At 47.0% G+C, this 112871-nt stretch overlaps 2 protein-coding genes across 4 annotated transcripts; one reads left to right on the top strand and one right to left on the bottom strand.

Moving 5' to 3' along the window:
- Nucleotides 1–54548: 54548 nt before the first annotated feature.
- Nucleotides 54549–56755, top strand: LOC123094274 (uncharacterized). 2 transcript variants are annotated; one of them, XM_044516317.1, is made up of 5 exons: nucleotides 54549–54849; nucleotides 54940–55232; nucleotides 55311–55575; nucleotides 55695–56292; nucleotides 56414–56755. In XM_044516317.1, exons 1-5 carry the CDS (start codon nucleotides 54823–54825, stop codon nucleotides 56704–56706), a joined length of 1476 nt encoding a protein of 491 aa, XP_044372252.1. In that variant the 5' UTR covers nucleotides 54549–54822; the 3' UTR covers nucleotides 56707–56755. The 2 variants fall into 2 exon arrangements, with proteins under 2 accessions (XP_044372252.1, XP_044372251.1); XM_044516316.1 differs by having other exon boundaries at nucleotides 54551–54849; nucleotides 54936–55232.
- Nucleotides 56756–77710: 20955 nt separating this feature from the next.
- Nucleotides 77711–84815, bottom strand: LOC123090714 (protein MAIN-LIKE 1-like). 2 transcript variants are annotated; one of them, XM_044512047.1, is made up of 8 exons: nucleotides 84686–84815; nucleotides 84506–84591; nucleotides 83836–83929; nucleotides 79304–80493; nucleotides 79118–79228; nucleotides 78857–79019; nucleotides 78240–78782; nucleotides 77730–78155 (listed from the first exon to the last, which is right to left on the bottom strand). In XM_044512047.1, exons 4-8 carry the CDS (start codon nucleotides 80488–80490, stop codon nucleotides 77778–77780), a joined length of 2382 nt encoding a protein of 793 aa, XP_044367982.1. In that variant the 5' UTR covers nucleotides 80491–80493; nucleotides 83836–83929; nucleotides 84506–84591; nucleotides 84686–84815; the 3' UTR covers nucleotides 77730–77777. The 2 variants fall into 2 exon arrangements, with proteins under 2 accessions (XP_044367983.1, XP_044367982.1); XM_044512048.1 differs by lacking the exon at nucleotides 78240–78782 and having other exon boundaries at nucleotides 77711–78155.
- Nucleotides 84816–112871: the final 28056 nt, after the last annotated feature.

The following is a 112871-nucleotide window of genomic DNA, read 5'->3' on the forward strand; positions in this document are numbered from 1 at the left end:
GAAGTGCCTCCTTATTACCCACAAAAAACGAATACTCCCCTGCTAGCTGGGACCCACCTTGGTGGGAGGCTGACTTGTGGACCTACTAAGTTGATGGGGACAGAGGGCTTTGTCAACTTAGTCAATATGAATGATTCTAGCTCCAGTGACCGTACGATGTCCATCCAATGACCGTAGTGCTTCTTCAACCTCTGGTCTTCGTGCTCCAGCCGCCCAAAGCAGCGCCGGTCGTGCCGCATGCTCCTGCCTCCCGTGGCCGACTGTGTTGCCGCGGAGGCCTCACTGCCCCCTACTATTCCCACCGCTGGCCAGGCCCTGCGGTGACGGCAGGCTCACACCGCAGCCGAAACAGTGAACCCTCGTACTCCTCTCCGCGCGGGCTTCCACTGCCGCGTCTTCCCTGGCTCGGCATCGTCCCCTTCCTAGGCCTCGCCGTCATCCACCGCCCTGTTGCTCTCGGCGCGGCGTGGTCAACGAACGACTTCCATCGAAATAGTACTGTATGTGGAGAGGCTGACAGCTGGGTCCACGGTGGCCGCAAGGAAGTGCCTCCTTATTACACGCAAAATAATTATTCCTCCACCTGACAATGGGGACCCACCAAACGGGCCACTGTATTTCGCGAAAAAAACGTTTCCCCCCTGACTTCTGGGACCCACCAGCTACATCTTCGCACGCAAGGAAGTGCGTCCGGGCAAAAAAAACGATTCGCCCTCCTGACTGCTGGGGCCCACCAGCTACATCTTTGCACGCAAGGAAGTGGCTGACAGTCGGGACCCACCTGGTTGAAGTGTACGTAGCATTGTCATTCTGGTCACGAACGTGTACGTACATACTGGTCGATGTAGAGGCGTGCACGTGTCGTACTAGAGGCGTGCATGTGTCGTACTAGAGGCACACACGTAGCATGTACACGTACGTACAACGGCCAGTGTGCAAGAAAGAAAATACGGCCACATACGTACATACGGGTGGGGTCTCGAACGCCTATTCGCGCATACGTATGGCCAGAGCTCATGTACATGGCTGGGTCGGAACGGAGAAACTGCCTCGTCGTCGTGTTCATGGGGAGCCAGTCGGCTGAGTCGCAACGGAATGCGTCGTTGTGTTCATTGGGAGGGCTTGGACGGAACAACCGATGGAAACGAGGCCTAACGTACTGCAGAACAGAGGAAACGGCCTTGTGTTTGACTGGCCATGTTCGAAACAGGATCATGTTCATCGGGAGGGGTCTGGCGTACCGCAAAACAGAGGAACGGACTTCTGTTGGACCTCCTACGGTCAAAACAGGGTCCTGTTGATTGGGAGGGGTGTGGCGTTCGGCAAAATGGAGGAAACGGACTTGTGTTGGAGCGCTACGGTCAAAACGGGAGTCTTGTTCATCGGGAGGTTGTGGCGTACTGCAAAATGGGACTCCACGGGATACTGTTCATCTCCACCGTCGACCTCCTCCAGCCTCCATGGGCTACTGTTCATGCACCATCGACCTCCTCCAGCCTCCACCTGCGACTGTTCATCCACGGGCTCCTGTTCATCCAGCCTCCACCGCGCGCTACTCCACCGGCTACTGTTCAACCAGCCCTCTCCACGAGCTCCTGTTCACCACTCCTCCACGGGGTACTGTTCATCCACCCCTCCACGGGGTCATCCTGTTCATCCAGCCCTCCACGGGGTCATCCTGTTGATCCAGCCCTCCATGGGGTCCTGTTTATCCAGCCCCAACCGGCTCGATCGATCGGGGTCATGTTCATCTAGAGGCAACACCACGGGGTCCTGTTCATCCACCCCCACTGGGAACTATTCATCCAAACCCCCCAGCAACGCTCACTGTTCATCCAAACCCCCCTAGCAAACACTCACTGTTCATCCAAAGGCATCATCGCTCGGCTTCAGTTAGCAGCAGTAGCGAAGGAATCAGTCGGGTTCACTAACGTAGCTAGTGCAATCGCTCGGGTTCAGTTAGAGCCCAACGCCTCACTCGGGTTCAGTTAGAGCCCAATGCCTCGCTCGGCTTCAGTTAGAGCCCAACGCCTCACTCGGGTTCAGTTACAGCCCAACGCCTCGCACACATGCGCGTACGTGTACAAGAGAAACGCGCATCGCTCGGCCCCCCGACCACGACCACGCACCGTAACCGGGAACTCCCCGAAATTTTCCTCGCCCTCGCTTCTACCACAGTTTTTTCCATCATGGACGGCCCAAAGAATGTCATGCAGCTCCGTCTCCGGCCTGCCCAAGACGAAAAGCCCATTTTCTATCATGATTTTTTGTCATAGAAGTAGGATCCCACCACATCTATGATGATACCGGGTTTTGTCACAATTATCGTCATAGAAGTGTCATAAGAAGTATGACATAATTTTTTTCGTTTGTCCCAAAATGTCATGGATGTGTCTTTTTTTTGTAGTGCGAGTATTGTGATTTCAATAGTGATGAAGATGACTTGCTAGGTGATGATGATTTTCTTGTTGACAACTCTAGTGATGAATACTATGATGAAACATCAATTAATCATGCCAAAATGAATGACAATGATAAGGAGAAGATTGAGCATCTAACTAAAGAACTAAACACTCTTAAGTTAGCTCATGAAACTACTTTAGAAGATCATCAAGAACTTTTAAAAACTCATGAGAAGTTACGCTTCGAAAAGCTCAATCTTAAGCAAGAGCATGAGTTCTTAAAGGCCATCAATGATGATCTTCGGAAAAAAAGTTCTTACATTGCCAAGCGTTTACTCTTATCTACTTACATGCCACAAGTAAAATCCAGCAACAAGAACAAGAAAGATTCTTCTTCTAGTGGTAACAATAATCATGCTAAATCCAATATTGTTGCTTCTAGTAGTTCTCTTGATTCTACTAATGATTCTCTTAGCCAAGTTACACTTGAGCAAGAAAATAGCTTATTGAAGGGAATTATAGAGAAATGTGTTTACAAAAGCCTTGCCAGAAGTAAGCAATTTGAGGAAATTGTACGCAAGCAAGGAAGGCACAGGAAGAATCAAGGTGTTGGTTTTGAATGTAAGTTCAATGCCAATGGAGTTGAGTGGGAAGAAGATCAATACCCCAAGACAAAGTTTGTTCCTCAACAAGAGAAGTATGACCCTACTTCCTTCAAGGGGACACAAGCTCAGGATGATCTTCCACCACAAGACCACAAGCTAAAAGGCAAGGACAAGCTTCAAGAAGAGATTGATGCATTTGAAGATGCTCCGAAGGCCTTGGTCAAGTGGGTTCCCAAGACTATATCAAGTTCTACTCCATCAAGTACATCTACAACTCCAAGGATTCCCATCAAGATGATGTGGATCCCAAAGAAGAAGAACTAGAGAGTTCTTGAGGGTGACTCCGCCAACATACTTCACTCATATTTATTTTGGCAAGGACAAGTGCAAACAACTTCCACATCTTTCTCTAGTTCAAAGGAGTCACAAACCCTCTTGATTGGTAAGACAACGGACAAGGTAACCTAATGCTTTCATGGACATCATCATGTGTGTGTGCTTCACTCTATGTCTATGGATTTCCTTGTTTGTTCCTTGTGGGACTGACCCGTGTAGGTATTGAAAGTGCAACTCACTCTAATGGATTGCTTCAGATGATCTACATCAACAATGAGCATCCACATCTTCAACATCTACATGAAGTCATCATCCACAAAACCCAAGGTTACTTGATCCCTCTTAGGGGGGATATCACATCTAGGGGGAGCTTTACTCTAAATAATTGAGCTAAAGTAACTCTAATGTTTTTAACACAACAAAGCTTTATGTAAAAGTGGTAACCCCACTTGTGCTTAAACGATGAGTATGACCTACGATCAAATGTTCTCATTTTACTCCTTAGTCAATATACGCATGTATAGATGACCTAGTCATCGCCAATTGCTTGATAGATGCTAGAGTGATTGTGCGTGCTTTTCCACATATTTCATCTTCTATTTTATTGTGTGAGCATGTTGATTGCATAATTTTATTCATTCGAGGACATCCATTTGTTGTTATGATTGTTTGGCTTTCTTCTTTTTGCCAAATGGATGGACAAGAATGCCTAAGAACTCCCTCTAGCTATCTATGCTTTTTCTCTTCTCAAACTCTATCCATGCTACATCATAAAGTTTGATCTAAGTCAAATTCAAACCCTCTATGTGAGGAGCACTCGGAGTCCCGTTTTGTCATAGACTTAAAACTTCCAAAACCTCTCTATGCACTTCTGTCTAACCGATACATCCATTTCGGTCAAACCGAGTTCACTGGGTTGATCAAGTTTCAATCTTGGTGCAACCGATTAGAACCTTTCGGTCTCACCGAGTTGCAGTAACCGCTTGCAATTTTGTGTCTCGGTGCCACCGAGTTGTTCCACTCGGTCACACCGACAGTGACAGGATATAAATACTGACGGGCCAACTTTTGGAAATCACTTCAAACCCTATCGCCCGCGCGTGTCCTGCTCTGCCTCTTGAGTCTCTGGATCGTCACCTTGTCGCCAACGACATCCCACCGCTGGTCTCCGCCGCCGTCAATGAATTTCTTCACCGCCGTTGTCGCCGTAGCGAACTCATCACCGAACTAGGGTATGAGTTCAAACCCTTGTGCACTCCTTTTACTTATGATTCTATGCACAAGGTCAATGCCATGTTCTATCCCACGTATGAGATCGATCCATCCACAGAGAATCTCCATTAGACTAGATTTGAATTGAAAATTTAGGGTTAGGTTTCTGCCGGACTCATCTCGGACCGACCGAGTTGTAGGAATCAGTTCCACCGATTTGGCTTAGGCCAAAGCACAAGTGATTTTCGGTCTGACGGAAAATTGCTAATCGGTGTGACCAATACCAAGACTTTGTGAAACCCTAGCAAACTCCGAGTCACCGAACTGTGCCTCGGTCTGACCGATTCCACATGTTTATACTCCAAAGTTGCTTCGGTGTCACCGAGTTTTACAAATCGGTAGCTCCGAAATGCTTCTTGTAGAAAACTAAAACTAAGTTTTTGACTCATTCCTTTTGCAAAAAACTCTGCACTTTGTGATGCTCATCTACTCTACATCATTTATATCTATTCACAGGGACTGCTATTATCTTGACTTGCGAGAATGTCTGACCAGAGTGATAGCCAGAACAGATCAGAAGAGCAAGTGGACATGAGTGAGGGCACTAGTCCCTCTAGCAGCTCTGATGAAGGCAGCAGGAGCACTCCAAGCAACTTGCCCAATACAGCAACAAGGACAAAGAAGAAGAAAACCTCAGATTCAGAGGATGAGGACTATGTGGCTGCCGAGGAGGAAGTTAGCTCCAAGAAGAAAGTGCTGAAAAAGGAATATGGAACTACTGCTGCAACAAAACCTGGAATGCACAAGAATGAACCTGCCAGGAGAACTCCAGTGCTAAAAGCCAGAGCTTCAACTCAAATTCCTACAAAACCAAGTGAAGCTGCTGGAGATGACAAAAAGGGGAAGGAAAGAGCAAAGAAAACCATGGCAAGAGTTATTGGACATCCATCAATGATGGAGGAGGAAGAAGAGGTTGCTGCTCAAGCACCTCCTGCAAAGGCACATAAGCTGGTGGGGGATGCCGTCTAGTCTGGGGTAGCTCCTTCAAAGCCCAAGACAGCCCCCAAAGCTCTAGTTCAAGCTCCAAAGAGAAGCACCAGAAATATACCTGCTACAGAGAAGAACAAGGCCCCAGTGCCTGAAGCTGCTGATGAAGCTGAAGCCCAAGTGCTTAGAAAGCTCAAGCCCAAGATTCCAGACCACAATGACAGTCACCCAGTGGCTGAAAACATGAAGGAAAGAAAGGATGCTTGTCTCAGGAAGTGGAGACAAGCTGATCCTTATGCTGTGAGGAGGAGGACTGCAGTGGACTACAGGTTCCACACCAAAGAGCAACAGGATTTCTATGAGACAGTATTGCTAGACACAAAGCCCATAGTCAGTGATATGAGATGGGTGGACTAGAAATTCATTGATGCTAATGCTGATCATTTCCCAAGAGTACATGAAAGCTTCAAAGTAATTATGTTGATGACTTTGTTGGTCAGAAGCTCACCAAATGGAATGATGAGCTCATTATGTAATTCTACTCAACAGCTCATTTCTATCCAGATGGAAGAATTGTGTGGATGACAGAAGGACAGAGGCACCAATCAACTATTGATGAGCGGGCTAGGCTCATAAGTGCCCCTGAAGAAGAAGGACATCCAATAGATGTGTATGCTGAGAAGAAAAAGGATCACAACACCATGGCCAATATGTATAAGGAAATTCCAGGTGAGGCCTTGGAAACACACAAGTTTGGATCAGTCTACTATTTGCTATCTGGATTGGCCACTATAAATACTATCTTGAGGCACACTTTGTTGCCCAAATCTGGAGATCACAGGATGATCAAAGGCCATTCCATCAATTTTCTGCAGATGTTTGATGTTGTGCCACCGAAATTCAAGGCCATGAGCCTGATTGTAGAGACAATCAAAAGGACAACAGCTGACCAGAAGAAATCTTGTGGATATGCTCCACACATCCAAGAGCTAATCAATTCCAAGATGAAGCAAGGAGTGTATCTTTTGGACAAAGAACACCTTCCTTTGGTGCCTGAGTTTGAGGACAACACAGTTGTCCTGGATGCTAATGATCCATCTTTAGTTGCAGCTCATGAGAAGAAGGAGAAGGCCAGGGCAGCAAAAGCAGCAAAGATGCCAAGTGCAGCAGAGGCTTCAGAAGTCTTTCTCAAGACCAAACAAGACCAGCTTGGGTTTTTGATTCAATCAATCCCGAGGGTTGAGAAAGGACTAGCTACCCTAACTCAGAACCAGGAGAGCTTGGAGAGGATAATAGAGACAAAATTCTATGATCTCGACTTGAAGGTCACTGAGATTCAGACAGCTGTTGAAGAACTCAAGGAAGAAGCTCAGGAGAGAAAGGGCAAAGCTACTACACAGGTGTTCCACAAGGTTCCTAGAGCACAGAGGTCTGCAGCAGCGCAAGTGACAGATACTAGAGCTACAACTTAAGCACCTGCAACCACAGCTCCTGCAACTCCTGTTGCCCCTCCAGTGGAAACCCCTCCAGCTCCAACAACATCTACAGAAGATTCGTCCTTGGAGCCATCTCAACACCACCTCCCGAAGATCAAGCCTAGAGAGACGCATAACACTATGCATTTTCAAGCCTTTTGGTAACTTGTTGCCAAAGGGGGATAAAGTTATAGATCATAGGCTTCAGAGAGAGAGAGAGAGAGAGAGAGTTGTCTCTTTTTGGTACTTATTTGCTTTGCTTGCCTGTTTGCCTATTTGAGATATATTATGTCTGTTGGGGATATAACTACTGAGTGTAAACCACCCAGGAGGGGCCGGTTCACCCTTAACTATATTGAAACCCACAAAGACTCTTAAGATGGTGTTTTACTATGAAACTTAGAGGCCCGGAGCCCAAAGTCGGATTAGGGCCCATAGTGGTAAACCGCCATAGTCATGTAACTTGTGTTGTAAGATAAGGAAGGGAGAGACCGAGCCAAACACTTGTATGAGTCGGCCTCGGGACTCTGTAAACCGGCCGGGCGTCAACCCGTATATATAAGGGGATGACCCGGCGGCGGTTCAGGGTCAAGAGAACACAACTCGATAACCAGGCATAGCTTGTTTAGCTCCCTGGTTAGCGAGACCCCAATAATCCCATCACAACTAGACGTAGGCCTTTACTTTCATCGAAGGGGCCGAACTAGTATAAAATCCCTTGTGTCCTTTGTCCGGTTTAACCCCTTTAAGCTAACCCGTCGTGATGGCTCCACGACTAAGTCCTTACACGAGGACATCTGACGTGATATTTCCACGACAGTTGGCGCCCACCGTGGGGCTATCGCACGATGATTTCGAGTTCTTGAAGGGCAGCTTTGAAGGACTTAGAGGATACGTTGTGGGCCGGATGACCAAGAGTCATTGCAGCAAGCTCTACATCGACGATGCAGGCTGGGGCCCCGAGGCCGGCTCAATCGAGTACGGGTACCGGGTCCCCTTCGGCGGAATTCACGTCTTGATCAGCAAGATCGGCGAACCGGGCCCTGAGCCGGACACCTGCACCAACCTCGTCAAAATGGCTTAGTGTGCAAGTCCCGCCCGGATTCAGCCTACCGTAAAGCGTGCGTTCATGGGATGTGTCCACGGGATTGGATCTGAACCGGTGTCTGTGGGTGAGATGGTCGCTTATTCCGACGGTGAATCATCCGTTGGTGAAACCGAATCCCTATACCAAGTCCGGGATGGTGTGTTTGAAGGGTTTTCCGATGGCACCAGTATTCCGGAATTTCTTGAACCGCCGAACCATGTTGGAATCTTCATGGCCGGAACACAGCCAACCTTGCAAAACTCTACTGCGGCGGCGTCTGGACCGGTAGCAGGGGCAGGAGGCTCCGCGTGCCGGACGGCTCAAGTTCTCTCCGGTTTGATGGCTGCCTGGGCGAACTTGTTGACCACGGCAGTTACACCGGCGACGCAGGATCAGCACAATGCAGGCCAAGGAGGACTTAGCAGCTGATGAAACTAGGATGGCTGAGGAACGGGCCTCTTTAGATGCCCAGGTGCAAAGGATTCAAGCTGAGAATTATCGGCTTTTGATGGATCAGAACGCTTTAAATCAAGTATCCAGGAGGAAACATCAATCTCGCTTGCCGGCGGATTACAACGCAATGAATCTCTTTGAAATGCCAGGTGCGGGAACTAGTAACCCGCCAGCAGTAAACCGAAATACCCATCCAAGGACCGGGGCGCCGGATCAACCTCAGGTGATGGGTCCACCTCAGCGTACGAACAATCCGCTGCGGTATACCACACCACCGCCAGGTCACTTCTCTACCCCGTTGGATAATAAGATAGCAGCAGCGTCCCGGTTGGCAGCTATTCCGATAGAAGGTGAATCGCCGGCGGCGGTCGAGACACGGCGGGCCAGGGATCTTCTTCAAACAGCTCAGACACAGCAGCAAGCTTACTCGTATAGCCGAGACAGGGTTCACTCCACTCCGCGTCCGAGCAAAAGCTATAGCAGGCATATAGATGAATCGGAAGTGTCCAGCAGTGCGCGGCGCCGCATTGTCCCTCAAGGGCCTAATCCGGCGCGTGGTGATATGAACGCTCAGGACGTGGTAGATAATGGCAGAGCATGAAGGGAGGCTGCTTTAGCAGCACAACAAACGGGTCGATACATACCTGCCCCGGTTTAGCCAGCAGCGTCAATGGACCGAGGCACTGGACTTACTTTCAGTTCATGGGGAGTGCCGTGTCTTATTCCGACTCTCCGTAATGTGCGATTGCCTAAGAATTTCAAGGGCCCACGTAAGGTGCCGAATTACACCGCTGATCAGCCACCCGAGGCGTTGGTGGAGAGTTATGAGATGGCAATGGAGATGCTGGACATTGATGAAGCGGCTTGTGCAAAGTACTTCACGATGATGTTGGAGGGAACAACCCGTACTTGGTTGAAAAACTTACCAGCTAACTCCGTTGAGTCATGGGACCAGTTGAAGGCCCGGTTTATAGCCAATTTCAAGGACACATGTAAGCAGCCTATGTCCATTGTGGATCTCGGCGCCTGTGTGCAAGGGGAGAACGAGTCAACAACTCATTGGGTGCCCCGGGTTTCAGAAGTCTTGCATTCATCGGACCGTATTAATGCTGGCTCGGCAAGCATTACCTTGGAGCGTAATGGCCGGTTTAAGTCACTGAAGATGAAGTTGGGAAGGCTCAAGCGCCACTGCAATGACATGGGCACCCTTATGGCCGCCTTGGTCAAGTATGCCGATTCTGATAATACCAAGGATCCCGATTCTGATGAGGAGAAACCGGAGAAGGGAAAGAAGAACGGCGGTGCAAAGGGACAGCAGCACAACCAAGGAGGCCATGGGAATAACGGTAAGCGTAAAGCGGATTCAGATTTTGTAGCTAATGCTAATGTGCAGCGTCGTAAGGGTAAACCGCCCCAGCGCGGCGGCGGAATGAATCTGGAGCGTTTGTTGAATCAGCCCTGCCCAAAGCATGGGACCAAGGAGGTTCCTGCAACGCATCTCTGGAAAGATTGTCACATTATGAAGGAGTTCAAAAACTCTGATCTTTTCCGGTATGATCAGGGTCCATCGGGCGGTTCAGGTCCAGGTTTTCATGGTGGCGGCGGTTCAAACTCTGGATTTCAGAATAATCAGGGCAACCAGAACAACCAAGGTGGTAATAACCAGCAGAGTAATCAAGGAAATCAGCAGCAGTCGGGTTACCAGAGTCACCCAAAGCAGTTGAATGGTGGGCAGTATCATGTGTTCACCACTAGTTTGTGCAAGCGTGATCAGAAGCTTCACAAGAGGGTTGTTAATGCTGTTGAACCGGCAGTACCACGTTACCTGCGGTGGTCCGAGCAACCTATTGTGTGGAGCAGAGAGGATCATCCGCCCCGGGTTGACAATCCGGGTCACCTGGCTTTGGTGGTGGCACCTCAGGTGGGAGGTTATAAGTTCACCAAGGTACTCATGGATGGAGGGAGCAGTATCAACATTCTGTATTATGAGACCTTCCGTCGCATGGGGTTGACAGACAAGAGTCTTAAACCGTCCAACACTGTTTTCCATGGTGTGGTACCAGGTAAATCGGCATATCCTGTTGGTAAGATCGCTTTGGAAGTTGTGTTTGGTGATGAACATGATTCCCGGTCTGAGACATTGACCTTTGAAGTGGTGAGGATCCAGAGCCCGTACCACGCACTGTTTGGGCGACCGGCTTATGCAAAGTTCATGGCGAGGCCTTGTTATATTTACTTGCAGCTCGAGATGCCGGGTCATAAAGGGACCATTACGGTTCATGGAAGTCGTAAAATTGCTTTGGATTGCGAGGAAGGTGATGCGGCCTATGCTGAGTCGGTTTGTGCTACAGAGGAGCTGAAGTTTTATAAGGAAAATGTTGATCCGGCAGACATGACCCCTCTGAAGAAGCCCACCACTGAGCATGACCCAACCCTGCATTTCAAACCGGCTGATGAGACTAAACTTGTTGACTTTGTTCCTGGCGATTCGTCCAAGCAGTTTAGCATCAGCACAAATCTGGATCCGAAATAGGAAAGCGCGCTCATCGAGTTCATCCGTGAGAACCGGGACATTTTTGCATGGAAGCCTTCTGACATGCCAGGTGTACCGAGGGAACTCGCTGAGCACACTCTCAATATTGATCCCAAGTTTAAACCGGTCAAGCAATTTCTTCGTCGCTTTAACGAGGAAAGACGCAAGGCAATTGGTGAAGAGGTAGCCCGGCTGTTGGCTGCTGGGTTTATCGTTGAAGTGTTTCACCCTGAGTGGTTGGCTAATCCGGTGCTTGTTCTTAAGAAAAACGGCACTTGGCGCATGTGTGTGGATTACACAGATTTGAACAAAGCTTGTCCGGCCGATCCTTTTGCTCTCCCGCGTATTGATCAGATCATTGATGCAACGCGGGTTGTGAGCGTTTGAGTTTCTTGGATGCTTATTCAGGCTATCATCAGATCAAAATGGCAGTTAAGGACCAGGAGAAGACCGCCTTCATCACTCCCTTTGGAGCCTTCTGCTATGTTTCTATGCCCTTTGGGCTCAAGAGTGCCCAGGCAACTTATCAGCGCTGTGTGCAGAATTGTCTTCACACTCAGATTGGGCGCAATGTTCATGCCTATGTTGATGACATTGTGGTAAAGTCCAGGAAGAAGGAGACATTGATAGATGATCTCAAGGAGACCTTTGACAATCTGCGGGTTTACAAGATGATGCTCAATCCGGACAAGTGTGTCTTTGGTGTTCCGGCAGGCAAGCTTCTAGGCTTTCTGGTGTCCAACAGAGGCATTGAGGCTAATCCGGAGAAGATCAAAGCGATTACATCTTTGGCTAAACCGGCGTGCATCAATGATGTTCAGCGTCTAGCAGGTCGGATTGCAGCCCTAAGCCGGTTTATCAGCCGTTTGGGAGAGAAGGCGATCCCTCTATATCAGATGTTGAAGAAAACAGACACCTTTGTCTGGAGTGATGCGGCTAATACGACGTTTGAAGACTTGAAGCGACAGTTGGCCGAACCGCCCGTCCTTGCTGCTCCGGTTGACAGGCAACCCTTATTGTTGTACGTGGCTGCTAATGCCCGTGCTGTCAGTGTGGCAATTGTGGTGGAGCGCAAGGAGGCTGGTAAGGAGTACCTGGTTCAACGGCCGGTTTACTCTATTAGTGAGGTTCTTATCGACTCAAAGCAGCGATATCCGCATTGGCAGAAGCTAGTATATGGGGTTTTTATGGCAAGTCGGAAGCTCAAACAATATTTCCAAGGCCATCCCATTACGGTTGTCAGTTCAGCTTCGTTGGGTGATATCATTCAGAACAGGGAAGCTACTGGCCGGGTTGCAAAATGGGCAATTGAACTTGGTCCACATGGTCTGAAGTATGTGCCTCGAACAGCCATAAAATCTCAGGCACTTGTGGACTTCATCAATGACTGGACCGAGTTACAAGCGCCAGAGGACAAACCGGATAATACATACTGGACTATTCACTTCGATGGATCCAGACAATTGGAGGGCTCGGGGGCTGGAGTTGTTCTTACTTCCCCTCGAGGTGATAAGATACGTTATGTCCTCCGTTTAATGTTCCCCTGTACTAACAATGCAACTGAGTACGAGGCTCTGCTCCATGGGATCCGAGTGGCCAAGGAGATGAATTTAAGCCGAGTACGATGCTTTGGAGACTCTAATCTGGTGGCTCAACAAGTTTCTGGCACTTGGGATTCTAAGGATCCACTCATGGCGGCTTACAGACGTGAGGTGGATATTGTGGCGGGTTACTTCAAAGGGTATCAGGTTGAGCATATCGATCGGCGCAAAAACGAAGCAGCAGACGCTTTAAGCCGGCTTGGATCTCAGCGTAAACCGGTACCTCCCAATACCTTTTTAGATATCTTGCATAACCCGTCTGTTAAGTTGCCTACAGAGGAGGATTTGGCTGTTCCTGATCCGGAGGCTCAATTGGTGGCCGCTTTACACGTTGTGCCAGATTGGACGGTTCCATATCTGGCGTATATGAACCGGGGCGAGTTACCAGATGATGAAGTCCTGGCCCGGCAGATAGTCCGGCGATCCAAGTCCATGGTTATTCACAATGGCGAGTTACACCGCTGCAGCGTTTCAGGCGTATTTCAGCGTTGTGTTTCTCCGGAAGAAGGCCAAGAGATCCTACGGGAAATTCATGAAGGGGATTGTGGTCATCATGCCGGTTCAAAGTCCCTGGTTGCAAAAGCTTTTCGTCATGGGTTCTACTGGTTGACAGCTCATGCTGATGCGGAGGATCTGGTAAAGCGATGTGATGCTTGTCAAAAGTTTTCACGCAGAGCTCATGTTCCGGCTCAAGAATTAAGGATGATTCCCATCACTTGGCCGTTTGCCACTTGGGGGCTTGACATGGTGGGACCCTTTAAGCGCTCCAAGGATAAGAAGACCCACCTGCTGGTGGCGGTTGACAAGTTCACCAAGTGGGTTGAAGCGGAGCCTGTCAGCAAGTGTGATGCGGCTACGGCGGTTCAATTTCTCAAAAAGATTATCTTCCGCTTTGGCTTTCCACACAGCATCATCACGGATAATGGCACAAACCTTTCTAAAGGTGAGATGGAAGATTTTTGTCAGAGAGAACACATCCGGCTTGACTTAGCATCCGTGGTGCACCCCCAGACCAATGGTCAAGCGGAGAGAGCTAATCAAGAAATCTTGAAGGGTATTAAACCCCGGCTTATGGTTCCTTTAAAGCGGACGCCGGGTTGTTGGGTGGAAGAATTTCCTTCTGTTTATGGAGCATCAACACCACCCCCAATAGATCGACGGGTTACACGCCTTTCTTCATGGTGTACAGGGCAGAGGCGGTCCTCCCAAGTGATATTCGTCACGATTCGCCCCGGGTTGCTAATTATGTTGAAGCATACAATGAGCAAGCACGCCAGGAGGCGTTGGACCTGTTAGATGAAAAACGAGATATGGCTTTAGCCCATTCGGCAGTTTATCAGCAAGACCTGCGGCGTTATCATAGCTGCCAGGTTAGGACAAGAACCTTTCAAGAAGGCGATTTGGTGGTCCGGCTCATCCAGGATCAGACCGACATGCACAAGTTATCCCCACCTTGGGAAGGACCCTTTGTGGTCAGCAAAAATCTGCACAACGGATCATACTACCTCATTGACATTCGAGACAACTCACGCACCTCTGAGGAGGAGACCCGGCGGCCGTGGAACATAGCTCTCCTACGGCCTTACTACACTTGAGCCATAGGCTTTTCTTATGTACATATTTCGACAATGTATATATTATGATCAGTAAAATAAACCAGCATCCTTGCTATAAGCAGGGCCTCTGCTGTTTTTTCTCAAATATCCTTTGAGTTACATGGGGGCTTCAGGTGACAAAGCGGAGTACTACCTGTTAAACCGGCTATACTGCCACAATACAGCTTGGGAGCTTCACACCCAAGGGGCCAAAGAGAGTCTGGATGCTTTGCACAGCTCAAACATAGGCACCCAATGAGCACAGCTCATCACGTTACTTGTGGGCTCTTTGTGTAAAGTAACAAAGAGTTTGAAAGGACCCTTGTAGCTGGGTATCGACCCACGGCTTGGAATCCTGGTATATTTACCTCAAACCCCGGGTTAACCTGCCTTCATCAAGTAAGCCACTCCTATCCAGGTAATCCTGGCATGACCCTCCGAACGTTTGACAGTTACTCTCATTGAGACCCTGAACTTGTCGAAGCTAAAACGGTGATTGGTTAGTTGGAGGCCCATCTTAAAAGGCTTTGTCAAATGGTTTAACTCAGCGGCCTGGCAGCCCATGAAAAGCCTCGAATTTGGGCCTGGCAGCCCTCGAAAAGCCTCGACTACACGGTTTTATTTGCACTTGTCACTATTTTTTATTTTGATGACTTCTGTGTTTAACCGGTATCTTTGATCTGGTATGGCTTTTCATTCATCATATAAACCTGGTGTTTGTTAACCCGGCTTGGATCTCAACTAAAAGTTGACGAACCTTATTATTAAACTGGAGTTTATTAACCCGGTCAGGCTTTGAGTACTTGTCGCCAGTTTTGGTCATCTGGTGTTCATCGTAACCCAGCATGACTTCTTATATATCATCAATACATGGTAAAATTACACAAAATTCAAGATTTGGGTTTTCACCCTTATTACAATCAAAGTTGGTAAACCAACTAAAGTGATATCACATCACAGGTATGAGTTATTTCATATTTCTTAAGGTTTGATTATCAATCAGGCTTTATCTTGGGTATTATGACCCGTCCAACGGTAAACCGCCAAGACAAACTTTCTTTATGCAGGCTTCAGAGTCGCATTATCACAGCATAAGCAAACATTGCATGTGTTATGACGGTTCAACACAAGTCGTGCATCAGCACAACAAATCAAAGAGTTTTAACTAGCCTATTACAAGGCACTTTGAGGCCCAAAAAGCTGATTGTTCTTGCCCAACAAAAGTTTGTCACAGAAACACAAATGCCGGATTAAGACTCGTTGCCCGGACGACATGAAGTGGAAGGATCTTCAGGCGTCGGTTCAACCTCCTCCTCTCGACCCAGAGGCTGGAAGTCAAGGGTGGTCCAGTCAATCCGGGTTAAAGCCTGAAATATAGCTTCTTCATCTATCAGATCGGACGGATCAACATCAGGGGCGTAAGTGTGCTTACGAACTGGCGGGATAAGGTTTTGTGTCTCTGTCACAGTCGTGTCAACTCGATGGTTCTCTTCATCATAAAAAGACCAATGAACAGTCAGGTTAGCTTCTGCAGCCAGTTGACTGGACAGTGGACGCATCTCTTTTGTCAGAGCTTTGAGTGTGTCATTGTCAAATGCTGATCCGTCTGCCTGTTCATCTGGAAATCCCTTGGCGATGTCAACCGGATCCAAGTCAGATATCCATGCTTTGGCCCGGGTCAGTGCCAGTAAAGTGCCAGCCCTGGCAGCAGACCGCTTCACCTCTTCTATCTGAGCCGGTGTCATGGATAATCTTGCTAATGTGTCCTTGATCAATGTTGGTGCCGGTTTGTTATAAGAGGCTGCAGAGATAACTCGTTGTGCACCGGTATACAGTTGTTCAATCAGTATATAAGTTGCCTTCAATTTCATCCGCATATCTATTCCAAGATGAGCAATGTGATGGCCTGCGATGGTTTAACAAATTTAAGTTAAACCGGCGGAGTTGAAAGTACTACAGCGCACGTGTTCTAAGGTACTTACAAAACACGGCAGCTGTCATGGAATTCACTTGATGCTTCAGACCTGTCAGCTCTTCTTCCACCGGTTTAAGGGCTGCTTCAGCATCTTCTGCCTGCTTCAATAATGCAGCATTTTCAGTCTCCCAGTTGGTGCGTTCAGTTTTGAAGCCCTCTTTAAGTTGCTCCATGGCTGACAAGGCACTTTTGAGCTCTTCGGTTTGGAGGTCTCTTCTTGCTGTAACTTAAGGATTTCTTGAAGATCGGCGGTTTGGGACTCTTTCGTCTTCATGTCATCCTGCAAAAGTCAAAAAACACAACAGTTATATATCTCTTGAAGTCCCAAGCACATAACAAGTTATACACTTGGCACTTGGGGGCTAATGTGGATTGCTTTTTACAGTGGATATTTTTCAAAGTCCCAAGGCTCAATCCAGGTATTAAGCTTGGCACTTGGGGGCTAATGCACATTTGATCATTCATAAGGAAAGGCAATGAAACAAGGACAAGACAGTTCCGATTTGTCTTCAAAAGACAAACCGGCCCCTGGGGGCTATTACATTGAAGTTTTTTACATCAAAGTCCCGGTTTGTCTTTAAAAATACAAACCGGCCCTTGGGGGCTACAATGGAGAAGATATACAGAATGAAAGTTGAAAGTGTTCATACCTCATAATGCTCCTTCATCAGGTTTACCAAACCGGCTTCCAAGTCACGGCTGGTGTACAGGCGGTTTAAATAACCGGAATGAAGTTCTTCAGCGCTAAGATTGAAAAGGTGGGATAAATCCGTCTTCCCCTTCCCCTTGCCCATAGCGGCAAATTCCTCCTTAGTGGTATGTTTGGCCAAGATAACCGGATTACCAGGACTGGTGTGACCCGTGCCAGTAATTACAACATCATCATCATCATCATCATCATTTCTTGGTGGGCTTTGCGGATTGCTGGCACCCCTGGCTGGACTTGGCGGGTTAGCAGCCGGGCTTGGCAGATCAGCAGCCGGACTTGGTGGAGGGGTAGTACGAGGGCTCGACGGATTAGTATGGATTGCTGGGTCAGCCTCCGGCGGATTAGCCTCAGTGCTTGCACCTTGCGGGATGGAATCATCCATAACATCGGTATTTCTACCAGTGTCTTCAGCAGCCCTCTCCAGTTCCACTTCACCAATGGGGGTACTGGTTTTAGCCTTCTTGCTCAGGCGAGCTTTGGCACTGTGACATCACAACAAAGATTAGCACGGTAAACCGAACTGTGAAGGAAAAACATGAAGAGTAATATACTTACCCAGGGACGGTTTTAAGGGGAGGCAGCTGAGTGGTTGATGAACCGCCAGACGAATTGGAAGATGCCTGATAATTAGGATCAGACGGATTAAGTGGGTCTATGAAGAAACCCTTCAAAGGATAAAGTTTTTCAGGAGAACAAGTAACCTCTGGGCGGCGTTTCCGATTTGGCGTATCCGGTAAACCGGAAGAGGTGATCTGCTGGCCACTGTGTCGGGTTGTGCGACGTTCTTCAGCTTGCTGTGTCTTCAAGGAAAATTTTGGATCCAGATAAGCAAGAGGGTGACAGTATTTCACTTTTCAAACTGTACGGCGAAATCTTTGAACCGACCCAAGATCTGAATCGGAAGAAAGAGAAATTACCTCAACGTGGTCTGCACGACTGGCTGCCGCGTCATCCTGGGAATAGTTATTGTCAATAAGGTGTATGAAAAAGGAACCAAGTGAATCAAGTTCTACCTCGGGATCTGATTCGTCAACATCTTCCGGCGGATCGGAAGATTCGGTGGTTTTCTTCTTGCCTGCTTTCTTGGTAACTTTGGTATTTGCACGAGCCCTCGCCGGTTTAGTCTGTTTCTAGAAAGAGCTGTTGGCCTGTAAAAATTAAAGGAAAAGAGTATTAGCACATTATTAAAGCACAGGCGAAACAGTGAGCATTAAGTCAAATTTACCGCTGGCAGTTTGTTGGTTGAGCAAAACGGTGGCAACCCGGTTTGGCTGCATGCCGAGATTGTTTCGTCAAGCATCTTCTTCATAGACTCAGTAACTTCAAGGTCTGTCATTACCACTTCATGATATCGTTGAGGATCTTTGACGTTGCCAGTGTATTCATGCATCAATCTGGGACGGCGGCTTAAAGGCAGAATGCCCCAGGAAACCCAGCAGCAGACGAGATCAATGCCAGTCAAACCGTTGGTCATGAGAGCCCGGAGCTTGGCGATTTAAGGAGCAAAAGTTTTTCGTTCTGCGGAGGATAAGCGTGAAGGTAATGGGTGACTGTTGCTAAGCCGTTGAGGGCAGTAACCCGACAAAGGATTTTCTCCGTCAGGGCAGTATTCCGGCAATAAAACCAAGTTTGGTTCCAATCTTTAGGATGACTATGATGTTTTGCATCAGGAAAATCAACTTCTTTCCTTTTCTGAATTGAAACGCCACCAAGTTCTGTGTTGGGACCATCAGAGAACTCCGTATGGCGGTTCAAATAAAAAAAATCCCAGAACAACTCCACAGATGGTTCTTCCTAAAGGTAGACTTCGCAGAATACTTGAAAGTTGCATATATTGGACACGGAGTTCGGTCCAATATCTTGTGGATGGAGTTGGAAGCTTGCGAGGACATCCAGAATTTTTTTGATCCGGGTGGGCTGAATCCCCGGTCTAAGTGTTGCATAAATACAATCATTTCTCCATCTTGAGGTTCAGGTGGGCATTCAGAGCCCGGAACACGCCAATGAAGGACCCTTTTTGAGGCTAAAGCGCCAGTGGTGACATATCCATTGATTTGTGTCTTAGTGATCTTGGACGGAACCCAATTACAGGCAAAGAATTGTTTGGCCATCCCGGAAGGAAAACTGTGAAAGGACAAATAAAGGCCGATTTACAATTAACGGTTTAAGCATACTATTCAGAGTTGACCCGGCAAATTGCCATTCAAAGTTCAGTTGGCGGTTTAAGAGAGGGCTAATGATATATGGCGGGTTGGTTATCAAAGGTTAAACCGCCCGTAGGCAGAAGGGCCAGGATTCAAAATCTACTAAGTGTTACAAAAACAGGTTTCACAAATATCACAGTACAATTTTGGATCTACCGTGGATAATTAAAGAAAATTTTACTGAACCCTACAATGGCGCTAAGAGGAACAGTGAAGATCTAGACGCAATCTGTCAGGAGTAGCAAGAAGCTGCAGGATGGTGGACTATCAAAATGAATCTAGCCGTGAATCAAAACTAGCAGATGCATATATATACCCTCAGTAAAAGGACTAAAAAGAAGGCTGTGGAAGAACTGAGGAATGGCGACATGGATGAACTTGAAAACCCTAATGAAGATCTAGGGTTATAGGACATGAACTTACCAGGGCCACTTGGCAGCGGAGGAGCGCGGCAGGGTTTCTGGAACAAACAGGTTGATGCAGCGGCCTTGGTCGGTGCAGATTCGAAGATCGACGGCGGCGGTGGCGCTGGGGTTCTTCGGGTCACGAGGAAGAAGATGAGAAACGGGAGAAAATGAAAGTACCTGTCGGGCTTATTTATAACAAGGCAAGGGGATAAGTGACAGGCGCGAGAATCGAGGAGACCAAAGCGGCGAGTGGCGCAGCTCTCGCCTCCATTTCTGGGATGACATTAAATGAAGGGGATCTTTTTATTCGTTTTTTACAGAGATGATGTCATGATGATCCGTTGATGTGTCTAGAGGATGACGTCACGGCGATTTAACAAGATTTATAAAGGGAAGACATCATGGCGGTTTATGAGAAATGAAGGAAGATGTTCACATGACTTTTCTAAGTGTTGAAGATTGACATGAACAAGTTCAAATCAATCTGGGGCCTAATGTTGGGGATATAACTACTGAGTGTAAACCTCCCAGGAGGGGCCGGTTCACCCTCAACTATATTGAAGCCCACGAAGACTCTTAAGATGGCGTTTTACTATGAAACTTAGAGGCCCGGAGCCCAAAGGCGGATTAGGGCCCATAGTGGTAAACCGCCATAGTCATGTAACTTGTGTTGTAAGATAAGGAAGGGAGAGACCGAGCGAACACTTGTATGAGTCGGCCTCGGTACTCTGTAAACCGGCCGGGCGTCAACCCGTATATATAAGGGGACGACCCGGTGGCGGTTCAGGGACAAGAAAGAACAACTCGGTAACCAGGCATAGCTTGTTAAGCTCCCTGGTTAGCGAGTCCCCAATAATCCCATCACAACTAGATGTAGGCCTTTACCTTCATCGAAGGGGCCGAACTAGTATAAAATCCCGCATGTCCTTTGTCCGGTTTAACCCCTTTAAGCTAACCCGTCGCGATGGCTCCATGACTAAGTCCTTACACGAGGACATCTGACGTGATATTTCCACGACAATGTCTATGTGTGAGATACTTTGTATGATCATGTGTTTGATCATATCACTCTTTATGCTTATGCTTGGATGTTGACATTATCTATCTCATGTATGATCATTTACTTTGCCTTGGTGATGAGTGCTTGTTCTTATTTATTATCATTTTGAGCGCTCCACCAATATGTATGTGACATGGAAGAGTAACCCATGATCCTAACAGATTGTGCATTTGCGGTCCAAAGCAAATTTTAACAATGCACAAATTTAGGGTGAGCTCTTACTTATCACATATTTCTCAAAGCGACAATGTACTTCATTCTTATTATCATTGGTCAAAGATTTGATCTATATGTTGTCATCAATTACCAAAAAGGGGGAGATTGAAAGTGCATCTAATCCATGGGTGGTTTTGGTAATTCCTAACAACATATAGTTCATTGAACTAATGATCTTTCAAGATAATCATATCAGAAAGTTCGATGATTGGCATGGCATGGACTAGAGATGTGTACCCCCTTTGTGATATGTTGCTTAATGAGTTACTTGCTCAAATTGCTTTGTGATATGCTCCAAAACCCTCAACCATTTTTTCACAACCACATATGTCCTAAACCTAAATGTCAAACTTGGCCCCACCGATTTGATATATCCGGCGCCACCGAGTTTCACTTGACATAGCCACTGCCACAAACCCTAGTTACAACGGTCTGACCGACAGGGATCTCGGTCTCACCAAGATGGGATTGCAAGCTCTCTGTTTCCTTTTTGTAAAATTTCGGTCTCACTGAAAGAGCAAATCGGTCCCACTGAGTCTGCATTGCAAACTTCCTATTTCTTTTTTGTAACACTTCGGTCCCGCCGAAGTGAGCGAATTGGTCCCACCGAGTTTGCCTGACCAATTCTCTGTGTACCTATTGCTAAAATCGGTCCAACCGAGTTTATGCGATCGGTCACACCGAGATTATGTTATGCCCTAACCCTAGCATATCGGTCCCATCAAAAATCCTAACGTTCACATTTTGAACTAAGTCGGTTTGATCGAGTTTGCTGATTCGGTCCCACCGAGTTTGGGAATCTGTGTGTAACGGTTAGATTTTGTGTGGAGGCTATATATACCCCTCCACCCACTCTTCAATCGTGGAGAGAGCTATCAGAACAAACCTATGCTTCCACTACTCATTTTCTGACAGAGAACCACCTACTCATGTGTTGAGGCCAAGATATTCCAATCCTACCATATGAATCTTGATCTCTAGCCTTCCCCAAGTTGCTTTCCACTCAAATCATCTTTCCACCATAGCCAAAACTGTGTGAGAGAGAGTTGAGTGTTGGGGAGACTATCATTTGAAGCACAAGAGCAAGGAGTTCATCAAGAACACACCATCTATTACCTTTTGGAGAGTGGTGTCTCCTAGATTGGTTAGGTGTCACTTGGGAGCCTCCGTCAAGATTGTGGAGTTGAACCAAGGAGTTTATAAGGGCAAGGAGATCGCCTACTTCATGAAGATCTACCCTAGTGAGGCAGGTCCTTCGTGGGCGATGTCCATGATGGGATAGACAAGGTTGCTTCTTCATGGACCCTTTGTGGGTGGAGCCCTCCATGGACTCGCGCAACCGTTACCCTCCGTGGGTTGAAGTCTCCATCAACGTGGATGTACGATAGCACCACCTATCGGAACCATGCCAAAAATTTCCGTGTCTACATTGTGTTTGCTCCCTCCAAACTCCCCCCATTTACTTTCTTGCAAGTTGCATGCTTTACTTTCCGCTGCTCATATACTCTTTGCATGCTTTCTTGAATTGTATTGTGATTGCTTGACTTGTGCTAAGTTGCTAAAATCTGCCAAGAACTAAAATTGGGAAAAGGTTAAATTTTATTTGGTCAAGTAGTCTAATCCCCCCCTCTAGACATACTTTCAATCCTACAGACATCATAGATCGCACTATATCTAATAAAGTACGGTTACGATATTCAGACACACCATTACGCTATGGTGTTCCAGGTGGCGTGTGTTGTGAAACTATTCCACATTGTTTTAAATGAAGGCGAAACTCGTAACTCAAATATTCGCCTCCGCGATCAGATCGTAGAAACTTTATTTTCTTGTTACGATTATTCTCCACTTCACTCTGAAATTCTTTGAACTTTTCAAATGTTTCAGACTTGTGTTTTAGTAAGTAGATATACCCATATCTGCTCAAATCAGCTGTGAAGGTCAGAAAATAACGATACCCACCGCGTGCCTCAACACATCCACCTGCTTGAGAAGGGTTTCATGCCACACTATAATGTTTGGACCAAGCACGGAGAAAGAGGGGTTATGATGGAAGACAACGAAGAAGAATAGGATGATGACAACTATTCGCCCCTTGAATACGGTGATGCTGCAATGGGGGAAGCTGAAGATCAAGAGGAACCAGACGATGTGCCCGATGATGATCTTCGCCGGGTCATTGTTGATGCAAAGAGACAATGCCAAAGTGAAAAGGAGAAGTTGAGGTTCGATCGCATGTTAGAGGATCACAAAAAGGGTTGTACCCAAATTGCAAATATGGCAACACAAAGCTCGGTACCACACTAGAATTGCTACAATGGAAGGCAGACAATGTCGTATCTCACAACGGATTTGAGAAGCTACTGAAAATACTGAAGAAGAAGCTTCCAAAGGATAACAAATTGCCCGATAGTACGTACGAAGCAAAGAAGGTTCTATGCCCTCTAGGATTGGAGGTGCAGAAGATACATGCATGCCCTAATTACTGCATCCTCTACCATGCACTACTAGGGAAAACCCTATACACAAAATCTTAGCAGCAGCGCAGCTCAAAAAGGAGCGTTGTTGCTAATTAGCAGTAGCGCGGGTGTGGAAAACCCGCTACTGACAAGTGTATAGCAGTAGCGCGCTCGGTGTAACCCGTGCTGCTACAAATATTGACCGACAGTGCCTCCCCCCCCCCAACTCCATTTAGCAGCAGCACGGTGCCGCGAGCCGCGCTACTGCTAAAGTTGTAGTAGTAGAGCGGTTTTTCTGAGGTCGCTGCTGCTAATTTTCAAATTGGGCACACTTTTTGTCCCGGTTAGCAGTAGCGCTTCTGCCGAAAGTGCGCTGCTGCTACTTTCTTATCAGCAGCGCGTTTTACGTCCCGCGCTACTGCTAATCCGCACCAACCCACCACCTTTTCCCCACCCTTCCCCCCTCCCCTTCCTCTCTTCCCTTTCCCTACCTCCCACATCCTCCCACTCTCACTCTTCTTCTTCCTCAACACTTCTCCCCCATTACCCTCCCTCTTCTACCTACCTTTCTCTCTCTTCATTACTCCTACCTAACTACACCACCTCCATTAATGCATCTCCTTTCTCTTTTTCCTTCCCCCTCCACTAGTTGAAGTTGTCTCCTCCCAAATTAGGTAGCTAGGTAGATGTGGCATTTAGTTAAGTGACCTATTTGCCCCCTAAGTAGATCTATCTTTGTCAAGAAGAGCTTTGTGCACTTTTGATCTCCCTACATCATCATCTCCACCGTGTGCTCGATCTCGAGATAGAGGTGATTAAAATTTCATGCTTTTGCAAAATGGAAATATGTTTATGTGTGTGTGATATGTTTATGGAAATTGTGTGTGTGGCATGAGTTGACGCCAAATTGTGCTTTTGAGTTGCCTATGTTTTGCCGAAATGTCGATTTATTTCCATTTTGGCGAATTCCGGGCAAACTCCAGATCTATATATGTCCTATTTTTAAGGAAGGTCATGCCGAATTTTTGTATGACTTTGATGCATGCACGCATTTTTATAATCAATTTGTTTATTATTACCGTGCAGAGTTGACGATGGTCAGTGGAACAATGGTGGACAGGTGGTTGTGGTCCGTGGTGCAGGACATGAAAGAAAATAACCGGACAGAGGTTTTATGTGCGTGTCGAAAATGCAAAGGAATAGTTTGGCTCGACCCCCATGACGACGGTCATGTCGAAGCGCACCTGCTCATGATTGGTTTCATGGATGGCTATACTCGGTGGATAATTGAATATGAAGGTGACGATGTTGAGGATGCCGACGGGGCAGGCAATGATGACACAGGGCAAGACGAAGAGATGATCGATAATGGCGGCGGTGAAGAGGCCGGACATGGCGGCGGAGAAGGGCCCGGACATGGCGGAGGAGAAGGGGCCGGACATGGCGGCGGAGAGAACAACATGGACTCCACGAAGCAGAGTTCGTCAGTACTAAGTTCAATCGTGCGGGACCCTCATGTTCAAGCATTGCTTCGCAAGAAGACGAGTACTGAGAGGGATGCTTCTAGAGAGGAGGCTAAGTTGGAGCAACTGGTGGTAGACTCGAACACTCCATTATATGATGGTTGAAATCCTAAGGTGACCCACTTGAGTTTCACGCTCCAACTCCTGAAGACGAAGGCTAAAAACAAATGGACCAACACTAGCCTCGATGAGCATCTCAAGTACCTAAAGGATGTTCTTCCCACGGGTAATCTATGTCCTAGTAGTGTTGATGAGGACAAGAAGATCGTGTGCCCTCTTGATCTGCCACACGTTAGATACCATGCATGCATCAATGATTGCATAATTTATCGGAAGGAGCACGCGGAAAAAATAAGCTGACCGGTGTGCAATGCTTCTCGATACAAGAAAGCTGGGAAGAAATGTCCCCAGAAAGTTGTATGGTACTTACTGATCACTCCCCGTCTCCAGAGGTATTTTGTAGATCCCAAGGAAGCAAAGGTAATGCGCTGGCACGCGGAGAGGAAGAAGCCTGACGATGGAGATGATGCGAAGCTGAGACACGTCAAGGATGGAAGCCAGTGGAGAGCGTTGAACAGCTTCTATCGGTATTTTGAATGTGATGCAAGGAACATCGTGCTCGGCGCGTGTACCGATGGCATGAATCCTTTTGGAAACGAGAACACCAACCATAGCACATGACCCGTCTTTGTATGGATGTACAACCTCCCCCCGATTGTGCATGAAATCGAAGTACATTCACATGAGCATGCTTATCCAAAGGCCGAAACAACCAGGAAATAATATTAATTTGTATATGGGGATACTTCAAGAGGAGTTAGACACATTATGGAAAACACCGGCCAAGACATGGGACGCCAGCAAAGGCGAGTATCTCAACATGAGAGCCGCGCTGATAACGACAGTGTAGGACTATCTCGGTTACGGATATGTGGCAGGCCAGGTGTGCCATGGATATTGCGGATGCACGCGGTGTATGGATGATACGATGTCTCAGCAGCTAACGTCAAGTAAAGATGGCGGGTCTAGGAAAATCGTGTACATGGGGCATCGAAGATGGCTCAAACAGGACGACCCGTGGAGAAACCGTGGAGATCTATTCAATGGTCACGCTGAGCATCGAGGACCTCCATGTAAGCGGAGTGGTGCTGAAATCGATGAGCTGTTGAAAACTGGAAGGAGTGCCCCGCGCCAGGAAAGACGATGAGAAAGGCGCCGGAGCCGCTGCTGAAGGTATGGAAGACGAGGTCTGTGTTCTGGGACTTGGAGTACTGGCACAAACTCGATACACCTCATTGCCTTGATCAAATGCATATCTGTAAGAATGTCCTTGAGAGCTTGCTCGCAACACTGATGAACATGCCGGATAAGACCAAGGATGGGCCGAAGGCAAGAAAAGACTTGCAAGATTTGAAAATCAGGGAAGATCTGCACATGCCGCCCCATAAAATGTCAGACGAGACAGAGACGGAGACAGAGGCACGGGAGAAGAAGGGCTAGAAAATAAAGAAATAGGATTGTTGCCCCCCTTCTTGCTTCACCTTAAGTCAGGCTGAGATCGATCAATTCTTTAAGTGCCTTACCGGAGTCAAAGTTAGTTCCGGTTACTGTGGCAAGATAAGCAGATATCTAGACACGGACAAGAAAAGGTTCAGCGGGATGAAGTCCCATGACTGTCATGTGATGATGACGCAGATACTACCTGTTGCCCTTAGAGGGATAATGGACAAGCACGTCCGTGACACGCTTATTGGTCTCTGTAACTTTTTCGACGTCATCTCTCGAAAGTTGATCAGTGTGAAGCAGCTCCGAAGGCTACAGGAAGAGATTGTTGTGATACTGAATGAGCTTGAGATGTACTTCCCTCCCGCTTTCTTTGACGTGATGGTGCATCTGTGTGTCCATATTGTGGATGACATAATAGACCTGGGGCCATCATTCCTGCACAACATGATGCCGTTTGAGAGGATGAATGGGATCATCAAAGGATTCGTTCGTAACATGTCCCGTCCGGATGGAAGCATCGTCCAGGGCTATGTGACACAAGAGTGCATCTCTTTCTGTGAGAATTTTCTATATGGCGCAGACCAGCCGCCTGGTGTTAGTGTTGGTTTGCCCGTTAACAAGCACGATGGGAGGCTCGAAGGAGAAGGTCACTGCAACAATCGCAGGGAACTGCACGTGGCATACTCAGATCGACGCAGCCACTTTGACAGAGCAAACTTGGTAGTGCTACAACACCTACACAAGGTAGATCCATTTGTGGCACTGCACAAAGAAATTATCGCAAAGAAGTATCGTGACCGGGGGGTATGTAGGACGGACGCTGAAGTTACTGAAGAGCACAACTCCACTTTCCTGCATTGGTTCAAAGAGCATATTATTGCTAATCCCTCGGAGGAGGGCTCTAAGGACGGATTGCTCATATACGCCTTAGCACATGGCCCCTCACCCAACCTCGTAACCTATCAGGCATATGATATCAATGGATACACGTTCTACATGGAGGCCAAAGATATGGACAGTGATGATCAGAACTCAGGGGTGACGATGGAATGCATGACCGGCAGCGACAACGGCGCAACTGAACGATTTTATGGAAGGGTCAAGGAGATCTGGGAGCTTGACTACTCTGGACTGCACAACACGATGATGTTCCGTGTCAGATGGGCTAAGAATGTCGAAAGAGAAAATCGGATTTTCACTACCATGACTATACCTGATGCCAAGAGTGCTACCGTGAACGCTATCACAAAAAACGAGCCATGGGTACACTCTAAGCATGTGACACAATGCTTCTTCATAACCGACCCACGCAATCCCAGCCGTGTTGTCGTGAGGAGAGGCAAAAGGAACATCATTGGAATGGATGGAGTCGCCAACTCGGAAGACTATGATCGGTACGGCAACCCAATGAGGGAAGATGACGATGATGATGAAGTATACGTCAAAAGAAGAATCAATACTACATTACCTAAGAAAAATCGTACTCCATGGAAAAGGCAAAGTCACAATGAGGGGCTCAATTATTCTTCGACGAACAAGAAGGGAAAGAAGCTGACTCAAAAACGAAAACGTCAACGCTGAGGAACCGTATGTTATTGGTCAAATGATGTAATGTATATATATATATATATATATATATATGTGTGTGTGTGTTCCTATTTTGTATACACACTTAGCCATTATTATGCATGGGTCCAATGATGTAATATATATGTTCCTATTTTGTATACATATTTAACCGTCAAATGATGCAATATATATCGCCTTCCCTTCGTTCACTGCTCTCGGGAAATAAAAGTGGGAGAAAATAAAGGAAAAGAAAAAGGAAAAATGGTTATAGTAGTAGCATTTTACTGAAAAAGAGCTACAGTCAAGCTAGCAGTAGTGATTTCCTTATAAAACCGCTACAGCTAGTTAAGGTAGTAGCAGCGCGTTTGGTCTAAACCGCTACAGCTAGTGAAGGTAGTAGCAGCGCGTTTTGTCTAAACGCGCTATTGCTACGTCCACTTAACCAAAAATTCTCACTCTCCCCGCTTCATCCCGCCTCATTTCCACCAAATCCCCACTCTCTCTTCCCCCGTCGCACCGCCGTGCACCGGCGCTCGCCCTCGACCCCGGCGCTCGCCCCCGACCCGGCCCCGGTGCTCGATCGCCCCCGACCCAGGCGCTCGCCCCCGACCCCGGCGCTCGCCCCTGACCCGGCCCTCGCCCCCGACCCCGGCGCTCGCCCCCGACCCGGCCCTCGCCCCCGACCCGTTGGCTCTCCCCTCCCTCCTCTGCTTCCTCCCCTCCTCGCCCCTGCACCCTCTGTAACCCCCCCTCTCTCTGCTAGCTAGGGTTCTTCGGTTAATTTACTTAGGTTCTAGTTAGGGCAGTAGGTTAATTAGGTTATCTATTTAGTTATGAATTTAGCTAGGTTTTAAAATAGGACAGAAATTTAGGGTTAAGCAATTGTAGTTAAAAGAAAAGGCAGTATTTAAGCAATTGTCCAAATCAACATCCCTTGTTAAAGCAAATTTAGGTAGGCTGAATTTATATGCAAATTTGAACATGTCATTTGGACATGTGATGTTTTGGTTCAATTTTAGTAAATGATCCGAGTGGCCTATGTTATGCCGGAATGTTGATTCATTTCCGTTCCGGTGAATTTCAGGCGCTCGATATGTCCATTTTTTAGCAAAGGTCATGCCGAAATTTGCCATGAATTTTGGCATGATTTGTGCTAGATAGTTGGCATATCAAGTGCTGGCACATAGATTTCTTTTTTATGTCATTTCTCATTTTTTTCATACTTTTAGAAATAAACGAGGACACTTAATCATAGGAAACATGTCGAACAACGAAGAAACTGGGCCTTCTGACCAAGATGAAGACGAGGTGGATTATGAGGGTGAACAAGAGTACCTCGACTATTTGACTACTAAGCAAGGTTTGCAGGTCGGCTTCGATGATGGTACTGACGCTGACATCGACACCGATGGCGCCGGCACCGATGGTGGCGCCAAGACCGGCAGGGATGGTACCGGCGGGGAAGATACCGGCGGGGAAGGTACCGGCGCCGATGCCGCTACCGAAAAGAGGAATCATAAGAAGCAGAGGATATGAAAACCTAACAAACTACGGGAATGCGCGAGCATCAACAACGATGACTTAAGGAGTAAAGAACATTTGACGCAGTTGCTCCTAACGAAGTTGCACAAGAGATTCAAGTTCCCCGACCAGGATGATAACATAGAACAACCATGGGATGATCCAAAGATGAAAAAGATTAACAAACACACCATGGCATGTTTAGCAATGATTTGGCCTCCTGGAAAGGGAGGGTGAAACGAGTTATTGAGGCTGAGGAACCCCTTCCAAGATTCTGGAGGAAAATCCGACACTTACGGAAGAGGAGTTCAAAAAGTTCAAGGACACTTGCGCTACCGAGGCAGCAAAGGCTAAGGCTGCGACATTCAAGAGCCTTCAGCAAAGGAACACAGGGAAGCATCGCCTCGGAAGCCATGGCTACCTCGGTAAAAGGCCCATATGGGATAAGGAGGACGCGGAACGTGAAGACACGGGTCTCCCAGACCCCTTCGCGAAGTTCACCTACCCCTTGGAGCATGACTTCATCAGGGCCCGCTACAATGGGACAAGGAGAAAAAGGTTTTTTACATGGACCAGATCACGAGGAAATTGATTAGACTACTGGAGAAGCATCACTAGCTTGCAGCCGAAAGCCCTACTTCTCCGATGAGGCCCAAATGGGACACCCCTCTCAACCGAGCCTTGAACAAACTTAAGGGAATCCCTTTGGGACAGCGGCCGCAATATGGTCGTGTGCACGGCGCTGGAGACGACGCCATGTGGAAGGTGTTTTACAACGAGGGCCCGGAGGCCAAGCAGCAGAAAAAGAAGTTTAGTCAGGCAGACATCGACGCGAAGGTGAAGCTTGCGGTCGAGAAAAAAGCAACTGAGGATGCGGAAAAAATAGCCAAGGAGAAAAATGAGTTGCTACAGCAGGCAGTCAATGCAGCTGTAACTGCCTGCAGAAATGATTTTGCTACTAACTTGGTTCCAGCTATCATCAACTGGACGAAGGAAAATCCAGACAAGATGGTACATGATTTCCTGATGCCCAGTTTCGTTGGGAGCAACTCCATGAACAACAACAACACCGCACCATCACTTTCTCACGCAACCTGGCCTCCTCTCGCTGTCGCTCCCGCTCATAGCAGCCCGTCCCCAGTCTCTGGTGCGCTAGGTTGGCCTTCGTCTTTGGCTGAGCTCGACGTCGTCACAGTAATTACATGTCGCACCAACATATATATATATAGAATATTCCATTTTCATTGCCTTTCGGATGTTTTACGCCACAGACATATGCGTTTGTAGGGCGAAGAAACCCCGTGCACCATACTCTACTTGATAAAAGGCTAGAAGGTCGACGTGGGAAAGGGGATGATATTGAACCCCTTGAAACCCACGTTCCACAACCAGCCAATCCCTGCTGGGCACTTCAGGATTAGCTTGTCCAGTGTGAAATCGGGGCACGAGGCGTTGCCTCCTCCAGTATAGCATGTGGGAGAGGACGACGAGACCCCGCCACAGATTGGAAGCTGCAAGGGTTGGGTGCTGCTATGGCCGAAGAATCTTATTCGTCTGGAGTCGGCCGAGAGCACACCAATAACCACACATCAACTAGCATGTGCGGAGACCACCACCCCGCCTACGCAATTACCAGCTCCTGTAGTGCCGAGTGAGAGCGACGAACGACGTGATTAAGGGGGTGCAATAGTACTGGCTGATGTAATCGGTCCTGTAGAACAAAGAATGGATGATGAGACGGAGGTCGACCCTATGGGTTTCCTCAATACAAACGCGTATGACTGTGACATATATATGATGAGTCAACCATATGATGAATCGGGCTATCAGCATACTAATGAGGATATGGATGATATGCCCGGGCAGGAAGGTCGTTGGAAGGATTGCAAAAAGTCTCTCTTCATTAATTCCTCATAGGACACGCCTGAAGATGTCGCCTCAACACAGGCTCAACTAGCTGGGGGTCGTACAGTGCTTAGCCCGGGAACCCTGGGGCAGGGGTTAAGGAAGGGTCTGGAAGGTGTGCCCAAGAAAAAGGAGAGGAAGAGATCAGGGAAGATAACTATCTCCAAACAAGCCAGAGCACAAAGCAGCCAGACAATGCATTCTCAAGAGCGTGTACCCGTGAAAGGTGCGGCCATGTTCCATCTCACGGGCGAGCCGATGCTACCACCGAAACGCTGGAGGCACTATCATGGGATCTCAGGAGACTGCACGACCATGTGTTGTCGACTGAGAAAAGCCTACTAGCCTCAAAGGATCCAGGATAACCGACATACGCGGCTCGTGTGCCTAAGGGGAAGTGCTACGTCGAGACACGGCCCGCAGAGGTGTTCTTCCTGCGATTTGACCATATCTTTGAGATGTTTCTGACAAGGCGGCTCGATTTTATAATCGTCCGCCTTTTTGTGCTACATATGAGCTCCGTCATGAAGAGTGAATAAGTCTCGCAAATCTGTGTGGCAGATCCGTACTACATGCATGAGTCTTTCTTGAGTCTCGGCGACTTTGAGCGTGAAACTGCTAGGGAGTACCTCCAAAACTTCATGGTACAGAATAAGGACTGGGAAATTGTCCTCGTGCCTTATCATCCAAAGTAAGTCAGTTCCGGACAACCCTTTCGTACATTTCAATCATTCCTTCTCTCTCATATGGGGAATAATTTGAGGTGTCTTTTCCCCGCAGCAACGGGCGCGCCGTCCTTATCGTTCTTTACCCACAAGTCTCCCACACAGTGTATTTTGACCCTTCCAGAGACTACGAGAAAAAAGACTACACCCACATAATGAATATTCTAGATGATGCTCTCCAAGGCTTCAGCATTAGAGGTGGCCACATGCAGATCAGGAAACAAAGGAACAAGAAGATGGGTTTCGCGCATAAAACTAACTTCTCCTGCATCCATGTCCCAAAACCAAGCAAGAAAGATGGATTCTACATCGTCCATCTCATGATTCAGTTCAACATGGATCACCAAAAGCTTCGCATGAGAAGCAGAAATGATGATCATATCCACAAGTGGCTAGAATCTCATGGAGAAGCGGATTATAAACTTAGATATGACTTCTTTTGCATCCAAAGGGACATTGCGACGATCATCATGAAAGAAGTCATCGATGAGAAGGGGATGTTCCACCACGGCCCTATATCGCGAGCTGACGTCTGAACTCGCATAGGCATGCAATGTCTAGACCTCACGCTGTTCAAGAAGCTAGGGTCAATACTCGATGATATGGAAGGATGGACCTTCTAGTGATTTATGATGCCGATGATGATGATATGTGTCGGTTGAACTTGTATACTTTTTGTAGCAATGAAACTTTGTGATGTCCACGATCCCTGCCGAACTTGCGTAACGCTACTTTGTTAGTTTGCGTACGATGACCTGCGTACCTCTAGTTAATTAGTTTGCTTACTGTATGTTGCATCTAGTTGCTAACCCTTTCTTTTTCGGTGTTGCTCTAGTATATTTTGTTGCATATATATGATTGTACATCCTCTTCATGAACATGCATCTCTAACAGGTACCTAGTTTCTTGATGGCGAGATGGAAGTGCTATGTCGTGTACAAAGGGAAGGTTCCGGGGGTGTATAACGAGTGGCCTGAGTGGCAGGCGCAAGTGAATGGGTTCTCAGGCGCCAGCCATAAAGGCTTCAAAAGCAGACAAAAAGGAGAAGCTAGTTACTTGAGGTTCACGCTAGCGCGAGAGAGGACTCATAACCGCCGCCTCATGTACTGCATAGTTCCGCTCTCACTCATAGTGATAGCTCTTCTTGCGTATACCTTTGTTTAGATGGATGACGTTGTAGTTGCAAGTATTCAAGACTTGCATGTATTGCTATTTTCGAGATGATGACAAGATACCACTTTGTGTTGGATGATGATTATGATGAGACTATTTGTATGTATATGCTATGATTACATTTGTGGTCTCGCAGGCATTTGTATGTGTATCATGATGACATTTGTATGTGTATCATGATGACATTTGTATGTGCTAAAGATTCTTCTACAAAGCCTGTTCAAATACAAAACAAATATGCAAAAAAAATTAGCAGTAGCGAGTGGAGAAAAGTTAGCAGTAGCGCGGTAGTATCAGTAGCGCGCACAGGGGAAGCGCTATAGCTATTAGCAGTAGCGAGCTCCACAGAAGAACGCTGCTGCTACACTTGTATATCAGTAGCGCGGGCACGCACGCGCTGCTGCTATGGTTTAGCTGTAGCGCCTTATTAGTAGCACCACCTCCCGCGCTACTAATAACCCTAAAACCCGCGCCGCTGCTAGACTTTTCCCTAGTAGTGATGGTGCGTACGCGGATTTGAACGCATGCCCGGTATGTGGTGCATTGCGGTATAAGATCATACGAGATGACCCTGGTGTTGTTGAGGGCGAGCGCCCCAGGAAGAGGGTTCTTGGCAAGGTGATGTGGTATGCTCCTATAATACCATGATTGAAATGTCTTCTCAGAAACAAAGAGCATGCCAAGTTGATGTGATGGCACAAAGAGGACCGAAAGAAAGACGGGAAGTTGAGAGCACCCGCTGACGGGTCGCAATGGAGAAAAATTGAGAGAACGTGTGGGGACTTTGCAGGTGACGCAAGGAACGTATGGTTTGGTTTAAGCGCGGATTGCACTAATCCTTTTGGGGATCAGAGCAGCAATCATAGCACCTGGCCCATGACTCTATGTATCTATAACCTTCCTCCTTGGTTGTGCATGAAGCGGAAGTTTATTATGATGCCAGTGCTCATCCAAGGCCCTAAGCAACCTGACAACGACATTGATGTGTACCTAAGGCCATTAGTTGAAGAACATTTACAGCTGTGGAAAGGAAAAGGTGTACGTGTGTGGGATGAGCACGACCAGGAGGAATTTGACCTACATGCGTTGTTGTTTGTAACCATCAATGATTGGCCTGCTCTCAATAACCTTTTAGGACAGACAAACAAGGGATACCACACATGCACGCACTGTTTAGATGACACCAAAAGTATATATTTGGACAAATGCAGGAAGAATGTGTACCTGGGACATCGTCGATTTCTTTCGACCAACCATCAATGTCGAAAGAAAGGCAAGCATTTCAAAGGCGAGGCAGATCACCATAAGAAGCTCGCCGTCCGTACTGGCGATCACATACTTGCTATGGTAAATGATTTACAAGTAATGTTTGGAAAGGGTCCCGACGAACTATCTGTTCCGAATGATGCCGAGGGACGCACACCCATGTGGAAGAAGAAATCTATATTTTGGGACCTACCGTATTGGAAAGACCCAGAGGTCTGCTCTGCAATCAATGTGATGCACATGACAAAGAATCTTTGCATGAACCTGCTAGGCTTCTTGGGCATGTATGGGAAGACAAAATACACACCGGAGGCACGGGAGGACCAACAACGTGTGCACGGAAAAGATGGTATGCCTCCAAAGTAGTATGAAGGTCCTGCCAGCTACGCTCTTACCAGAGAAGAGAAGGAAATCTTCTTTGAATGCCTGCTCAGTATGAAGGCCCCGTCTGGCTTCTCGTCGAATATAAAGAGAATAATAAATATAGCAGATAAAAAGTTCCAGAACCTATAGTCTCATGCCTACCACGTGATTATGATGCAACTGCTTCCAGTTGCATTGAGGGGGCTTCTACCGGAAAACATTCGATTAGCCATTGTGAAGCTATGTGCATTCCTCAATGCAACCTCTCAGAAGGTAATCGATCCAGAAATCCTACCAAGGTTAAGGACTGATTTGGCACAATGTCTTGTCAGTTTCGAGCTGGTGCTCCCACCATCCTTCTTCAATATCATGACGCACGTCCTAGTTTCATCTAGTCGACGAGATTGGCATTCTGGGCCCTGTATTTCTGCACAATATGTTCCCCTTTGAGAGGTTCGTGGGAGTCTTAAAGAAATATGTTCGTAACCGTGCTAGGCCAGAAGGAAGCATCTCCACCGGCCATCAAACAGAGGAGGTCATTGGGTTTTGTGTTGACTTCATTCCTAACCTTAAGAAGATTGGTCGCCCTCAATCACGGTATGAGGGGAGACTGACTAGGAGCGGACTTAATAATATGTAGGGACGGGCATTCTTGGTCTCAAGCACACTACACAATTCTATAGAATTCTACCTTGGCGACCCCGTATGTCAATGTACACAAGAATATTCTGCACTCCAAACACCCGGAGTAGTGTGACGACTGGATTACATGTGAACACATTAGGACTTTCGGCAGTTGCATGCAAACACATCTCATGGGTGACAACGCTATTTCTGATGAGCTGTACTCGTTGGCCAGGGGACCATCTTCGACTGTATTGACTTACAAAGGGTACGAGATAAATGAAAATACATTTTTCACGATCGCCGAAGATCAAAAGAGCACCAACCAAAACAGTTGTGTCCGCTTTGATGCAGCAACCAAGAGGGGAAAGGACACATATTATGGTTACATAGTGGACATATGGGAGCTTGACTATGGACATGTTTTTAAGGTCCCTTTGTTTTAGTCCAAATGAGTCAATCTGCCTGGAGGCGGGGTACAGGTAGACCCACACTACGGAATGACAACAGTGGATCTGAACAATCTTGGGTACACAGATAAACAATTCGTCCTAGCCAATGATGTGGCGCGGGTTTTCTATGTGAGGACGTGTCTACCAAAGCGAGAAAAAGAAAAGATAAGGAAGCGAATACATCATACGATGAGCCAAAGCGCCACATAGTTCTTTTAGGGAAAAGAGACATCGTGGGAGTGGAGGGCAAGACAGACATGTCTAAAGATTATGAAAAGTTTCATGAAATTCCTCCCTTCAAAGTCAAGGCTGACCCAAGCACCCTGTTAAACGATGAAGACTATCCATGGTTACAGCGCAATAAGCAAAGGACACACGCGCAGAAAAAGTGAAAACTTTCTCTCCACAACTATTCTCATGATGGCTTTGATCTAGAATATCACTGCAGTTACATGTTAAGAAATGAAATGCCTTTTGTAACAGACGAGTTTTCGTCCGAAACCCTGATACTTCAAAAGAGATTGTCCATTTGTACATCAAGTGCATCCAGCTTTTTCCATAACCCTCTCAACTTTTTAGCACATGCTATGTGGGTGAAATGATGATACCATGCCAACTTTCAACCTTTTCAGAGTTCATTTGTAGTGCTTTTCAATTTCAGGGTCATTTAGCTCAAAAAATCAGTAAGTGCATGAAAAATACTAAATGAAGCTAGAAAGGGTTGAAAATTAATGATGTGGCTTTGAATGAAGCATTTTGAACACACAAAAAGTCTGGAGTTCAAATAAGTTCAGTAAAATGAAGTCCCTTTGTAACAGGTGAGTTTTCGTGCGAAATCCTGATACTTCGAAAAAGATTGTCCATTTTATACACGAAGTGCATCCAGCTTTTGCCGTAACCCTCTCAACTTTTTAGCACATGCTATGTGGGTGAAATGATGATACCATGCCAACTTTCAACCTTTTCAGAGTTCATTTGTAGTGCTTTTCAATTTCAGGATCATTTAGCTCAAAAAAATCAGTAAATGCATGAAAAATACCAAATGAAGTCAGAAACGGTTGAAAATTGATGATGTGGATTTAAATGATGCATTTTGAACACATAAAAAGTCTGAAGTTCAAATAAGTTCAAAAAAATAAAATCCCTTTGTAACAGATGAGTTTTCGTCCGAAACCCTGATACTTTGAAAGAGATTGTTCATTTTGTATACGAAGTGCATCCAGTTTTTGCCGTAACCCTCTCAACTTTTTAGCACATGCTATGTGGATGAAATGATGATACCATGCCAATTTTCAATCTTTTCAAAGTTCATTTGTAGTGTTTTTCAATTTCAGAGTCATTTAGCTCAAAAATAAACTTATAGCAAAAAGAAGAAATTACAAAACTTTTATAAAACTCTAATAGCAAAAAGAATGAACTAAAAATAATCAATTAAAATATTCTGTTATGATCAACTAAAAAAAACTATAATATTCTTCAATAGCAAAAAGAATCAACTAAAAAGTTTTTTTATAAAACTCTAATAGCAAAAGGAATCAACTAAAAACCTTTTATAAACCTCTAGTATTTTTGAGACTATAATTATATAAAATTTATGCAACTAAAATATCAAAGTATTTTTTTATTCAAAACATTAATAGCAAAAAAAATCATAAAAAAACTTAAAAACTTTAATAGCAAACTAAAATAACAAAATTTATTTTTAATTAACACAGATATTTAAAATAACCTAAAAGTTACCAAATTGAAACTTTACCTAATATTAAAGGACGGAGCCGTTCATAGTTCTCCAAAAGTCATCTCTTTATATCCGTTGATTTTGTATCAACTATAAAGATTAATGGCTCAGATTTAAAAGAAAAGCTTCTTCTTGGTAAAAAACTGTTCGTTCCTCAGCTTCGCTAGGCTGGGCCTTAGTACGCTCCATGCTGGCCTGCTCACTAGAAATCGTTGTTGAGAAAAATTCCCGTCGATGATGAGATGTCTACAGTGACTTCGTAAATTTCAAGATGATATGTCAGCTCAGTTTTTCGGGCGTGCTCACAGGGGTAGGATGTGTGTTTGTGCGTTCATAGGAATGAGTGTATGCGTATGTATATGAGCGCTTGCGTCTGTACTGTGTTAAGAGAAAGAAAAAAGAACGCGGGATTCGAACACAGGTTTTCTTGAAAATACTCGGAGCCACGAGGACCACCATCCTTCCTATGTCACCGGTTGATCTGTATTTTTCTTCGTTTGTTCGCAGGCATGTGTTTTCTTTCTCAGCTGAGCTCGAGTCCAACTCCGTATCCTCGCGAACTCGCACGCCCCAACAGTAGATCGAAGAGGAGACCCGTTTGGCGACCTCAGCGCCGAGCTCCCGCCGTCGATCTTGTCGGGCCCCCTCGCTTCCGGCGCCCTCGCCGGCGTCGTGAGGTGAGGGGGGCCCAGATCCACGCGTGGGCTGTACATATAGCTTAGTTTGATGGTTGTAGCTAGGCTTCTGCTGTCGCGGCAGGCTCCTCGGCGTCGCGCTTGGCTCCGGCCAGGCGGCGAGAGTGGCGGAGACGCCCGCGACTTGGTGTGCTTCGGGTGCTGCGTGGTCTCATCCATGGCGGCGGCTCCAGGTCTGCTGCTTGTGTGTGCTCCGATTCGTGCGCTCGATTTGGTTGGGCGCCCGCCGGCGTCGTCCTTGGCTCTGGCTCGGGAGGCGAGGGAGGAGTTGCACGCGAGTATGTCTTCATCCTGGTGCTGCTTTGGCCCGCGGGCTTCATCGTCGGTGGCGGCCGCAGCTCGGGTGCGTTTTCGCGGGGACGATGCTTGGTTGGAGGCTGCGTCTCGTCGGTTTTTGTTCTTCCGGGGCTCGTTCCACCTCGAGCTCGTCTTCTCGGACGGGATCGACGGGCCACCGGCGTAGATTCCTGCCGCTCGACTTGGGCGGTGAGGTTAGGTTTGGCCTGGCCGGCGTGCGTGGCGGCGGGCTCGGTGTGCTCGGGTTTGGTCGAGGAGGCGGTGCCGTCGACCAGATCGGGAGTTTTGCTTCCTCGACTTCGTCCCTGCCACGTCGACACGTCCTCCGGTGTCGATGGGAAGCCGGTGGAGTCCTGTACAGGAGTGCTCAGGCCGGCATTGGTCACCTGTGCAGTGGCAGCGGCGGCTGGCGAGAGATTTGGCGGCCCAGCACTCGGGTGGTGGTTTGTGGCGGCAGATCTGGTGATTCTCCTTCGACTTCGTCAAATGGAAGTGCCGGAGCTGGAACCAAGGATTTGCACGGGGATGTACCCCGGTCGACGTGCCACAGCAGCTACGCCTCGCCGTTCGCGGTGGGGCTCATCTTCAACTCAGAAAGCCGTTTCCGGCGATGGTGTGCCCTCGGTTTAGGGCTTGCTGGTTTCTGGCGTCTTCCTTTGATGTTCGTCTCGGCGTCGGCGGTTGGCGGCTGGTGTTGTCTCTTTCTGCATTAAGGCCCCCCCCCCCCAAACTGGATTATATTTTCTCTTTCTTTGGGGGTCTTTTCGCATTTGTGTTGGGACACCTGGGGTCTCTCGTGGTCTCTCGGCGATGCTGCGTATGTGCTATGTTTATAACCTTTGCTTTTTTTTGGAAAAAGTTTGTAACCTTTGCTGGTTAATGAGATATGCAGTTATCCTAAAAAAAAACTCCGTATCCTCGCCGCAATACTACACACTTCTTCCTCTCCTCTTTCTTCTACTTCACGGAACAGAAATCCTCTCTTCACATCGTTTCGGATCATCAGTCGAGTCCCTAACTCTCACCTAGGCCTGGACGTACCGAGCGGGCTTTTCGGCCCGCTCGTGGACCGCGCTGGACCGGACCGATCGGTCCTGGCCCGCTGGAAAATATGGCCAGTCCGAGCCATGAATTTCGGCCCGAAAATCGACCGGTCCGGTCCGGTCTTAGCTCGGTTAACTCGGTTGGACCGTTTGGACCGAAACAAACATGGTTGTTTCTCAATGCGGCAGCTTTCCGGCGACGTGAACCAGCGATGGGGTCTGAATCCGGCGTGGTCAACACGAGGCAGTTCACATTCGAGCAGCTGGACGCAGCGATGAGGCAGTTCGACGATGGCGGCGAGAAGTCCGTTGACATGGCGTACGATAATGGCGGCCGTCCCTTTCCTTTCATTCAGCGTAATATTAGCGTAAAAGGATGGCGTTTCTCTGCCGTTTTCCCTTTCCATTCATTCAACGTAGGAGAAGCAGAAAGAACGTGAAAGACGGGATCGATCTGATACGGCCATTTCTCTTTCCTTTCACTAATTCGTTAATTAATAGTCCGGCTTCTGCGTCCACTACGCCCACGACTAGGACTCAGCTCCACGTTAGGTATGATCCACTAATCACGGAGGATTAGCACACCCAAATTTGTGCGCTCATGCACGTGCTACCTTATTTGCATGCGGCTGAGAAAATGCTCCCGTGCCTTCCGGCGTCCATGGTCGCCGCGCAGAAGCTTACGACCACCACATCCACATCCTGACGCCCCCGCCATGGTCACCACATCCGTCTCTTGCCGTCGTTGCCGACGCCATGGTCACCACATCCGTCTATTGCCGTCGTTGCCGACGCCATGGTCACCGCGAGCTCTCCATGGCCGGTCCTCTCGGTCCTCTCGGTCCGGCTCGGGCTTCGTCGCCGCCGGTCCGGTCCCTGCAAACAGGACCGCGAAGCTGGTCGGTCCGGTCCGGCTCGGTCCGCCGGCGGCCGGTCCAACTGGCGGCTCGGTCAAGGCCCGGACCGGCCCGGACCGTGTCCACCCTGACTCTCACCTCCGTTGTCGTTAGCCCAGCATGTCACTACGGCCGCCACTCACCCTCTCTCCTGTTGCCAGCTTGCCACTGATGAGAGCCGGTTGAGGGATGGGATTGGGAGGAGGAAGAGAAGAGCCGCGGCCACCTGGCTTATCTCACAGCAACGCTTGCGACAGGTGATCAGGAGTCTCAGTGATTCTTATATCTACCGATCCCTCATGGATTCAGCGGTGCCCCCGTCCACCCATCTCTCATGGATTCTGCTCCGCCCACGCCTAGGGAGCGCGTCGCTGCAATTCTGGTCTCTTCTCCGCCTCGCCACCATACAACCTCCTTTATTGGGCGCTGACTCGGGCGAGTAGTGAGAGATCGGCATGGGGAATTCGCTTTGGCCGCTTTGGGAACGAGCCTTTGACCTTTGTCCCGGCCTTCCTGCTCCTGCCAGTGCCAACCTATGGTGATGATCGAAGTGGACAACAGGATGGTACGTAGTTATCAGGGCGGACTTAGAGGGTGCTGGCTGATAAGGTAGATGGAAGCGTCAGCGGGGGGAGTGGCGCGGCGATGGCAAGCGGGACACCGACTAGATTGATGGAGACGGTGGCCGGCGGGCAGAGCTTCAGCGGCTCGCGGAGGTAGCGCCTTCTCCAGCCGGCGGACAGAGGTTCAGCGGCCCGCGGAGGTAGCGCCCTTGCCGGCCGGCCGGGCAGAACTTCAGCAGCTCGCGGAGGTAGCGCCTTCGCCGGCCGGGGGCAGAGTTTCAGCGGCTCGCCAAGGTAGCGCCTTCGCCGGCCGGCCGCCAGCGCTGGAGCGCCGGATCTGTGTATTCGTGCGCTCAGTGTGTGCGTTCATGTGTGTTGGTGTAATTTTTTTGCGGGTGGCCATTCATGTCAGTTTCTTTACCAAGGTTCTTTCTCTGCAGTCCCATCGTCTGATTCCTAGCCAGAAAATGTACTCGATGGATGGTACTGTTTGTTTATCCGTGAAAAATAAAGAGATCTGAATTCTCTGTATTTGATGCGCTACTTTGGTTCATGCATACACTCCTGTTTGAAGCTAGCATATGCTTTCTCTTTGTCTTCCAAGGCTCGTGATTAGAAAAGGAGTCAGAACACTTGTTTGGATTTGATGATGCAGATAACGGGGACTCGTGTACCTCTGCTGTTGTGGTAATATCTGCAACAAGAAATTTTTGTTTCCGCGCACCCACAAGTCCTGTCCGATCAGGCCACCCACGCCTCTTCCCGCTGCAACCATCCTCCTAGCTATGGGCCACCACTGCACACACAAGTTTGAGCTATACATATGGTACCTGAATATGAACTGGCAAGTTCGAGACATACTGTATTTGTTACATGCTGATGCTGAGACCGATAAGTTGGAGACAGTCTTTGTTACACCCTGGGGTTGATTTCCACCTCCAGAAGCTCAGAACAGCAGATGCCCAAACTTGTGTAGCATATATCGCCTTTTGCTCTATTTAATTACAGTTGACTTTATCAAACATCTGCCATCTTGATTAATACTTTTGCCCCTATGATAGTTTATTGTTTATGTACTCCTTCCGTTCTTAAATATAAGTCTTTTTAGAGATTCAATATGCACTACATACGGAGCAAAGTGAGTGAATCTACACTCTAAACTATGTCTATATACATCCATATGTAGTTCATATTAGAATATCTAAATACACTTATATTTAGGAACGGAAGGAGTATATGAGGTAACGGATTTTCTTGGTTGGCAATATGAGGAACAAGCTAATGAGAGTTTATGATAACAACCTTTGGATTACTAATTCATATTGTAAACAAATTCGAATATGGAGTTTAGTAAAATTATTGGCAACCAACGCATTGCATAAATAAAGTTTTTTCTCATAATTTTTCCTTGCATGATATAAATTTGTTTGTAACACATTTTTAATTATTTACCTTTAATATGCCAGATAGAAAGTTTAATTTACTCTAGACAATGCCGAGCTTGTCGTTGTGTTTATACATTTATTTATCTATTGATACAAATTTGCCTCGAAGAGGGGGTGGAGGGGGGGTAAGCAATGAAGGCGAGAGTCGTGTTAAAATAGAGGACGCCGACGTGGTTGTTTTCAGCCATGCTTCCTAAGCCTAGGGACACATGTTATTTTCTCCCATTTCAATGCACAAGGTGTTGGAATGATCATACTCAAACGCATTATGATTAGGTGGACATCATGACAGCACTATTAATGAGGGCGAGAATGAGGTTGACAGTGAAATAGGTGAGGTGCCGTGTTAAAATAGAGGATGTGTACCTGTGGCGGCTCTTGAGCCATGTTAACTTTTTAACCCATTGCACCTGCAACGCACGGGCATGTTTGCTAGTCGATCTCATCTAGATGAGAATTAGCAAATCCGAAAAAAAAACTCGATTCGATCGAGTCCTCATCTGGCACGCACCAGATTCGTATCCGGAGTCAACAGCATAACTATTAGTTTTTCTTGTTGCACAAGGCAGCGATAATTTAGACTCGATTCATCATATATATCAATATATGTGTAGAAGCGAATATGGCATTACGGCCGAAGCAAATCAAGTTGGACCGGCGGCGTTTTGCATTGCCTCTCAAACTCACGCGAGCCGGCTTCGTTTCCGTGATCGATTTCGCTGACTTCTATCACTTCGGCTATAGTTAACAACAAGATGCATTCCACCACCTTCCCCGCAGTAAAACGAAGATGCATATCTCCTTCCCTGCCTCCGGCAACCCGGTGCCCCGCAGTGCGCGATGCAGGCTCCGGCGCATACTCCAGGCCAGCCTGGGAGTCGCTGCAAGGAGATTTGGTTCGATTGGTCGCGTCGGGCTTGCTGGCAGGAGATCTACTGGACTACGTCCGCTTCCGCGCCGTCTGCGCGCACTGGCGATCCGCCACGATCTGCCCGCGCGGCCGCGGGGTGGTTGATCCGCGCTTCCATCCGCGCCGGTGGATGATGTTTCCGGAGGACTGTGGCCTTTACCCTGGACATCCGGAGCTGGGTGGCTACATCCGCTTCTTTAACCTAGACTCGGGTGCCTTTGTCCGCGTGTCTGCCATTGTTCAGGAACCACTGTATTCTCGATTCGGTCTGTGGCCTCCTCCTCCTCCAGAGGGACAAGGATGCAGCCATCCGTCTTCTACACCCTTTCACCCGTGACATTGTTGAGCTTCCACGACTCACCACTCTCGCCACACAAATGGCCAAGGGGGTAAAGTGGTCGCTCTGGCTGATGAGATTCATCACTACTTCTGCTTCCTTTGCTGCAGGAGTCGTCACCGTCTTGCTTACAATTAATAGGATTGAAGATGTGGCCGTGGCTTCCTCTGTAGATAAACAATGGAAGATGCTAAGTTGGAAATTACCAGGGTTAACATATCCGGTTTCATTACAAGGGAAGGCCTACGTGATTGATTTTCCGGCACATGATATGACCGGTGCACCAATGATTTTAGAGATGGACGCGGCACACCACCATCGAAGCACACGAAAACTGATCTTCGCATGCCCGGAAGAGAAACACCTCTACTCGTGCTATCTGGTAGAGCATGGCTCCGAGATCTTAGGGCGTGTTTGGTTTCCTGGGCCGCACCTGCCTCGCATTCGCCGTGCAAAATCGAATGTGTTTGGTGTCCTATGCGGCGTGCTCAGCCTGGCCCGCGGATGCAAAAATAGCCCTCTTAGCCAGGCTGAGAGGAACGCAGAAATCGGCCATATCTCCGAGCCTGGCCCGCGTTTGCATCCTTTTCCTCCCGTGTCTTCTTTTTCTCTTCTCTCTCACGCATCAGATCGAGCACCCAACCCACCACCGCCGCCACCGTCGAAGCTCCCTCCCCCACCACCGGTCCGGGCTCCCTCCACTAGTGCAGAACCGGGCAATAGCACCGGTTCGTAAGGCCCTTTAGTGCTGGTTCCATAACCGGCACTAAAGCCCCCCCCCCCCCATTTAGTACCGGTTCAACACGAACCGGTGCTAAAGGGAAACCACGTGGCACGAGCCAGCTCCAGGGGCCTGGAGCCCTTTAGTACCGGTTGGTAAGACCAACCGGTACTATAAGGGTTGGGGGGTTTTTAGTTTTATGATTTCTTTTTCATTTAATTTTGTGTTTCCATTTTAATTCTTTTTCGTTTGCTGGTATTTTACAATACTACACATTGTACACGTTATGCATATATATATATATATATATATATATATATATATATATATATATATATTTCTAGTAGAACCAATCATGCATATATATATCATCAATATCTCACAAATCATCATATTAATTAATTCACACATACACACATGTATAGCTATATACAATTTCTCCTACATATGCATGTTGCCTTCGGAGCCAGTGGCATTAGCCTAATTGGTGCCTTCGGAGCACGATGACAATTGGAAGTGGTTTTCATGGGGGCGGTAGCGGGTAATATTATTCTCCCTTCGGATTTATGACCTGGTCGAGCAAAAATCCCGCTATTTCCTCTTGAAGTGCTTCTACGCGCTCCGTTTCTAGGAGCTTCTCCCGCACCTCTCTGAACTGTTAAGAAGGAGATCAATATGCATGTGTATTAGTTGTGTGACTAGATATCGATAATGGTGTAAAAATTGTGAATAGTGTTTTGACAAGCGTACCCATTCCTGTCTTTGAGATCTGCTCCTTTCGGACGCCATCATGCGAATGTTCTCGCAAACGCAGAATGCACACAGATCAATCCCCTGCGCCTGCTTCAGGGCCTTTACGAGAATGGAATTTGATCAGATAATAATTAATCAAGCATGATAATTAAAGAGATGGCAGCTAGCTAGCTAGCTAGTACTACTTAATTACTTACCTTGGGTCTTCCCCATTTAAGTTTTTCTTTCCATTCGCCTTCTGTGACGCGGATGAACCTTGCCCAAGCCTTGCCCGTCGACAAAGAAAATGAATAAAGGGGTTATTAAATAGTTCATATCATGAAATGACAAACTAAATAGGCCGAGATATATAGTTAATAATGATTGAAATTACCTATTGACTATCCCAAACAAGATGTTATAGTCAGTTTTTTCTTTGAGTAGTGAGTCCAGTATTTCAACTGTTCCGGCGTCAACTTTAATGATACACAAGACCCAGTGAAATCTGCAGGCACACACGTTTGCATGTCTTAATTAAGCGGGCATATGTAAGTAAAAACATGTAGCTAGCTAGTAGGCAAAAACAGAGAATTTGTAGTACAAGACAGTGTGACTCACTGGAAGTAGTAAGGAAGTAGTATATCTTCATTGTATTTGAGGCGCTTCAAGAACTCTAGCATGTTGTCCTCTATGGCCTTTTGATGACGTGCATCTATTTTCCATGTGTATTCATTAACGGTGTTTGGGTCAATGAACCCAATGCCATAGCGTCCACCTTTTCTCATTTCATACATCTTCATCCTGCATATAATACCACAGAAAAGAATATAGTGAGGATAATTACAGGTAATGATTGATCAAAAGGATCACTACAGCTAGCTTGAGACTTAAATTACAGAAAGAAATCACTTACAGACAATAGCAACTGACGATAGATTTGTTGAGTGCGTCTTGATTGTATAACTGAAACAGTTCAAAATACTCAACGGACACAGCTTTCTCATGGTAGTAATGCTCCTCCTTGACATTCACCATGAGGGACAATCGATCGGAAATCTTGGTAATGTTCATGTACCATTGATGCAATTCATACATTCTCGTTGGGAGGTTCTTGACCTTGTCTGGCTCGACCAAAGGTTGGCCCCGGACATATTTCCGTTTTATTTCATCCTCTCTAAGCACAGGCATGGGCTCGATCTCGAGAAGTTGTCCAACAGTGATTTTGAGAACTTCAGCCTGCATTATATGCTCCTCCGTTATTACCACATTGCCCACCTCAGGAACGTAAACTTTTGCCCACAATAATATTGGGCGCGCGTACTGTCACGTGTTGTTGGCACAACAAGCGAGGGGATCGATTGCGCCGCCTGTTCTCCCAGCTGGGGAATGGTTTTCCCGCATTTTTTGACAGCTGCTTCTTGTTTGCTCGATCCCGAGCTCGCCTCCTTACGTAGACGTGCTCGATTTAACTTCCTGATGTGGCGCTCATAGTTTGTGTCAACAGGCTTGGGAGCTGGTGGTTGAGCCATACGAATGAAGTGGTCAATCGTTTCCTCAGGCACTTTCTCCCTTGGCGGCGGTGGCGGTTTCGGTGCAAAATGGGCTTCCACCTCGGACTTCGATATGGCTGCGATTTCCTCCTCGGACTTGTCATAAGCCCTCTGCGGAAGAGGCGTGAGGCTTGGACCATATTTATATCGCTTGCCTCCGCCTGTACTTCATGTACTACCTCGACTCATACCGCTACGCACCATAGCTGCGGGGTGTCTCTTTTGTGATTGCTGAGGCGGCGGAGACGGCTGACGGGGCTGAGTTGGACGAGGAGGAGTGGCCGCCTGAAGCTGTGCCGGACTTGGAGGAGGAGTGGCCTGAGGTTGTGCCGGACTTGGAGGAGGAGTGGACGTCTGACACTGTGGCGGACTTGGAGGAGGATGAGTGGCCTGACACTTTGCCGGACTTGGAGGAGGAGTGGCCTGACACTTTGCCGGACTTGGTGGACTTGCAGGAGCGGGAGACTGCTGACTCGGTGGCGGACTTCGACGAGGAGTCGGCTGACGCGGTGTCGGTGGCCTTCGAAAGATGATGCAATCCTTTTTCCATATGATGATACGATGTTTGGCGTCTCCGAGAAAGCGCTCGTCGTCACCTCCAGGATAGTCAAGCTCTAGCTCCGAATATGGGTCCACCACCTCATCAACCAAGACACGAGCATAGCCCGCTGGAATCAGGTTGCAATAGAAGGTTGCCTCGGGGGGATTTGTAAAAGCAACGGCGTCCGCCACCTTCATGGATATGTTCTTCATTTTGACGTGTAGCTCGCAGCTAGTGTTCTCCGTGATGTCATCCACGGGGTATCTACCTAGCATTGCGTCGTCCGGGGCGGAACCCACGCTACTTCTTGGCATGGATGGGGCGGTGCTATCCAATGCTGGATCATTCGCTAGCTGCTGCAGCTGCTGAGACCCCTTTTGCTGGGTAAGTGAGTCGATCTGCTCCTGCTGCCGCTGGAATTTGACTACCAATTCCGCTTGACTTGCTTCTAGGCCTTGAAGGCGTTCATAGTCCCGCTTCCTCTGCTCCTCCTCCATCTTCCTCTTCTTCTCCTCCGCAATCTTCTTTCTCGCACGGGTTCTGTAGTCGGTGTTCCAGTCTGAAAACCCCTCATACCACGGAATAGCGCCCTTGCCTCGTGTTCTTCCCGGGTATTCAGGATTTCCCAGGGCACGCGTAAGCTCGTCGTTCTCTCTGTTGGGATGGAACACCCCCGATCGTGCCTCTTCTATTGCAACAAGTATCGCATCGTCGGCTCCCTTCAGACTTGCCCTCGTCGAAACATTGCCTGTCTTCGGGTCCAACTCCCCCCCATGCGCATAGAACCAAGTCCTGACCCTGGGGGGCAGCTCTTAGTAACCGGAGTGGCACCTGCATCCTCCATCTCTTTCTCAGACTTATCTCACTTAGGCATTGCCACCTCATAGCCACCTGGCCCCAGCTTATGGAACTTATCCTTTTTTTCGGCATTCTTCTTGTTTATTCTCGACCGTTCCTTAGCTAATTCCGAATCCTTGAATCTCACGAAATCGTCCCAATGAGCACGTTGGTTCTCTAGTGTTCCCTCGAATACTGGAGTCTTCCTTCCTCCCTTGACGTACTTGTCCCATTCACAATTCTTGTGGTTCTTGAATGCAACCGCCATCTTCCTAAGAGCAGCGTCCTTGACTTTCTGCACATCTGCTTCTGTGAAATGATCTGGTAGGGTGAAATGTTCCATGAGAGTATCCCAAAGCAGATCTTTTTGATTCTTGTCGACAAAAGTAACATCTGGACGTGGAGCAGCGTCCTATTTGCCTTTTTTTCTTTTGTCTTTTGCTGGCTCTCTCCATTCTTGAAGGGAGATCGGGAGTTGGTCGTTCACAAGAACTCCGCACTGACGAACGAACTTGTCCGCAATCTTCTTAGGCGCTAATGGTTCGCCATTAGGTCTGACTGCCTCGATATTGTACTTTACGCCCTCCTTCAGCTTTTTGTTCGGGCCTCGTTTCGTCCTTTTGCCTGAAGATTTGCTCGATCCGGATGGCTGAAAGAACAAAGATCGATTCATTAATATATCTTCAAGTCATTTAAAACATGTGATGATCACCAGATACCTGCTTATATAAATATATATATATATATCTCGCCAGTCTTTGTTGTTTCAGGATCAACATGTTCTTCGTCATCGTCATAATCGTAGTTCATGACTTCATCAATTCGGTCGTCGCGATCGAATATCATATCACCCTCTCCGGTGTTGTTTAGAAATTTGGAGCCGTCATAATCTTCTTCATTCTGATCATCATCTGGCCCGCGTATCATATCGAACATGATCTGTTCTCCCTCTCTGTCGGTATTGTCTTCCATAGCTTTTATTTAACTAATTCAAAATAAATATAAAACAATTTAGTATTCAAATTACATCGTCTCGAATAATAGATATAATCTCGAATACTTCGTCTAGAATAATAGATATAATCTCGAATACATCGTCTCGAATAATATATAATATTGAATAGTACATCACTGGCTAGCTAATTAAACATCGAATACTACAGAAGAATCTAGGACACTCGCGGTTCCTGCGGCGCGGGCGGTGGACACCCAAAGAGAAGGAACCCTCACAGGATCATAGCTGAAGTGAGATCCCCGAAGATACTGCCAGGTATTGGAGAACCTGCCGCCCTCTAACGCAACCATGTAGCGATGGACGTGCTCGTCCTCCTCCCTAACACGGCGACGTACCACCTCCAGCGGGGCCGGGTCCCTCCGCATCGAAACTGGCCCACGCGAACGCCACCAAACGAGATCAGGGTCGACAACGGGACCCGGGGCCGGGTTCCTCATCAAGCGGAGCGCCCCTCCAGGCAGCACCTCCCAGTGCCAGCCCGGCGGAGCCCAGTCCCGGACATGGGTCAGCTGGACGTCGTCGCGGACGGGTCGACGGCGAGGATGCGGGCCGAGCATCTTCGAGAACAAATACTAGCTATATGCCCGCAAAAAGTAATATTTTTTAATGATTGGATTTTGATAACTAAAATTTCTAACATTTCTACTATTTCAAAAATCTATATACTATTTCATACTAATTAAGCATCTAACACTAAAAACAGAAAACACAACTTCTATACATCCATTAAAAAACTGAAAAACAACATTATATAAAAAATTTCCATACTAATTAAACACTAATTATATACTAATGATAATAATCTAAATTATATACTAATTAAACATAAAAAAATTCCATACTAATTAAACACTAATTGCCATATAAAAAAATTTGATAACTAAAACAATAATAATCTAAATAATCTAAACTAATTAAACATACAAAATATGTATATACTAATATATACATGCATTAATTCATACATATGTGTGTGTGTGTGTTCCATATAAAAAAATTTGATAACTAAAACAACAATAATCTAAATAATCTAAATTATATACTAATTCATGCTTGTGTGTGTGTTTTGATAACTAAAACAATAATAATCTAAATTATCTAAATTATATACTAATTCATGCGCTTGTGTGTGTGTGTGCTCGGGGCCGGGAGGGGCGGCGCCCATGGTGGCCGCCGGGGGCGAGGGAGAGAGGTTAGAGGGGGAGAGCTCACAGCGGGGCGACGGCGACGGCGAGGCGACGGCGGCGACGGGGACGGGGGCGGCGACGGGGACGGGAGGCGGCGACGGAGACGAGGGCGGCGACGGGGATGGGGGCGGCGACGGGGACGAGGGCGGGCCCGGGGCGGCGACGGAGACGACGGCGGCGGCGACGAGGGGCGGGGACGGCCGGGGTCGGTGACGAGGGGCGGGGGCGGCGACATCGACGGGGACGGTGTCGATCGGGGCAGGGCGCCGCGACGGAGAGGGAGAGGAAACAGAGGGAAGAAACAGAGGGAAACTGAAATTTTTTAAGTGTTGTATATATAGGATGGACCTTTAGTACCGGTTGGAGCCACCAACCGGTACTAAAGGTCTGTTTTGGCCAGGCCAAGCGGCGGGAAGCGACCCGCTTTAGTACCGGGTGGTGGCACAAACCGGTACTAAAGGCCCCCCCTTTAGTACCGGTTTGTGCCACGACCCGGTACTAAAGGGGTGCGCTGGCGCAGGTGCGGTGCGGCAAGTTTAGTCCCACCTCGCTAGCCGAGGGGCGACCGCACTGGTTTATAAACCCCCGTGCGGTCGCTCTCTCGAGCTCCTCTCCAAAGCAGGCTTACTGGGCCTACGTGTTCTTTGTAGCCCTGTGGGCCCACTTGGCCTTTGCGGGCCTGCATCCTGGCCCAATGACAGGTTGGGTTTCTAGTCGGAATTTTTTTCAAAACTATGTTATTTTTTGTAGCAATTTCGGAAACTATAGCGTAGAATGAAGAAAACGCAAAACTAGTAGCCCGTCGGCCAGGAGTGGGCCGAAAAGGCAGTTTTCGGCCAGGGTGTGGCCGAAGTAGGCTTTTCGGCCGCGGTTGGGCCGAAAACACGTTGTTGGCGGGGGCGCGGCCGAAAATAGTAGCTTCGGGTGCGGGGAGGCCGAACTGGGCCGTTTTCGGCCCACCGGTGACCGAAGCTGGCCTTTTCGGCCAGGCTTCGACCGAAGAGCTTTTCGGCCAGGCGTAGGCCAAAAAGGTGCGGATAAGCACCGTTCGCCCCTGCGCTGCTGTTCTTCGTTGGATCCTTCTTCGTTTCCCTTTCTCTCTCTCTCAGTTCTTCTCTGTAGAACTCCCCCCGCGCCGATCTCCTCCATTTGCCACACATTTGCAAATCCAACCCACAGAATCGGTAGATCATAGCAATCTCCACCGGCCTACGGTGTTATTTTTTGCTATGGGATAGTTTTTGATGTGTAGAGGAGCAGCCATGGTGGGGAGGAGGAGCCATGGTGGAGAGGAGGACGGGTAGTAGGTGGTGGTGACTAGTAGCAGCAGCTGCAGAGGAGGAGGAGGTGAGTAGTAGCAGCAGCTGCAGAGGAGAAGCGGACACACACTTCGAAGGTATAATCACGTCGTCACAAATATTATGTAAATATTAGCGCATAGTTCGTGTAGCGGATAATATTAGTGTTCGTTGTGAATTTCAGTGTTAATTTAATTTAGGAGGCATTTTAGCGCATAGTTCGTGTAGCGGATAATATTAGTGTATATCATGAATTTTAGTGTTATTATATTTTTGGAGGCATTTTAGCGCATAGTTCGTGTAGCGGATAATATTAGTGTATATTGTGAATTTTAGTGTTAATATATTTCTGGAGGCATTTTAACGCATAGTTCGTGTAGCGGATAAAATTAGTGTATATTGTGATTAATATAGTTTAGTTAGTGTATATAAGTCATATTATGAATTTTAGTGTTAATATATTTTTGGAGGCATTTTAGCGCATAGTTCGTTGTGATTAATGAGAAGATGGCAATGTCTGACAGGTGAAAATGTCTGAATCAGTAAATCTGAATGTTTACTACGGCGCTGGTAATGTTCGATATAATGAGTTGGGGGTTGATCTTAGCGAGTTTAAAAATGGCGTTATGACACTAGCTGACCCGGACAGACTGGACATTAGACAGTTGAAGTACTGGTTGACAACTAGTTTCGGTCTGGATCCTGAAGTATGTTCCGTCAGTATTCATGCATTGTGGACCAAATCTTGTAAAAATGTCAAGTGGGAGTTGATGCCGGTAGATAGGAGCCAGCATTGGTTGTCCCTGTTAAGACGCTGCCGAGACCGAAGAATCCACCCATATGCACTTGTGCAACCTGTGCCGAAGAAGGAGAATACCGTACAACTCCACAGGGGGTATGAACCCGGCCAAGGCAGTGAAGTGGCTAACGAGATTGTTTTATCCGGGTCACAGCCACAAGATGTGGATGCTAGCCAACCGGAGAAAGAGTCAGACTACGTGCCACACAATGTTTGTGGTCCTGATACTGGGCAGAGTAGCCAGTCGATAATATTAGCTGTTTCTGGTTTTGCTGATGGGGATGAGGAAGGGGATGAAATGCAGAGGGTGATGGAGGAAGAGGACGAGGATGGATTGGTGGAGGAACTGGATTCTGAAAATTCTGAGGATGAAGTTGAGGTACCGATTCCTTCTGCATGGGAGCAGGACATATCCACCGGCCTTACGGTGAACGATGGCCATGAGACTCCATGGCAGTATAATCTGAACCAAGTACAAATAGGGGCTATGTTTGATACAAAGAAAAAATTGAAGTATGCGGTGATAAAGTGGGCTATGTCTACGCAGAGGGTTTTCAAGACACACATATCAAGTCCAACAAACTATACCGTGAAATGTGTTGTAACAGGTTGTCCTGGGAAGGTGCACGGTCACGTGCCGAAGTATGACATCCACTGGGTTGTCACCATTGTCGTCCCACATAATTGTGTGAGGACGAACCTGCTGGTGAAGCATCCGAACCTGACTTCAAGTCTCATTGCGCAACTCATGTATACTGAGATAGTAGAGAAGAAAGATATGGAAGCAAAACACATCCAGACAGCAGTGAAGGTCAGATGGAATTATGTCATTGCTTATGGGAAGGCTTGGAGGGCTAAGCAGAAGGCTATGGAGGAAAGGTTTGGGACGTTCTTCGACTCATATGATAATGTTGTCCGTCTCCTGGGCATACTGAAGGAAAGGAATCCGGGCACTTATGTGCATCGAAGCTTTCTGGCATTGTCCTCCTGTTATGTTTGTGGATGGTACATTCCTGACCGGTCAGTATAGAGGGCAAATCCTTACTGCTATTGGTGTGGACGGGAACAATCAAATCATCCCACTTGCCATGGCATTTGTGGAGGGTGAGAACTTTCTCAGCTGGGTTTGGTTCTTCCGCCAAGTGAAAATTGCCATCGTGAAGGACCGACCAAACGTGTGTGTCATTCATGACAGACATGCTGGTATATTGAAGGCCGTGAAGACACTTCGGAATCCAGCAGATGACGAACCAACACCTTGGAGGGACTTGCAGAGCCGGTGGTGCATGCGCCATCTTGGGGCTAATTTTTTCTCACAGTTCAAGAACAAGCGGTTGATGAACTTGTTCAAAAATTATGCAAGCAGAGCCAGCAGCGGAAATACGAATTTATTTGGTCAAAACTAGATGAGTTTACTAAGAAGCAGGTCCGTGCAAGGAAGAAAATGGAAGAAGATCAGGTTAAATTAGCAGCACTCATCGCGGAGCTAGAGGAGCCAGTTGGTCTTTGTGACTTGCCAGCAATTGACCCTCCTAATACTAAGAGAAAGAAGGGAAGGGCAATAAAGAATTTTTCTGAGTGGATAGAGAAAGAGCCTCCAATGAATTGGTCTTTGCTGCATGACACACATGGAGCTAGGTATGGCCACATGACAACCAATCTTGCAGAGGTGTATAACTTTGTGCTGAGAGGGAATAGAGCATTGCCACTCACAGCTATTGTGGAGGCTGTATTCCATGGCACTTTGAGATATTTCAGAGAAAGGCACGAGTTAGCAAAGAAGCATATTGAAGATAATCAGAACACACCTTATTGTAGCCGTGTCATGGAATACATGGCAAAGAAGATAGAGAAAGCAAAGAAGCACAGTGTCAGACTCATAGGGAATGAAGAAAGGAGGTATGAGGTTCAGCTTCCTACTCATAGGGCATATATTCTTTGGCTATTCGGCAAGACAATGTTTACGGAGAACCACGTGACCACTGTCGATGCACGACTCATCGGTATTGCACGAGAGATAGCTGACGCACGTTGCCCTGCGGATATTCTACAGAGGAGTTTTGGTTCTGCTGTGTTGGCGGCTACGTACAGAGGCCTGTGCAAAGCTTGCTTGTTGAAGTCTAGAAAATCTAGTCTTGTTGGATGTCCATTATTGTTGCAGCTTTGGTCATACGAGAGGTTCCCTATTGGACGACCCTATGTCTACATTGATAAACCTTTTGGTTTGGAGGACTTAGCTGGGACTTATGTGCCTGCTATCGGCGACTTACCTACTATGGGATCTGTTTGGACACGGCGAGAGGTACTTTTATATTAAGTAACAATTAATTCAATTATTTCTTGCCATTCAATAGTATTACTAATGCTTATTTGTTGTCATGCACAGAGACAGTTTGCGCATACTCAGGTTAGGGGATGCTACCCGTCCTTCATGGCGCAGTTTGATAGTTTGCACGAGGATCAAGTTATTTGGGAGCCATACTCGCCTCAGGCTATATCATCGAGGTACCCAGTTGGGATTTCTGGATTGTGCACTAGAGATCGGCACTTTTGGATGACCAAGGCCAAGTTGGTGTTCGACGTGACGGTTGAGGAGATGTCTCTTCATAGGGTGATGAGACAGTTCGGTCTATATCAAGAGCCTGCGATTCCAGATATTCCACACTTGCCAGACCACGTGCACAAGTAAGTACTAATACTATTTTAGTTGGCAGCTCTGCATTCATAATATACCTAATCATGTATCGCGCATGTCAATCTCAGGGACAGTCGCCTAGGAGGAAACAAGTCCATGACTTATTGGCTTGAGAGCATTACCCCTTACGTTGACGAATGGACTACCGCTGCGACAAATATCTGGGGTGAGGTTCGGCCCTTTAACTGGGAAATGTTTGGGTTGTATCTGCAGCGTTACCGGCATACAACGAGGATCTACTTGGTTCCATCAGCTGCTACTGATCAGATCGAAGCCCCTCTCACCAGCGATATGTACCCAACTGCCTCTGTTGTGGGAACCAGACACCACGCGGTAAATGCCTTGGTTCTCATATGTTAAGTCTTTTGTTAATCTGGACATATTCGCTTGGTTGTCTATTCGTGGTGTCTATCATACAACGAGCATATAATTGGTTCATTCTTTGTGTACAGGGTGACTTGACAGTACAGGCGCGAGAGGAGGTTTCCGCTTTAATGCGGCGCTTTCAGAGGGGAGAAACTATCCCACCGCGAGAGGGCGTCTCATGGTTGAGGCGTCTTGATGACAAGCTACGCGGGATTTACGCAGCTGTTACGTGTAGACGGACTTCGGATGTTGCACTTCCTCCTCCAGCACATCGTCCGCCACGTCCCTCTGTACAACATTCAGAACCACGACCCTCTGTGCACCGTTCAGAACCACGACCCTCTGTGCATCGTGCAGAACCTCATCCTTCACAGCCAGGGAGATCTTCCTGGCATGAGCCACCTCCTTCACAGCCAGGGAGATCTTCCTGGCATGAGCCACCTCCTTCACAGCCAGGGAGCTCTTCCTGGCATGAGCCACCTCCTTCACAGCCAGGGAGCTCTTCCTGGCATGAGCCACCTCCTTCACAGCCAGGGAGCTCTTCCTGGCATGAGCCACCTCCTTCACAGCCAGGGAGCTCTTCCTGGCATGAGCCACCTCCTTCACAGCCAGGGAGCTCTTCCTGGCATGAGCCACCTCCTTCACAGCTAGGGAGCGCTTACTGGCATCAGCAGATGAATCTAGGTAACACTACTCACTACATTCTTTTGAACAGTGTAGTAATCGTTCTTGCATTCTCAGCAGTCACTGATGCTTACTGGTGGTGCTTCGTTCATGCATTTGTATCAATTTTACTTTACCGCAGGCGGCAACCAGTCGCAACCGTTCATGCATTCAGAGCAGTCACCGATCCTTAGTGGTGGTGCTTCGTACTTTGAGGGCGACCGCGAGGATGATGACCAAGCTACAAACATTTATGGCTTCTCGCAGACAGTGTTTCACACTCCACCACCACCACCGACGCAGGAGACACAGACCGTGACAGACGAGGTTAACTATGGTCGTGGTTATCGCGAGCCTCGTCCACCGCCTCAGCGCTTATCGCCTTCGGGTCCTCGCCCGAGGAAGACCCAGACTCGTCGTCGTCCCCCGCAGTGATATGCTTATCTATCTATGTATGACTCATTATCTATGTTAGTTTCAGACTATTCGCAACTGTGTGTCAGTATTTATGTATGAGACATGCTTCATGTATGTGTTACTATCGCACTTGCTTCTATGTGATCAGGAGACATATATTGTTTTATGTATGCGAGACACATATTACTATTAATTCGCATTCTTATTTCAGTTACACTTCCAAATAGACTACAACCGATAATTAAGATACAAGTACATCTGAATTAAACGGTGCGGCTGAACTTGTGCAATACATCTTACATACTACAAAATGAAATTCAGATAGAACATAATGCCCTACAATAATACAATACAAACTAATAATGCAAATACATCTGAATGAAACGGTACAACTGGAATACATCTTACATACTACATGAAGTCATCATCGTCATCCTCCGTTGATGCAGCCCTCTTGCCCTTCGACGATGCGCTCTTCTTGCCTTTCGTCGATGCAGAACTCTTGCCCTTGGTCGATACAGAACTCTTGCCCTTCGCGGATGCAGAACCCGGAAGCGGCGACATGAAGATATCATCGTCGTCCTCGCTCTCCTCAGTCCATAAAAATGGATGCTTTTCTGCAGTCCTTCTGAAAGTTTCACTCTTCGGCTCCACCACCTTCTTCCACCTTTCATGCAACCTAAGAAGTTCTTGACGTACCTCCTCATAGGTCCTTTCAGGCCACCCAGACCTACGTAGTTGGTGAGCCAACTCATTCATTATGGTGTCACTACTGGTGAGTTCGTCCCATGGAACTATCCTATTGTCCATCCTGAAATCGGTAGCTAGACTCAGCAGAGTGCTGCTCATCTTAGGGTGAAAACTACGATCGAATGGATAATGGGACATCTCGACTACACTACACTGGAATGCTTATCCACCTCCGCCTGAAGGGGGTTTTATAGATACAGAGGAGAAAATGGCGGGAAAGAATAACTGCGGTATGGCGGGAAAGGGTTGGCGGGAAGGGATTGGCGGGCAAATAAGGCGGGAAGGGATTGGCGGGAAAATAAGGCGGGAACGGATTGGCGGGAAAATAAGATGGGAAGGGATTGCCGGGGAGGGGTTGGCGAGAAACGGGTGGCGGAAACATATGACGGGAAGGGGTTGGCGGGAAACGGGTGGCGGGAAACGGGTGGGCGGGAAACGGGTGGCGACACAATACAATTCAGCATGAGCCATGCAACTTCGGCCTAGGGTTGACCAAAAAGTGACTTTTCGGCCTAAACTTGACCAAAAAGTCTATTTCGGTCTAAGCGTGGCCGAAAAGTGCTACTTCGGCCTAAGCGTGGCCGAAAAGTGCTACTTCGGCCTAAGCGTGGCCGAAAAGTGCTACTTCGGCCTAGCTATGGCCGAAAAGTACTATTTCGGCCTAGTTGTGGCCGAAAAGTACTACTTCGGCCCACTCCTGGCCGACGGGCTACTAGTTTTGCGTTTTTTTTCATTCTACGCTATAGTTTCCGAAATTGCTACAAAAAATAACATAGTTTTGAAAAAAATTCTTCTAGTCGTATGCAGGCCGCTCTGGCCTAGTAGGCGGGCTTTTTTTTATTTTATTTTTTGCTTTATTTATTTTTGTGTTGTTTTTTTTGTGTATTTAGAGTTTCTTTGTGAACATTTTTGTTTTAGGTACAAAAAATTACAAACTTTCTGTTAGGGCTTTTTTTATTATTTTTTTGCTTTATTTATTTTTGTGTTGTTTTTTTTGTGTATTTAGAGTTTCTTTGTGAACATTTTTGTTTTAGGTACAAAAAATTACAAACTTTCTGTTAGTGCCCGTAGTTTTCAAATTTGAATAGTTTAAATTTTGAATTATTTGAAATTAGTGTGAATCACTAGTTTGTGAATAACTTAACTTTAAAAATCAGTAAAGGCATGAAAGAATTTGTTTGCACATAAAATTTCTTCGCGTTTCAAATGCCAAAACACATAACTACCCTAACTATTACAGAGATTCCCCTCTCGGTGCGAAACACAGAAGAAAGTGATGATAGCTAGTGAAGCCGATCACATCCCAGATCTTTGAAACTTTTTCTTCGCGTGTGTCCCTTTGCGCCGTAACCATGGAAAATCTTCATCATTTAACGGGATGCTCGGGTCAATATTCACTGTGAATGGAGCAATTTCATCAAACTTTTCATAATCTTCTGACTTGTCTGTCTTGTCATCCACTCCCACGATGTTTCTCTTCCCAGAAAGAACTATGTGCCGCTTTGGCTCATCGTACGATGCATTCGCTTCCTTATCTTTTCTTTTTCTTGGCTTGGTAGACATGTCCTTCACATAAAAAACCTGTGCCACATCATTGGCTAGGACGAATGGTTCGTCTGCATACTCAAGATTGTTGAGATCCACTGTTGTCATTCCGTACTGTGGGTCTTCCGTTACCCCGCCTCGTGTCATATTGACCCATTTGCACCGAAACAAAGGGACCTTTAAACCACGTCGATAGTCAAGTTCCCATATGTCCTGTATATAACCATAATATGTTTCCTTTCCCGTCTTGGTTTCTGCATCAAAGCGGACATCACTGTTTTGGTTGGTGCTCTTCTTATCTTGGGCGATCGTGTAAAATGTATTACCATTTATCTCGTACCCTTTGAAAGTCATTATATTTGAAGATGGTAACTGGGACAACAAGTACATGTCATCTTCAATAGAGGTGTCATGCATGGTACGTGTCTGCAACCAGCTGGCGAAACTCCTGGTTTGTTCACGTGTAATCCAGTCATTAGACCGCTCCGGGTGTTTGGAGCGTAGCAAATTCTTGTGTTCATCCATATACGGAGCCACCAAGGCGGAATTCTGTAGAACTGTGTAGTTTGCTTCAGTGAGAGAATGTCCGTCCATACATATTATTTGTTCCCCTCCTAGCGTGCCTTTTCCATCCAGTCTGCCCTTATGCCGCGATTCAGGAACACCAATCGGCTTAAAGTCAGGAATAAAGTCAATACAAAACTCAATGACCTCCTCATTTTGATGGCCCTTGGAGATGCTTCCTTCTGGCCTAGCACGGTTATGAACATATTTCTTTAAGACTCCCATGAACCTCTCAAAGGGGAACATATTGTGTAGAAATACAGGACCCAAAACGTTAATCTCTTCGCACAGGTGAACTAGGACGTGTGTCATGATGTTGAAGAAGGATGGTGGGAACACCAACTCGAAACTGACAAGACATTGCACCAAATCATTCTGTAACCTTGGTATGATTTCTAGATCGATTACCTTCTGAGAGATTGCATTGAGAAATGCACATAGCTTCACAATGGCTAATCGAACGTTTTCCGGTAGAAGCCCCCTCAATGCAACCGGAAGCAGTTGCGTCATAATCACGTGGCAGTCATGAGACTTTAGGTTCTGGAACTTTTTCTCTGCCATGTTTATTATTCCCTTTACATTCGACGAGAAGCCAGACGGTATCTTAATACTGAGCAGGCATTCAAAGAAGATTTCCTTCTCTTCTTTGGTAAGAGCGTAGCTTGCATGACCCTAATGTATGACGTCTTCTCCGTGCATACGTTGCTGGTCCTCCCATGCCTCAGGTGTATCTTTTGTCTTCCCATACACGCCCAAGAAGCCAAGCAGGGTCACGCAAAGATTCTTCGTCACGTGCATCACGTCGATTGCGGAGCGGACCTCTAGGTCTTTCCAATATGGCAGGTCCCAAAATATAGATTTCTTCTTCCACATGGGTGCGCGTCCGTCAGCGTCCTTTGGAACAGGTTGTCCGCCAGGACCCTTTCCAAATATCACCTTCAAATCCTTGACCATATCATGTACTTCAGCACCAGTACGGTGGCGAGGCTTTGTCCGGTGATCCGCCTCACCTTTGAAATGCTTGCCTTTCTTTCTTACGGGATGCCTGCTCGGAAGAAATCGATGATGTCTCAGGTACACATTCTTCTTACAACTATTCAAATATATACCGTCGGTATCATCCAAACAGTGCGTGCATCCGTGGTATCCCTTATTTGTCTGTCCTAAAAGGTTACTGAGAGCAGGCCAATCATTGATGGTCACGAACAGCAATGCCTTTAGGTCAAATTCTTCCTGTTTGTGCTCATCCCATGCACGTACACCTGTTCCATTCCACAGTTGTAAGAGTTCTTCAACTAATGGCCTTAGGTACACATCAATGTTGTTGCCGGGTTGTTTAGGGCCTTGGATGAGCACTGGCATCATAATGAACTTCCGCTTCATGCACAACCAAGGAGGAAGGTTATACAAACATAGAGTCACAGGCCAGGTGCTATGGTTGCTGCTCTGCTCCCCAAAAGGATTAATGCCATCTGCGCTTAGACCAAACCATACGCTCCTTGCGTCATCTGCAAACTCCTTCCCGTACTTTCTTTCGATTTTTCTCCACTGCGACCCGTCAGCGGGTACTCTCAACTTTCCGTCTTTCTTACGGTCTTCTCTGTGCCATCGCATCGCCTTGGCATGCTCTTTGTTTTGGAACAAATGTTTCAACTGTGGTATTATAGGAGAATACCACATCACCTTGGCAGGAACCCATGGCCAGGATAGCTGTCGTCGTCCTCTTCTTCTTCATTGTCTTCCATCATAACCCCTCTTTCTCCGTGCTTGGTCCAAACATTATAGTGGGGTATGAAACCGCACTCAAACAGGTGGACGTGAATGGTTCTTGACGTAGAGTAATTGCGACCATTCTTACAGCCAGCACATGGACAAGGCATAAAACCATCCGCCCACTTGTTTGCCTCAGCCGCAAGCAGAAAAGTATGCACGCCCTCAACGAACTGGGGAGAGCATCGGTCATCGTACATCCATTGCCGGCTCATCTTCATTACACAACACCGAATAGACCAAATTAATACAAGTTCATATATAAAGTTCATACAACACTTAAATGCAACAAACAAATAACTCTCTAGCTAAAGCATTTAAATGCAACAACAAATGCGATCAAGATCGCAACTAAGGTAACAATTGATCCAACAGCATAATGATACCAAGCCTCACTATCAATGGCATATTTTCTAATCTTTCTAATTTTCAAGCGCATTTTCTCCTTCTTGATCTTGTGATCATCGACGACATCGGCAACATGCAACTCCAATTCCATCTTCTCCCCCTCAATTCTTTTCAATTTTTCTTTCAAGTACTCGTTTTCTCTTTCAACTAAATTTAACCTCTCGACAATAGGGTCGGTTGGAATTTCCGGTTCACATACCTCCTAGATAAAAATATCTATGTCAACTTGATGGGCATAATTTGTCATAAACACGAAATGCAACAAATAGTTTTAAAAGAGAATATACCACATCCGAATCATAACAAGGACGAGGGCCGACGGGGACGGATATCAAAACCATGGCACTATGTATAACAAATAACGTACGGGTAAGATAATTATTATACGAGTAACTATATATCCAAATCACACAAACATGAATTTTTTATATAAAATTTCATGAACAAGAGGCTCACCACAAGGTGGTGCCGGCGACGGGACGGTGCGGGCGATCGACGGTGGTTACGACGGAGATTTAGAAGGCACTAAGTAAACCACACCTACATATGCAAACTAAGTGTTATTTTAACCTCAAATTGCATATAAATCAAATACTAGCACATATATATATTTCCTCCCAAATTACCAAACTCACAAATTAATAACTATATAAAGCATTGCAAGAGCTAATCTAGCAATGAGAGATGAAAGGACAAAGTTGCTAACCTTTGTGATCATTTGAATGGATGGGGGCCTTCAAATCTTGACAAACTTTGGGCAAAATGTGTGATGAGCTCGAGAGAAAGAGGGGAAGAACAGAGAGGAGAGGGGAAAGGGGAAGAATAAAGCGAGCTCGGGTGGACGAAGGGTTTATGTAGGACAACCTTTAGTACCGGTTCGTGCCAAGAACCGGTACTAAAGGTGCTGGAGGGGGCCCAGACTGACAACATCCTGCCACCACTCTCATTAGTACCGGTTCGTGGCACGAACCGGTGCTAAAGGTTAGCCACAAACCGGTACTAATGAGAGCGGCCCGGCTAGCCGTTGGAACCGGCACTAATGTATACATTTGTGCCGGCTCAAATACAAACCGGCACTAATGTGCTTCACGTTTGACCCTTTTTCTACTAGTGCTCGTCCGCCACCCATACAGGCTCCGTCGCCGGTGCTCCTCCACGCCGACGCCGGGGGCCTCGCCCACCACCGGTTCGAGCTCCCTCTCCGCCTCACCTTGGCATCGTCGGGTTCCACAGCCGCCTCGTCCACCACGGGTCCGTGCTCCCTCTCTGGTGTTCCACCACACCACGTCGGGGGCCACGTCGTCTGCCACTAATCGAGAGGAAGAAGGGGGAGAGGAGCACCTGCCCGCTGCGAGCCGCAAAGGGAGCCGTGTTTCTCCCCCATCGCTCCCAATCCTTCTGGCAAGCCTAGTCGAGTCTTGCCGTCGGCGTCTCCTACCGGCTGCCCATCTACGCCCCAGCCAACTCGTCGCCCTCCACCTCGTTTGTTCATATTTTAGTTCATACTTGTTTGGTTCAGATTTTGATATATAACACTGAAACTTGAGTTTGGTTCGGACTTGTTTCTTTAGTTCAGACAAGTTTTTTGATAAATAAAATTGAAACTTGAGTTTTGTTTAGATTTTAGTTCAGACTTGTTTTACAGGTTCTCTTTGTCCATGGAATGATTCAAATTCATTTGAAATGATTCAAATTGGAAGAGAAAAAAGTTCCCAAAATTCATAATATTAAGCTCAAATGCAGCCTACCAAACAACATCTTTTGTATATAGCATCCCTCATGCACTAATATTATGCAGCCCACCAAACACACATCTCAGCTCCTCTTTGCATCACCTCAACCAGGCCATGCTCAACCAGGTTCCCCCATGCGATGCAGGCTAGAGACACCCAGGCAACCAAACACGCCCTTAGTGGTTGGCCACGACGACAGTTGCCTATCATGTATGACAGTCTATAAGCTTGCCGACCTTGTCTTGGGAAATTTTATTCCGATAAGAGATATGGGAGAAAACACTATCTTCATGGGGCAAAGGAATGTTTGTGTATCTTCCAAGGCATTTCCTTTTGTTGAGGCGAATACTATTGTCTGTTACCGTTCGATGGAGCATCGTTTTGCGAAGTACAACATTGATAGTCACACCTGGTCACGAGCTATAGATCGGTGCAGCAGAAGCAGAAGCGGCCGTGCACAAGGCCCTCGCAGCCTTATATGTCATATCTTAACATGCTGCTCTGTCGGGCATTGGTACGTACGTTGTATGTAGGTTTCTTTTGTTACACAATACCATGAATAGATTGTTATTTTACAGCTGGTTAAATATCATTAAGGTTCTCCTTTTTTTTCTCTTTGTGCTTGTATAGGAACAAAGGAGAAGATTATCCATCTCTAGGTGGTGGACGACCTAAGTGGAAGGTTAAACAAGAGTTTCGAGTTGGGGTACATACATCACCTGTCTTACTTTTTTTTAAGGGGGAAATCATGCCGCTTTATTTAAACGAAACTAGGGATCTCGTCTGCTATTACATCCAAAATAAAGTCTGGTGGTGAGTCCACCCAAATCTCCGATCGGTTCTCTCCTACACCTACTCTAGCAAGTTTATGAGCGGCTACATTCCCAGAACGACGAACCCACGACACCTTTGCTTCCTGCAGTGTGTTCAACATCATTTTGATATCCTGCACCCAAGGTCCTACAGCGGACAAATTCCTTTCTGGATTGTTAAGCATCTGCACCACTGCCTGACAATCTAGTTCGAAAGAGTAAATGGCACTCGCGGTCTAAGAACTTGTTCTGCGGGTGCACTTTAGTCACACAACTTGCAAACTGGAAAAACCCGTCACAGAACTTGCGTTGCGGGTGCATTTAAGTCACACACGCGAGCTGAACCGGTCGGACACCCAGTTTTCTCTGTTCTGAGGTCACGTGCGGCGCACGTGGCAGCTGTGGAGGGCTGGATTTTTGCAGACAGCCCCTGAACTCTCACGTAATGCCGCATTGATACTCCCTCTGTTCTCTGGCGCTGCCTCTGTTCGTTGCCGATGGGAGAGGAGACAGGCAGCGCTGCTGCCTCATCGAGCTCGTCGGCGGCCAGGCCGCCGTCGCCGACGGTGTGGTGGCGTACAAGACACGCCCACGGAAATCCTGCCCGAGGGCCAGCATGGCAGCCGTGCGGGCGATGGCAACCCACCCGCGCTCCGGCCGCATCTTCGGCTCGCCGCGCTGCCACATCTCTTGGGGAAAGACATTCGAGTCCCGGATGCGAGGCCATGCACGGCAGGTGCCAAAGACCTCGCTTCACCGACGCCGGTACTGGTACATGCATATGTGCTGATCTTAGTTGGTCACTCACTTGCGCTGTTGGAAATATGCCCTAGAGGCAATAATAAAAGTATTATTATATTTCCTTGTTCATGATAATTGTCTTTTATTCATGCTATAACTGTATTATCCGGAAATCGTAATACATGTGTGAATACATAGACCACAATATGTCCCTAGTGAGCCTCTAGTTGACTAGCTCGTTGTGATCAACAGATAGTCATGATTTCCTGGCTATGGACATTGGATGTCGTTGATAACGGGATCACATCATTAGGAGAATGATGTGATGGACAAGACCCAATCCTAAGCCTAGCATAGAGATCGTGTAGTTCGTATGCTGAAGCTTTTCTAATGTCAAGTATCTTTTCCTTAGACCATGAGATTGTGCAACTCCCGGATACCGTAGGAATGCTTTGGGTGTACCAAACGTCACAACGTAACTGGGTGGCTATAAAGGTGCATTACAGGTATCTCCGAAAGTGTCTGTTGGGTTGGCACGAATCGAGACTGGGATTTGTCACTCCGTGTAAACGGAGAGGTATCTCTGGGCCCACTCGGTAGGACATCATCATAATGTGCACAATGTGACCAAGGGGTTGATCACGGGATGATGTGTTACGGAAACGAGTAAAGAGACTTGCCGGTAACGAGATTGAACAAGGTATCGGTGTACCGATGATCGAATCTCGGGCAAGTATAATACCGCTAGACAAAGGGAATTGTATACGGGATCGATTGAGTCCTTGACATCGTGGTTCATCCGATGAGATCATCGTGGAACATGTGGGAGCCAACATGGGTATCCAGATCCCGCTGTTGGTTATTGACCGGAGAACGTCTCGGTCATGTCTGCATGTCTCCCGAACCCGTAGGGTCTACACACTTAAGGTTCGATGACGCTAGGGTTATAAAGGAAGCTTGTATGTGGTTACCGAATGTTGTTCGGAGTCCCGGATGAGATCCCGGATGTCACGAGGAGTTCCGGAATGGTTCGGAGGTAAAGATTTATATATGGAAAGTTGTGGTTCGGGTTCCGAAAAAAGTTCGGGTTTTTTCGGTATTGTACCGGGAAGCTTCCAGAAGGTTCCGGAGGATTCCGGAGGGGTCCGGAGGTCCGGAAATTGTTCCACCACGCCCAATACAGTAGCATGGGCTGTAGGGGGCGCCCTAGCCTTAATGGGCCAGGGGAACCTACCCCCCCCCCAAGGCCCATGCGCATGGGAAGGGTAAAACCCTAGAGGGGAGGCCTCCACTTAACTTGGGAGGCACTCCTCCCCCCTTGGCCGCACCCCTTGGGGTGGGAAACCCTAAAGGGGGCGCAGCCCCCTTCCCCCCTATATATAGTTGAGGTTTGGGGCTGCCATACACATGAGAACTTCTCCTCTTGGCGCAGCCCTACCTCTCTCCCTTCTCCTCATATCTCGCGGTGCTTAGCGAAGCCCTGCTGGACTACCACGCTCCTCCATCACCACCACGCCGTTGTGCTGCTGCTGGATGGAGTCTTCCTCAACCTCTCCCTCTCTCCTTGCTGGATCAAGGCGTGGGAGACGTCACCGGGCTGTACGTGTGTTGAACGCGGAGGTGCCGTCCGTTCGGCAGTTGGTCATCGGTCATTTGGATCACGACGAGTACGACTCCATCAACCCCGTTCACTTGAACGCTTCCGCTTAGCGATCTACAAGGGTATGTAGATGCACTCTCCTTCCCCTCGTTGCTGGTTTCTCCATAGATAGATCTTGGTGACACGTAGGAAAATTTTGAATTTCTGCTACGTTCCCCAACAGTGGCATCATGAGCTAGGTCTATTGCGTAGATTCTTTGCACGAGTAGAACACAAAGTAGTTGTGGGCGTTGATGTTGTTCAATATGCTTACCGTTACTAGTCCAATCTTGTTTCGACGGTATTGTGGGATGAAGCGGCCCGGACCGACCTTACACGTACTCTTACGTGAGACAGGTTCCACTGACTGACATGCACTTGGTGCATAAGGTGGCTAGCGGGTGCCAGTCTCTCCCACTTTAGTCAGAACGGATTCGATGAAAAGGGTCCTTATGAAGGGTGAATAGAAATTGGCATATCACGTTGTGGTCTTGCGTAGGTAAGAAACGTTCTTGCTAGAAACCCATAGCAGCCACGTAAAACATGCAAACAACAATTAGAGGACGTCTAACTTGTTTTTGCAGGGTATGCTATGTGATGTGATATGGCCAAGAAGAATGTGATGAATGATATGTGATGTATGAGATTGATCATGTTCTTGTAATAGGATTCACGACTTGCATGTCGATGAGTATGACAACCGGCAGGAGCCATAGGAGTTGTCTTAATTTATTGTATGACCTGCGTGTCATTGAACAACGCCATGTAACTTACTTTACTTTATTGCTAAACGCGTTAGCCATAGAAGTAGAAGTAGTCGTTGGCATGACAACTTCATGAAGACACGATGATGGAGATCATGATGATGGAGATCATGGTGTCAAGCCGGTGACAAGATGATCATGGAGCCCCGGAGATGGAGATCAATGGAGCTATATGATATTGGCCATATCATGTCACAACTATATAATTGCATGTGATGTTTATTATGATTATGCATCTTGTTTACTTAGGACGACGGTAGTAAATAAGATGATCCCTTACAAAATTTCAAGAAGTGTTCTCCCCTAACTGTGCACCGTTGCTACAGTTCGTCGCTTCTAAGCACCAAGTGATGATCGGGTGTGATGGATTCTTACGTTCACATACAACGGGTGTAAGACAGTTTTACACAGCGAAAACACTTAGGGTTAACTTGACGAGCCTAGCATGTACAGACATGGCCTCGGAACACGGAGACCGAAAGGTCGAGCATGAGTCGTATAGTAGATACGATCAACATGAAGATGTTCACCGATGATGACTAGTCCGTCTCACGTGATGATCGGACACGGCCTAGTTGACTCGGATCATGTGATCACTTAGATGACCAGAGGGATGTCTATCTAAGTGGGAGTTCATAAGATGAACTTAATTATCCTGAACATAGTCAAAAGATCTTTGCAAATTATGTCGTAGGCTCGCGCTTTAGTTCCACTGTTTAGATATGTTCCTAGAGAAAATATAGTTGAAAGTTGAAAGTAGCGATTATGCGGACAGTAGAAAGCTTATGTCCTTAATGCACCGCTCAGTGTGCTGAACCCCAAACGTCGTCTGTGGATGTTGCGAACATCGGACATACACGTTTTGATAACTACGTGATAGTTCAATTAAATGGTTTAAGTAGAGGCACCAAAGACGTTTTTCGAAACATCGCGGAACATATGAGATGTTTCAAGGGCTGAAATTGGGATTTCAGGCTCGTGCCCACGTCAAGAGGTATGAGACCTCCGACGATTTTATTAGCCTGCAAACTAAGGGAGAAAAGCTCAATCGTTGAGCTTGTGCTCAGATTGTCTGAGTGCAACAATCACTTGATAGTGATGTTTCTCCAAAGTCATTGCCACCAAGCTGCTAGAGCTTCGTGATGAACTATAACATATCAGGGATAGATATGATGATCCTTGAGGTATTCGTGATGTTTGAAACCGCGAAAGTAGAAATCAAGAAGGAGCATCAATTGTTGATGGTTGGTGAAACCACTAGTTTCAAGAAGGGCAAGGGCAAGAAGGGATACTTCATGAAACGGCAAATCAGCTGCTGCACCAGTGAAGAAACCCGAGGTTGAACCCAAACCCGAGACTAAGTGCTTCTGTGATAAGGGGAATAGCCGCTGGAGCAGGATTACCCTAGATACTTGGTAGATAAGAAGGATGGCAAGGTCGATAGAAGTATATTGGATATACATTGTGTTGATGTGTACTTTACTAGTACTCCTAGTAGCACCAGGGTATTAGATACCGGTTCGGTTGCTAAGTGTTAGTAACTCGAAATAAAAGCTACGGAATAAACGGAGACTAGCTAAAGGTGAGCTGACGATATGTGTTGGAAGTGTTTCTAATGTTAATATAATCAACCATCGCACGCTCCCTCTACCATCGAGATTGGTGTTTGCGTTGAGCATAGATATAATTGGATTATGTCTATCGCAATACGGTTATTCATTTAAAGAGAATAATTGTTACTCTATTTATTTGAATAATACCTTCAATGGTCTTGCACCTAAAGGAATGGTTTATTGAATCTCGATCGTAGTGATACACATTTTCATGCCAAAAGATATAAGATAGTAATGATAGTACCACTTACTTGTGGCACTGCCATGTAAGTCATAATGGTATAAAACGCATCAAGAAGCTCCATATTGATGGATCTTTGGACTCACTCGTTTTTGAAAAGTTTGAGACATGCGAACCATGTCTATTGGTGTATACGCATGAAGAAACTCCATGCAGATGGATCGTTTGGACTCACCTGATTTTGAATCACTTGAGACATGCAAATCATACCACATTGGCAAGATGACTGAAAGCCTCAGTTTCAGTAAAATGGAACTAGAAAGCAACTTGTTGGAAGTAACACATTTTGATGTGTCCAGTCCAATGAGTGCTGAGGCATGCAGTGAATATCGTTATGTTCTTACTTCACAGATGATTCGAGTAGATGTTGAGAATATTTACTTGATGAAACACAAGTCTGAATTATTGAATGGTTCAAGTAATTTCAGAGTGAAGTAGAAGATCATTGTGACAAGAGGATAAAATGTCTGTGATATGATCATAGAGATGAATATCTGAGTTACGAGTTTTGGCACACAATTAAGACATTGTGGAAATTGTTTCGCAATTAATACCGCCTAGAACACCATAGTGTGATGGTGTGTTCGAACGTCATAGTTGCACCTTATTGGATATGGTGCGTACCATGATGTCTCTTATCGAATTACCACTATTGTTCATGGGTTAGGCATTAGAGACAACCACATTCACTTTAAATAGGGCACCACGTAATTCCGTTGAGATGACACCGTTTGGAGAAACCTAAGTTGTCGTTTCTTAAAGGTTTGGGGCTGCGATGCTTATGTGAAAGAGTTTCAGGTTGATAAGCTCGAACCCAAAGCGGATAAAATACATCTTCATAGAACACCCAAAACAGTTGGGTATACCTCCTAATTCAGATCCGAAAGCAATATGGATTGTTTCTTGAATCGGGTCCTTTCTCAAGGAAAAGTTTGTCTCGAATAATTGAGTGGGAGGATGGTGGAGACTTGATGAGGTTATTGAACCGTCACTACAACTAGTGTGTAGCAGGGCACAGGAAGTTGTTCCCGTGGCACCTACACCAATTGAAGTGGAAGCTTATGATATTGATCATGAAGTTTTGGATCAAGTCACTGTCGTACCTCGTAGGGTGACAAGGATACGTACTACTTCAGAGTGGTACGGTAATCCTGTCTTGAAGGTCATGTTGCTAGACAACAATGAACCTACGAGCTATGGAGAAGCGATGGTGGGCCCAAATTCCGACAAATGGTTAAGAAACCATGAAATCCGAGATAGGATCCATGTATCAGAACAAAGCATGGACTTTGACGGACTTGCCCAATGATCGGCAAGCCATTGAGATAAATGGATTTTTAAGAAGACGGGCGTGGATGGTAATGTCACCATCTATGAAGCTCGACTTGTGGCAAAGAGTTTTTCACAAGTTCAAGGAGTTGACTACGATGAGATTTTCTCATCCGTAGCGATGCTTAAGTCCGTCGGAATCATGTTAGCATAAGCTGCATTTGTGAAATCTGGCAGATGGATGTCAAAACGAGTTTCCTTACCAACTTACGTAAGGAAAGGTTGTGTGTGATACAATCAGAAAGGTTTTGTCGATCCTAAGGATGCTAAAAGGTATGCTAGCTCCAGCAATCCTTCTAAGGACTGGAGTAAGCATCTCGGAGTTGGAATGTATGCTTTGGTGAGATGATCAAAGATTTTGGGTTTATACAAAGTTTATGAGAAACTTGTATTTCCAAAGAAGTGAGTGGGAGCACTATAAAATTTCTGATGAGTATATGTTGTTGACATATTGTTGATCAGAAATGACGTAGAATTTCTGGAAAGCATATAGGGTTATTTTGAAAGTGTTTTTCAATGGAAAGCCTGGATTAAGCTACTTGAGCATTGAGCATCAAGATCTATAAGGATAGATCAAAACGCTTAATGGTACTTTCAAATGAGCACATACCTTGACATGATCTTGAAGGTGTTCAAGATGGATTAGTCAAAGAAGAAGTTCTTGCCTGAGTTGTAAGGTACGAAGTTAAGACTTAAAGCTCGACCTCGGCAGAAAAGAGAGAAAGGACGAAGGTCGTCCCCTATGCTTTAGACGTAGGCTCTACAGTATGCTATGCTGTGTACCGCACCTGAAGTGTGCCTTGCCATGAGTCAGTCAAGGGGTACAAGAGTGATCCAAGAATGAATCACAGGACAGCGGTCAAAGTTATCCTTAGTAACTAGTGGACTAAGGAATTTTCTCGATTATGGAGGTGGTAAAAGAGTTCGTCGTAAAGGGTTACGTCGATGCAAGCTTAACGTTTATCCGGATAGCTCTGAGTAGAGATACCGGATACGTATTATGGAGCAAGAATTTAGAATAGCTCCAAGTAGAACAGTTATTTGGAATAAGCTTCAAATAGAGCGTGGTAGCTGCATCTAGGAGATGACATAAAGATTTGTAAAGCACACACGGATCTGAAAGGTTCAGACCCGTTGACTAAAAACCTCTCTCACAAGCAACATGATCAAACCCAGAACTCATGAGTCTTAATCACATGATGATGTGAACTAGTTTAATGACACTAGTAAACTCTTTGGATGTTGATCACATGGCGATGTGACCTGTCAGTGTTAATCACATGTCGATGTGAACTAGATTATTGACTCTAGTGCAAGTGGGAGACTGTTGGAAATATGCCCTAGAGGCAATAATAAAAGTATTATTATATTTCCTTGTTCATGATAATTGTCTTTTATTCATGCTATAACTGTATTATCCGGAAATCGTAATACACGTGTGAATACATAGACCACAATATGTCCCTAGTGAGCCTCTAGTTGACTAGCTCGTTGTGATCAACAGATAGTCATGATTTCCTGGCTATGGACATTGGATGTCGTTGATAACGGGATCACATCATTAGGAGAATGATGTGATGGACAAGACCCAATCCTAAGCCTAGCATAGAGATCGTGTAGTTCGTATGCTGAAGCTTTTCTAATGTCAAGTATCTTTTCCTTAGACCATGAGATTGTGCAACTCCCGGATACCGTAGGAATGCTTTGGGTGTACCAAATGTCACAACGTAACTGGGTGGCTATAAAGGTGCATTACAGGTATCTCCGAAAGTGTCTGTTGGGTTGGCACGAATCGAGACTGGGATTTGTCACTCCGTGTAAACGGAGAGGTATCTCTGGGCCCACTCGGTAGGACATCATCATAATGTGCACAATGTGACCAAGGGGTTGATTACGGGATGATGTGTTACGGAAACGAGTAAAGAGACTTGCCGGTAAATAGATTGAACAAGGTATCGGTATACCGACGATCAAATCTCGGGCAAGTATAATACCGCTAGACAAAGGGAATTGTATACGGGATCGATTGAGTCCTTGACATCGTGGTTCATCCGATGAGATCATCGTGGAACATGTGGGAGCCAACATGGGTATCCAGATCCCGCTGTTGGTTATTGACCGGAGAACGTCTCGGTCATGTCTGCATGTCTCCCGAACCCGTAGGGTCTACACACTTAAGGTTCGATGACGCTAGGGTTATAAAGGAAGCTTGTATGTGGTTACCGAATGTTGTTCGGAGTCCCGGATGAGATCCTGGACGTCACGAGGAGTTCCGGAATGGTCCGGAGGTAAAGATTTATATATGGAAAGTTGTTGTTCGGGTTCCGGAAAAAGTTTGGGTTTTTTCGGTATTGTACCGGGAAGCTTCCAGAAGGTTCCGGAGGATTCTGGAGGGGTCCGGAGGTCCGGAAATTGTTCCACCACGTCCAATACAGTAGCATGGGCTGTAGGGGGGCGCCCTTGCCTTAATGGGCCAGGGGAACCAACCCCCCCAAGGCCCATGCGCATGGGAAGGGTAAAACCCTAGAGGGGAGGCCTCCACTTAACTTGGGAGGCACTCCTCCCCCCTTGGCCGCACCCCTTGGGGTGGGAAACCCTAAAGGGGGCGCAGCCCCCTTCCCTCCTATATATAGTTGAGGTTTGGGGCTGCCATACACATGAGAACTTCTCCTCTTGGCGCAGCCCTACCTCTCTCCCTTCTCCTCATATCTCGCGGTGCTTGGCGAAGCCCTGCTGGACTACCATGCTCCTCCATCACCACCACGCCGTTGTGCTGCTGCTGGATGGAGTCTTCCTCAACCTCTCCCTCTCTCCTTGCTGGATCAAGGCGTGGGAGACGTCACCGGGCTGTACGTGTGTTGAACGCGGAGGTGTCGTCCGTTCGGCACTTGGTCATCGGTGATTTGGATCACGACGAGTACGACTCCATCAACCCCGTTCACTTGAACGCTTCCGCTTAGCGATCTACAAGGGTATGTAGATGCACTCTCCTTCCCCTCGTTGCTGGTTTCTCCATAGATAGATCTTGGTGACACGTAGGAAAATTTTGAATTTCTGCTACGTTCCCCAACATGCGCGTCCGCCAGATGATTCATGTGGATTCACCCTGTTTTCAGTTGAGCTGAAGCTTTTCTCTGCTGCTTCTTCTTCCTCCTCCTCTTCGATTTGCAGGAGAGTAGTAGTACTATAATAACAAATCCAATGCAAGGAGGAGGAGGAGGCCCTGCGCCTCACGATCATCAGCCCAAGAGACCGTCGCACCACTCCATCGACATCCCGGCGGAGAGCAGCGCGCCCCTCACACCAACGGTGGCAGCAGAGGCAGAAGCTGTAGCGGCAACACCGGGCTCCAATGCCAGCAGAAAGTCCGGCTCAGGTTCTGTTCTGGCAAGCCTCCTGCGCCGCAGCGCACGCCGTCCTTCATGCTGAGGAGGACGGTGCGGAGCCTCCTGCCAGGAGGGGGCAGCTTCAAGTCGTCGGTCAGAGGCTATGAGGCGTCCCTCTCCAGGCTCTTCAGCGGAAGGATCGGCAACGAACAGAGGCAGCGAACAGAGGCAGCGCCAGAGAACAGAGGGAGTATCAATGCGGCATTACGTGAGAGTTCAGGGGGCTATCTGCAAAAATCCAGCCCTCCACAGCTGCCACGTGCGCCGCACGTGACCTCAGAACAGAGAAAACCGGGCGTCCGACCGGTTCAGCTCGCGTGTGTGACTTAAATGCACCCACAACGCAAGTTCTGTGACAGGTTTTTCCAGTTTGCAAGTTGTGTGACTAAAGTGCACCCGCAGAACAAGTTCTTAGACCGCGAGTGCCATTTACTCTAGTTCGAAATGAGCCCTCTGAACCTGCATTTCAGTCGCCACTTGAACTGCTCGTCTGCACGCTAGCACTTCAGCCATCTCAGGGTCAACAATGTTTGGTAAAAACTGGCAAAAAGCAGCCCTGAACGCCCCGGCGTGATCCCTGAATACAACTTCTTCACCACCCTTATCTCCATTCCTTGAGACCGCGCCGTCGGAGTTGATCTTTACCCATCCATCTTCAGGAGGCTCCCATCGTTGGATAGTCTTTGTCTCCGGTTGTGGCACCCTCGTCTCGTGTGCTAGTTTCCAATCCATAAGATGTGTCCGAACAGTGGCTACTATTTCATGTGGCTTGGCAATCTTCCTGCCGTCTCTTGCATCATTTCTCGCGAGCCATAGCCCGTATGTGGCCTGAAGCAATACTTCCTTTTCATTCTCCGAGGCTCCGGTGAACCAGCTTAATAGCCAGGATGCAAGCTCGCGTTGGGATGTGATAAACAGTGGTGGGGATCCCAGTTGTATACCTAGCTCCGAGCACATTTGCGCCCAAAACTGAACAGAATGTTGACACGCCCAGAAGCGGTGCACCATTGTCTCCTCCCGGCCACACACGACGCAGAAAACACCTGGTTTGATTCTGCGACGGTGTAGTTCAGCCCCTACAGCAAGGCCGTTTCGGATCATTCGCCACATATGGATCTTTACCTTGATTTTTTGTCCAAAAGGACCCCCTGCCGAACGCTATTGTCAAAAAGGACTATCTGCAGATAAAAACATCAAAAAGCACCCCCTGACTAGTGGCGGCAGGTGCGGCAGGCGACACGTGGCACCTGCCGCCACACCAGGAGGCGGCGGGCCCCGCCGCCACCGCAGGAGGCGGCCGCGCGGTGCACAACGGATTCGGCACAGTGCAACGGAACGGGTGAGGCCAGGTGGGCCACGCCGCCACTGGCTGAGGCGGCCGCTGCTGCCCATGCCGCGCCCAGGCCGACAGCAGCATCTTCACGGGAAGCGAGGCGCGGGCCCGGCCGCCACCGGGTGAGGCGGCAGCGCGCATGCGGCCCGACAGCCCTGACGGCGCTGATTTCAACGGCGCTGATTTCTATGACAGCGACCTGACGTCGCTAATTTGGACGGAGCTGATTTTCCTATTGCAGATGGCGCTGATTCCCGTGTGCAACAGCGACCCTGACGGCAGTGATTCCCACGAGCGGGAAAATGCACGCTGATGCTTCTTTCGCCCAAGAAACAGTCTTGCTTTAGCTTCTTTTGCCTCAGCGGATAGGACCGCACTGTGAGAATCGCTCTGGCTATTGCTTGAGAGGATGCGACGGCATCAGTCACTCGCTGCGGGAATCCAATACTGCGGGAAGCTATTGCGCCGACACTACAGGGATCCTAAAATTTACTGCTTAATTTTCTCGCCATTATTTATCGTCTGGGCTTATAAAAGGAGACACCGAGGCTCTCGTCCAGCCATCCTTGAAATCGCCACTGCGCAAAGTGTATAACACAATTTTTTTCAGTCGGTATGAGTTTGCCTTGCTCGGATCAAAGCATTAGGCCGAGGAAAATGAAGAACGCAAGTTTGCCTCCTGGGGTGGCAGTCCTGCGATGTTGGTGTGGCGATCTTTGCAAGGTGAAGGAGGTGACGGATTTTTCAGATTGGTTGGGCATGAAGTTTTTCATGTGCGCCAATTATGAGGAAGATCCTGCCGTAGCTATTTCAGAGTACGACAAGCCTCCGGTATGCTTTAACCATCACGAATAGATATTGTTGGTATTTTCATTGATTCTTTAGTAACATTCTTGTTTCTTGTTGTAGTCTCCTCCGCCTCTGTGCATGTACTATCATTGGATTGACACGGAGAAGCCGGCTTGGGCAGTGACTGAGATTCGTGAAAGAAGTCGCCGTGCGTGGAATAGTTTATTTGCGGAAGAGCGACGCGAGAAGGCGGAAGCTGAGGAGAAAGCAGAGCAAGAGAGAGAGTTAAAAGAATACTATGCGGAGCAACACCGTTTTTTTGAGGAAATGGGAAAGAAAAACAGGGAAGAGGCTCGTCGCATGGAGGAGCAGGAACGACAGCGAAAGGAGGCTCGTGAGGCAGAGAGGCAGAGAAAGAAAGAAAGGGCTCGTCAGGCCAAGGCAGCAGAAGAAGCTGGCGATGGAAAAGGAAAATATCCACGCTGGACTCAGTAGATTCCTGTGGTAGTATTTAAAATTCCGCAATCATTTGTATCTTTATTTCTGCACTTTAATGTAGCTTTATTTCAGGAGTTAAATGTAGGTATATTCCTACAATGTATCTTATTTTCAGTTGTGCCGTGTCGTAATGGAAAAAAATATAGTTTAAGAATAAAGTAGTGGCATTTTCTTTCCCTCCACTAATATCGAACATCGTGCAACAACTACAAAATAAAATTAAGATAGAACATAATGCCCTACAATAACAGAGTACAAACTAATAATGCAAGTACATCCGAATTAAACGGTAGAACTGGAATAAAACTACATGAAGGCATCATCGTCATCCTCCATCGATGCAGAACTCTTGCCCTTCGAGGATGTAGAACTCTTACCCTTGGACGATGCAGAACTCTTGCTCTTCGAGGATGCAGTACTCTTGCCCTTAGACGATGCAGAACTCTTGCCCTTTGATGATGCAGCACCCGGAAGCGGCGGCATGAAGATATCATCTTCATCCTCGCTCTCCTCAGTCCATAAAAATGGATGCATTTCTGCAGTCCTTCTGAAAGTTTCACTCTTCGGCTCCACTACATTCTTCCACCTTGCATGCAACCTAAGAAGTTCTTTACGTACCTCCTCATAGGTCCTTTCAGGCCACCCAGACCTACGTAATTGGTGAGCCAACTCATTCATTATGGTGTCACTACCGGTGAGTTCGTCCCATGGAACTATCCTACTGTCCATCCTGAAATCGGTAGCTAGCCTCAGAAGAGTCCTGCTCATCCCAGGGTGAAAACTACGATCGAAAGGATAATGGGACATCTCGACTACACTACACTCGAATGCTTATCCACCTCCGTCTGAATGGGGTTTTATAGGTAGAGAGGAGAAAATGGCGGGAAAGAACGAGTGCAGTATGGCGGGAAAGGGTTGGCGGGAACATATGGCGGGAAACGAGTGGCGGGAAGATATGGCGGGAAGGGGTTGGCGGGAAACGGGTGGCGGAACATATGGAGGGAAAGCGTTGGCGGGAAAATATTGAGGGGAAAGCGTTGCCTGAAAATATTGAGGGGAAAGCGTTGACTGGTGCATTTTTATTTCAGCAAACATAGATGTTCAAATCGAAAAGTCTGATACACACATATATAGATACAATGGGTCGCGCACGTGCATAGATGAATCACCCTACTTAACGACGACCACCTGGCCTTTCCTTACGACCGGAAGGCGACAAGCGATTAGGTGGCCGGGTCACACGAAGACCGCGGCCGTACTCCACTTCGGCTTCATGTGTCTGCGAGTCCTGCGTAGGTGGTGGAGTCGCGAATCCTTGTTGCGAACCTGAAGCGTAATTGTAGGCGTATGGTTGTGACTCCGGGGGGATAAAAGATGGGCCAATAACATCCCCTCCGAAGAACTCTGTAACTAATGATGTAACCGTGTCGCCAAGATCATGTGATGCTCCCCGGAGGCCTGTGTTGACGCCATGATCATGTGATGCTCCTCGGAGGCCTGTGTTGACGCCGCGTTGGGTGTTCTCATCGCCCCAATTAACATCAGGTGTGTCCTGCACATAGAAACATTTTAAACAAACTGTTAGAGGATAATATATGATATCATTGTAAATGCATTGAAATGTAAACATGACTACCTGAGCATATCCCTCTCCTATACTGTCTGGCCATTGTACTTGGTGCTGGTTTAAATCTGGTACACGAGTCTCCTCGGGCATGGGGATCCCTCGCGTGGAGAGAAACGGCTGAGATCCCTCACCTTGGGTGTATGCATCATATCCTGTGTACGCATATGGGTTAGGGGAAAGAAACTGCTCGGGCATCGAATCCAAGCCCGTGCCATGGTCCTGAGATGTTTGCCCCTGACGAAGCTGCATCGAAGAAGAGCGATGCAGTGGCAGAGATGAGTCATGTCGTGGCAATGTCGTTCTAGTACTCGGACCCTCCCCCCATTGCTCATGGCTCGTACGCGCCTCGCTCGGTCTGGACGACGGTGCCGCACTCGGTCTGGCTGACCTCGCTACCGGCATGTATGCTCCAGTGGCAACGTCGTCGCCTCTACCGCATCTGAACTTCTTTGCCACGAATTGTTGCAAAAGTTTCTGGAATGTCTTGCGATATGGGCCCTGGGCCGGCATGCTATCCGTAGCCATCTGCCCTACTTCGTTGACATTTTCAAGCTGAACAATATTTGGATGTTATTTAGTTCCAATGATTATGAAATGATGGACCTAAAAAAGTTACAAGTGATTACCAGGTGGTCACGATAGTAAGCTGCATGCAGCTCAACATGTCTCCGCGCCTGCTCCTCTTGTGTGAGATGTGTTGGTATAGTAGCTGGCTGACTGGCCAGGCTAGCACGTGTGTTCATGCAGTACCACTGCTTGTACGCTTGATCTGTACTTCCATCGTACGGCCTGCAAAATTAAATAATTACATAAACCGTTGTGATGAAAGCAAAGCATCTTCACGCATCGTATGATCATCGTAAAAAAATAATGTACATAAAATATACCTAAGTTGACGCACTATATCTGCTAGCGCTTCATTTGTCCACTTGTGTACCCATTCACTGTTCTCTTCCCTCCAATCGTATAAACTCCAACCCCTGCCCATATTGGTTAGCCTGCAAATTATGTAACAAAGTGTGAGTTTAGTAAATTAAAAATGACACTAACTATTTAGGGATGTCACATCTTACTTATGTGTTTCCTCATCGATACGTCTGGGAAAAGGTGGTGGAATTTCTTGATAGAGACCGAACTGTCTCATTACACGCTCTGGGTTGTAAGGTTCAACACACCACAGGAACAATAAGTTGCAGCGAGTCAGCCAGAATGCACTATCGGTCAACATGCCTGGTGTGAAGTGTCGAGCATCAAAGACCATTTTTAGCTGGTCCTGAGTCCACGGGTTCCATGTGACTTCTGCCTCATCAAGTATCTCAAACTGCTGGTGGTACATAGGGTAACAATTTTTCGCAATATCTGGAGACCAACGTTTCCGTGCCTTTGTCCACCTGGTGGCCATAGTTGCGCTAGCACCCTCGCCAAAGTCATATGGGTATATGGGTTGTACTATACGAGGTCGTCCTACAGGGAGGTATTCCCAGGACCACAACTGTAGAAACTCATAGGCGACACAAAGTAATGGAGCTTTTTGTGCGAAAGAGGTTTTTTGCGTGGCATCACACAAGCCTCTGTATGTATGAGATAGCATGGCAGAACCGAAGCTGTATTTTGGCTGCTCGGGTAAAGGTTCATCTACCATATTCTCTGCAATGTAGATGAGACCAGGGACAACAACGTCCCCATGTGAATTTGGAAATAGATTCCCGAGGAGCCACAACAAATATGCAAACAGATGTCTTTTTCTCGTCTCCTCATTGGCGAAGCTAGATAAATTAAGAAAGTTATCACGAAGCCAGACGAGTGGGATGCCCCGAGGGTTACCAGAACGTTGTGATTCTGGCATTTCCATCCCAAGACGGGCTGCTATATCTAATGCCCAAGATGGAGACACTCGTGGAGAGACTACCGGCTCACCTCTAATTGGTAGAGCAGTGATCATAGAAACATCTTTCAGTGTAGGTGCAAGCTCCCCAAAACGAAAGTGAAAGGTGTGGGTTTCAGGTCTCCACCGGTCAACGAGGGATGTCAAAAGGGATGGGTCCGAACGTACTTGGTCGTCGCATGATGTGAGCCTAGCAAAACCTTGTAGTCCATAAGCGTCAAGGTGAGCAAGGAAATGATTGTGTATTGGCCATGTTTTCTTTATGGTTCGAAGTCTGAAAGGCCGATAATCATGCTTAGTATTTGGTTTCAAAAATAGGTGGCAACGGTGCCCGGCGTCATGGGGCCCCTGCAAAAGCACTGGCACTTCACCCATAACCTGCACACAAACATACAAATATAAATTACGAGGAAGACAGAAATACAAATGCAAATCTAAATTAACTTAAAAAATACAAAGAGATACGATTTACATTAATTATCTGAAGTTAACATCAGGAGTACAATAATACAAAGAGAATGAATTTAAATTCAATATAAGTACACATAACGAGTACAAATATAAATAGACATGGCGAGTACATATATATCAACATCATGCGTTGTTGTTGGCTCGATACGGGCAGTCTTTGCGTGAATGTCCAGGACACCTGCAAACGCGGCATCGCCTTGGTTCTCCCATCTGGCTATGGTCCATGTCATTGCGATGACGCCTAGACTGACGTCGTCCCTTTGCGGTTCTCATCAAGTCGGTGTTCGGAACCCATTTCGGCCCATCTGGCCACAACATTTTGTAGTTCATATCAATGCCCCAAGCCCAGAACTCACCGTTCCAAGTGTTGTACAGATTGTACATGTTAAAGTACGGCGATATGTATGGCTCGACGCTGATTTTTTGAACAGCAGCCGCCCGGAGCACATGACTGCAAGGGTAGCCCTCAAGCTTGGGCTTGTTACAAGTGCACTCACAGGAGGTTGAGCCAAGGGTGACAGCTTGCTTTTTTGATCCTCTGTGGTGACCCTTAACGTACTTGGCTCGCACATTGACCTCCCACTTATTCCTAAGTGCGTCCACTTTCCTGCAGCCATGACTTTGGGACTTCTTTGCTTTCTCGTCCAGATGTCTTTGCATCTTCTCGGACCATGGCTTGTTCAATTCAACTTGTGCTTTGGCGACGGTGACCCTGTCTGCAAAGTATGACAGGGTCCGGTTCCAAGTTTCTTCAATTAGGGCTGTGATAGGCAGTGCTCGCACCCCTTTAAGAACACCATTGTACACCTCTGACATGTTGCTGGTCATTATTCCATACCGAGCCCCGGTGTCGTGAGCTTGTGCCCACTTCTCCAAATGAGGGCAATTCTCGGTGATCCACTGGCTCAAATTTATGGCCGTCCTACGACCCCTCCGGTCTTCTCTCTGCGGCAAGGCCGCGCGGTCGATCTCACCATTGATACCTGCCCATATCGCATTCATTTTGGCTACAGTTTTTTGCATGCACATCCTCTTGAATAACTTGAACCAATCCTTGTTTTTGAATTTGGAGTAAAAGTTTGCTGCCAAATGCCTCATGCACCACCTTCCCTCTAGATCGGGCCAGCCCCACTCTTCTTCCGACGCCTTAATTATTTCAAGAGCGCTTAATAATCCAGTGTTGCGATCAGAAATGATGCAAACACCTTTACGCTCTTTCACGACACCAATCTTCACGCAGCTCAGGAACCACAACCAGCTATCTTTGTTCTCGCTCTCGACCAATGCATATGCAATAGGAAGAAGCTGATTATTTGCATCCGCTGCAATCGCCACCAATAGTGTGCCCTTGTACTTTCCAGTGAGAAAGGTACCATCAACAGATAATACCGGGCGACAGTGCCTGAAGGCTTGTATAGTCTGGGCGAATGCCCAGAATAAGCGGTCCAGGATTAGCTCACCCGGGTTCATTGGGTTTGGACGTTCTCTCCGCCAAACTTGAGTCCCCCTATTAGCACTTGCTATTTGATGAAGCATTCTAGGGGCATAAGAATATGCCTCCTCATAGGTACCATACAAGTTCTTGAATATATTTTCCTTCGCATGCCTAGCCTTGCTGTAGCTAACAGGGAATCCAATTAGATCCTCTGCATCTTTTTGCAGAGCCCTAACACTAATGTTGAGACTTCCCTGCACAATTGTTTCCATCGTCTGTGCCACAAATTTTGCTGTCACATTGCAGTGATCTGAAAGAGTCCCAGTTTGCTCACAGGTATGCTCCACTATTTTTGTGATATGCCATGACTGACATACCCCAGGCTTCAGTCTAGCGAGAACTCTTCCGCGGCAACCTTTCGCGGTGTGGATGCATATGACCTTCAACTCTTTTTTATCAGACTGCTTCACTCTATGCTGGCGGTGGATGCCGATTGCATAGCTACCCATTGCCTGGTAAGCAGACTTCTTATCTGGGAAAACTTGCCCAACCTCCAGGCTTCCCGCTCCTAGGCCAGAAGCAGAGTGAAATTCGTTGGTGATGCTCATATCCTGTAAAAACCCAGGTTGCAGTGCCGCCGCGACCGCCCTCTGAGGAGGAACATCTTCTTCTCCGCTTGACTCCGAAGACGCAGAAGAATGATCATCATCATCTAGCGCCTCCGGCAATCCCTCCACGTGTTCGCTCATGTCAACGGCCGCCGACCAATATCCTGTGTCATACACAGGCTGGCCGCCCGTCGGTTCCGATGGGCCGATGCTAGGGGCTGATGTGATGGCCAACTCGACCTCACCACCCCTGCTACTGCATCCGGCAACATCAGTGACTGAAATGAACTCCACATACACCATCGGCTGACCATACATTGAGTTATTGGGATTGCTTGCAAACCTCATGTACGACCCCCACGACCGATCACCTGTGACAGGCCGCAAACCCCAACGGGCAACTGTCCCATCATTTCCTCCGTCAACGACGAAGGCCTCCATTGTCATTTTTTTTCCTGCATCACTGGGCCAAACACCGCTCGGATGCACCTTCTAACAGCTGCGTAACCCACGTTGACCATGTCTCTCACCACTACTGTAGTCGACTCACAGAAGGACACATCCACCCCGCATGGACCGTCGCGTAAGACGTTCCCATAGTACACTACTAAATTTTCCATAGTACCTAACCAACATACATGTTTACATTTCAAATAATTAGTAACTGAACATTTAGTAACGATGACAACATTTACATATCTTATGACTAAAATAATAACCGTATTTTCGTTATAAATATTCGGTTTGTTTTTAGAATCATTTGCTTAGACTTTAAGGGGTTGTTTGGTTAACGGGTATTTAAAGATCTATTTTTCTCAAATTTGTCTATGAGCGTAACAAACTAAAACTCTGTTTGCTTTTCTCTAACTACCCCAAAAATATCCTAAAATAGTTCTCGTAACATGCAAAAACTTAGCTTCTGGAAAAACGACTTTTCGTAAAATATGGTTTTCTACATAATTTCCTTACAACAGGTTATGACAAAACTGAGGGTAAGTACTCGCTATCCAAACAACCACTAAACATAATATTACGATAATAACATTTAAATATCATATGAGTAAAATATCTAATTTCTTCCGGCATGATATAATGTTTTTCATATCATACGATAAATTTCATTTATTTACAAATAATAATATTTGCAGCGGCATGACAGTACATCAATATAAAAAATATTAACAAAATTACGGCGTCATTTTATACCTTAGGTCCAATATGGATGTGCTTGCAAATGCAATTAAGCGTCCAAATAGTTCGAATAAATATCCGTCACCAGTAAAATATGAACAGAGTCAACCTATTATCACATGAACATCAATATTACACACGGATTTTTCTTTCTGCTATCAAAAGTATGAAAATAACACTTGCATGTATGTGGTCATCATCTCAAAAGGGATAGCGAAGATGGTAACACAATTTCTTCAATCACGTCATCTCCTCCTTGTTTGCTACTAAGATGAATTATTTTACCTAATTACATTTATCATTAAGTACATTACCACCTAATCTTAACATATAAAATTTAGATTATTGTGACATAACAAAGTAGACCTACGATTTCCTAACCATAGACTTATTAATAAACATACCACATGAAATATCATACCACATGCAATGAACAATTACAGTGTAATTTTTTCTTAATTACCGTATTAAGAGCTTCTCGCATGTCAATACAAATGTATGCAACTAACATTGATACAACATCTTCAACCTACTCTTATCAAAAAAATAGTTTAAATGTTGTATCCGTCGTTTGAATTTTTTCCGAACCTCTAAGCACTAACATCACATAGCTAATGACGAGCTAAATGACTAACTAATTACCACCGTGCATCACAAAAAAATCCATGTATTGCAAAGCTCATACCTTGATCTCCCCCTTCGTACTTCACTTAGCACGGCAAATCCTACTCCAGAAACTCCAAATGACTCCTCCAAGTGCTGAAATAATGCCTAAAACAACATAGAGTACACACTTAGGAACTAATCAAACAGAACTAAAACATCATGCATGCAAACAAAACCAACAAAAATGGATAGATCTTACCTTAATCTATCTTTTCTTCAACTTCACCATCTTCGAAAACCAACTCTAAATCGGCCAAAATCACGAGTGAAAGTAGCTACCAAGTATTTCCTTCTGTGTATTCTTCTAGACTTAGACAGAGTAGAGAGGCAGTGAAGGCAAGGAGAGATATTCGAGAGAGTGTATGCGCAGCCGCGGTTGTGCGTATATAAAGAGGAGGAGCACTGTATTGTCGGCAGAACGAGATACACTCAGCTACCGCAGCCTCGGATTCCAGCATTGCGTTGTCTCATCACACGCAGCAACTAGACCGCTCTCGGGTGTCGGCAAGAAGCGGAAATCACGCAGGCTGCGGGAATCAGATTCCAATTTACAAAGCATCTGCGGAAATCACGCGCTGCAGCAGGCCGTCCAAATTAGCGCCGTCAGGTCGCTGTCATAGAAATCAGCGCCGTTGAAATCAGCGCCGTCAGGGCTGTCGGGCCGCATGCACGCTGCCGCCTCACCCGGTGGCGGCCGGGCCCGCGCCTCGCTTCCCGTGAAGATGCTGCTGTCGGTCTGGGCGCGGCATGGGCAGCAGCGGCCGCCTCAGCCAGTGGCGGCGTGGCCCACCTGGCCTCACCCGTTCCGTTGCACTGTGCCGAATCCGTTGTGCACCGCGCGGCCGCCTCCTGTGGTGGCGGCGGGGCCCGCCGCCTCCTGGTGTGGCGGCAGGTGCCACGTGTCGCCTGCCGCACCTGCCGCCACTAGTCAGGGGGTCTTTTTTGACGTTTTTATCTGCAGATAGTCCTTTTTGACAATAGCGTTCGGCAGGGGGTCCTTTTGGACAAAAAATCCTTTACCTTCGCCGGCACACTGGTATCCCACAATGCCAAGTATCCTTTGTGTTTACTAACTGAACTAGATGACTCAGGCTGTCCGGAGCTTGCTCTGTTCAAAGACATCCTCAAATGATATGCAGACTTTACTGAGAAGGCACCACTCTTTGTAAAATTCCATGCTAGATAATCGAAACTGCTTCGCGCACGACGGCTGCGTGGCCGATTCATGCACGATTCAAAATCAGACGGTGGCCTGCAGTTTACTACCACACACCAACGGCTTGATTAACTACATCGTCCACAAATCGTGCACATGGTGTCGTGTGTATAGCATCGTTGCTAGATAATCATTAGTGCCCGGTCCCCCTATGGTAATCTGTTTCACATCAGCAACGTCATCTGGAGTGAACATGTTCTGCAGCAATCCTTCGTTCCAAGCCATCCCATCTGCTGTCAGGAGATCCGCAACCTTGGTGACCCCATGTAGATAGACCTAACAAAAAAATTACCCGTAGAATGATTCAATTAATTAATAAAATATAGTTATTTAAATAAAAGGATCCTACGTCTAGCCCACTCCAGTTTTTTCTAACATGAGAAATAATAGAAGAAAACCAGCTCAAATCAAATCAGGGATGCAATCCACTGATAAAAATGCAGTGTATATTCCTTTCCTCTATGATGAACGCTGTTTTGCCTTTTTATGGTTGTATATTTATTATCGAGAAATCTAACCACCAGTCGGCAGGATTTTAGTAATAGATCCGAACGACTCCTTCGCCGTTCGATCCGAATCATGCGGGCGCACGCTCGTCTTCCCTCTTTCCCGATTTTCGTCTTCCCTCTTTCCTTATTTTCTGGTTTCAGTTTCCTATTCTATCGGTAGTAATTAACGTTTCCTTTAAAACTGCACCCGCCACATTTGTACTGCTTCGATCCTGGCCCGATTGTTGCTCCCACCCCAAAATCTCGCAATAATTAATGCTGGATTAATTAGCATGCATGCCGCACCATTTTTACGGGATTATTAAAGCAGCGGTCAAAAATATAGGTCATTCACGGGATTTGATCCTTGGTCGTTGTTTAGTACATTTGCCCACCAACCACCTATTGTATGTCTAGTCCTTGTGCAGATGAAAGGGTATTTTCATGGTTGACTTCTCGTTTTTATATTACCATTGTAGAAAAACCCATTTTATGTAGTGCTATTAGAGTGGAACAAAATTCACCTCGCGTGGCTATGATGGTCTCGCCGCAAAACGCCCCGATGGTGCCGACGGACAATGTTAATACGATAGGGTGAATATGTATAAAGCATGATAATTTACACATAGCACATCTAATAACTTGCATACAAACACTATGATAACTTTGACAGGAGTGGGAGGTTGTTGAGACCATACCCCTGATAACTTCTATGTGAAGAGCATGCTAATTTACGCATCATTTAGCTGATAACATGTGTACAGACACTATGATAACTTTGGGGGGGGAGGGTTGTTGTAATACATCACCGATAACTGCTACATGAATAACATGGTAATTTATGCATCATAGAACTAATAACTTCTGTGCAACACGTTGATAACTTTTAACCCGGGGAAATAAAGTTGAAGAAATATGTCACCGGTAATTTTTGTGCGAATAACATGGTAATTTATGCACCGCAGACCTGATAGCTTACGTACATACATGGTGATAACTTTGACTCGGTAACTCATGTGTAAATAACATGATAATATATGCACAACTGAGTTGATAACTGACTTAGTTCAGGTGTGATAACTTTTGACCGGGAGGGCGGCCCGGGGGGGAGGGGGGTGCATGTTGTTAAACACCCTTCAGTAACTCATGTAAGAATAACATGGTAATATGAACACAATAGAGGTGATGACTTAGTTAGCCCTGGCCTGGTAACTTTTTGACCTAAAAAGTTATCAAAACACACCAACTTGAGATCTAGTTTCGAAGATCTCGTCGCAACGAATTTCTCATGTCAAAATGATTTTTGTAACGGAGCGACTGTTTGAGTTACAAAACATTTTCAATTATTTTTGAAATTCAGTGGAATCCCCCCTTACATTAGCATTTTGCGTCCTCTTGGGCAATGCATGAATGTGTATGTGGGGAGAAGATCGAAGAAACCATTTTATATGCCCTGGTAATTTTTGTGGAAACACTATGATAATTTATGCTCAACTAGCATGATAACTCGCGTAGCACATCCGTGATAACTTTTTACCCTACAAAAAAGTCATCGGAACATACCAATGTTGGATCTAGTGTCCAAGATATCATCACCACAAAAACATTTATGTGAAAACAAGTTTTCGATTAGGGCGACAGTTTGAGGTACAAAAACATTTTGAAGTTCTAAAATTGGGAGAATCTAGGATAACATCAACATTTTTTTTGTTATCTAGGGCATGCATGCATGTGCACGTGAGAAGAAAGGTTGAAAAATAATTTTTCATGTCCGATAATTTCTGTGAAAACAGGTTGGTAACTTATGTGTTAAAGGCATGATAACTTACATAGCCCAGACCTGGTAACTTTTTACACGAAAAAAAAATTCGTCAGAATATATCAACATGGGATCTAGTTTTGAAGATCTCGTCGCGACGAACATTTTATATGAAAACAGTTTTTCAATTGGATCGACGATTTGAGCTACAAAACATTTTGAAATATTGAAATAGAAAGAATAGTTTGCTGACATCATCTGTTTTGTCTTGTAGTTTGCATGCATGCATGAAAACATAAATCAACACATACATCCTTTCCTTAGCCACGAAAGAGATTAGTAATCAAGGGAAAAGAAATAATTAGATGTATAATTAGTAATTAAGAAAGAGAAATGGGCGTGCGGATTTGTTGCTAAATTCAGTACGTCCGGAAGTTAGCACAATCCATTTATTATATGTTAGAATAGCTGGTATCACCCAATGATGTCTTCCTTTGTGCTTAATCATGTTTTTTTCAGGCATAAATAATAACATCTGTAACGGAAGTTAGCAATGGAAGGCTTATATACTGGGGGGCATTTTTTTATAATAATATATTTTAATTCTGTAATTTCGAAACTAGTAATCATAAGTTGGAATTTTGAAAAATAGGAAGGACGCAATGATTAGTAGCGTCCAGGCCTGGTCGCTGTTGCGAACCACGTCCACACACCTGGACCCTATTGTTAGCAGCGTCCAGTGTGTTGAACTTGGCCTCCGTGTAACCTTCCAAACTGAGGCAGATTTTCTCCTTACTTTGTTCATTTTGGTTGGTCAGGTGGACACCCATGTTTGTTTTTGTCTGCCGGTTCGTATGTGCGTCCAACACGGTCAGAAGCATTTCACATTTGTGCTAGCTTTTGAATTTTTTTTAAAAAAACAGAAGGCCTATTTATATTAACTAAATCTAAAAAATTAAATGAAAACGATAGAACAGTCAGCGGCGGGCGGTAGATCTAGGTAGCATCATCGTTGTCCCCCTCCTCCTTGGACAGGTCGACGTAGACTGGCGTCACCATCCACGGGAACGCCTGCTGGAAGGCAGTGGTGGTCGAGCGGCAAGTGCGCGTGGTGCACCGGACTCACACTCGAAGCACTACCGGCAATGCTGGTTGTTCTCGGTGGCAAACCATGCATCCCCCTTTGGCGAATCCACCGCGTACGTTGGGTCGCTGCAAAGGTCGGCGGTAGTAGAGCACGGGCGGCGGTGGATCTTCGTCAGCTACGTGCGGCCTGAGGCCAGCAGAGCCGGCACCGGAACCCTATCGTGGTTGAGGTGCCACCTGTACGGTAGGTTCACATTGAGCTACGGCGCCGGCACACCATGCTCCCAGAAGTACTGGCAGCAGTGCACCAGCATGTAGAGGCAAAAGCACGGCCGCCGACTCAAGGTCGACTTATCTATTCTCATAAACTAGCCAATTACCAAATCCATCTGCGAGAACCTCAAATGTACAGTTTTGAAGGCAGCATACAGTTCAGCCTGTAAACCGGTCAAACCTCGTCGGAGCAGACGCGCTGCCGCGAAACTGGCCGAAATCTACCCAGAACTCACCGGAATCCATAGCCGCACATCGGAAGAAGCCGCCGCATGTCAGAATTTGCTGCCGCCTGTCCGAATTGCGGCCGGCTCGACCTCCACTGCCGAGGCGAGGCCATCGACGGGCAGGGTGGAGCGGGCCACCAGCGGCCCGAAAAAGGGCGAGGCGGCACCAGAGAAGGGAGGGGAAGGGGAAGAGGGAGGGTCGCGCGCGGCGGCGTGGAGCTCACGCGGCCATGCTGGGGGTGCCGAGGAGCTCGTGCGGCCAAGCGGGGGAGCGCGCGCGGGGTGGCGGGCGGTGCCGGGCTCAATCGGGGACGGGGAAGCACGCCAGAGAGCGCGCGGTCGGGGCGGGCAGCGCCGGAGCGAGGCAGGGGTGACGCAGGCGGAGCCGAGGCTTCAGGGCAAGGCACGCCGTGGCCGGAGACGTGCTCTGCCGGGACTGCAGAAACAGGAAAAAAAATAAAAAAAAATGAGCTACAGTGGGATACAGTTTTATTTACGGGGTCTACTCTGTCCGGGACAATTTTGCATCGTAAAAATGGTTTACAATGCCCCTTATACGTGTTTTTAAGGGTCAATTTTTAAGGTGTTCTAGAGATGCTCTAAGTTATGAAACCTCTATCTATAAGTGGAAAACAACTCGATTAAGCCTAATCAGAGCATCAATGAAACGACATGACTGGACGCCATCCATGTCCAGACCTAGACGCTGTTAGCAACAGGGTCCATCCTGGACGCTATTATTTATGTCGTTCTTCCTATTTTTACAATTTCCACTGCCCTTTTACCAGTTTCGAAATTACAGAATTATCATTTACTATTAATAAAAAAAATCGGGGGGGGGGGGGGGGGCACCATGCTTCATCGCAGTGTTTCTTTTAGCAACGCTTCATGGCAGTTGGGTCATGTCTATATCTTGCTATTGTAAATGGACATTAAAATTGTCGGGCCAGCCCGTTAGCATGTGTTGACTTATTGTTATGACCTACAGGTTTGAAGAGTGCTTATTATATCAGACTGCTTAAGTGTCATCAAGAACATTAACTCAGGCAACCGAATGACGGATTATGGTCCTTTCCTGAAAGAAGTAGATAGGCGGAAGGATAGCTTTCAGATGGTCAGCTTCGACCACGGACGGCGAGAGTCAAATATGCTCTAGCTAAATATGCAACCTGGTAGGCATGTCTGGTTCACAGGGCCTACAGACCCGTTTCCCTATAAACATTAACTAGAGCATTGGTGGCGCGCGTTGCAGCACCCATCAATTTTGGCTCTTATAATTGCTAGTGATATGAAGCAATTTGTATATTATTGTTTGCAATGCTTTGAGTGGCATTGTGCTTTCTTTCAGCTGGTCTTGATCTCCTTCATTTTGCAAAATATTGGTATGTAACTGCAGAGAAGAATCCAATTAGATTGTAAGAAAGCAGTGTGCTGACTTTCAATTAGATTGCAAGAAAGTAGTATGCTACTTTTTTGTCTAAGGTCAAATGGACTTGTAGCCGCTGGTTCAAGTTTGATTCTCAAGTGTATGTGCCTTTAGGAAGGCTGGTGAATACATTTGTGGTGATAGGTCACAATCTCCTTTGGCTCCTAAAAAAGGTCTCTCACAAAGGACTCGTGCCACACCTAAACTTATATATCGAGGAAACAACAATAGAAATATCTCAGAAAATAAAAATAGGTAAAAAAAATACTTCAGAAAATTGTGACAACACATATTATCACCAGCAAGAAATTTGTAGTCAGGCAAATAATGGTTCTACAAGCCCTGAGCGTCAGGTAATTACACCCAGACGTACAACTACCGTCGTCATGTTTACAAAAAAACTGAGCATAATGTGAAATAAGCAATAAACTGACGCTCAACTATTGCTTTTCTGAGTTCAATGGAACAAACTTACTAACACGAGGCTTCGAACGAAGGAGTGATGCCTCATAGAATGTGATGAGGGTTTACATGAGGTCCTTTATTTCGTCATACACGTCACCTAGGTTGCTCAACGCCATCAGGCGACCTGGTTGGAGCTCCACTGCCTTTTCAAATTGTTAATTGCCTTGTCAAGTTTTTTCTCTTGCTTGTAGCTTAGTTCTAAGCTATTTCTAGCCAAACCATAATTTGTATTTTTAAGAGTAAAAACAGAATTGGAGTCTCCAAAACAAGTGCACAGCCAATGAGAATATATATAGGATCAATAGTTAGGTGCATAAACATAGGCAAATGGAAATATGCAAGTTAACACATGTAACAAAATGAAGCTGATCTCTTTTTATATGAATAATATCCGTTGATGTAATCTATATAAATGTAAAATGCCAACCATCTCAACTATTTTTTTGGCCAATATTCAACGCTATTGATCGAACAACATATCATCTACCATTTTATTGTAGGAATGACTCTGCCATATACAACTCTTTGCCCAATGGATAGATTGCATGACTTACCTACTTTCATGTTCTTTAGAAGAGGTCATTGATGATTACATTATATGCCACAACGTTCAGCGAGCAGGCTTGTCCTTCCGCAACTGCCTGGAGCAACAAAAAATAATTTTCGAGCTTCAGGTTATCTTGTCAGATTTAATCACATCTGTTGCGAGATAGTTTGGCATCACATTGGGAAACTTAGATGCTGATTATGTAGTACCTAGTGTATCGGAAATACCTTTTGGAGCTCGGCCTCCATTGAGGACTCCAAATTCAAAATTGAAATTTCGTCGAAATTTATATTTTTACATTTCAAAAAATTCTGAAAAAAAATACAGATATACATGAAGGCATAACATACATGTGTGTAAATTTTCAGTTCAAAATATATTGAAATGAGAGCTGTGCAAAAAAGACAAATCTGAGGTTGTTTAACACGTGATACTATTCATCCTTCCACGCCATGAATTTGTCTTTTCTGTACAGGTCACAACTCAAGGTATTTTATCCAATGTTTTAAATAGCAGGCTATGGAAAATAGCGGCTGGCCTCCAAATCAGCTATAGCGGGCTATTTGTGAAGGCGACGATTTAGCGGCACCCTGCTGAAAAGGCTATAGCGGGCTATAGCGAAGCTATAGCCGGCTATCAAAACTATGATTTCATCATGAATTTTTACACACATGTGGTTTACATCCTTACATACACGAATAATTTTTTTCAGAATTTTTTGAACCATAAAAGTTTGAATTTGAATTTTTCAAAAATAAAGGCCTCCATGGAGCTCGACCTCCAAAATGCCTCTCTCCTAGTGTATTGCCTTCTTGCAATAATACAGTATTCATACCTGAAACTGGTCCACCTAATTTAGACAAAGATAGTCGACATGATCTGCAAAAGTAAAATTCTGGATGCTAATATATAATGCAGCATAAATTCAAGATGCTAGTACTATCCGGTATTTTGTACCTGATAGGTGTTTTTTACTCATGGGTATATAGACATTGGTTTACTTTTAGTGTATTAATATGCAATACAGGAGAATAAATGTAGGAAAGAGCATCGGGCAAGTATTGAAAGGACATGAGAAATACTACTTATAGATCAAACGAAATATTAATGTTGTTTGCAACTGAAGGACTATCGAATGACGTACTTATGCTCGAAATAATTTCCTGCTTAGTTGGTACCTTGTCATCCCTTTGAAACTAAATAAATGGCACACATGGCACTTATTTTACTTATAACATGAAACTAAATGTTAGGTTAAAATTTTAGGATTATATAAAATTACTGACTACTTTAGACCTATATAATATCCATATAATTTACCCATAACAGATTTACATTTTGTTTAGTGGTTGATTGGAAAGTTGCACATGCACACCTAGGCTTTTCTTCACTAAAAACACAGATGGTAAAACGCAAACCCATGCTGCAGGCTAGATTGTATAACTCGCTACGAATTACGCGACAAAAATACTCCGTGAAGAAAACTGATAAATCACTTGTACCAGTAAATGTGCATGAATGGTGCAAACCTGGCTTGCTTGACGGTCTAAGCCCTGGCAATCTGTACAAAAAAATTGGAATATGTTTATTTGAGGATTAAACCAAGTAATTAAGGATTCATAAGATTTTTGACTTTGCAAAAAAAAACATATCCATGCGTATACTGTCAGATAGGTGAGAAAATATTAATAATTAAAATGTTTAGATACAACAACTAAAGTTTGAAATGAAACATTATACTAAAATCAGTAGAATGTTTATTTAGAGTGATGCTACATGTATGATAAAATCTGTATGATCTTTGTACGATAGATGACATGGACCAATGATATATTTCCTTTTCTCAATATGTATGGCCCATATTAGCATCCTACAACCATCGGATAGATAAGTATCCTACACAGATCATTTTTTATTTATTACAAAAGTAGTCCTTGTGCTGCTACTTACCACCCCTTGCAGAGTGTATAGTTTTGACTTATAATGAAGCTAAGGGTGCGCTGATTTAATAGATTCGTAGCAGAATATGAGATGACAGGAACATTAAGGCAGACATGTCCAGATGTTAACAGTTGAAGGGGAAATAACGTTCCCTAACACTTATATATTATGTTGCTACAAAATTATATGCTCAGCATCATGAAGATGGTTTTCAAGTGCCAGCTATGTGCACACTTATAACACCCGCAATTTCAGATGGTTGTGAAGCTTGTGAAAGAAGCTTATCTCAACGCTTGCTTTGTTTCTCACCCGAGCACTTCTTGGGAAATGATTAATTGATTATCCTCTTACCCTGTATTGTTTAAAGGGAACCGATAAGAACATTATAGCTTTCTGAGATGAAAAAAATAAGAAAAGGCACACATGTTTCTGAAGGTATCCTAAAGCTTCAGTCACCATTTTGCAGCATGGATGCTAAAATTAGTAGAGGTAAAGTAGAAACATGATGCCATGTACAACAGTACAAGTGTGCTACCTGATGATCTTGACAAATTAATTATTCAGGACTGGTTGGACTGATTTTGCAAAACATAATAAGCAACCCTGAAGCCAAGAAGTAGTGGGAAGGGTCGAATTCGAGGGAAGGGCGTGTTCTTTACAAGGTCGATGTGAACAATCAACACCATCATCACCATCGCAGTGGTGGAGCAAGGAGCGGAGGGACGCGTGGTGGACGACGAGAGGATTCAAGGGGCGGAGGACGACGTGCCCTGATGGCAAGTCGCACCTCCTTGCCCGGTGACAGCAGATCCTGAACCGCATGGGTTTCCGTTCAGGTTGTGGCCTCCAACCTATGGGAGCAGATCAAGAGGAGAGGGATCGTGAGGGGCCTGGTGCGGAGATGAATGTGAACGACGGTTTTGAGAGGAGCATTGACACAAATGTAATAAGAGATCGATGGATGTCGTGGTACGGCGGCGGCGGCATAGACCTCCTCTCACTGCATACACAGATGAGGATGAGCAACAAACCTGGCGGTGGTGGGTGCAGCAACTGGCGGGATTGCGGCGGCTGCGCTCGCCCAGGTCGTGAGAGAGAGACGAGAGGTCAGGGAGAGGGGGAGGCGAGTGACTTTCTTCGTTTAGTCGTCCTGATGAATTGATGCGTCGTTCCGGTCCATCCCAGTTTAGTCACGTGAAGGGCAACGGCCCATCCCAATTTAGTGGCAGAAGCCCAAAATTGTTACCAGAGGAGCGGCCCAGCACGGCTAGCGTTTATTATTAGCGAACGAAGCGAGCCTCAAGTGAGATTAGAGCTGATCAGACGGCCAAAATTGCCCAAAATTGATGATCGAACGGCTGGGGACGCTGATGGCCTGAGAGGGCTGAAAAAGTGCTCAGTTGATCGAACGGTTGGGGATGCTGATGGCCTGAGAGGGCTGGAAAAGTGCTCAGTTTTAATGTATTTAAATATGCAATAAAGCTCTCCCGTTCTCTCTCAAAAAAAAATGTTATAACTTAATGGATGATTCGTGGTCCGGGCATGACATATATTAATGGAAAGAAATTTCATTTTTCAATCCTCCATGATTTACTGCCTTCCACGGTGGAGAAAGGTAGTACTAGCACGAAAGCACTTCTAGTGTTAGGTCCTCCTAGTTGGTAGTTTATGAATGTTATCTTAATTTTGTTCTTCCGCAACAAAAAATAATTGTTTTTCACGGTCAATTTTGTACCAGATAATTCATATGCTCGGTATTTGAAAACAGGACATGGCTGTCAATATGCTTAACTAGTTGGGTCTAGATGCATGCTTTTTGTGGTTATTAGGAAGCTCGAATACAACCCATTAACGATGGCGCAAAGGGCGAATCAACCTGTGGTTGAGTTGGTTAGGTGGACAGTGATATCCCAACTCACCAGGGTTCAAATCCTGGTGCTCGCATTATTCCTGAATTTATTTCAGGATTTCCGGCGATGCGCTTTCAGTGGGAGGAGACGTTCCCGTCGACGACGAGGCGCCTGCGGTGACTTCGTAAATCTCAAGATGATATGCCGGCTCAGTCTCTCGGATGTGCTCATAGGGGTAGAGTGTGCGTGTGTGCGTTCATAGGGATGAGCTTATGCGCGTGTATATGAGCCCTTGTGTCAGTACTGATGCTAAAAAATATGATGGCGCAAAGGGCGAGCCCTCGCACTAGCCACGCCAAAAAATTACTGTCGCAGGGATTAGGGTTGCGCCGCTCATCTACCGCAGATAAAACCTCCCTAAGTTATCTTCGCCACGAAGGCAGCACGCAAAAACCTCCCTCTCTCTCGTTTCCTCTCCCACATATCGCTCCGCCTCCGCCGCCACGAGCATCTCCAGCGGCATAGGAACCGGCTCCGCTCTCACATGGAGCCACACCAACGTCGTCGTCTCGAAGGGGAGTGGGACAGTGGGTGGGAGGAGAAGACGGCGGCGGTGGTTGCGGTTTCGATCTGTGATGTGCCTCGATGCGGGAGGGCGCCGCCGCCGGTGAGTGCTCCCCTCGAAGAGGCAAGGAGCGCTGCCCTTGGTCCACGCGATGACGGCCGCGAACTGCGCCTCCACCAGTGTATGCGCGACCGTGCGTGATCTCTCCTAGGTCGCCCCTCCACTCTTTCTCCGTTTATCGGATCCTCCTCGTCCTCTAGCTCTTTACCCGTGTTCGTCGTGGCCGAAGGTGGTCGTGGGTCTCGTGCTCGGACAGTTCATCCCGCTGCTTATGACCTCCATCAGATTCTCCTCCGAGCTTGCCTGCCGAGGTACGAAACATGGTCGTCTCCACCTCTAGCCAATGCCTCTAGCTCCTCTATTTCTTTCTTGATTGGATTGGGTTGCAAAAATTATTGTTCAGAGGTGGCTGCAGCTATGCAATTACTATATCAAATTTTATTTTGGCTTTGAGCTTGCAGATGCCAGCACAGCTTGTTTGTATAAATGCTCAAGAAGACTGCTCAGAGGAGGACAATTTGTGTGTCTGTGAGGAATGGGGAAACAGACAGTGAGTAACATGCCCCCTCCTTCTCAAGCTCCTCTTTCTTGCTTGAGTGGGCTGCATTGCAAGAATTACTGTGCATAGGTAGCTGCAGTTGTGCACATATTTTACCAAATTGCATTCTGGCTTTGATGTTGCAGATGAGAGCACTACCTGTTTGTATAAATGCTGAAGGAGAAAAGTGTTCGGAGAAGGACATGTATGTGTGAGAGAGAAAGAGAGAGATGGAAGGAGAAATAGGAGGCGGGAGTAAGAGGTGAAGAGCAAGGAGAACCACATGTTGTCCCTTTGTCATCGACACCATCCCGCCGCAGGCTTGTCCCGATGGCCTTTCTGTTGGTGAGCTGTTACCCTGCCCTGGTTCTTTGTCTCTGCCTCTTTCATGGTTTCTTCCTTTCAAATATTTCTTTTTTGTCTCCCTTCTAAAGGTAAGTTCTGCCTTAACATCCTTCATGTTGTAACACAAACAAAATATTAGTGATGTGACAGCAACACCATTTTTCTGTTGAGTTATTTAATTTAGATGATTGCTGCTATACAAACTTGACTGCCAAATTCTGTAGCATTTTCTACTTGATAAATAAAGAACTAGGTTACACCATTTTCTTTACTTTATTGTTCGGATTATATGCAGGATTTTTGGTGATTATAAAGTTACTCTTAGCTTGTCAGCTTTGTTGATCCTAATTTACTTTGTTCACCAAGGATTATAGAACATGGTACCTTCATCTGTTGTCGACAGTTTCCTCTTTCAGATTTGATGTTAGTTTGTACAAGCTACTGGGTTGTGCTTAGAGCATCTCCAGCCGTTCGGCCCCCAGGGCGCCGAAAAAGAGCGTCCTAGGGGTGCGCCGGCGATAAACTCGGCGCTGCGGCGGTTCGGCACCCAGCCGTGGCCCCCAGGCGCCGAATTCAGCCCAGCTTACGGCGCAAATATATGTCCAAAAACGGCCCGATAACTGCGTGAATCGACCCATATTCGGCGCGGTTCAACGGGTTTCAGCGTGAGTTTTCGCATACAAATAGGAGTCAATTAGCTCGTCACATAGTTCGGCGTGTTTCGGCGTGTTTCATCACATAAATCAAATAGTTCACTACAAATTATATCGTTTAACAAATAAAAACTCAAGTTTCATCACATGTCATTCCCGGCCTCGCCCTTGAGCCTCCATAGGTGCTCCACCAGATCGTGTTGCAGTTCTTGATGCACCTGTCGGTCTCGGATCTCCTGACACATATTGTGGTAGTCAGTCCAGTTTGCCGGTAGCTGGTGATCAACTTGGGCAAGAGGACCCTGCATGTGGTATGGTTCAGTGTCAAACACTGGCTCTTCCTGCTCGCTCTCAATGATCATGTTGTGCAAGATGACACAGCAAGTCATGATCTCCCACATTTGATCTTTCGACCAGGTCTGAGCGGGGTACCGGACAACAGCAAATCGAGATTGGAGCACACCAAATGCCCGCTCGACATCCTTCCTGCAAGCCTCCTGAATCTTCGCAAACCAGACGTTCTTGCCTCCTGGCATAGGGTTTGAGATGGTCTTCACAAATGTCGACCATCTCGGATAGATGCCATCAGCTAGATAGTACCCCTTGTTGTACTGCCGTCCATTGACCTCGAAGTTCACCGGAGGAGAATGACCTTCAACAAGCTTGGCAAAGACTGGGGAGCACTGCAGGACGTTGATGTCATTGTGAGTTCCTGGCATCCCAAAGAAAGAGTGCCAAATCCAGAGGTCCTGTGTGGCCACTGCCTCAAGCACCACACTGCAACCGCCTTTGGCGCCTTTGTACAACCCCTGCCAAGCAAATGGACAGTTCTTCCATTTCCAATGCATGCAGTCGATGCTTCCAAGCATCCCAGGAAATCCTCTTGCTTCATTCTGTGCTAGGATCCGAGCAGTGTCTTCCGCATTGGGTGTTCGCAAGTACTGCGGTCCAAACACTGCCACCACTGCCCTGCAGAACTTGTAGAAACACTCAATGGTGGTGGACTCGGACATGCGCCCATAGTCGTCGAGTGAATCACCGGGAGCTCCGTATGCAAGCATCCTCATAGCTGTCGTGCACTTCTGGATCGAGGTGAATCCAAGTGTGCCGGTGCAATCCTTCTTGCACTTGAAGTAGCTGTCGAACTCCCGGATGGAATTCACAATCCGGAGGAAAAGCTTTCGGCTCATCCGATAACGGCGCCGAAATGTTTTCTCACCGTGCAATGGAGCGTCGGCGAAGTAGTCCGAGTAGAGCATGCAGTAGCCTTCCAGACGATGCCGGTTCTTTGCTTTCACCCGCCCAAGCGCCGAGCCACCTCGCCGCGGCTTCTCACTGCTCGCGAGCAGGCCGGCGAGGGCGGCGAGCACCATGAGATGCTCCTGCTCCTGGACGTCGACTTCGGCTTCCTCATCCAGCAACGCCGCGAGCGCCTCCTCATCTTCGGAGTCCATCGCCGGGCCGGGCAATTCACCGAACACCTTGTGGGTGAGGTGGGCGCAAGCCCACCGGCGTACAAGCCCTGCGCGGCCGGAGCGCCGGAAAAGGTGCTCGGGGCGGCGGCGAAGAGGCTGCCTCGGTGAAACCCCTTCTTTTTCCCGGCAGGAGACGGTTTACCTAGCTGCGGCGGGCGGTGGTCGGCGCCGGGATCGGCAGGGTGGCGGCCGAGCGCGGGTGGCAGGAGGCAAATCTGGGCGGGTGGCTTGACTTTTCGCCTGTCAATGTGGCCCCAGGAACGCTTTTCCCTTGCGCCGGAGCCCCCGAGCACCCCGGGTTCGGCCTGCGAGCGCCGGGCGCAAAAACGGGCCGAGCCGGCGGACTGGGCCGTTTTTTCGGCATCGGCGCAAATAAATCACCTGGGGAGGCCGTCCTGGGGGCGCGGCTGGAGATGCTCTTATATGGTATAGTTTCTCTGCTATTTAGAAACTACACTGAACACTCAGAAAGTACAATGATCAGAGCCTAAACTGAAATATTTATTTTGGCGGGTTTAAAATTTGATGTGGGATGGGCATATGAGTTTGATGTTTGCAGTCCTCTCTGAGCTGCAAGTCGCTCGACAGCACCACAAATTCAGTTACAGATTTTTACCAAAGCTAGCTGAAATGAAGTTCAGTTCAGCAGACCATGTCTATTGGAAGGAAGCAAATTTCTTGCCTTCTGAATCCTACATAGCCATCATACTCCCTCCATCCGAAAATACCTGTCATCAAAATGGATAAAAGGGATGCATCTAAAACTAAAATACGTCTAGATACATCTCCTTTTATTCATTTTGATGACAGATATTTCCGGACGGAGAGAGTATTTTATTTCAGACTGAATCGTCCCAGCTCAGTGTATCCTTGCTAAAATAAGAACATCATTATTTTATTTTTTGAGGGGACGCCACAAAACAAAAACTGACCAGGACTGCATCTCTCATATTTTCTTGCTTAGATTGTTAATCTGAATTCGTGTTTGATATTGTAGTATGGAGGTTTCACCATGATGCATTTTCCGTTGTCCTTTGTTTTCCAACTGCTTTGACATTGATTTACAAGATAGTAAGTTTTATACGTGTGGTTGGATGTCAATCTTTACAGTTTGATGACCAGATTTATCCAAGGAAGAAAAACTGATATTAGCAATTATGTGTCATATATAGATGCAGATCCGAGTTGCCATAATGGAATATGGATGGACAACACAAAATAGTCCAGTTCCTTAATTTTGTGTTTAATGGAAGTATATGGTTCAGCCTCTACTGTCCAACATGAATTGACAATAATTGACACAAACTTGTGCGTGTTTACTCTGAACGGTAATGAAGAGCATGAATGCTACACACTCTCAATCACTCTTTTTCCATGTTGGCATCCTACTTCGTCTAATCATGCTGATTTTTCTTGCAGATAACAACATTCTTGCAAGCTTGATCCCCATCATCAATAGAATACTCTTGGTATGCATTTTGATTTAACTTATTTCTTTATGTGGATTCATTTATGTATTACTGTTTGTCTCCAAGTGGTTGTCACTCGGGTTTCTGATAACTGTAGTGTGGGTGTCGCCAGAGTGGTGTAAGGTGGTGGTGTTATGGAACTTTGCAGCTGCTCCTAATCGATTCAACCTTCATCTGAATGTTTTAGTTCATCTATGCTTTTGATTTTTTTTCTACAGAATAGTGGGATTATAGTTATTCCCAAACGCCTTGTGAAGAGTATTCTTAATTGTATTCGTTGTTGCTTCGGGTGCTTGTCTATATGTCTTATGTGTATTCACCTATAGCTTGATATCCTCCGAGAGGAGGACATTTATACGTGTTTTTCAATAATTTTCACTAAACTATCCATGCTGTCATACGGAGATGCTAACAAACACGACAACATGATTAACACGCACAGTTCCGTCTCAAGAGACGGAGCCCAGGGCGCGTCCCAGCCACTAGTATACATACCTTGTGGCTTGATTTAAGCCAGGTGGGTGTCGGGTAATGATTCACTTTACAGACTTGCTACGGGGCTTCCTAGAGAGAAAGAGAGATGGAGGGAGGGAGAGAGAAAGAGGGGCAATAATGCTAAACATACAAAGGTTTACATGTTTTTACATGCTGACTAGGATCTTTTCAAACTAACTGACCTCTTCCCCCTGATTTTCATGGGGGTGGGCCCCTTCTCCCCCTTAATCTCCAATCAAAACCCACCTTTATGTAAAAGCATGTATCCTTTTGTACGTGTAGCATTACTTGAGAGAGGGGGTGCATGTGCTTGCATGTGTGATTAAATTCATAGGAGAGAGAGAATTTGGTGGACCCTCTCAAAACAGGCTTTCATCCCCTTTATAAATAAAGGCAGAAACGGTTGAACTGATACAAAGTGTTGAGAAAACCCTCAACAAAGCATATGCCGAAGGAAAAACACAACGACATCTGAGCGAGTGGCACAAGTGCCCCTAACCTGAAGCCGCACAAGAAAACAGGAGGCGCCGCACCTAACAAGACACCCAAAACCTGACAAGAGTGAAACCGCATCGCCATGAGAAAACCACTGTACCCTGTAACGCCGAACACACCGAGCCATCTCCGAAAGGGGACGACTCACCGTAGTGTCCTCCCCGTTGTTCCGGGCCGTGGAGCGCAGCTCCTGCCAAGAGACAGCAAGGATCCAGAACGATAACCACAAGGACACGTCTAAAAGATAGGAGACCACCGGGACCACCCCACGTGAAAGTATTGGGTACCACATGTGAGGAACAAGGCAAGCCGGAAGCCGCTGGCAAGCTGCAACCGAAATGGACCGGGGTTCCACGACAACGCCCCCCAAGAGGGTAATGTCGTAATGCCCCACCATCGTCGAGTCCGAAGGACGAACAAGGGTTTTCACCCCGGAGCCCAGGCAACATGAGGAGACCCACAACAATGCCCCTTGGAGGTAAGTGACGCCCGTAGGTGTCATCGTTGCCGGCGCCGAAGTGTGGAGCATTCGCTCGGCCCTCACAAATGCCCTACACGGTACCAAGGTTGCCGACCCAACCCTAGAGGGAAGAGGCTAATGCCGCCAACGCAGGGCCTCCAGATCTAGGCCTGGCAGGCCGCCAACGCCGAAGCCATGCTGACACCAGGATCGCCTTCCACGCCTCCCCCTGCTACCCAATTAGCCAAGGGAAGTCACCAACACCGCTGACATGCTGCCCGCTACAGAGCCAGACGTGCAGCCTCCCCATCCAAGGCCGCCGCCCTAGCATCCAAGATGTACCCACCACTGCCACAAAAGCTACAAGCCATCCGAGAACCATGCACTAGGACCTGCACAAAGAAAGAGCGGAACCATCATCGGTCCGGACAGACATCCTTTATGCCAGGCGGCCCGCCAGGAACTCCACCTCGGTCGGGAGCGCGGATCGTAGAGGTCAGCTAGCATCGTCACCGGGGTAACTCTCCAAGAGGGTCAACGGAGTGACGGTGTCACGCCCAATATGCGATACTATCCTAAAGAGACTCGAAGGTCCCACCAAGGATAGAACCGCATATTGAAATGCTTTTGCAAGGTAGATATCATTACATCAACATTACATAATAGATCGGGATACATACAAGAGGCATACAATGCCACATGAATACAACATCAACTTACATAAGAGCACCATCGGACTACGGATGAAACACAAACAGAAACTCACACGACATCCACCCTGCTAGCCCAGGCTGCCGACCTGGAACCTATCCCCTGATCGAAGAAGAAGCAGAAGAAGAACTCCAAGACAAGCAAACATCGCTCTCGCGTCAAGATCATCGCAAAACCTGTACCTGCAACTGTTGTTGTAGTAATCTGTGAGCCACGAGGACTCAGCAATCCCATTACCATGGGTATCAAGACTAGCAAAGCTCAAAGGGAAAGGAAGGGGTAAAGTGGTGAGGTTGCAGCGGCGACTAAGCATATATGGTGGCTAACATACGCAAATAAGAGCGAGAAGAGAGCAAGCGGAACGGTCATGAAGCTAGCAATGATCAAGAAGTGATCCTGAACTCCTACTTACGTCAAACATAACCCAAAAACCGTGTTCACTTCACGGACTCCGTCGAAAAGAGACCATCACGGCTACACACGCGGTTGATGCGTTTTAATTCGTATCTGGTGTCAAGTTATCTACAACCGGACATTACCAAATTCCCATCTGCCTATAACCGCAGGCACGGCTTTCGAAAGATTATACCCTGCAGGGGTGTCCCAACTTAGCCCATGATAAGCTCTCGCGATCAACGAAGGATATACCTTCTCCCAGGAAGACCCGATCAGACTCGGAATCCCGGTTTACAAGACATTTCGACAATGGTAAAACAAGACCAGCAAAGCCGCCCGATGCACCGACAATCCCGATAGGAGCTGCACATATCTCGTTCTCAGGGCAACACCGGATGAGCAATCCGTACAACTAAAACCAGACCTCAAGTTTCCCTGAGGGGGCGCTGCAAAGGGCTCTAGTTCGGACCAACACTTAGACAAGCACTGGCCCGGGGGGGGCTATAATAAAGATAACCCTCGAGAGAGCGACTCCCAAGGGAAAAGTAGGTGGTGGTGAGGCAAATGGTAAAACCAATGTTGGGCCTTGCTGGAGGAGTTTTATTCAAAGCGAACTGTCAAGGGGGTCCCATAAATCACCCAACCGCGTAAGAAACGCAAAATCCGGGAACATAACACCGGTATGACGGAAACTAGGGTGGCAAGAGTGGAACAAAACACCAGGCATAAGGCCGAGTCTTCCATCCTTTACCAAGTATATAGATGCATTAATAATATAAGAGATATTGTGATATCCCAACATAATCATGTCCGTCATGGAGCAATTTTCAACTTCACCTGCAACTAGCAACGCTATAAGAGGGCTGAGCAAAGCGGTAACATAGCCAAGCAATGGTTTGCTAGGAAGGGTGTCAAAGATTAGAGGTTCATGGCAATTTGGGAGGCTTGAAGGGCAACAGATAGGTAACGCAGCATAGCAATAGAACGAAGCAACTAGTATAGCAATGATAGTAGTGAGATCAGGGTAGCGGTCATCTTGCCTGAAATCCCGCAAGGAAGAAAACGAGTCCATGAAGAAGATGAAGCCACGAAGACAAACCAAGCGTAGACGAACGAATCCTCACGATCGCAACGAAACGAGAACTATCGAGAAGAAGCACACAACAAGGTAAACACACCACACATGAACATGACATAATGCACAATAAGAATGATGCATGACAAAGCTACATGAAGCTACTCATGGCAAGGGATGATGCAAACAAGAGCAACACATCAAAGCAAGTTTAAATGAGGCTGGGAACAACATATAACAACTCCGGTAAGTCCTCATATGCAAATTTCGAAATTGGTCCAGATCTGAATAAACCTTATTTTCAAGTTATTAAACAGCAAGTTAAAATGCACAATGATGATCTACACGAGATTCTAGTCAAGTTACATATAAAGTTCATTTAGTTCGGAGCTACGGCCTAGAAGATATGAGCAAAGCAAGTTAAACATGACATTGGTGCAAAATGCACCCAAAAATCAAGAAAACACCTCAAAACAAGGATGCAACATGATAATATGAAACTACATGCAAAATCAAGCAAGTTTCATATAGGGCACACTCAAAACGGAGCAACGGTTCAACGCATACACTCTATACAAGTTTAAAGGACAAGCTGTCCAAAACAGCAACTAGGCATCTTGCAAGTATCAAAACAACATGCAACAGGACCTCAACAAGAAAATAAAAGGCATGGGCATGATTTACAGGTAAAGCATAACAAAACATGAACACTGAGCTATCTTCAAAAATCACTAGAACATGCTCAAACACACATGGCAAGATTGCAATAACAATTTCAGACTTTGCAGAAATAACATCAGGTTGCAATGTTTAGAGCTATCAAACAACATGTTACAGGAACTTATCATGGCAAACAAAGGCATGGAATGAATCTACTAAACCCATAGATTAAAACTCCTCTACTGACCATAAGCCAAAAAGGATCAGAAGATATGATGGCACCCACGTAAACATAGCAAGTTATATGACAGATTCATATATGGCAGGAACAACGATAAGTAGGCGTGTTGGTGAGCTTGTACCACTCACCACAGAGCATTACATGGCATGGCAAGGAAACCAACAGTAAGAATACATGGTTATGAAGCTAAGCATGGCAATAGCATAGTCATAGGGTACATGGATCACTAGCAAAGCACATGGCAAAACTGAACTTAATGTTAACATGCTGACAGCAACATTATTTAGCAAATTTGGAGCAAGATTACAAGAAGTTACAGCAAGCTATAGATGCAACCAGGGGCATGGATGGATAGAGCATGCCATGTATAACAAAACACCCTTAGTGAACATCTCCAGATTATGCATAGAATGACTTGTAGCAGCAGGTTTGCATAGCATCACGAAATAACAGATTCAGCCTAGCAAAACAGCAACAGCAAGTACCCTACTTAACAAGCTCGATTCACTCACCACAAGTCATTGCATGACAAGATAAGCATAGCGTTAGCAAGAAGATATGTTTATGGAGCTAACCAAGGCAAGAACAAGTTCTTAGCATGCAAGGATCAACTACAACAACCTTGGCAAAATTGAATAACATGTAAACAATCTGCCAGGAAACATTTTGTAGCAAAAGTAGAGCACGAAAATGACATGCTAGACCACACCATAATTGCAAACAGGAGCATTAATGGATAGAGAAAACCCATATGTTCAAAACACCCTTACTGAAGTATCTCAAAATATGCATGGATCTCTCTGTAGCATCAAGTTTACATGGCATCAAAATAACAGCAGAACAGGGACTGAAATCAGCAATATGACGAAGCCTAGTTTGCATGCCTGTGCTAGTCACCATATTGATCACAAAAATACATGGTAAGCACCTCTATAAAGATGGAATGGCATAGATCAAAACACATGTAGACATCAACCTCATAGGATGCACACATCAAACATGGAAAAAATGACAAATGAGCATGTTCTGTTAACAGACAGCAGAAAACATTATGAAGCACTCTTGTAACAATGATTCAGGCATCAAGATGACCTCAATTGAACATGATGTAATGGAACGAAATGAAGGACTCATTGAGACGAACAATTTGACATATTACACGCACAAAACGGAGCTATGGATGCAGAGATATGATGCGTTGAACATGGCATGATAACATGCAAATATTTCGGGACTTAGCAGATTTATACCTCCGCGAAAGACGTGGACGGGGAGGACCCGGGACGGAGGGAACCGGGGATGGGCCGACGTTTGGATGGCGGGCCTGGTGGATCTGGTCCAGGCCGCCGGATCCAAGGCGGGGAAGCTCCGGCGAGCTTCCTGCGGTGACGGGGCAACTCCGGCGAACGGCAGACGGGGACGAGCGCGCGGGTCGGGGACCGGGGAGGCCGGATTCGTCCGGAGCTCGTAGGAGCAGTGCGTCCGGTGAGCTATGTCGACGGGGTGGTGCGGGGATGGTCGGCGGCGACGGCTGTGGTGCGGCGGCGAGCGGCGCAGGCCCCGGAGGTCCGGCGGGGTCGGGCGAAGGCAACGGGGTCGGACGCGGGGCCCTGGCTGCGCGCGGGAGGCGGAGGCGGCGAGGTTTGGCGCGGGCGGCGGGGAGGCGAGGCGCACTCCAGCGAACGACGGCGGCCGGCGGCGAGGGCGGTGGGGGCGCGCGGTCCGGAGGCGGCGGCGGGCAACGGGCGCGGGCGGCGCCGGCGGGCCTGCGCGGGCCCGCGATGGGCTCCGCGGGCCGGCGGCGCGGGGCTGGCGGCGGAGGCCACGTGGCAGGGGCGGATTGGCTGCGGGCACGGGCGGACATGTCCGGCCCAGTCCGGATGTGTCCGGCGGCGGCGGGGAGGGGGTTTGGCTAGGGTTAGGGGGATTCATCCGCGAAAAATCCGGGAGGGGCACATATATATAGGTAGAGGGAGCTAGGAGACTCCAAATGAGGAGCGGTTTTCAGCCACGCGATCGTGATCGAACGACAGAGAGCATGAAGGGGAGTTGGATGGGTTTTGGGCCAGTTTGGAAGGGTGTTGGGCTGCAAAGAGAAAGGAGGGTTTCGGGCTACGCGGTTAACCGTTGGAGTATCAAACGACCTCCAAATGGCACGAAACTTGACAGGCGGTCTACCGATGCTATACCAAGGCCGCTTGGCAAACCTCGGGACATTACGAGAAAGTTTAAACACCCGCTCACAACGAGAGACAAAAGGGGAACGTTAGAGGGCATACGAGTGCCGGATCGCAAAACGGACAACGGGGAAAATGCTCGGATGCATGAGACGAACACGTATGCAAAATAAGATGCACATGATGACATGATAAAATGCAACACGCAAGCAAATGACATGGCAACTACGGCGAATAACTGGCAGACACCTGGCGCATTGAATCGGGGCGTTACAGACGGCCCCCACAGGCCAGAATTAGCCCAATCCATGAGGCCGCTGCAACCTAACCCTAGATCCAACACACCACCGTCCGCCGAGAACCCTGCACGTCGCTACAACCGCTGCCGACCATGGCCTAGCCCGAGCAACCTCGCCCCATGCCGGCAAGGATACCGCCTCGCGCCGCCCACCCACGTAGACGCACGCCAGCTCGAGTCAGATCTGCCGCCGTCTCGAGCACAAACACACAGGAGCTCGGAGCTACAACACCATAGTGAGGAACCGCCGCCCGCCACCGCCACCGAGCTCCTCACCACCGCCGCACGCCAGGTCACCGCCATCCACCGTTGAGATCCTCTTGCGTCGAACTCACCACACAAGCCCACGCAGCCGCCATCCGGCCTTGAACCAGCCACACCGTCGTCGCACCGCCACCACGAGAGCCCCTTCGTGGCTGAGGCTGGCGCCACGCCGCCGCACCCCATGGGAGCATGACGCTCTTGCCCGGACGAGACGCCTCACTCCAGCCGTTCATGCACGAAGGGAAGAAGTGCCCCGCCGCCGGCCACCACAAGGTGCTTTACCCAGGCAGCTCCGACCATCGGCGGCAGCAAGGAGGAGATGGTGCGGAGGAGATGGGAGGGGGTGCTGCCGCCTGAGTCGCCCAAGGCGGGGGCAACACGGGGGCCTTTTTCCGTCAACTTGGTGGACCAGGGTGCATGCATGCAACTGAAATAGGAAAACTTGGTGGGTCCAGTTGCTTCAAGGGATAGCTGCCCGCCCTTGCATGCCACGTTGGCCATATGGTAGGACCACTAATGATTACCCTGTCGCCCAAAAAAGGAAGTGACGGGAGATATGATTACTCTTAACGCGTGCACACGAAGGAGTAAATTCAACGTTGGTGTTTGTGCTTCCTTAGAGCATCTCCAGCCGTTGGCCCCTCGGGAGGCTTGAAAATTGCCGCCTGGGGGTGAGCCGGCACTAAAATCAGCGCTGGGCGATTCGGTTCCCAGCGGCCGCCCCCAAGTCACCCCAGGTGGCGATATTGACCCATTTTTTCACAGATGACCCCGCTTTTCGGCCCTGTTTCGGCAAAAAAATGGCTCACTTTCAATGATCATGTTGTGCAAGATGACACAGCAAGTCATGATCTCCCACATTTGATCTTTTGACCAGGTCTGAGCAGGATACCGGACAACGGCAAATCGAGATTGGAGCACACCAAATGCTCGCTCGACATCCTTCCTGCAAGCCTCCTGAACCTTCGCAAAGTGGGACTTCTTGCCTCCTGGCACAGGGTTTGAGATAGTCTTCATAAATGTAGACCATCTCGGATAGATGCCATCAACTAGGTAGTAACCTTTGTTGTAGTGCCGCCCATTGACTTCGAAGTTCACCGGAGGAGAATGACCTTCAACAAGCTTGGCAAAGACGGGGGAGCACTGCAGCACGTTGATGCCATTGTGAGTTCCTGGCATACCAAAGAAGGACTGCCAAATCCAGAGGTCCTGTGTGGCCTCTGCCTCAAGTACCACACTGCAACCGCGCCTTTGGCGCCTTTGTACATCCCCTACCAAGAAAATTGACAGTTCTTCCATTTCCAATGCATGCAGTCGATGCTTTCAAGCATACCAGGAAATCCTCTTGCTGCATTCTGTGCTAGGATCCGAGCAGTGGCTTCAGCATTGGGTGATCGCAAGTATTGCGGTCCAAACACTACCACCACTGCCCCGCAGAACTTATAGAAACACTCAATGGTCGTGGACTCGGCCATGCGCCCATTGTCATCAAGTAAATCACCGGGAGCTCCGTATGCAAGCATCCTCATAGCTGTCGTGCACTTCTAGATTGAGGTGAATCCAAGTGTGTCGGTGCAATCCTTCTTGCACTTGAAGTAGTTGTCGAACTCCCGGATGGAATTCACAATCCTGAGGAAAAGCTTTTGGCTCATCCGATAACGACGTCGAAAAACTTTGTCGTCGTGCAACGAAGCGTCGGGGAAGTAGTCGGAGTAGAGCATGCAATAGCCTTCTAGACGATGTCGGTTCTTTGCTTTGAGCCGCCTCGGCACCGAGCCACCTCGCCGTGGCTTTTCATTGCTCGCGAGCAGGCCGGTGAGGACCATGAGATTCTCCTCCTCCTTCTGCATGTCGGCATCGGCTTCCTCCTCGAGCAACGCCGCGAGCGCCTCCTCGTCGTCGGAGTCCATCACCGAGCAGGCAAACCGCCGAACACCTGGCGGGCGTGGTGGGCGCACAGCCATCGGTATACCGCCCTGCGTGGCCGGAGCGCCGGAAAACTCGCCGGGAAGGTGGTGGAGAGGTTGACACGGCAAAACCTTCTCTCTTTTCCGGCGGGGAATGGCCTATCTAGCTGTGCTAGGCGGCGGGCGGCGCTGGGATCGGCAGGGTGGTGGCCAAGCGCTCGGGGTGGGGGGCGAATCTGAACAATTGCCTTGACTTTTTGCCTGACAGTGTGGCCCAAACGTGTTTTTCCCATCCGCCGGAGCTCCCGAGCACCCCCCAACGCGCTGGGTTCAGCCTGGGTTCGCCGGGCTCAAAAATGGGCCGAGCCGGCGGTTTTCAGTGTCTTGGGCCGCGACTGGTTTTTTTTTCGGCCGGCACGAAAAAAGTTGCCCGGGGGCCTGTTGGGCGGCTGGAGATGTTCTTACCAAACCTTGCATGATCAATGTTGCATGCATATGCCAGGTATTGATTTAGCTCTTCATCTTGAATGAATTTATTCCCCTTTAACACATGCACGCCTAGGGACTTCTGTTCCTGCTCGTTGGCCCAAAGATCAAACAAAACAACATCTTGTTTTATGGTAACAAAAAATAGTTCTTTCTTTTAACCCACTGACACGCGGTACTATTTTGCCATGATAAACAACACTAACATTAGTCGTGGCTGTATCAAGCAAGGTGCTTGCAACCATTTTATTTATATGCCACACACAAAGTCTATACTGAGAGTGAGGTAGGACTTCACTGATTGCCTTGGCCATTGATGCATCTTCGTCGGTTAAAATTATTTGTGGGTGTTTCCTTGACATAACTGTTAAAAAGGTCCTAAAAAGCCAACCAAAACTTTGAGCAGTTTCATCATAGAGAAGCACAACACCAAACACAATAGTTTTCTTGTGATTTTTTACCCAATGATCAATAGTTTCCTATATGTGGTGTCAAAGCATATAACATGACCGAAAGTTGCATAGTATAAGACCATTTTGGAGTCAGCCCCAAAAAATATTAGTTATAAATCGTCATCATCTACTTGAATTGAACAGAAAAACTTGACATCTTCCGCTACCTTCTTCTCCATTTATTCTAACACCCCCCCTGTATCACCTTTCGTTGCTTGTAGCTAGTGTTCTTTTTGTGTACAAACAATTTTTCATGTCTTGAGGGGTATAACTGCAAGGTTTTTCGGTCCACATGTTTCTTTGGCCATAAGATCAATAGTTGATTTATTTGAAATGCCTACAAACATTGCAACCTCTGCACTTGCTATTTCTGCTTCAGTCGCTTTTCTATGATATGTGAAGTATTGTGCCATGGTTTCCATTAGCAAAAATGTGGTTATGTGTCTCCTCAAGTTCATACACCTGATAAAATTCATTCCTAAGACTTATTTTCATATGTGCATTACATCCACATCGTGGTTCAGGCCTTTTATACTTAATGTATCTTCTCTCTTATCTTCAGCGCGAGCTCCTAGTAATCTAAATTAAAAGAATCAATAAGTGCCGAACGTGCCATTTTTTGCATGTCGCCCGAACTCGTTTGTTGCCATTGGATCGCATGCACGTATATTGGTGCACGCGACCTCGCTACGTCATCCCAGCGCCCTCGCTCACGTCAAGGGGAAGTCTCCCAAAAGCTTTTTCTGGCCCATGACCCCACGACGCCTCATCCATTCCCCACTCCATCACCCATCTTACACACGAGCATGAGCTCCATCCCGAGCTGTCACCTCTCGCACGCCTCCGGTGACTGGTGACAGGCGCCACCAGGTTCCTCCAAGCTGCCCTGTACTATTGGGAAACATAGTAGAAAACAAAAAATATCATCCTACGGTCACCCAGGAACAATATGAAGATACATAATGGGTTGTGATCAATGATCGTTACCGACTCCGGGAGTGAAGTACATGAGTTGGTAGATCATACTTGTAGTCCCTCGAACGTCGATGACGATCCCGTGAACCGCCCACGAACAATACCTCAAATGGATGACCGAAAGCACGACCTCTCTAGTTGGTTACAAGTGTACGGTCTTCACGATCCAGCGACACTTCACTGTCGAGAGCTAATCGCCGCTGGAGAATTAGAGAGAGGAGTTTAGAATCACTCGAGGCTTCTAATTATGAGGACTAGAGGTGGCTAGGGCTCACTCTAATTAGTAAACTAAGACCAACTAGAACATGCACCAGATCAACTAGAGGAGGTTCCAAACTTGTGTTTAAAAGGGTGGAAATCCACTAGTACATATAGGTTGGGAGGGGAGGAGGGGGCGCCATACAAGGGGGGCAAGTCTTCCCCTTGTGGCCGGCCAAGGGGAGGGGAAATACCCCTCCAATTCGGCCTCCCTCTCCCCTTTCCATGGGGGAGAAGGGGGCGCCACCCCTATTGGGCCTTTGTGGCCCAAGTGGTCTTCCACTACTTGGCCTACTTATTAGGCATGTTGATATTAAACTGAATATATATTTGTTCTAAACATTTTCAGAGCATTATGTATATAATTTAACATCCCTGGAAACATTTTCACACACACACACACACACACACACACACATTAATCGGTAATACCCGGTATTACCCGATATTCACCGAAACTCTTCTGTTTAATTCATAATGCTTTCGGAACCTCTTGAAACCATTACGGATATTAATGAAACAATTCCACAAATATATTCTCATCACTCTCATCCTACTAACACTCGAAAGATCGTGATTACCTTAAGCTTGTGACCCCATAGGTTCGGTAAATCATAGACATGAACGAAATCCCTTCGTTTAGTGACCGATA

This window comes from Triticum aestivum, chromosome 4B (genome assembly GCF_018294505.1).
Source record: "Triticum aestivum cultivar Chinese Spring chromosome 4B, IWGSC CS RefSeq v2.1, whole genome shotgun sequence".
In the NCBI taxonomy this organism is placed as follows: domain Eukaryota; kingdom Viridiplantae; phylum Streptophyta; class Magnoliopsida; order Poales; family Poaceae; genus Triticum; species Triticum aestivum.

Excerpts from the sequence above, each read along its gene's own strand:
- LOC123094274 (XM_044516316.1), top strand. The coding sequence starts at position 54,794 with ATGTGCCTGCTATCGGCGACTTACCTACTATGGGATCTGTTTGGACAC. Across the intron at positions 55,233-55,310 it reads TTGCCAGACCACGTGCACAA|GGACAGTCGCCTAGGAGGAA; the intron begins GTAAGTACTAAT and ends TGTCAATCTCAG. Across the intron at positions 56,293-56,413 it reads GCATCAGCAGATGAATCTAG|GCGGCAACCAGTCGCAACCG; the intron begins GTAACACTACTC and ends ACTTTACCGCAG.
- LOC123090714 (XM_044512047.1), bottom strand. The coding sequence starts at position 80,490 with ATGGGTGAAGTGCCAGTGCTTTTGCAGGGGCCCCATGACGCCGGGCAC. Across the intron at positions 79,229-79,303 it reads ATCGATGAGGAAACACATAA|GCTAACCAATATGGGCAGGG; the intron begins GTAAGATGTGAC and ends CATAATTTGCAG. Across the intron at positions 78,783-78,856 it reads CTTACTATCGTGACCACCTG|CTTGAAAATGTCAACGAAGT; the intron begins GTAATCACTTGT and ends AATATTGTTCAG.